We start from the raw sequence: 144,179 nt of genomic DNA on the forward strand, positions 1-144,179 counted from the left end.
GCCGTACGAAAAAATTTATTTAAAAATCTTACCAAACATAACTGCTTAGAGACCAAAGATTCCTCTCGTCTTTACTGATGACGTAGATACAGTAGAACAGTCAACATTAGAAGTTTGCAGTCAAGGACATTTTCTCAAGCTTTAAAGAAGCTTCAATAAATATACGTCTAAAGGTAAATTAGACATAATATTATTATAAATGATCATAACTTTAAGGTTGTTTAAGAATTTAGTTGTCATTAGATCACCAATGACAATAAAGTAGAACGAGAAGTTAAAACAGAAATACTGGCTGGAAAGAGATCATTCTTTGCAATGCAATGTCTAATTCTCTCACGAGGTGCAAAACTCCAGGAATACAAAGCATTACTACAATCAGCAGTCCTATATGGAAGCGAAACATGGACATTAACAAAAAAGTAGTAAATATATTGCTGGCGTGGGAACGAAAAATCCTTCGGGTTAAATATGGCGTTTGCAAGGATAGCATGACAAACGAATGGAGGCACAGACACAACAACGAGTTAGAGTCTCTCTTCGGAAAGGAAAATTTAGTGAGATATATAAAGGCCAGTAAACTAAAATAGACAGAACATGTGATAGACAGGATATTGATGATGATGAGTATTAGCAAATTGATTAAATATAAGTGTCTATATATAAATAAACTCGTGAAGTTAAAAACTGATTCTGATTACCGTTAGCTTGAACGAACATAAAATTACAAGAATAAATTATCATTACAAGATTTACGTAAATGCAATATAGATCAGTAAGATCAGTTACTGAGGGTTCTCACCTCCGAATTCTTTATAACTGAATTGATTCATTTGAAATTTTGTGTGTTGGTAAATAATTACTCAAGGAACAAAAGTTATATAGTGCCGATGTGCACTTCCACCCTGGGGATGTTTGCCACCCTTTTTCGAGGGTGGAAATTTTTTCACCCAAAATCACGTTATTCGATAGAAGCACAAATTTCAAACAAAAAATGTAGTAAACATTTTTTTCGCTAGATCAATACTTTTTGAGTTATTCGCTGTTGAAAAGTGTCATTTTTCGTTAAAAAAAAACATGTTTTTCAAAGGTTTTTTAAGAATAGCTCTGAAACTAAGAGTTTTATCAAAAAAAGTGTAACGACTAAAATTAAAGCTCATAAAAAAACAAAAAAGATTGGCTTTTTAATGAATAATTTCAGTTCAATATTAACTGAGTTATGGCTGTTCAAAGAAGGTTTGTTTTTGTTTTTGTCTTTCAATACGAGTAGTTAACGTTAAATAACGGAAAACGGGTACATTTTTCGACAAAACTCATATAATATTTTTAAAAGAGCTTGAAAAGGCCTTTAAAATGAGTGGTGGTGAAAGTCCTTTGCACCAACTGTACGTGAGATACGATTAAAAAAACGATGGGTTTCTCAAATTTTTGTAAAAAAAAACGCAATAAAACTAACGTCATGTTCACTAGGATTGAAATAAATTGTTTTCCTTATAGAATTCATTTTATTTTAGTATTTTTTGTATGATCCAAAAGTTTGGCCACTTTAGAATACCCAGTTTTTGAAAAAAGTATGATCACATTTTTTTTTGTATATATTAAAAACAAAATCTTTTTTTTATAACTTCAAAACTATAAAAGAAAAAAATAGATTTTTTATCAACAATACCACTGGTCTCCGACCCTTTGACCCTTCACCCTTTACACACGAAGGACTTTAGAATGTTGTAACATTCCTATACTTATAGCCCGTTAAATTACCTGTAAAATCGTTTTTTTTTATGCATGTTGTAGCATCAAAATTTAAGCGAGTTATGGTAAAAAAACCAATAGTACTTTTTAGAATAAATTTTGAAGCATGGAAAAATTTTATAATTTGGAGCATTGCAGGATTTCGATGGAACCAATAGACATTTTATATATATGCATCTATGTATCTCTCTCTCTCTCTCTCTCAATGCACTCTAAAAATGTTTCAAATCATTAAAAATATTTTTTAATTCATTTTTGACATAGTGGGTGGTTGTGAGGGTTAAAATTTTGAAATTATAATAAAAAGTTATTTTATATTCAAAAAATTAATTTTCGTTAAATAAAATGCACTCAAGAAATATTTCAAACCGATAAAAATATTTTTTAATTCATTTTTAATTCATTTTTGTCATAAGGGCGGTTGTAAGGGTTGAAAATTTCCAATGAATAAAATATTATTGTATTGCTAGAGTATTAATTTTTATTTGTATTTAAATACATAATTGAAATGTCTCAACCTGCTACGACTTTTTTTTCATATTATTTTTATAAAAAGTATTAGCTTTTAAGGGTTTTTAAAGGGTTTTAAGGGTTGAAAATTGTGAATAATTAATTTTCATATTAGAGGACACATTACAATATTTACCTTATGCGAATAAACAAGATTTAAGTACATAAAATAATTAAATCCGTGTTTTTCCCAGTTTCTTCAATAAGGGGTAGTTTTCACCCCTTAAAAAAAAGCGCACCTAGAGCGTATATAACTTTTGAAGTGGAGGGTAAGATAAGCTTAATTTGAAATTTTCAAAGAAATCGATGAAGTTATAAAAAATTCAGAGGTATTACCATATTTTAAGCCTCAGTAACTGGATTAATAGATGATGTCGAAATATTTGGAATATTTTAATGATGTACTTGTCTTTCTCTAACCGTCCTTGTATAATATTTGTAACTGTTGCGACTTTTGTTGAATTATTGAACTTTAATTTATTTAGAATATATTTAAATATCTGCTTAATCAAAAACACGTTCTTCAGCTACTTCCCTTTCCGAAATTTGCCCTATTTAATTTCAAATCAAAACAGTTAAAAATGGATAATTGTATTTACTTTCAATTTAATAATTAAAAAGACAAAATTGATTACGGCTAGCCATTAAACCATTTCGAGGATCTGCCAGCGGATTACATTGGGGCGTTCTAAAGATTGGGGCACTTGTAATAAATACTTTCCACTTCGGGGATTTTCGCGAGAATCTGTTAGCCTTTATTTTCTCCGAATTATGCTATTTTATTTTTATGGTCTGGGAGACTTTTCATTATATTCCACTCATTCTGTAATAATCTGCCATATATCTTTCTTAACAGGATTTTCACTCGTTCATAAAAATTGGGGCATTAAAACAGTTAATCTTTTAAAATGCCGATGGAAGATCTATAGGTTCCGCTGTTATTTTGAAGGAGCCTTTATAGTTTTTCTTATTTTTTCTCTACCCATCCATCCAAATGAAAGTAGAAGTTAATAATTGTGTAAAAACATTGTATAAACAACTTTACAACTTGCATTACATTATACAACTTGATCTCAAAATGTCCATTGTCGTAAGCTTTTTCACACATTTAATATCATTGACTGCTACATGTCTTTTTAAGGTAACGCACATGTAATAACTTTTCTATGGACGTTTGGTTTTTCATATTGTTCTTTTTAGATGAACTGATGATGCTTTCTGATTAGAAAGCGAAACGTCTTCAATAAATAGACGAAGTAGCCACTTTTTTTTTATTTCTCCACTTTGACCGAAAAACCCACCACTCTTCGAGTGTTCCTTAATTTATATTGGATTGACGGTCGTACTCTTTTACTCGATATATATATTATATATATATATATATATATATATATATATATATATATATATATATATATATTTATATATATATATATATATATATATATATATATTTATATATATATATATATATATATATATATATATATATATATATATATATATTTATATATATATATATATATATATATATATATTTATATATATATATATATATATATATATATATATATATATATATATATATATATATATATATATATTATTGTATCGTTTTCGTTAACGGCCGCCAAAGCAGGTGGCGCCTCTGTACGCTAACCACTGTAATGGTGAAGTTAGGAGACATTTGTTGGACTTTCTGAGTTTGAATTTGTATTAGCTTAAGTGTCTGATGAGGCTGGGATAGGCCGAAATGATTCGTAATACTTTATTGATATCGATTCGAGTAGTACGGGAAGTTTAACAAATTTGTCCTCCTAGGTCATATACGAGTATTTGGCCATTTAATTCAACAAAGTAATAGCAACTTTTGCTAGAAGATTTAATCCTCTATATTTCTACATATATATATATATATATATATATATATATATATATATATATTATATATATATATATATATATTCTAAGACTCAATATTTCGTCGTTTATTTTATAGCTTCATCAGGAGTAAACTGTAAAACAATTACAAACAAATGATGTACAAATAGATTTAAAAAACGCTTACAGAAATTAAAAGATTTCATAAATAAAACTAACATTAAAGTATGTAAACTTTTGAATATCAAGACTAAACTGTCCTAAGCACGTTCCCCACAATAATACGATAAAAAAAATAAAATTATTTCAAATGTACAAATAAAAACAACAATAAAATAAAAGAAACGTTAGAAAAATGATATTTCTTTGATGGATTATTAAGGTTAGTTGTTATTAAGGTGAATGTTAGCTATTTTAAATAGTTATAAATTTTATTCAATACATTACAATATATGTTACTTAACTGTCCGGTGTCTGTTTTATAATTTAAAGTGTTTTTATTTTTGTTTATATGGTACATCTCAAGAAATAATCTACTTTTGTAGTTATCAGTCTGTGCCAAAATGTGAGCTTTGTTATAGTCAAGCCTATGACCGGTATTTTCATAGTGATCAACTACTGCACAAGTATTTTTTCCCAAGCGGCAATCACTTTTATGTTGTGTGATGCGTTGTTTTAGCCATTGTAATGTTTGGCCAATGTAGCTATTTTGACATCCTATAGACACAGTATTTCATAAACAACATTACTTCTACATAGGCTTGGTACTGGGTCTTTAATTTTTGAAAATAGTTGTTTGCTGTTCATGGTATTATATTTAGCTATACTAATATTAGGAACATTTTGGAATATGGATATGACAGAATGAGTTAGACCATTAATAAAGGGGAGTTTTTTATATTTGATTGATTTGTTGTTAGACACATGGACCGGATCATCATAGAAATTATTGCGGTAAATCAGTTTTTTTTTTAATTTGTTTAGGATAGCCGTTGTTACGAAAAATTTTGTATAATATGTCAAGGTTTTTTTTGTAAAAAGTTGTCATCAACAATGGACATTATCCTGTTTTTCATACCTAGTACGGTATTATATTTTTGACGGGTGGTATGATTTGAATGGTAATTTATATACATGCCTGATGCTGTCGACTTTTGGTACCAATCCAATGTCAAAATATTCTCATTTGTTCTTATTACCCTTGTGTCTAAAAATGATATACTAAAATTTGTCTCAGTTTCAATTGTAAACTGAAAATGTTTATTAAATGAATTAAAAATTTTCAGTGTGGTATTGACGTGATACGATGGAACTGCACATATGATGTCATCGACATATTTATATATAAATGGTAATTCAAAAGGTAATTGTGTAATCACATTATCTAATAAATGACCAGTCACAATAGTTGCAAGGATTGGACTAATCGGGGAACACATCGGTGTTAAAAAATTTGAGAGTAAAATTTACCATTGAAACTAAAGTAAGTGTTTAAAGAAAATTGTCTTTTGATAATATCGTGTAGTCTTTTATAAGGTTCCAATTTGATTATATAATGTACGTGACCATATTTAGTGGAATGTTTGTAAATAGCGACACCACATCTAAGGAAATTAAAACATAATCATTTGGTAACTGCCTTCCCCTAACAGCATTGACAAAAGTAAATGTGCTTAGAATTTATATCGAATATCACAATAATTATAAATATGTAAATTATAAAACAGACACTGGACAGTTAAGTAACATTACTATAATGTTTTGAACCAAATTTATAAATATTCAAAATAGCTAACATTCACCTTAATAACAACTAACCTTAATAATTCATTAAAGAAATATCATTCTTCTAACGTTTCTTTTATTTTATTGTTCTTATGTTCTTTTTATTTGTACATTTGAAATCATTTTAATTTTTTTTTATCGTATTGCTGTGAGGAACGTGATTAGGACAGTTTAATCTTGACATTCAAAAGTTTACCGTTATTATTAAAATTAAAAATTTGAAATATCTGATTTTTTATTCAGGACGATTTAATTTGCAAGGAAATAAAAAGTCGAACAAATTTGATAGATAAATATATTTTTATATAAAAAAGAGACTTTTCAAAAATATAATGCCTTTATCCAAACTGTTCAATCATAATTCCATTACCAGTATCTTGTTTTGACAAAAATGTTAACGTGGAGATGTTGGTTTAATGGGACTCTATAAAAAGCAAACAAGTTCCCTGAAATCTTTATAAACAAAATGGATTGACTGAAAGGGAATAAATATTAATGCGATATCGATGAAGATATAAAACTGTAAACATTTCGTATTCAGCATGTCGGTATATCTGTAGTGAATTTGATATGAATCTTATACCCGCAGCTATGCAATATAATGTAAAAGTTTTTTGTTATATTCTAAATTAGAATGTTGAGTATTGATTTTTATAACAAAAGTACACAAATGCAAGGTAAATTAAGGGAACTATAAATTTGAAATATGATTTATTGTATCAATATTTTTCACTATGATAAAGTGGGCTGGGAAATAATGTGTAACAAATGACATATTTTAGAGGACGAAACTAGCAGTCACAGTACCAGTCCGGCGTTAGTGTCACTGGGATGGATCTGCATAGTTTGAGTCACGCGAATCCTCGCCGTACGATCGGTCCAACAAGAATTCTTTATGGGGGTACCTCCTAGTAATCTCTTTGTGTTCCTGGTATCCATCTAAAACTGGTAAACAAACAAAAAAAAAAGGTAAAAAGAATTGTAAAAAGCTTTATTGTTGTTCTCAAAGTACAATGTTCCACCAGATTTAACGGAAATAAGAAGTAACTGTTCTCGTTCTAATAAGAACGATAAAGTAGGTATGTCGTTGACTCTAATCGGCGAAGAAGAAGAAAACCTCGTCCTCGTAGAACTAAAGACGTAGTTACTTCGGCTGGAGCCGAAAGACAAAACTGAAAGAGCTATCGTACGGTCGAAGCATCCTCTGAGGTATTCTGTGTTTCCGGATGCGTCTCGAGCGCCACTCGTGAGGCGGAGCGAAGGTTTTTTGCCTCCATCCTCTTTCTCGTGTATATTTTTGTGTGTCTGTTCCACACTCGACGAGAAGCTCACCGGTGGCTCTGTAATCACCGTTCAGTTCGAGTGTTCTTACATGACAATGAATTTTGTGACAATATATTAATTGTTTGGGTATTCTGATAACAATTTATGCCTGGATCTCGCAGAGATCCCGGCCCTTCACGCTTCAACGTGTGGTCCAGTACACACTCCACGAGGTGTATAGGAACACCGGCGGAGTGGTGACTATACATTAATCCCACACTTACACTTTAGACGCCACCTCTCGTGAAAACAACTTTATGTCCAGTAAGGACGTTGATTGTTTCCGTGGAAAGGCTGTCAGGAGTAATTCTAAGTCCACCTGAGACTTTTATTTGCTCCTAACCGTCGGGGGTCCGGTGGAACACAATGCCAGTTTGACACGATCCGAAATAGCTTTAAGACACACTGTTTTTTCCTATCTCGAGGATGTAGTGTTCTCTCCGAGTGGTTAGTTACCTTCATGAGGTGATTATAAGTTCGAATATCGGACTTTTCTTCACTTCGACGAAAGATGGACCAAAAGTTCACAATACCGGTTCTTATTCCTTCTTTGCGGAATAATTCGTAGCCGATAAGGCTTCGTACTTATTTACTACGAAGATATTCGAACGTTTCTTCAAACGAAGTCTTCTCATAAAGGTTCACTCTTGGGTAATAATAATAAACGTCGAAATAGTCAAAAGACACTAGGCCAAAATAATCTAGCTAGGGTCAAGAGGTAGACCGACTTGATCCCGATCGGAAGATGCGCTGCTTTTTTATACACTTCGTGTTTGCAACTCGGTAGGGATCTTCCGTCGAAAGGCCAATAAAAATGCAGTTAATACCACCTTTTGTTATTTGCCGGCAAAAGTGAGTATCTTTGCTCTGATTGGCCACTTCTGGCGACAAAGCCCTCTAATCTCTGGCTTCAGTCGGTCCATCGACTGAACGCTTTTGCGACCGGAGGTCTAAACGATTTTCCGAAAACGTTTCACAACGATAAAAATCGACAAAATATTCTTTTTCTTTTCACGTTTTTTTTTGGAAGACATGGCTTGTAGGAGAAACTTCTTGGAACTTTTTGGGTGTGGCTCTAGGAACATTAGACCCTGCTAGTAACTTATATGCGTATAAGCATAAAAATAATATAAATAATTACATGTAAAAGGTTACATTAGGACTTGGTATTACTAAAGATTTAAGAATAGATATATCGTAAGCGATGTATGACGGTTCGGTCAAGAAAAAAGAAATGATCGGGTAGACACATTGTTACAGTTTTCTAAAGAAAAAAAACTAAGCATAAAAAATATATTCTACAAACTACATGGACTATTCTTTACTGGAGACACATTGAAAAACAGACAGAGTCATGTCTATATAATAAAAAGAAAAGAAAGAAAGAAGAAACTGCATGCATAATCTTTATTCAGCTCAAAATCGCCATAAGGTAAAGCCCAACATCTACTAAGGTACCAAACGAACTATTAATTAATTAAACAACGATTCAACAATTTTATCATCAGGATAGCAGCATACCGATAAAAAACAAAAATGGAACTGTATGTAGAAAGTTTTAAATAATTTTATTTTAAAGGTACAGTCAAAGCTTGGTTCTGATTTCTTACCAAGAAATAAAAGTGCTGGAAAATTAGTCACAGCTAGCATGGGTGTGGCGGGAATTTGAAATAAGTAGAATTTTTGCGTAACTGCGCCCGTGTCACAGGGACGTGGCACAGTACTAATGAGTCTAGTACATGAAATTACTAGTTTTTTGGGAGGTAAGAGTATTCTTAAAACCTCTGGCAAGGTCTCCCAGATGTGCTCCATTTAGCCAGTTACGCCTAACCCTAACCGGCTGCCTACAAAAATAAACTCACCCCTCTTTTTCCAACTGACGGACCAGGACCACTCTTAGCGAACATTGAGTTTGTTCCATTTGCTTTACTTGTTACCAGAGAACTAACAACACTGTGTTCGTAGTTCTCTGTTATTACTCCCATCTGGAAGTACCGCTTCACCCCATCCACGCTTGCAAAAATAGTTTGTAAAGGTAATCGACCTGCATGCAAGACAATAAGTGTGGGGAGGACAGCGTCGCTATTCCCCTCATCATTAAGTAACAAAGACTAGGAAGTTACCAGACAAATCAGTAAGAACAACTTAATCCTTTCATTCTGCTCCCCGTGTGGTGAGCCCACTACAGACAAAGCCAGCACGGGTGTGACTGGAAATTTGAAATGGGTAGAGTTTTTGTGTAAGTGTGCCCGTGACGCAGTGACTAATAACTGTAGCATAGAAAATTACTAAGAATAAAGAACAATGGATTAAAAGCTAACTACATAACTAACACTCAAAAAGAGAAGTAGAAAACAGAAGTGGAATCGACTAAATGATGAAAATTATGAGGGAATTAGCAGAGGATATAAAAGAGATAACCAAAGAACAATATAGATCCGGACACGAAATCACACAAGTCAAGAAAGATTAAAGAACTAAAAAATCAACAAAACTACTAAAAAGATGAAATAAAAAAGCTGCGACAAACCAACGAAAAAGCAAGTAAATCAATTAAAAAAAATTTTACAGCAAACGAAAAAATAGAAAAATTCGAGAGAGAAAGGAGGAGAAATGATGTAAGATAAGGATTAAAAACTAACACAAATTATCAGAAGGTATTGCGAGAGGCTCTGGAGCATTTTATGGAAAAAGAACAAGTATCAGTAAATGTAAATGGATTAAGGAAAATAAGAGAAAATACTTTTACAGTGGAACTTAACAGCCGCGTGAAAAACTAAACCCACGTAATGAAAAAAAGTAAATTAAAAAACAAAAAAGACGAATAGAGCTATATAAGTTAGAAGTAAGGCTATATGCAGATAGAAAATGGAAAAAATATTAAAATATGATACCAGTAAATAATCATAGATGGAAAAATATGGACATGGAATAATCGCCAATGATAATTGATGTAGAACCAAAAAACTAGCAGCACATTTTAAATACGCTAAAATAACGAAGGCAACTTGGCAAAGTAAAGGTACACGAGATGAACAAAATGTACAGATTATTATTAAAAGCAACAAAGCAATAATCGAGGCATAGAATAGTAGGGCATGGAGTGTAAGGATAATTTACGAGGAAGGAAAATTAAAACGCATAGTTGACGGATGCAAAAAAATATATAGTAATAGTAGTGAATTTAATAGTGGAGAAGAATCTTAATTTGGATTGCCGTAAATATAATAAGATAAGTTAATGTCGTCTCGGACATCACTAGAAGATAGGCATCTTTAGAAGAAGAAAGAGAAAATAGAATGTTAGGCACAGGCTTTGTGGTTAACAATGAGAGGAAATTACCAAAATATAACATTTATAAACATACATGCACCAGATGAAGAAAAACAAAATAGAAATAAAGGAATACTTCTATAATCAAAAAGGTACAGTATTCTAAAATATTCTCAAATACGATGTGAAAGTAGCGCTAGGCAATGCGAATGCCAAAAATAAAAAAAATATATTTATGTACTCACCATAGGAAACTATAGTCTTCATAAAATAACGAGCGAAAATTAACACCTAATAAATTTCACAAAACGAAAGAAATATGATTATTTTAACCCTTTATGGACGGACTTTTTTGGTTTATATTCAATGGTGAATAATTTGTTTTTAGGTTATATTAGGGCAAAAAATAGAGAAAATAAACGTTTTTTTACATGTCAGTTTTATTATTAAAAAAAGTTGGTACCATGTGGAACCACTAGGCCACATCGCAAAAATTATTTACTGTGAAATGGAATGAAACAATTTTTGTTTTCAGATAGACTTAAACTTACATCACATGTAGTACATTGCCATCTTGTACGACGAGGAGTTGCCTTGATACTGCAGTATGTACAACGTACTTTGGCTCCATGCTAAGGCATATGGGCTGCTTTGGCAGTTTTTATTTCTAAAGGAACTTGATTTTGAACTTGTTACTGGTTCTTGGTTGTCCATGGTTCTTCTTTTAAATTATTTAAATTTGAAGTTTAAATTATTTTAAATATATTGTCCCTCGACATTGACATTTTCTTCAGGTTTGTGAAAATTGCTTAGAATGGGTTTTTTATGCATCTAATGTAAAACTAGCATGCCGTCACTCACTCGTTTTCCAGTTTAAGTCACCATTTTTTATTTTTTTATTTGTTTTAAGTTAATTTGAAAAACCTTTTCTATATTTTGGAGCTGTTTCACATGCGTAGATCTTATGTTTTAGCAAGTCCCTTTGTATTTCAACAGAATTAAAATAGTTATCGAAATAAACTGCATATTTTTTTCCAACTAAATCTTTTGTAATATCTTTTAATACACTTACATCTTCTAATTTTCCGGTGTGTAGATCCCTTAATCCTCCTTTCACTATCCACGAGCTAATATCTGCCTTAGCTAATAGTACAAACACCGCAGCTGGGCCTGATGATATTCTCTATGCATTCCTAAAGCATTTGTCTAAGTATGGTCTTAAAAAACTCCTTAATTTGTACAATATAATCTGGAGTTCCCATAAATTTCCATCTCAGTGGAGAAAAATTTATTGTTATACCAATACTCAAGCCAAATCAGGTAAATATCTTTCCACAATCTTACAAACCCATCTCCCTTATACGAACTATGTGTAAGCTAATGGAGAAAATGATCAACAAACGTCTTTTATGGAATTATGAAAAACAATCTGACTACCAAAGACAGCGCTCCACAAGAGATAATCTGGTACTACTCCAAACCCATATCTCCAACGCAATTAATTGCAAGCAGGATTTGATAGAAAATATCTTTGATATAGAAGGCGCATTTGAAAATATCTCTAGAAATTCAATCCTTGACAAACTTTCTGAATGTAACCTTACTGGCAAAATATACGCACTTATTAATATAAATATAAATTTTATGTTTTTATTATTTTCTCTTTATGGTAAATGTTAACTACATTATTTGTAATTTATATGATATTACCATGTAAATCGTAACTCGTGCGAATGACCATAGATATTACATGCATGTTAATTTAAATAAAAAATAAATTTTCCGGTGTATATTTGGAATAATTGTAAAACATATCCTGGCCGATCAGCACGTACACATACCTTATAACCCCTCTTTACGGGCTTCATCGGCATATATTGGCGTAAACTACTTTGTCCCTTAAACTCCATCATCGATTCGTCTATTGATTGCTGCCTGCTGCGATAAAATGATCGTTTAAAGTTTTTCTAGCAGTGGCCGCAGTTTGAAGTTTATCATAATCGCCATAAGTTTTCATAGGTTTTAATGAATTGTCATTTATGTGAGGATGAGTAAGCAACTAAGTAAATTTATCACGCGACATACATGAAGAAATAAACTGATCTCTGAGAGCAAAATTGGCAGAACAAAAATCTCTATGACTGAGAAACTTTTTCACTCTCATCAAAAGATTTATTTCCAAAAAACACTTTATTTCTTCAACTGTTGTAAAAGTGTGATTTTTGATATCTTTTGGACTACGTATAAATTTTTTTTGGAAAACAATTAAATCGGTCATTTTAAAAACCACATATATCCAGTAGTAGTGCTTTTGAGAAAAACGAGAAAAACTGTTTTAACACAATATATTGTTTGAGAGACCAATTATTGTGGCTTGGTACTAATGTACATAATATATGCAATGCTTTCTATCATATGTTGCAGATTTTGACATAATACTTTTTTAATAAAACACCATTAAAGTCGATGGATATATGTGGTTTTTAAAGTGACTGCTATTTTTCGAAAAATTTTTAAAATAAAAGTACGTTTTCGCAATGTCAACTTAATAATATATTTTACATATTAAACTTTGAATAGAACAATAGAAAGAAATTGTCGTAAACAGTCATGTATACAAAAAATAATAATTTTACTGATCATCTTTGTACTCTACTGCTGTTGTAGGCCAGTCAAAAATTTCGGTATAAAACTCTTTACAGTCTTCTACTTCTTCATTTTCTACGTAAGGCTTAAGCTTGCGTAAATTTATCATTTTCTTGTTCAATAATACAAATTTTTTGGTCAGGGTAAGCTTTCTCTCCAGGAAAACCAGAAACAGTATCTGTTATTGAAAGTTTAAACGAATGTTGTGTAAAACCATCTATGAAGTCACGTGCGATCACATATCCTTTTGTTGTATTAGAGTAAGAAAAGTGAATGAACGATGCAATGGTGAATGCTTGCTTTTGATCTTTTGGTACATCTCTGCTAGAAGTTTCTACGGATAAGCACGTTTTTTTTATAACATTTAGGCCACCATCGTTTAAAATCCTTTATGAGGCTGTTATTTTCAATCAAAAATACGGTAAAATTCTTTTTCTGACTCGATGACAATACTAGTTCCACATACTGAAATGGTGTATAAATTCGGTCAAATTTCTTTAATTTTCGCTTAATAATAGCAAAATCGCGGTCACATGGCGTATATGAATGTCCACGAACAGGAAAGTATTGATCCACGGTGTGAAATATACCAAGTTGAACAAACGCAGAACACATTCTTACCGTAGTGTGGTTTTTGTTTTGACCCGGACATCCATCCATGAAAATATGAAGATGTTTTACCTCTGCAGATAGAATTTTCTGTTTCATAATGAAATCAACAATAAAAGAGCAAACCTCATTAGGACATTTTCTTCCTACTCCTTTATGATATAGGTACAAGAAAGTTTTTCCAGTTTTCATATCATGTATATTAAATGCGTTGATAATTAATTGTTGCAGGTAAAAATTTCCTGTACTGAAATGCATGGGAGTATCAGATTTTGCATATAATCTACACAAATACCTCCAACAGAACGATCATTTTGACATAGTTCTGTGATTTCTTTCATTTTATTGGCACAATTTTTTGCTCTACGCAAATAGACCATTTTTTCTGCTATAGCTACACGTTTTGCAGTATCATTGAGGGTTTTTGATTTGAGTTTTAAGTCTTCACATTTACAGCACGTATCCACTTGTGGCCTCCCAAATGAAAAATTATAATTCTGCTTGAACACTTTTAAGTAAAATTTATATTTAACTGTCAAGTCAGGATGTAGCAGCACAAACATTTCATGCATGATTTTCACATTTAATTTTTCATTTAAATATTCATATTCTCCACTGGTATAATGCTCTTTTTTTCTGGGAAAAGACTCGATGTGTTCTTTTGCCACGTAAATCTTTTGGTGATTTACCAATAACTAATAGGTTACAAATACGACGTACTCTGTTGTCTGTTATCCCGTGTAATTTCACAAAAGCTTCTTTACACACATATTTTCTGCCAGAAGAAAACAATATTGAATATGTATATGAGGAGCAGTGAGGGTTTTTTTACATTTTCTCCCTTTACTGGACGCCTCGGAACAACAGTTTTATAGGTGTAATAAGATTTTGTAAATACGTATCTTGTTCATCTTTTGTGGTAAATCCTCTAAATTTTGCATACACTTCTAACTTTATTTCATCTGAGAGTTGAGCAATACACTTCTTCCTGCATCTAAAAGTAACATTTTATAATCGACTGTTTGAGGTTATGAAATAAGAAACACTTACTTGTAACTTTTGCCTTGTTCAATTTTGGGAACCCTATTTCCTTTATAATTTATATACTCTATAACCTGCACCCGAGCTTTTTTAACTATTTCACACTTGAAGGTAACATTTTTTACATCCTTTTTACGTCTTTCTTTTGATTCACGATATCCATTTTCACAGAATTATTGTCGTTTTTAAATAGTAATGTTAACATTACGATGAACGCGCTTCCTAACGGGTCATTTAAAAAACAACATATATCCCGGATATATGTGGTTTTCAAATGAACTGAATATTTTTGGAATGCTTATATCACTAACTAAGGATGGGATTAGTGTGATTTGTTCACGAACTGATAGAGGCTGGTACAAACTACATGATAAGGTTGAAAAGTTATTTTTGATAAAATGTGGATATATGTGGTTTTTAAAATGACCGATTCAATTGTATTCAACAGGTTTTCATTAAACAAATGAAAGAAGAAATCAAAAGAAATCTCTAATGATTCAGGAATATTTAGTCCAACGTTTTGTGAGAAAGGACGGAGTTTTAACTTATCAATTATGATAACTGATACCTCGTCTTCACCAGCACAGCCAATGTCATGAACACTGTCTTCGTTGTCTGAAATATAGTTTTGTTCATCTTAGACACCTAGTGGCAAAGTCATGTCGGTCACTTTATTCTCGTTCTCATCAGAATCGGATAATCGGATACGTCAGATCACTCCGATCCGATATTCCTTAGTTAATCGTAAATGTCCTTACTTGGTATTTTACTTATATCAAGATTTCATTTTATTTTGGAATTCTGTAACAAAACATACCCATTAATTACCTATCGGCGTAGAGGCACCTATTGGAACCACCAACTAAAATATAAAAATTCACTTAGTTATCTACACAGTCCATAAAGATTCAATACGGTAATATACAAATATAATTATCGGTAATTTATCAGTAGAAGAATGTTTGTTTATTTATAACAACAAATAACCTCTTTTTCATTCTTTGTAAGCGTGCCAAATGTATGATGTGCACTATGCATAACTGCTTCTAGAATTTCGTAATCGCATGGTAGGTGAAATACACGACGTGTACATATCTTTTCGTTTGGTAGTTTTAGCGTACGACTACTCGGGCAGTAGGAAAAAAAATTTTTAAAGGTGGTTTCACCGTGGAGCCACTAAACGGCAAAGGAATACACATACTTCCAACACAAAAGAATATACCAAGGAACATGGAAATCCAGATGGGAAAACCGTAAACCAAATCTATCATGTACTTATCGAAAAGATATGGAAAATATGTGTAAATAAAGAAATAAAAACATACAGTGGACCAGATGCAGATACAAATAAACAAGCATGAAATATGGATCAAGAACAAAGACTTCGACAAATCTCAGATATGTAAACATGTCTCAAATAACGAGGACAGAGTATAATGGCAAGATGCACCAATAATCATGCACAAAAAAAACACCTTTAACCCTACCTAATGAAGAAAAATGTTTAGCAAACTCATCATCAGAATTTAGCAGGCTTAGGATGTCAATACTAAAAGAAGAAGTCAACAACAAGAATATACCAACAATAGCGGATTAAAGGAAGTTGCAGATATTATCTCCAAGTATACACAATATATATGCAACACAAAATAAACAAACATATGTCAAACGTAATATTTAAGTTAAACTATAGTATTTGTTAATGCTTCACATAACACAATTCTGGGCTTTTCGTTACTAAAATTTGTTTTAGAATATAGTCAACTAAACAATATAAAATATTCAAATTCCTCTAATTAAATAATTTTTTTTAAGTCATGTCTTCTTTATAAATTGCATTTGTTGGGAGCGGTGTAAAATTTTATTGCAGGCTCCAACGATATACATAATATAACAACAGCACTGTTATATTCAGGAAAATAGGAGAAGATTCGCGCTGCTAAATTTTACTATCAGCCTTTGAGAGCTAGTGTATTGCACGTTTTTATTTGTTTCCGGCAAAGAACACTTCCTGTTAAAATTGCAAAGGTAAGATTTTATTGTTTTTAACAAAAGAACATGATGTATGTGTTAATTAAATTTTGGTTGGTATTCAGAAACTTTATATCTATGCATCATATAGAGGAAAGGTTAACTACGGGAGTTAAATAAAAAATTTTAACGGGACACATGTATTAAAAAAGAGCATTTTATTTAAAATTTAAAAATAATTATATTCAAACTAATACAAAATTATTATTATGTAACTTCGATTCTGTCCGAGTAAGTTCAAGTGTAACATTTTTTAACCTCTTTCTCTAATTTCTTTTATTTACCGTAGATTAAAAAAAATATATTAGTTCTAGAAAGTATAACCTTTTTTAGATACACATGTCAAATTTTAGCGCAATGAGACTCTCAAATTTTAGTTCCGTGAATTTCGTAGTGGCCATATGTTCACTTTGGATGAACCACCTACATGACGGCTTTCCGATGTAGTTACACTAGAAAATGTAAAGAAAGTCCATGAAATGTTTTACCTTATTGTAAAATCAAGGTATGTGAATTGGTAGAGACCACAAAAAATTATGCTGTTGATGCGTATACTGACCATTAACCAAAAACATAAACTTGTAACCACTTTTTGACAGTGTTTGGACCTCATGAAGCGCAATTTGTCAAACTTTTAGATTCCGTGGCTCAGTGGGTTTCAAAGGTTATCGCCAGTGTATTTTGAGATTTCAAAGGAAAGATTTTATTTGACTGTCTTGAATAATATCGACAGTCAATATTATTGTAAAATATTGGGCAAATTAAAAACCTTTTTTTTTTCAAGGTCATGAATCGGCTCACAAGAATTGTAATGATGTAGTGGCGTCATGTAATTTGTTTGACTATTTCTGTCCAATTATCTCTCTCCTGTGCGTGTTGTTTTGCTTAGGAGAATGAGTAACCAGTCATCTCCTTTATTTGGTCCGACCACCATACTGGAGATCTTCCTGTGGTTTTTTTGCTCGCTACGTTCCTTCAACTTACGTTCCTTCCTACTTACCTTTAACTATCATTCGCTCCATGCCTTCTCTTCTTCTAGTTATATATCCAAACTATCTTAGTATATTTTGGTTGATAGTTGTGATGAGTCTAGTTTTCGTGTTAAGTTCTGCTAGAATTGAGTTATTTGTGCGATGGGCGGTCCATTGAGTTTAGCTGTTGCCGATTTCGCCATTGTGATACGTCGATGGATTTCGTCTTCTCATCCTCCACTGTTATTAATAACAGAGCCTAAGTAATTAAATTGCCTGACCACTTCGTAACCAGAACCAAATTGCTAGCGTGTAATTTGATAGCGCAATTAATCCACAGGGTTTTTTTGAGAGAATGAATGTCGTTTATACAAATTAAATGAGCAAACGTTAAGAAAGACTGAAAAGATATAAGGACGATCCAACAGCAGCTTAAAGATTTCCACTAATTAAGGTATTTTTTAAAAGACCCTTTTTATTAACTTTGACAACTATACTGCACTACTTTATTGATTAAAAATAACTAAATTTAATTACAGTACTATTTCTTGTATAATAAAATTAAATGCTAATAAAACTGCTGATTAGTATTGCTAACTTCTGGAGTTATTGTACCAAAATTACTAGTCTTCTTCTTCTTTGTCAACCATTTTTCATCCACTCCTGAATGTAGGTCTCTCCCAATTGCTTCCATCTTTCTCTATCTTGCGCCAATCTAATCCACTGTTTGCCTGCCACTGTTCTTATGTCATCTACCCATCTTTTTTGAGGTCTTCCCGTGCTTCTTGTTGTCGTCCTTTGTCTCCATTCTAGAATTCTCCGTGTCCACCTGTTGTCATTATATCGGGCTACGTGACCTGCCCAGCGCCATTTCATTTTTGCAATTTCTTCCACAATATCCCTAATCTTCGTTCTCCGTCTTATCTCGGTGTTTCTAATCTTGTCTCTTAGTGATATTCCAAGCATGATTCGTTCCATTGCTCTTTGCGTTGTTTCTAATTTTTTAGCAGATTTTTTGGTAAGGGCTACTGTCTCCAAGCCGTAAGTACAAACTGGTAGTATGCATGTGTTATACACCTTTTTCTTTAAGTTTACAGGAATGGAGGTGTTTTTCAAGATATATGCTAATTTGCCGAAAGCGCCCCATACCAGTTGTGTTCTTCTTTTAATTTCAGCATCTTGATTTGGTTTTCCTAGTTTGATAACATGACCTAGATATACATAATGTTCAACATTTTCTATGGTATGATTTTGTATTGTTATATTTGTCTGGTCTCGGCTCAGTATTTTTGTTTTGCTGTAGTTCATTTTTAAGCCTACCGCTCCTGAAACTGCATTTAATTGTTGTAACATATCATTTAGTTCTTGGATATTGTCGGCTATTAAAACTATGTCATCTGCGAATTGCAAGTGGTTTAAGTATGATCCGTCGACGTTGATACCCTTATTGTTCCATTCTAGTTTCTTAAAAATGTCTTCTAGAGCAAGGGTAAATAGTTTGGGAGAGATGGTGTCTCCTTGTCTTACTCCCCGTTGTAGTCTTATGGGATTAGTTTTTGTGCTTTCGTCCAGCTTTATCTGCATGGTAGCATTTTCATATATGTTTTTAATTATGTTAGTGTATCTTGAATCTATGCGTGCATTTTCTAGAGATTCAAGCACTGCCCATAATTCGATGGAATCGAATGCTTTATGGAAATCGACGAACGCCATATGAATTGGAACATTATACTCGGTGCATTTTTCTATCAGTGTTCTTACGGTGTGCAAGTGGTCTATGGTACTAAAATGTTTTATAAATCCAGCCTGCTCGATAGGTTGATAGAAATCGAGCTTATGTGTTAGGCGGTTGGTTATGATTTTAGTTAGTAATTTATACAGATGTGAGAGCAAGGATATTGGTCGGTAATTTTCGATGTTTGCTTTGTCTCCTTTCTTGAATAGTAAAATGACTTCGGAGGTGTACCATTCTTGAGGAATCTTTCCTTCATCAATTACTTTATTAAATAAAATATTTAATACCTTTTCTATTTTTCTTCCACCGATTTTCAACATTTCGACTGTAATTTTATCCTCTCCCGGACATTTATTCGTTTTTAATTGATTTAGGGCCATTCTTATTTCATAGTCGGTTATGTCCGGTATTTCTTCTGAGCCGGTGTTAATTATTGTTCGTTCAGTACGTCGTTGTTGTGGTTGTGTATTTGCCGAGTATATATTTAGTGTAGAATTTTTCAATGGCCTCGCTTATTTCCTTTCTGTCTCGGACGGTGACGTTTTTCTCATTTTTTATTTCTATGATTTTTCTTGTGCCGTTTGAGTTTTTTGCTTTGAGTACTTTCATATTGCAGTTATCTTGTATTATATTTTTTATTAGATTGTTAGTATAGTTTCTATGATCGTTTCTAATTTCTTTCTTCACGTTTTTGTTTAAACTTTTGAAGCTGTCCGAAGTTCGATCTGTTCTGTTTCGTCTTTCTTTTAGTAATTTAATTGTATTAGGTTGAAGTTTAGATGTTTTGGCTGTTTTCGTGTTTGAGCATATTTTCTTAACCGATGTTGTTACAGTTACTTTTATTTTATTGGCTAGTCCGTTTATATCCATTTGTCTAAGTGTCTCTACAGATTTTAGTCTTGTGCTTAGCTCTTTTTGGTATTCCGTTTGTTTTTGAAATAGGACATCGGTGGTTGGGTATCGTTCTCGTTTAATAAGTTTGTTTCGTTCTACTCTCGTCTGTATTTTAATATTCGCTCTAACTAATCTATGGTTTAAATTACTAGTACTGGAATTAAAAGCAAGAAATAAGCATCTCTAACAGTCTATATAAAACACTGCAAAATACGTCGTGGTGAAGTATGATGGTGATTTCGCAAAGGTACATGCTCCTCAGGGTATCTAGAGCATTGAGGACGGTTTTAAATGAGGCTCTGTATGTCATTGGAGCAGTGATACTAATCGTTTTGTTGCGCAAAGAACAAGCAAGGGTGTATGTGATCAGGAGGGATAGAAATATATGAGTATCAGAGAGAGAACGACAGTGGAGTGGCAGTGAGTATGGGCAAATGATAGCGGAAGGGCAAGATGGACGAAGGACCTTATTATCGATCTGAGGTCATGGTGGGAATGTAAGTTCAGGAAACTAGACTACTTTCTGACGCAGTTTCTGACCGGACATGGCAGTTTTGGCACCTTGACAATAGAATAGGCAAATCTGTCTCGGCAGACTGTACTCTTTGTTGTTTATGGTACCGGACGCCCCAGACCATATTTTTCACTGCCAGAGATGGGCAAATGTGAGGGATGATTTCGAGAGACGAATGGCGAACAATATGGAATACATCATATTGTTTTATTCAGGCATCGTGCGGCTTTGTTTGTTTTAAAAATTTCTAGAGGTATCTTCGTTGTGTACAATAAATGGATAATATACTATTAGGTAAAACTCTGTCAAATGCTTGCTGAAAATCTACAAAATATAAATATGCTGGTTTGTTGTATTCTAATCTTTCTTACTAACTATAAACTTGTTGTTCTTCTGCTAGTGTTATAATTTCATTCAGTTTTTTTGTTATTACTTTGAATAATAATTTAAGTATTGTGTGTGTTGTAATTTCACTTACGTGTGTCATTTTAACGTGAAAAGTCAGTAACACTGTTATTTGCTAGGTCAAATATTTAGTTTATATATATTTGACGAATTAATAAGGTTTTTAAAGGAGTGACAGCTTTGTTGCACGTATGTTTAATTTATAAAGTAATCAAACATACGGTGTATCCCGTAAGTCAATCTTGTTTTATGAATAGTTTACCGGGAATCCGATATGCTATATTAGTTGCTGCTTTGTTTGTGTTTGACTAGTTACAGTATATCTAATTTACGCGAATGTAACTTGTATATTATTAAGTTTAGTTAATATTTCTAACTATAAAAGTGTTTCAATAACAAGATATATTTTCAAAATGAATCGTAATACGCGTATATAAGAATTAGCTTTAGTAATTACCAAACTTTTCTAAGTTCAAATACATATTTTATATATTAGGTATTATAGATATGGAACAAAATTTATTTTCTAGTGAGATAGAACACTTAGACATTGTTGCAAAAGATTTTAATGTCACAATAAACCCTTTACGTGCTAATACATCATATATGTATCATCCTATGAAACACTTATTCAACATCGCAATGATTTAATCGAATTTAAAAGAAACTTACGGCCTGGTTGTAGCAAATTTCTAGACCCGAATGGTAGTTATGTAGAGTCTAGTAGTCATAGAGAGTCTGTCTCTGCTGATGTGTCCGAATATGTACCTTCCAGTTCTGAAGGTAAGATGCCAGTTTTTAGAATATCTATAACTATTTACTCTTTTATTTTTAATAGAGGAGCACAATTTTCTTTTGTTACGAATTGCTAATTTCTGTTTCTATTGCTATTATGTGGTCTTCAGGTAGATATACAAATAGTTTTGTTGTAAAAAAGTAGCCATTTGGATGGACCAAAAGAAAAGTATTTACAAGAAATAGATGAGGTTGAATAAAAAACAAAACTAAATATACAAATCAAATATAGTGCTACTAATATAGAACAAAATTCGCATAAGAAAAAAAATCGCTGGAAAATGTACTTATGGTCATAAGAGGACACGCAATATTAACAATTGGAGATGAAATTTAAATAAAAGGAAAAAATAGGATTGGCATTCACAAATTAACGAGGTCAACAAATTCAAGAAAGATAAATGAAAGCAAGGTGTACACAGAAATGTTCCAAAAAATGTATTCAAAATTTATCTTTCGATCTGAGAACCCAGATTTGTTCACAATTTTTTGCTCTTGGAAATCATGATCATCAAGTACAGTTTGTAAATAACTGTGTTGAAAGACTACCTAAAAAACAAGCTTTGGGTGCAACACTTGCAACTTCAAGGTGCCTCTGGTAATATAAATATTCATTTAAGGTAAACGGTGATAAAATTCATTCATGTAAGGAAATGTTCTTAGATACTGTAGATATTATAGATAAGTGGATTAACACTATTTATAAAGATATTGATATGGAAGTAACGTAACAACGTTGTTCAGCTAGGAAGTCATAAAAAGATTAGAATGCGCATATCACCAAGACAGATATACTTCCCGTTTATTTTAATTCTCTCGCCATATCCAAAGAAAAATGTAAAGATTTAAATAGCCTTTGTAAGTCCAACGTCATTCCCGAAATATATAAATAAATCACCGTTACTATAAATAATTAAAATTTTGTGACCCTAAAAGTTTTCAACAAGCAGATTCCGAATAAAAATTTCAGATAAATATTTTATTCTGTTCGTACTAGTAGAATATTGTTGTTTTTGTAAAATTTATAATTTCCAATTAAAATTGTAAAAACTACGAGTTGATATTTTATTTAAATATACCTTTAAAACTAATTTTCTCTTATTATCATTGCCAATAACTTAAAACATACAACCTTTTAATAGTGAAACGGAAAAAATAATTAACACGGAGGGTGTAAAATGGTTGTTAAGCCAGTTACAGCCAGTTTCTATAAAGGGTCATGTTTAATCTCAAGGTTGTATTTTAATTAAACTCAAGATTTTCAATAGTTAAAAAAATTATAAAACATACATCTCAAAGTAACCCCTCATTATGTTATAAATATAGTATCGCATTAGTGTAAAAGAGTTTAATCATTTCGCTACAAATTATTAAAAATACTTGTTTTCGTTTTTTGCTTCTTCTATAAAATCGCTAAAAATGAGTTAAAACCTTGTTAGATGTGGGGTCGTCTGTTCTCTCCTGGTGATTTTCTATTTTTTAATTATCTAAACTAAAATAATTTCGAAACTATGTAGTATAAGTCATTTAGACGTAATCCATATTGATGAAACCCGTATAACCTATAAAACATAATAATTATATGCTATAAATGTAGATACATTTAACCCCCGTTCTAAAAAAAAAATCGTAAGTTAAAATTGCACACTTTGGACATGTTTACTTGAATTTGTTGTTCGTATTCACACAATCCTTTAACGATAAAACTTTGCACGAACATAAATAAAATTCAAGTTTCAAGTGTCTTGTTTATTATCCTAGAAAGTTAAATTTGAACATGCAGAAATTCATTCTTTTAGACATGATGAATTTAGATTTTAGTAAGCAAATCTTAAAGATTTTTACAAAAATCTTTTCTGTTTCACTCCGCTTAACTCAGTTTCTCTTCTTGATTGTGCAAGTAAAGATATTTTAAAGAAAAATTTCCACTTAGGCACTTTAAAAGTCATTCATTTCCTCTTCATTTAATTCGATCTTTCTCTTGCAGATGCCGGCTTACAAGCGTGATAAATTTCATCGCTAATCCCCAAATTAGTTCTTGTCGTCTTCGAGATAAGAATCAAGCTTTCTCTGTACTTAAAAATAAACTAAATGAAAACTGTTTTTAAAATAAGCAGTTATTAAATATCTCGAACAAAGAAATTATTTTATATAGTTCGGAGATTCGTAATGTTCTAGATTCCTTTTTTTTAAGGATATTTTTACATGATTACAAGTTTTGTCCAGAATAAAAATTATTCCGAATTTTATATTTTTTTTATAATTTACTGAAGTGATTTACTTTTAAGAATTTGGATAAAATTTTTGTCGTTACTTTCAGCGTGGTGTTTAGAAGATTGCTTCCTCTATAGTTTTTTATCATCTTTTTTAACCCTCCGTTGCAGGGTGAGGCATATCTGTCTCGACAAAACTCTTTTTTTGCATTAACTTCACAAATATTTGCTAAAATTGTGCGATATTTAAGGTACCTTTCAAGGTTAAGAATCTGAATATATAAATATTTTTTTATTAAAAAAAAATATATATTCGAGATATACTTGTAAATGTACCGACAGGCCTCTATGTAACTTTTGCCAATATACACAATATAGTTTTATCTACATTATATGCCAGTAAATAACCCTGCGTTGGTCGCATGGTTAAATGAACCACCATTAGTCGCAGGTGAGCGTGAAGCTCACTTGTCATGTATATGACTTATTATGATATTTATGAGTCAAAAAACAAAAGGCATAAATATAATGATATATTTATCAAAGCTAAAAAAGGCAATACTTTTGACAAAATACAAAAAGGAATAAAACATAAAATATAAAGTTTGGTACATCTACATAAATAAGCATAATTCTGAAACAGCCACTAGAATAATAAAAAAAATTACTTAGATTCAGAAACTTCGTCGTGTTCACACTCTGTGCAAATGGTGATTGTATGTTCTTTACAAATTGCTCTGAAACACTTGGCGCATTTTGACGCTGTTTTTCGATTTTTTTTTCTGGGGGCAATAGGAGCATTTTGGCCTTGCACCTGCTTGATTTTCCTCAGAAACATCTCGTTTCTGTGTCAAAGGAAGATTCAGATATTTTTTAATTTGCAAAGTTAGCAGAAATGGCAAGTTTTGGGGCGCTCTTTTTTGCATATGTGGGGTACTGAGTTGTCTGGCTAAAATTTTCAGATACTCGCGTCGTGGTTGGCGGGAATCTAATACATTTGTCCTAAATATAATGTTTTCATTTATTCCAGCGATGTTTAGCATAGTAAAAAAACAGTCAATGGCCACCTACATGTGATTCTTGCTACTAAATAAAGACTCTTCAGTTGGTCCACTGAATCTACTCCCGATTTTGTTTGATTGTAACAAGTCACTACTGCTGGTTTCCAAGCTTCACGACTTACCTCGTCAATTTCGTCATATTCATGGAGGGTTGACAAAAGCAGGATATTCTTATTTTTTTCTTTTTTGGGGGGCGTACGAAACTAATAAACATTTACGACCAAAAGCAAATTAACTACTACGAATTGGTATTTCTTTAGTTGCAACAAATATTTCAGGAATTTCACGTTTGTTTTTTCTAATTGTCCCAACTAAAGTTATTTTTTTCTTTTTTAATTCTTCGGCTAAAGGAACTGACGTGAACCAGTTATCACAGGTTAAATTTTGTCTTGAATTCATAATGGGTTCACACAATCGTTTCACCACACTGGCTGGACTGTTGTCAATACAAAATGGACCATCAGGCTGCTTTCCTGCGTAAATCTCCATTTCCACAGTATAAAATACACGACTTTTAGCCAAGGCAAACATTTTTATCCCGTATTTGTTTGGTTTACTCGGGATATATTGCCTGAAGTTGCACCTTCCACGGAAACCCTCCAGCATTTCGTCAATAGTACAGTTCTCACCAGGCGTATAGCAGGCTTGGCATCTTTCTATAAATTTTTCAAATATATTTCTTATTGGAGCTAGCTTATTAATTAATTTGCGTTTAGCTCTTGTGTGAATATTATCAAAACGTAGTGCTCGAAGCAACAAATAGAAACGTTTCAGGGGCATTATCATTTTGAATAACTCTGGTGCTGTAGAATCGTTGCTCCATAGGTCATTTAGATTGATGTGTCGGGATTTCAAAACTCTTGCCATGTACAACAATCCAAACACTGGTTTTATTTCGTCACAGTCAGTATTTAAAACATCTCGTTTGCGTGTATAGTTGCCTCTATTTTTCTCTAGGTACAAATTTGTACACGTCCCAATTTCTTCAATGATATCATCTGTTTTGAGCAGGTTCCAACTTTCATATAGGGTTTTGCATCCTTTGCCGCATGTTTTGCTCCCGGTAGTTTGCTAATAATATTGTGCTGTCGAATACGGCTAGTTTTTCGCTCACGGTGAACTTTCCAAATGGTTTTTTTGTCTCTGCCGATATATTTGGGACCATCTTCAGACCAAAACGTTGAAATAGTATTTTTCGTATTATAGGCCGAAAACTCTGAGTCTGGCTCATGATTAGAACTGATTTCTGCTGAATCTATGTCGCTTTCTTCATCGTCCAAATTTTGCTTTTGCGTCTGTTCAAGTAACAAATCCTCTTGCTTGAATTCTTCATATATTTTTAACAGTCTGGCCTCTTCTTTAGGATCCATTACACAATAATATTTCAAAGTCATATGATTTAAAACACAAAGTCAATAAAAAAACCCAACAAAAATTGCTCTGTAGCTTTCCAAAAAAATCGTCACGTCGTTAGTCGCGGGTGAGCTAATCGCTCATTTCTCGATATCTGTGTTTAATCAATACTTGGAATATACTGACGGTTACTTAATCACAATTCTGTGTAAAACATTCTATACACAATAGTAGTAGGAAGGATTACATGAGCGCAGTTGCCAATGTAAGTAAAATTGTGAAAAGTGTTAAGAAAAAAGTAAAATGGTGAGCGTTGCGTTCACCATGCGACCAACGCAGGGATAAGAGGTGTAGGAACAGTTGTACATATGTCAAAACATACCCGGGGGCAGACATAAATTCTGATCATGTACCAGGTAATTTCAAAGTCAGAATAAAGACGGTTACAAGTAAACCGATGAAGAAGTATGATATTAGAAAACTAGAAGATCCCAATGTTCAAATAAAGGTGAGGGAAAACCTCAATACAAAGGTGCTAAAATGCAGGAACTATAGAGAAAATTCTGATCATCATTCAAGAAACAGTGAGAGAAATAAAAGAACAACACCTAAAGAAAGATACAGAGAAACGAAAATCGTGGATGACCAATGAAATACTTGAAGGTATGGATCAAAGAAAATAAAACAAAGAACATTTCCAAGAATATTAGAAAATACATAGCATCGTCAAAAGCAAGAAGAGAAGCTAAAGAGAAATAAACAACAGAACAATATCAAGAAATAAAGGAGTATCAGAGTCGAAATATATGATAACTTCAGTGTCCATCGAAAGGTGAAATAAATAGAAGAAGAAGAATACTTGGAGAAACTTTTCCAGGACCTTAGAACAATACAAGAACCCACCATTGAAGAAAATTTAGATCCCGAAATCCTACCAGAAGAAATAACGGTAGCTGTCAGACAAATGAAGGAGAGAAAGGCACCGAGACTTGATGAAATTCCTACAGAACTGCTGAATCTATTAGATGCAGAACAAATAAAAATAATAACTGAAATGAAATGAAATATAAAAGGCATGAAAAACTCTAGTAAAGTGGCTTTGGACATTGTCCAAAAACCCAGGAGTAAAAGTTTGTGAAGACTATAGGACCATAAGCCTAATGAGCTACACGTTAAAGCTGTGTTTAAAAGTGATCGGACAGCCACCCTAAGAAGAAGAAAGTTTTATCTCGCGTTTAAGCACTGAAATACGATGCGGGTAATTTCCCAATTAACTAAAACTGAATCCTGTAGTTCCTTGTTCTCTAAAAATGCATTTTTAATAATATACCATTGCAATTTCCTATGCTCCTAATAAATCAAAAATGTTTTACCAGTATCGTCTTTGCATCGCGATATTGACAACATCGATACGTCAACTAGAGATGCCCTAAAGCCAGAAATAATATCCTTTTACAAATTTACAAAAAGTGCATAACAAAAAGTGGAGTAGATATGGTAAATAAAATGGCTCCAACGTTTAACGTAGCCATGGTAACTAGAAGGTGGACAATGGTAACATTTTTTAGACTGCTAAATGTGGCTGCAATTAATGCTTTTGTTATAACTAGGCACAATAATCCAGATGCACCCCAATTTAGGACATGAATTGTTTAAATTAAACATTGCAGCACGGGCTTTAACTGAGACGTTACCTAGAGGTAAAATATGCAGGTATTATAATACCTGATCCAGAGCATCCAAATCACTTGCCAAACAAAAGGGGATACTGCAAATATTGTAAAAGGCATAAAACTATATTTTTTTGTAAATTGTGTAAGAACCGAGTTTGTTTGGAGCATATTACAGCCTGTTGTGCAGAGTGTCTAAACCAAAATTAGGAAAAAAAAAGTTCAAGTTTAGTTCTCAGTCGTTTTTGCTAATAAGGAGTTTTGGAGTTACAATTTGTGTTTTGTTTGCTTTCAGTTATTTCCTAATTGGACTAAATCGGTTTAAAATTTTTGTTTTTATAGAAAACGGCGTTATGTAACAGTTTTTTGTATTTTTAGTTTCTCAAACGTTAAAATAAGAATAACTTATTTTTTATTTGTATAGAACTTATGTCTTTATAAAGGTGTGTTTTTGTTTTAATAAAAAATAATTTTTGCAAAAAAAATATTTTATACTAAAAAAATTGCCAAAAAAAAATGGTCATGACAGGCCCCGCCCGTGTACTCGCGTAATTTTTAATCCGCCCGTCCACTGAAGGCTTAAACATTAGGATTGGTACGCTTATTTTCTATTCTTTGAGTACTTTCTTGTATTGTACTATTTCGTTTATGAGTTTTTTTTGCCTTAGGTTCAAAACCTATTTAGCCAGAGAGTTGGTTGAATACCTTCCTTCCTTTAAATTCATTTCTGACAATTTTCTAACCGTTCATTCATTAACTTAATTTCCTAACCTTCCCATTGAAAACACTATTGGGTGACTATACAAAAAGGATTGAACAGGAACACACGCATCACGCTAAGGTGCCCTTCATAGCAACTTTTTTTACACAAACAATTCAGGCAACGGTTAAAGGTAAATGATATAAAAGGATAGAAAATAGGAAATACTACAACTAACGTCCTACCATTTCGGATTCAACAACTCTGAAAAAGGCTGTTTACATTTTCTGTTTGGTACCTTTGAAAAATTCCTATAAAGTCGATCTAATAGTTGGATTTCGACTACCTAAATAGAGAAAAGAAGCAACGTTCTGAGGCAGTATGATTTTTTGTTGGGAGATGGCTTAAAATAAAAATTTTATGGCATCTTGATTATACCGACATTGAAACATCCAGTGGTTAAGGTCGTCATAACTGCCATTACATTCACATATATCAGTTTCGGAAAATTTTATTTTATATAGGTAACATTTACTGTAGCATGTTCAAAAAGGCATCTAACGTACATAGTATAAATTTTCCGAGAGATGGAGTTTCTGTCATTTGGGGGAGAAGATGGAAGAGTTGGATATATACTGCAGCATGTATTTTTGCTACTGTTAGTAAAGGATTGCCACTAAATTTCCCAATTAAGTCTAACATGTTGCTTCCTAGATGAAACTAAATCCCATTTGGCCAACTCGTTGTATTCTATGTATACCCACTAAAGTAGCGTCTTTAGCCAAATGTTCTACTTTTTCATTGCCTGGAATATTAGAGTTACAAAGTTAACAATTTTTTTTAGAGAAGTTATAATCCTTAGCTTTTCAAGCGCATCTACAATTAGCTTGTTATTATGTATATGTATAAAGAAGTGTTTTTATGCGAGACGGACGGACTGTGAGTCAAATAAAAATATATATCGTTCGAAATATAATGTGCTATTAATTATCCAATCTAACGCATTGAAAATGGCTACCAATTCAGCTGTGAATATTGAGCAATCTGATTTTAGTTTGTACTGAAAATAATCTTGAATATTGTCTATGTAAATGGCACAGCCAACACCAGCAGGCGAAGAATGGTTACAGTCTTCTAGCTTGTTGTGTACTTCTAAATCTTCGTTAACAATTGAAATAGATGAAGGAATTACTACAGCAGATTTATATTCATATAGTGTGTTATAATTGGAGCCAAAGAATGAAATCCCTTCTCCATTGAATGCATTTTGTGATAAATTGGGAAAAGCAACAGCTAGAGTTGGAGAGTTTTTGTTTGTTGAATTTTTAACAGAGAGACAAGATCTTTTTGTAATAAGATATTTTGATTATTAAACTGGTATTTAATAATAATGTTTATGAGTTGTGCTATTTGACCTGTCATCATTGTTCCGCAATATTTTAATAGTTTATTTTTTATTCCGTACATTCCGTACATTCTTGCAGTTTTTCTGTATTTAACTTTTTTTGTGCTAGTCTGAGTCCACTATGCTTATTCTGATTTGTTCATTAGTTGTAATTTCCTGTCTTCTGGTTCTGCTAGAGTCTGTTGGCCTTCTTAGTACAGTTTTTTCAAGTACAGTAGAACCTCTATAAGTCGAACATAAAGCAAGAGAATTCAAGTTATAGAGTTTTTGAGTTATGAGGGATTTCGAATTTGGCGGATTTTGATTGGACATAAAGAGGTTAAGAATCATTCTTACTAATTTTAAGTTAGAGAGGTGAAATAAATAAAAATTCGAGGTACAGATGTAACAAACATATTTTTATTAAAATCCGTAAACTAATTTTCGAAGCCAAATTCAGATTTATGGTTTAATCTGTGCCTTCTAAGAATTTCAAGGCAAAACAGACGTTGATAAAGATGTTATTAGATACACGGGAAATCTAAAAATATCATTCCATAACATATCTCCTCAACTAATCAAAAATCCTTAACGCATTGGTTTTTAGTACTCGTACAGAATATATCGGAATAAAAGGAAAAATACAGTTAAGATTAGATTTCTTGTAAAGTGCATCGGTTTATCAGCCTTATACGTATTTCGCCCTAATAGGGCTCTTCAGAGATGGATATTCACAGTCGCTCTAAACGTGAAAACAAATTCTTTCTGTCTTAGGAAGCAACTCTAACATGGCTTCGTATGAGCGCAAATAGCGGCATCTGATATTAAGATGTCGCTATTTATAACGTCGATGGTGACGTGGCCTAGGTGGGGATTAGGGTAGGGGTTGGCGCGAACATTTCTGACAGTGGGATTTCGATTCGAGGATGGAGAGGGCGATATTTTCTTTATGAGAGGTCTCCATGTGGAAAGTAACCATATGGCGTCATCTCTTTTGTTAAGGCAATTTGGTCTTTTTTTTATTTCTATGGCTTCTGGGATAATTCTTGGTTTATAGAAGCCGATGGGGCTATGGTTCTGGAGTTTTCAAAATCAATTTTGTGACCTGTATGAAGATGGTGTTGACCGAGAGCTGAAATTGAATCGGAATTGCGAACAGAAATGGAATGTTCATAAATCCTATTTTGAATTCTACGATTTGTTTGGCCTATATGGGATCGGGGACAGTCTGCACAAGAAATTTCATGAACTCCGTGCTGTTCATTTGAAATATTGTCTTTGATTGATCGGACAAGAGATAAAAGTTTTTGTTGGGGGGTAAATATTGTTTTTATTCCTCTTGGTTTAAGAATTTTGCCGATTTTGTCAGTGACACCTTTGATGTAAGGAAGAAAAGCTTTCGTATGATAAGGGTCTGAGTCTTTGGATTGATATTGAGTGGGAGATTGATGTCTGTGGATGCTCCTATTGATGTGATTTGCGCGGTAACCGTTTTGAATGAGGGCTTGTTTTAAACAAGAGAGCTCAGCCGATCTACTTGCATCATCGGAAAAGGCGTATTGATCTATATTATATATATATATATATATATATATATATATATATATATATATATATATATATATATAATAGCTCTCTAAAATATAATTTTAATTTAATAATATATTTGCCTTCAGTTAATTTGATATTTCATAGCAGATGCGGTTAGCAACGTGATAAACTTTACGCTAATCCCCAAATTAGTTCTCGTTGAGATAGAAATCAACATGGCGTGTGCTATTGTTCCATCCGCAGATAAAATTGACTAGAAACTGCTAAATTATACAGACACCAGTACCGGCGAAACGAAACAAGACAATGTAACAATAAACGATGCACATTCGGAAAGCGCACTTAAAATAACTTTATACCGACATTAAGCTAATGAAAGCTGAGAGATGCTCGAGGCGAGCCGATAATTAGCCAACAAACCGCCGGCGCGTCCAATCAAATTACTTACTAGACTTAACCGCCGCGTAATCTCGGTGCTTAGGCCGATGCCGCCTCCGATGATTCCGCTATGCCACAGCTAACTCTCACGATTAGTGCGAGAAAATTCGACTTTATATCTTGGTGGACTATACGAGTAGATTTGCAAAAATATATAACTTTTTTTAATAAAAATTCACATGCAATAAAAATAAACTAAAAACGCAAAATATTAATCGGTAATTCACGCCTGTTTAATGAATGACACTGAGAAGAATAAATTACAATAAGCATTTTATTCCTCAAAAGTTAACAATTGCAAACTCACACAATTATTGTATGCTGCAAGATTAAAATATATTTTAAAATTAATAAACAAATAAATTGTCTCATGCTAAAAAATGCGTTTGAGAATAAAACAGAGTTCGGCTATGTCTTGTAGCAGCTTGAATTTTGCATAATGGTTTTACGCACTTACTGCAAAGGCACAAAAGTAAGTAAATATAGTTTAAGTCTGGTGACTCAAACGACCAAAATTGTCGTTCAGATGAGCTGTTTTTCTTTAAAATTCCTGTTATAAAAAATCTCTGTCACCTGAACCAATATGGGCACATTCCTTAGAGGGATTAAAATATATGTGTTGTCTAACATATAATGCAAAAATAATTATTAATTATAATTATTAACTAATTTATTTTAGTTATTATCTTTAACTATAATACCCACATATTCACTAAAAATTTACATGGACGTCTCCGTTCAAACCGAGCACGGATTTTTTTATTCCTCAAATAGAGTGGGGAGAAACAAATTTGACCTATAAATAATTGTAATGTTGGAAAATTTCTATTTTACGATACTTTTGTACGTACATACCAGTTTGAAACTTTCATATATAGGTATTAGGAAATCTTATCACTTAAACACTCACGAATTTGTAAGGAATGCAGATTAAGAGTATATATCTAAAATTTAAAAATTTTAACAAAGTTGAAGTGTAAAAGTATTACTTCTTTTGTACTAAAAACTGTAAGTTTGATTTTCCTATTTCATCTACAAAAATCAAGGGTAAACAACTATTTTGCCTATTTGGCGTGAGGTCAATTACCAATTCTTGCGGTAATGATTAATTATAAGCACCAGGGCTGTATTCAGGTTACTTAGCCCAAGCATGGAAATGGGTTCAGCAGCGGGAACTTCCACCATGGAAAGTTCTGGCAGTCTACTTGTAAACCAATCATCAAAATTATATTTTACAACTTTTAATCAACCTACAAATAAATTTCCAAACAAAAACAAGCAATTCTAATTCACTCACTCCCAAACTCTAATATGAAAGTTTACCTTTTTGCAGTAACTTCCAAAGTGGATCCCAGAAAAATATATTCTATTTCTAAAATTATAAATGATGGAATAGACAGTCGATGAGTTTCTAGCAAACGACAATGAAATTGTAGTAATTAATCAAGAACCGAATCATTAATCAAGCCCAAAGACTAATAACTCCAAATGAATTCAATATTTCCAACGTATGTCCAAGTATTCCGCACAGCGTTATAGAAGAACAACTGAAAAACTGAAGTGTACATTTAATAACCTTAATTGACTTTCTCAGGATAGGGACTTCAAATCCAGCATTCAGCATATCTTGAGTTTCCGACAATACACTTTGATAGCGCCAACTAACTTAAAAAAACTACCTGATTCTATGTTAATTAACCATGAGAATAACAACTATCAAATTTTCTTTTCCGTCAAGAAGCAATATTGCTACTTATGCAAGCAGCAAGGACATTTTGCATCTCAGTGTCCCAATAAAAATAATCAGACTCCTTCAAATAACCCCCAAAATAATGTTTATCTAAACTCTTTACAGGAAGTACAACGTCTAGAAAAATCATTACCTCTCAATCAAATAAGTATCACCCTAAACAAAGTCTATCAATCAGAAATAATATCCCCTCCCCCCCCCCCACTAATAACAGATAATGAAAATGCTTTCGCTAATCCGAAGCCACGAAGCAAAAAACCAAAAACTCAAAAAGAAAACAACAGAAACCTAGTAAATCTTACCAAATGCTCCAGTCAATTCTTTAAAGAAAACTCCAACAATGGATACTTAACACAGGAAGAACTTATTGACTTCTTTGAAAATGCGCATGGTTCTTCAGATCCTCTCAGTGTCGCCAGAACTTATTAGAAGGATATCAAAGGATTGATAGACTCTCTAAAGAAAATACATCCTATGTTAAGTCCAAGATATCTTAAATCCCGTTGTTCTAGAATTAAAACGAAATTACAGAACAAATTTTAAGTAATACTTCTACCGATGATTCGTGCGATTCCTCTCCGGACACTTATTAATTAAACTATTTTTAATTCTATTATTCAATGGAACCTTAATGGGTACCATAACCATTTAAAAGATCTTAAAATTCTTATAAATAAATTTTATCCATCCATCAAACACATTTCAAAGAAAATTCGTGTCACAATCTTAAAAACTTCATGTTCAGACTACGATTAGGACACACAAAGATCACACATGATTTCCTACTACAGAAGTAACCCAAACCTTTGTAATACGCGTGTAATAGTGATCTAACAGTACATCACTTATTAGTGGAGTGTCCGTTATAAGCATTTGAAAGACAATATTATTAGTACCTACAACAATAAAAGACATTCTAAGTGAACATAATAACCGCAATCGTACCATACTTTTGTTTGGGTTTCCTCAGGCAGGACTAATTAATAAAATCTAATTCTATTCTTTAGTTCTTTTTTATATTTATGGTATCTGTAAAATCGACCATCGCTAATATAACCCTTGTGGTTGAAGCAGTTTCAAATAAAAAAAAAAGAATATACATATAAGAAATTCCCATTAAGTAAAAAATCTATTTTAATTTAAGTGTTTAACTCTGTATTGTTCTTCTTGTCATTTTCTTCTCCTATCGGAGGTTTTTTTACACTATAGCTATTCATATTTACTTGGCAACCGCTTAAAGATAGTATGTTAAAACTATTATATAATGCTTCCTGTTTCGGAGACTCATATTTTTGGTTAAATTTGTGATGGGTAGCTCTTTCGGGGCGACAGACTCAGTAAAACACAGGTTTGAAATAAAAATATATCTATTAATTTAGTATATCTACAATAAATAAAAATAAAAAGGAATTCTACGTTGTAGACTTCTACAATGAATAAAACTAAAAGGAATTCTACTGGATCCCGTGATGAACGAAGTACTCGGCGAACGTCTATAAAAGAAAAGAAATTAATTAGTACTACTAATAAGAAACGAAATGGGGGAAATCGATCGCGCGCAGATTTATACTCGCTTTCGCTTCAATTCAGCGAAAGCTCCGAATATGCTCGCAAACAAAATATTTAGCTGTGCAGACCCATGGCAATGTTCAATACACAATGCCGACGGATTCCGCTTGGCTAAGGACAGAGTATGATCCTCAATACGGAAATCTCTGTCCCGGTTGGTTCTGTGCAGATCCACGGTAATGCTTAATACGCAATACCGATGGGTTCCGCTTGGTTAGGGACAGAGTATGATCCTCAATACGGAACTCTCTCTGTCCAGAATGGCTCGCAGGTTCACTACACCGGCGAGTCAGGGAGCCTATAGCGCTAGCTACAAGACTGTCTAATTCCGCTATTCACACGCCTTAAATAGCCGTTTGAATCCCACTACGCCGTCAGGTTGTAGAAGTGGATGCGCAAATATTGACACTCCCACGGTTCGAACTGTTAAACGATCAGAGCATCGTTACAAATTTACAATATGAAATTTTATTTAATGTATTTAATACGTTTATTTCTCGTTTATTATTTGGTAGGTAACTTGGAATTTTTGTATTTTTGCTACCCTTTACCAATTTGAAGCAACGTGTTACAACTTATTAAACTGTTTATTCGGGCTGTTGGGCCGTTGTCTTCTGTTGAGATTTGTTCTCGACGTTTCGCCAACACTAGGGATTGGCATCTTCTGGAGATGTTGATGCTTCGCTTGTAAGCAGAAACTGACGACGCGTTGTACTACGGAGGCAATATTTATAATTCCCACTCGCCTCCCCTCCACTGGTTTCGGCTTGAGGGGGCGTGTCGTTGTTTATAGTAGCTTTTCTATCTCCGTGTTTGGCGGGAAGGGCGTTTGTGGATTTTAATACTGGTATCCATGTTTTGTTGATTTTTAGTCCTTCTTCTATCCTATTGAAATTGTTTGGGTGCTTGTATATTTCCACCGCTTCCCGATATAACCGTGGGTAGTACTGTGAAGTTTTGTCCAGCATCTGTGTTTCTTCAAATAGTATTCGATGTTCTCCGCTTCCCAAAGCGTGTTCGGCAACGGCAGATTTGTCGATATGTCCTAAACGACAATGGCTTTTATGTTCATTTATCCTGGTGTTGGTGTGTCTTTTTGTGGTTCCCACATATACCATTCCACATGTGCATGGTATTCGGTATACTCCGGCCGTTGCTAATGGGTCGCGTTTGTCTTTTACCGATCTTAAACAATCCTTGATCTTCTTTGTAGGTCTGAAGATGGTCTTTATGTTGGCTTTCTTGAGTATTCGCCCAATTCTGTCCGTTACCCCCGATATATAGGGCAAGAACGCTTTCCCTTTACATTCTGTTTCTTCGTCCCTTCTTCGAGATACGTTGTTCATCGCCTTGTGTATTTTTCTTCTGGTGTACCCATTAGAGGTGAGCGCTTTTTCAATATAAAGAAGTTCACTTTGGAGATGTTGTGGTTCACAAATTCTCTTCGCCCTCTCTGCCAAAGTTTTGATGATACCTTGTTTTTGGCTAGGATGATGATTTGAGTTCCTGTTTAGGTATCTGTCTGTGTGTGTAGGTTTTCGATACACTTTATGTCCTAAGTGACCTTCCTTTCGATTTACTAATACATCCAGGAACGCTAGTTGTTGAGCTTTTTCTGTTTCCATCGTAAATTGAATATTTGGATGTAGTGTATTTATATAAGCCAGGAAATCGTTTAGTTTTTCTGCTCCGTGACCCCAAATCACAAAGGTGTCATCAACGTATCTGAACCATACCCTAGGCTTGTATGCTGAGTCCATTATCTTCTTCTCTAAATGCTCCATGAAAAGGTTGGCTACGACCGGGCTTAGTGGGCTTCCCATTGCTACTCCATCCATCTGTTCATAAATTTGGTCTTCCCATGAAAAGTATGTGGTAGTTAGGCAAATACGGTATAATTCCACCATATCCTTGGAAACTAGTCCCTCAATTAAATTCAGAACGTCTTCTAGGGGGACTCTTGTAAATAGGGAAACCACATCAAAACTAACAAGAATGTCAGATTCCTGCAAAGTTATTCCTTTGATCTTCTCAATAAAATGGGCGGAGTCTTTTACAAAGGCATCGTTTTTTCCTATATGTGGTTGTAAAATATCGGCCAGATGTTTTGCAAGGCTGTAAGACGGAGATCCTATGGAGCTCACAATAGGGCGGAGAGGTACATCGTCTTTGTGTATTTTCGGCAAGCCATACAAGCGTGGTGGGACTGCTTCGCTGTTGCATATTCTTGGCTTTATCTCCTCTGGTATGGACGAAGATTTAATAAGTCTGTTGATTTTCCGTAGGGTGACTGCTGTGGGATCTTTTTTAAGTTTCTTATAAACCGCAGGATCTAGAAGATTTTGTATTTTCGTTTTGTAGTCGGCTGTCTTCATTACGATCGTGGCGTTTCCCTTGTCTGCTGGTAAAATTACAACATCTTTGTCTGCGTTTAACGATTTTATGGCACGTATTTCTTGGTGGCTCAAATTATTTTTCGGTGTCTTAGCTTTATGCAAAATTCTTGCTGATTCTGTCCTTATTTCTTCAGCTGCTTCGATTGGTAAGTTGCGGATCGCAGACTCTATATGACACGCATGGAAAAAGCACTATTACGAGAACGAATACATGACACCAGACGAAATTTGGCGAAGGTTGACAAGGAGCTTCTAGATTTGTTTTACGTTTTGAGCAGCAGGTTGAAATATGAAGATTGGAATAAAATTGAATCCATTTGTTACAGAAAAATGGAAAATGAACTAGAAAGGAACACTGAACGCCAGAAAAACAAATACGAACGCTTAACCAAACATAAGGAGGTAGAATCAAAACAAAACACAGAAAGAACAGTGGTCAATCTTTCAGATAAAGTTTTAACTTCAGCTGAAACATCATTGTTAGCCAAAGGGGGAAATTTTGCGATTGTGCCTAAAGTTATACCCAAAGAAGACATCATCGCTAATATAGAGTCTGCGATCCGCAACTTACCAATCGAAGCAGCTGAAGAAATAAGGACAGAATCAGCAAGAATTTTGCATAAAGCTAAGACACCGAAAAATAATTTGAGCCACCAAGAAATACGTGCCATAAAATCGTTAAACGCAGACAAAGATGTTGTAATTTTACCAGCAGACAAGGGAAACGCCACGATCGTAATGAAGACAGCCGACTACAAAACGAAAATACAAAATCTTCTAGATCCTGCGGTTTATAAGAAACTTAAAAAAGATCCCACAGCAGTCACCCTACGGAAAATCAACAGACTTATTAAATCTTCGTCCATACCAGAGGAGATAAAGCCAAGAATATGCAACAGCGAAGCAGTCCCACCACGCTTGTATGGCTTGCCGAAAATACACAAAGACGATGTACCTCTCCGCCCTATTGTGAGCTCCATAGGATCAGTTCGTGCCGTGTATGTAAGCACGGTAGCGGAGACTTGGCGTTAACAGCGCCTAGGCCTGAAAAAGAGAGGCAAAATCCTACGTCACAACTAGGTTAGCCGGGGAGATTTGTTTTTTAAATCAGATCTTCACGGAGGCCAAAATTGAGGCGTAGGAAAGCGAAAAAGCATACGGGCTTGCCCGTCGGGATATTCTCTGTGCCTCCGTTGGGATGACACTGTGGGATATAGTTGTTTAGAACTCTATATCTGGCAGACACGGCCCCAGGGTCAGAGAATTGAGAAACTCAAGAGGATCCCCGCTTTAGTTCTGTCTAAAGCGTGAACTACCGCGAAAGAGGTCACTGGGTGGCACCCAGAAACCGTGCTGGCAACGGGCCAGACGGATGACAAAAAAGCCCTCATTCACATTAAGATATCCGTCCCCCAAAATGGATCGCTCTCGATCCCTGCCTGACAGAAAGGCACCCCCCAGTCCCACCCCATATGGTTACAGTGAGAGGAAACTCCACTGTAACATCTACGACGCACTACCCCCCATGGATGATGACAGCGCAAACTACGAAATATTCAAGGAACTGCCGATTGAAGACGAAAAACTAGAAAACGAAGGGGAATTCAAACGTCCCAAAAACAAGAAGAAGAGGACAAAAGACAGAGCGGAGGGAAACCGCGAAGAACCACAAACTACCGACGACGATACGCCAAAAAGGCTAACGCAAAAAAGGACAAGACAGAGAAGTAGCGAGGACGACAAGTCCGAACTACTTGCATTAAGGACATTATTAAAAGAAAAAGATGCAGAAATTGCATCTTTAAGGAAAAAGATACAAGAGCTCCAAGACACAATGGTAGCCTCTCAAAAGTCCATCATCGAACACATGGACAAGAAGTTCAACCAACTGAACGCAAAAAACCCCGAGGAAAACCTGGCAAACCAGGCACAGAAAAATAAACAAGAAGACAACCTGAAAAATCAGGCAAAACCGGAAGAAAACCCTAAAACTCAGGGCAAAAAGAAACAAAAAACCACAGGAGCCATTCCAAAGAATACTCAAGCCGAAGCTACGGGAACAATCCCAAAAAATTCACAAAAAGAAGAAAAAACAACAACAAAAGGAAGAAAAGAAGATTTCCCACCCCTCACCCCTCCGAAACAACATCAGGAAGGTGAAGCTAAAGCCGATCGGCGTCCTCCGTCTCCGTCACAGATGGACATTGAAGTTGCTCCCAAGAAAACTTGGGCAAAACCACCTGTAATCAAATTACAGAGTGTGAGATATACAGGTGCAATACTAAGTATTGCACAAAAACAACAAATCATCACAGCGAACAAGCTGTCGAGAAGTGGAAGAGAAACACTCATCCAAGCAAAGAACCCCGAGGACTATCGCAAAATGGTGAAAATCATTGAGAAATTCAATGAGGAAAATCCAATTCAATGGATTGCATTCCCATTAGAAGAAGACATCAAACCAAGGATGGTTTTGAGAGGGTTACCTCCAACTACGAACACGACAGAGATGTTCGAGGCCATCAGAGATGAGTATGATATAGAAGTCGTGTCGATTAAGAACATGACTTCAAGAAAAAGCGATAGAAGACACTTACCAATGTTTGTCATGACGGTGGAGAGGGAGGACACCGAAAAGCTAAAAGGCATCACTAACCTGATGCACATGAAAATTAAAATAGAGGACTTACGCAAAGCAACAGGGCCCACACAGTGCTTCAACTGCCAGGGCTACCATCACGCGCAGAGAGCGTGCTTTAAAGCACCCCGCTGCGTAAAATGCGGAGAAGAACACTCCAGCAAAAGCTGCCAATTGCCCAAAGATCAAAAGGCAAAATGTGCAAACTGCCAAGGACAGCACCCAGCAAATTTCAGGGGATGCCCAAGATGCCCTACATGGGGACGTCAACAGCAGCCCCAACAAAGACAGAACGCAACGGCGCAAAGAAGGCCACAAATCACTCCCGGCGGCCCATCATACGCCCAGGCAGCAACAACAAAAACACAAGATAAGGAAAACACCATCCTTATCTCAAGACAACACCAAGACGGCCTAGTTAACTCTGTGAAAGAGTTACTAACTAGAGTAGTCAACGAGGCGATAGCAGATATAAAGCTAGCACTGAACTAGTGCAAGCAAATAGGGGATACTTGAGGATAGGCTCCTGGAATCCAGGAGGCATAAGGACCAACCAGAATATACTGGACGAACTGGTCAATAGATACGAAATGGATGTCGTAGCAATACAAGAAACAAAACTTACAAACAACATAAGTATAAAATTCCCAGGATACGACATATATAGGAACGACAACACAGCAAGATCAGGTGGCACAGCAATCTTAGTGAAAAAAGGCATAGAGCACATCAGAATAATAACACCGCAACTAAATACTATGCAAGCAACAACAGTAAGAATACAAATGAGGCAAGGAGAAGTCAACATTACCTCCGCCTACGTAAGACCACAAGATCTACTGATCGACGACGACCTGAACACGTTCTTTAATAACGAACCCTCAATAATAATAGGAGACCTAAACGCAAGATCCCCTAATTGGAACGACAGAGCTACGAACAGAAATGGAAGACTATTAAATACCTACATCGAAAATAATGAAGACATTATGGCAATGGGCCCAACAGACCCTACTCACTATCCAGGAAACGGACTTCCCACACACATAGATATAGTAGTAGCAAAAAACCTAGGACTACAAACAGAGTTACAAACATTAAACGAAGGCACAACCGACCACAATCCCATCCTATTAGAACTAGGTACGTGGGAGGAAGAAAGCTCAATCAGAAGAATTAAAAAGAAAACAAAATGGACAAACTTTAAGAGACTCGTGAGCACTGGAATAAATATAGTTCCAGTGATAGAAACCCCACGAGAAATAGAAGACAAAGTCCTAGAGTTGGAAAACATCATCCAACAAGCGCTCCGAAACAGCACCACAGAAGAGGAAGTAGAAATGCATTCTGGAAGATTTAAGGATATACCACAAGCAATAAAAGACTTGATAAGAGAAAAGAACAGAGCAAAGCAAACAGCAAGAAGGACAAGGAATCAGGCAGACAAAAACAGATCAAACAGACTAAACAGAGAGGTCAAAACAGCACTACAACAACACCGTAGTGAAAGCTGGGATAATCACATAAGAGACATGGAAGAACAAGGACCACACATGCAAAACCTCTGGAGACTCCAGAGGATTTTGAGAACCGACAGAAAACCAATCCCCCCACTACACGGGGAAAATGGAATCGTATACACCATAGAGGAAAAAGCAGAGGTAATGAGGAGTACTCTCGAGAGAGAGTGTACATTAAATTACCACCCAGACGAAGACATCGACTTCATAGAAGAAGTCGAAAGACAAAGAGAAAGACCTGATAATCCAAACGAAATTATCCCTCATACAACACCAGAGGAGATACTGCACATTCCCGCAAAATTACAGGCCAATAAGCTTACTACCTGCAATCAGTAAGATTGTAGAGAGAATCATACTCAGCAGATTACAAGCGGAAACAGATAGATTAGAAATAATACCTGAAGCCCAATTCGGCTTCAGATCAGAACACTCCAGTGAGCTACAAGTGCTCAGACTAACAGAGTACATAGCAGCTGGATTCAATGATAAACAATACACAGGAGCAGCCTTCCTTGACGTAAGCAAAGCATTCGACAGAGTCTGGCATAAAGGACTAATATACAAAATGAGAAGATACGGGTACAGTGGAGCAATGACAAGGCTGATCTCGTCGTACTTGAGCAACCGACGTTTCAGAGTCCGGATAGGACAAGTCCTATCCGAACTCGGGAACCCGGAGGCTGGAGTGCCACAGGGAGCGGTACTGTCACCCCTACTGTACTCAATATACACAGCAGACATACCTAGAACACCAGGTACACTATTAAGCCTATATGCCGACGACACAGCGATAGCGGCCAAACATAGAAACATAGACACTGCGGTGAATAACCTCCAAACAGCACTAGACGACATAGAAGAATGGAGTTTAAAATGGAAAATAGCAATAAACTCCGATAAGACACAGGCTGTACTTTTCAAAAAGCGGCATCAGCAACCAGAAGAACAGGTAACTGTGCAAGACAATCCCATTGAGTGGAAAAGCGAAGCCAAATACCTCGGAGTAATTATGGATAAAGGACTAACATTCAACAAACACGTAGAAGCCACAGTACAAAAGGCAAACATGGCAAGAGCTTCTGTAAGAGGACTAACAGGGAGGAAAAGTAAACTCAGACTAAAAACTAAGATAAGACTAATAAACAGCATAATACTGCCCATACTGACATATGCATCCCTCGCCTGGGGACATGTATGCAAAACATCAAAAAAGAAAATACAAGCGGCTCACAACAACAGCCTTAGAGAAGCAGTCAACGTACCAAGATACGTTGCAGAAAGATTCCTCTTCAGAGAATTGCAACAAATCAGAGTGACAGACACGATGAAAGAAAAAGCCAGGACAAAGTTTGCAGATATAGAGAACCACCCCAACTACATACTTAGAGAGATGATGAGGTATGACGCTTTCCACAGATGGAAGCACAAAAGACCAAAACAACAAATTGTAGAATAAAATAAAAAGTACTAGAGAGAAAATAATACCAGAGAGAAAAAATAAAATACTAGAGAGAAAACAAAAACACCAGAGAGAAAACACCTCAAAAATAACAACAACGCACACAGAAGACAGTTCGTAGCTCAAAACACCAAAGACTATCGCAAAGCACAGAGTGGGCCCAGTTGCCTATAGACGATAAAGTCTATATTGTTATATTGTTTATATATATATATATATTTTCAATGTTATAGTATGGACTTTACACTAATTCTGATTTTTTGTTTCAGGGCCACCTACAAAAAAAAAATTATAAAAAACACAAAAAACCGGCCTCGGCCACCAAAAAAATTAAAAAAATGCTAACAAAAACCGGCGTAAGCCACCAAAAAAATTAACAAAAACCCCAAAACCCGGGCACGTAGGGCCCAACCCCTTGAGCACCAAGTCGCCGAACTGAGCCTAGGCTCAGAGCGGAGACTTGAGGCCCAAGTAAGCAATTTTAGTTCGCGGATAAGCCACATCATGATAACAGGATCATAGCGACAACGCGCTGTCCTGAGTTTTGCAACCGGTTAGGAAACCATGTTGGGGTTCTATTACCCAGGACCTCCACATGAAGAGCATTTGGCTGATAGTTGTGCCCCTATCGCGCATCAGAGTGCTATAGGGGGGAAAGGGATGGTCTAGAGCATTGGAGCGCGGTGGGGTGACTCCTGTATATACTCGAGTTAACACACCTCGCTCCAATGAATTGTTACACCCGAACGTAATTCTTAGGGGTGAACATGTCTCATAGGCTGGGTTTAATCAAATTGCTTGCTTGCTTGAACGCGTCGTCAGTTTCTGCTTACAAGCGAAGCATCAACATCTCCAGAAGATGCCAACCCCTAGTGTTGGCGAAACGTCGAGAACAAATCTCAACAGAAGACAACGGCCCAACAGCCCGAATAAACAGTTTAATAAGTTAGACGATGGCCGTGAAAGCCTAACGCAATTTATCAACGTGTTACAATTTTGGAATCAATTCAGAAAGGGAAATCTATAAATTAAAAAAAAAATGATAGCTACATTTGAAAATAATGGTGATGACGTTATCATACGAAGGTGGTATATCCTGTACATTAAATATAATTTGAAAAAATAGTAAATTAAAATCAAAAATCGACTTGTTTCGGAAAGCTCTAATAATGTTGTTTATTTAGCAACACACGTGCGAATTTTTGCATTTTTGTTACCCTTTACCAATTTGAAGCAACGGGTTATACATTTTTGGGATTAGATCAGCAAGAGAAATCTATAAATTAAAAAAAATGGAAATTCTTTAAAAAAAATGGTGATGATGTCATCATACGAAGGTCTTTCACCCAGTATATTAGATTATAATTTGAAAAAAAAGTAAAATAAAATAAAAAATCGACCTGTTTCGGGAATTTCTATAATTTTACTTGTCTAATAAATAGAATACTTGAAAGAGGTTATAAGCCTCGCCTAAGAAAGGTTGGTAGCGTATAGTGTACTAACGTTGTTGGTCGCGTGGACTAAAATCGTAATTCATTTAAACGTAAGATATCAATTTTTAGAAGTAATTTTTTTTTTCGTTAATAAGAATTTATTTACATTAGCTTTGCAAAACTATATTTAACTTTTGTATAGACAACATTGTAATTCACGATGACAGCAAAAACAAAATCTTTTTGTATTTTTAAACCTTCATTTACACTTTCTTGTTTACACAAATATTTGAAAAAACAAATGCAATTTTAAAAACTAAACAACGTTTCCTTTTTTTTTAAACTACAAACAAACATATATATATATATATATATATACATATATATATATATATATATATATATATATATATATATATATATATATATATATATATATATATATATATATATATATATATATATATATATATATATATATATATATATAACTATGAATGGTAAATATTACATCAAATAGTTTACTCTGACAAACATGCCGTACAGACTAGACATCTCGTGTATATTTTTTGCAAGCATGCTTGTCACATGGTTGGAAAATTTTTCTTGTCGATTTATTACGACTTCTTGGGCAAATGTAGCAAACGACGAATCACATTTGCCGACATATAAGGAGGGGGTAAAATGTCTTCAAGCCCAAGTATTTGAGGCGCTCGACGTAGAAGTTTCTTTGGTATAAAAGAAATAGTTGACCTGTGTTCTATTTGGGGTTTAATAAGTTCCCACGCAAATGTTTCTATTAAGTCAGATCTTTTGACTTTCTCTTCACGGTGGGCCGCTTTATAAACACAGCAAGTATTTATCGCGAATATGTTTAACAGATTATAAAACACGACCATTAACCATCGATTTGTTGTTCGTACTACGTTGTAATTCACACATATCTGATCTATGAGATCAACGCTTATTATTGTTTTATTGTAGCACGTTATTATTTCTGGTAATTTCTTATCTCCACTTTCTGGAATGCAATGAAATCGTTATTGTGTAATGAATCAAATAATACTACAGCCTTATTTTTTGTACAGTATGAAACTGTGGTGTAGTTTTCTAGAATACCAAAACGTGTAGTTTTAGGTTGTAGCATTTACAAATTTTTTGATATATAAATTCCTTGATATATATTAAGAGTTTACTATATATATATATATTGGAATCCCTTTGTATATGTATTAAATTGAAATCCCCTCATATATGCATTATAATAACGAAGAATTTTTTCCATGTTTCTTAGTTTGTATCTTTTAAGTTAAAATACCCGAAACATATTTCAATTCCTTCTTACGTCGGCTCGAGTTAATATAAACCATCTTAGAGTTGTTTATTTATTTCGCAACTGCGTATGTTGCTGCGTTTTCAAATAAATAATTTGCGTCGTAATTCCCGTTTGTATTTTGTTTATACCCAGCGCTTTGTTTATACCAAGTAATGTGAATTAATTTTTAAGATAATTTCATCACTTTCGCTGGAGCTGCGGTCAAGAGTGATGGGCTTCAGCGTTATGTCCAAATTCACGTCGAATTTGTAAAGGTTTCTGTTTTTGCCCCTTTTCAGGGAAATCTCCGTCTTACGTTATGGAAAACAATTTTAGTAGCAGTTAATCGTAGCAAATTAATGTGTATGAAGTCTAATTCTACCTGTTCCTGTTTTTTAAGAGGCAGAGTAATAAGTTTTGTGTTCAGTGCCGACTTCAACCACGAATAGTCAGTCCTATCGTAGTGTGAGATGTAGTTTTTTGTTCCAGTAATAGTTCCAGAAAATTTGTGTTTTTGTGAAATCCAGGTAACTTTTTATGTGTCAAATTTTAAAGTAAAGACAGACATTTATTTCTTAAAGTAATAATTGCTTTAATAATTTCATACTATAAAAAAGGATTTGTAATAATTAATAAATTGTAAAATTTTAGAGTTTGACTTTAGCTGTCAATTTATTTGTTCAGTTTTTTTTTAAATTTAATGTTAACTTATGACAGCTCGTTTTATTTTTGATGTTCATTTGTTTTGTTGTTAAAAAAGGTTAACCTCCATGCAGTAACAATTTTAAAAGTTTTTGTAGCAATTCCTCATTGTAAACAGATAGGACATAAGTTTTTTTTGTATTTTTGTATTTTTGTACTTCGTAACTATTCATATCGTATTGTTGTATTGTCTTATTTTTTCAACTGTTTGTGGTAAGACACAATAAATGTTAAATTTTTTTTTAACATTTTGTTTATTTTTTTAACTAACCCTTTTTGAGTTTCATTTGAAAAAGATATGTTCTGCATTTCTAATAATTATTTCCCTAGTCACAACTAGTTGTTGTAATAGTTATAATTAGGCACCTCGAAGTGGCGTCCTTGTTAAATTACTAGAGGTGTTTCCTGTTTCCTTTCTGTATTTTGTTTTATTTGTCTTGAGAGATTCATGACCTTTGTTCCATTTTTTTCTAGTTGCCCCAATCCAAACCCCTTGTCATTTACTTATCCATGACCCCAGCTCTCCTAACAAACCCTGAGTGCCGTTCGTACAAGTATCGATTTGTTTTGCTTGCCCCATCTCGAACCCCATAATTTCAGTCCCCAATTTTCAACCCCATAATCTTACCCTATGGTAGGCAAAATATTTCGTTACAAGGTTCTCTACCTTATCGTGGTAAAAAATAAAAGCCAACAATTGCTCATCTATAGTTAAGAATTTACTGGCAATAAAATTAGTTTGAAATGTATGAAGAAACATATCAAAAACCTCTGTTATCGGTGCAAACTTATCAATTTCTCGTCTGTCGTTTTTTGTTTTGATATCATCAAACCTTATATACCTTTTCTAGCATGCTTCTACACCACTGCCTTTTGAGTTATCCCATATTTTGCGAATATGTTTTCTGGACTTCTCAATAACCCGATGAGAAACAGAATTCCTATAAATGCCCTAACTTCAGTTTTCTTTGTTAGTTTTAGATCCCTCTTCCTTCGAAATTTGTCCTTGATTTTTTTTATTTACATAATCGTTGAATTCGTTATTATTTGAAGAACAGTATCAGTTTGATATAGTTTTATACAGTCAATCTCCAACACTACATTTCGGACATTTCCTTTTGGCCCAGGAAGTAATTTTATGCTATTGTGTAAACGAATACGAATATTTAAATTAATTCTGCTTTTTTTCCATTTTGTTGATTTATCATTTACCAGAAAAAAATTCGAAGATGTGTTAAAGATTTTTGGTCTTCATCTGAAGAACTCTCTTGTTAGGAATCAGTTTGATGGTCACTGTTAACTACACAATATCCTCTTTCGATTCATCTTTATCTTCTACGTCCAAATCACTTTTTTCTTTACTTGACAGCTTTTCATACCATTTTAACTAATCTGGAGAATTTGTACTAGTATGCAAACGTTGTTTTTTAGTTTTAGACACTTTTATATTTGCAATAAAATAAGCAAAATGACAGCACCACTTAATATAAAAAATTTAGAAGCTTTTTTACTTATTTATTATTACGATTTATTCTAAAATTAACTTTAGGTAAGTTAATAAACGTTACACTCGGCAGAACAGCCAAAATACGTAACGTGCTTTGTCGCATAGATTACAATGGTAATCCAGTTGTCTTTTCTAGCCGCTTGTTATCACCCCGATACCTTTTGCCTATATATTTAGTACTAAACAATAAACTTGATCTATTGTCAACAGCTACTTAATAGAATAGCCACTCCACCACGCTAGTTTTTCAACGGTCACTATAGAATTAAGCACGGACTACGATTGCAATCCACGCACAACAACTACTTAAAAGAAGCTGTCATCATTCCCAGATACGTAGCAGAACGCTTTATATACAGAGACCTACAACAGGTCAGGGTGACGGAAATAATGAAGGAAAGAGCCAGGATAAAATTCGCAGAACTGGAAAACCACCCTAGTCCCGTACTGCGAGAGATCATGAGATATGCTGCTCTCCACCATTGGAAACACAAGAGGCCTAAACAACAAATAGTAGAATAAATTAAGGAACCACAGAAAAGGGAAGACAAACTAAACAAAAAAGCAGTGAGAGAAACCAAAACAGGTAGTCAAAACAAAGTACCCGAGAGAAAAACAAAACCCTAGAGAGAACAAATATACTAACAGAGGACAATTGGAAAAACATATAAAAATCCGACGAAAGCCAATCAAAAACAATTATAAAAACAAAAACGAAAAACCCGGGAAATTAGGGCCAAAATAATTAATCAAAAAGTCTCCGGACTGGACATAGACCGGTGCGGAGACTTGGAGTCCAAGCAAACAATTTTAGATTCGCGGACAAGTCACTAGAGGATATCAGGAACAAACCGCGTCACGCTGTTATGAATTTGAATCGGTTAGGGAACCATGTTGGAGTTCTATTACCCAGGATTCCCACATGAAGAGCATTTGGCTGATACTTGTGCCCCAATCGCGCGTTAGAGTGCTATGGGAGGGAAAGGGATGGTCTGGAGCATTGGAGCGCGGTGGAGTGACTCCTGTTTTTAACTCAAGTTAATACACCTCCCTCCAATAAATTGTTACACACGAACGTAATTCTTAGGGGTGAACATATCTCACAGGCTGGGTTTACTTAAAGTGCTTGCTTGCATTGTAATCCACGGGACCAACCAAGAGTTTATAAAAATTAGTTGTGCTGTAGCTGTTTTGTTTCCAATAAAATCTACTAAATTGTAATATATACATACTATGGCCTCTGTATTTTGGGACGCACAAAAAATTATTTTCATTTACTATTTAAAACATGTGGAAACAATCAACATGTACTACATTGATTTATTGGAGCGTTTAAAGAACGAAATTGCAAAGAAAAAGTCTCATTTGTTAAGGAAAAAATTGTTATTACACGAAGACAATTCATCGTGTCACAAGTCGATCAAAACTTGGGAAAAATGCACAAATTGGGATAATGCTCAGATAAGGAAGTAATGGCCAAAGCTGAAGCCTATTTTAAACGACTTATTGACCGACGCGACGTGTGTAAAGTAAAATTCGATTAGGATGACTTAATTAGATACTAACACAAAACAAACACTCAAGCCTGGAGCTCTGTAAAATAAAAATTATTTTTTAACAGTTAACTAAAATCAAATGTAATACTCTGGACAGTCTATATCACTATTAAAAACTAAATTTACTATACGAACTGCAAAAACACTAAAATATCTGGTAGTTTATAAAGACGAACAGATAAACTAAGACGTCTTATAGTCAAAAATACGCTGATAAATTTCGTATGTTGCCACAAGAAGAATACAAGTTCTAATGAAAAACTAGATGCTACATGCAACGAGAGAAAACAGATCTCTGGAGCTTTAAACTAAAAAAATTGTAACACTCTGAGATAAAGAAAAAAAAAGAGTTTAAATCAGTACTAAACTAGTCGTATATTTAAATTTTGTAGAATTTTACTGCACTAAAGGAATAATATTTCGCTGAAGGCGGCAGCCGCCAAGACATAGAGAAACTCGATACTACGAATAATAGTTAAGCAAAAGATATACATTTATGAGTTTGGATAAGAAACTTACTAACTTTACTAACATCATTTCACGCAGCTTGAACAAAATGTTGACGAGACAGCGAAATGACTGGAAGATATATTTGGAAATTTTACAGGTATTCTACTTGTTGGATAGTTAAATATAAGTTCAGTCAGGGTTGAGGATATATTATTTAACCTTTAACTACGGGCGCCCCTCCATTAGTCATAACTACGTGCGCGGTGTATTCTGTACACCACCGACTAAAAACTCAAATGAAAGCCACAACTAGGTATTTTTAGTACATATATTGTATATAATAAATGTAGGCATATATTTAAGAGAATGTCTTAACATAAAAAATAATACATAACGAAAATATAAAGATTAGCAACAAATATAAGAACAAAAACTCAACCACTTCTTTTTCTCTAAAAATAACCTTCTTGAGATTCTTGTATATTAGCTTAACATTAAAAATATTATAAAACTAGTATATAAATCTAAAAACTAGGAGTAAATAATCATTCACAAATGAACATATTTGAGAATATGTGTGCTATTCACTTTCGTTTTCTTCCTCGTTTGCGTCTACTTAATTACAATTTGCACAAATTGTAACAGAGTGCTCTTTACAAACCATTCTATTACATTTGTTGCAAGATATTGTTGTAACTATATTTTTGCTCCTTCCACAACAATGGCACCTCCCCCGTTTTTTTGCTGGTGGTTCTTCATCGTGGTCATCTTGTACGTTTTTGTATTTCTTCAAGAATATTTTTAAATCCAGAGGTAAACTCTGTATTTCCGCCCTCTCAGAAAGATGAGGTCTTATCAATGCCAATGATAATTCTTTTAGAAAAACTCTTCTATATTTTTGAGGATTGTCAATGTTGGCAGCATTGTACAGGATCTGGCTGTTAATTCCGGCAATATCCAGGAGTTGAAAAAACAATGCCATTGGCCATCTTCGTGTTCTTCGGGATACCGAATAGGTACTGCACATTTTGTCTACAGTGTCTACGCCTCCTTTATGTGAATTATAGTCTAAAATTATCATTGGTTTTCCTGTTTCGGGATCTACTGTAGAATTACTGTGCATGGTAGATAGGAGAATGACAGCTTTATTTTTTTTTTTGGTGTGTAGGATACAATGGTAACTTCTTTCTGAAAACCAAAAGTGGATGATCCAATTGGTGTGTTTTTTCTTGGTAAAAACTCTGGAGGTAGTTCCCTTTTATTTCGTTTAAGTGTGCCAACCATCGTTATCTTTTCCTTCAAAAGGTCAATTGCCAACGGATAACTCGTATACCAATTGTGGCATGTTAAATTACGGTTTTTACCTTTCCAAGGTTGAAGCAGGCGATGGCTAATATCCGTTGGTGTGTTAGATTTTTTGTAGGGCCCTTCCGGTTGTTGACCACAATACACCTCAAAATTGGTGACATAAAAGGTCTGCGCGTCACATAACACAAACACTTTTAAGCCATACTTTGCAGGTTTACTTGGAATGTATTGCACAAAGTTGCATCTACCTCTAAAAGGTATCAACATTTCATCGATAGTCATTTCTTCTCCCAAGGAATAGTTGCTGCTACAGTTTTTCATAAACGTATCAAGAGTAAAGCGAATGGCAGCAAGTTTGTCAATTGATTTTCGGTCCTTTCGAGTATCTTTGTTGTCAAACCTAAGAGCAGCAAGCAAAAATAAAAATCGATCTGCGCTCATACAGGCTCGAAAGATTTCTGAGCCGGTACCATCTTTTGTCCACAATTCGAGGAAGTGTGTATAATTTTGTTTTTTAGTCCCTGCAAGAAATAATAATCCTAATAATGCCATGATTTCCTGTTTAGTCGTATCTTTAGCCCGTCTTGGCCGTTCATAATTTAATCGCATTTTTGCAATCTGCAAATTTGTACATTCAACTATATTTTCTATGATTTCATTTATAAAGAGTTTTTCAAAAGCACTTAGTTCCGTAGTAACATCTCTCGCACAAACTGTTGGCCCAGGAAATATCTTGACAATATTTTTTGAAGGAGTTTTAGTAAATTTGCTAAGAAGAGATTTCTTATACCATTTAGTTTTTTTGTCTTTTGCTATAAAATAATCATTGTCTTCATCAAGATCTGAACTGTTTTCAATGTTACTGTTTGTGTCCGAGTCAATCGTATATTGATTTTCGTCATTCAGATCAACTTCTGATTCAGTGTCGTGCTCCGTTTTTTCTATTAGCTCGTCGTCTGAAGTATCTGGGTCTCCACCAACATCTTCATCAGATTCTTCCTCAAATATAGCTTGAGCCATAGCTCTAAGTTCATCTTCTGAGAGTTTTTGGAGATTTCTTACTAGTACACGATCCCTGCAAAGTAAATATTTTGTAGTACCTCTCGATTTATAAACGTTACGAGAAATATATAGAGGCAACGTTTGTAATTTTTATTATTTATTTCTAATTAATATTTCAAAGAGACATGACCGTATTGCTATGGAAGAAAGAACATGAAAAAACAAGACCACAAAAACAACTAGAAGGTCGTTAAATAGTCTAATAATAGGTACTCACAAATATCCAAATAGATAACGGTATATTAAGTTATGAGAAAATGCTGCTAAATAGACGTATCTTTTGACAAATTGAAGGTTACTTCACTCGCTCTGAGGCCGTCTGTTCTTACGTGATGATATCCTTCATAATCCCTAAGAACAATATGATTTTGTTTAAAATTGGTTTCTTTTAGGCATAATGTATTTGGATTAGTGCCACTGACAAGTTGTTGGATTCTTTCTAAACGGTAAAAGAATCCATTAAAATTATACTGAATGAGAGTGAAAGTTGTCGTGGTTTGGATTATTAAGAATATTGTGAAATGGTTGTTTTACCATAGCCAGAATTATCAAAAAATATTTGTGATTCTAACACTATCTTTACCGCCTATTTCTAAAAATCTTTCCTACTTAAGTTTCTTTACTTTTCTTGTCAACTTATTTTTAAGTGATATGGTGGTTACGTGTAGATAAATTTCAGACATGTTATTATGAGATTACTACTTTCTGGAGCGTTTTCGAGAAAGATTATGAGATTATTTAGTGGAGTAGAGAAGCTTTGTGGTTTTGCTTTGGTTAATCTGATATTTTTAATTTATTTCTGATATTTATTTTTATCTTTTCCCGTGTTTTGTGTCTTTTCAACTTTCTTTTTCCATAGAATCGTTAGGAGGGGCATCAACATCGAGCTTGTAATTTCAGAATTAGATATAAGATGTTCAAGAGAGTGGAAGTGTAGTATGATGACTGAACTAGAAACTGGTCTTTTTGTCTTTGTTTATGCCCATAAGATTATTGTTCTAAGATAGTATTTGATGAGTTTTTGTTGCCAATAATTGTTCACCGGAAGATTAAAGAACATTGGTGTTTTGACAATTTGTACAACTTGCATTTTTATGGCCTGCTTTCTTACAGCTAAAGCATTCCATTTTATTTAAAGATAAGAATATACGGTATCATGTGTGAATGAAAATTCAAGAAACACACAACAACTGCCTTGGAGAAGCTCCAAACGTGTCCAAATACGTGGCTAAATGGTTCCTATTCTCAAAATAATGTCAATTAATATTCTCAATAGTGATGTATTGCGGTTACCATAACTCCTAAATAAATTAAAATCAAACAAAAATGTCATTTAGATATGTTAACAAAATATCAATTTTTACTCTTCTAGTTGTAAGTATTGAAATATTCACTTTGTTTACATATAATAATTAATATCCTAATAAATTTACAGTTTTCTCCTGAAGAAGTCACAACATCGTGACGAAATATTGAGACATAGAACAAATCGACACCTCCTACGTAAAGTATCGTAACCAACAAATTTCGGTTTTTCACTTTTTTTTCCTTTTCTTACTTCTAAGTATGCTTACTTTTGTCCAGGTATACAATCGTATGTTCTACTAGCGATATTATACTGAGAGCGAAGATTTAATTGAAGAAAGTGAACGAAATGAATGTATGTACTATTATTGTGTATTGATATTTGGTTGTAAAATGGGTATTTTAACGTGAACGTAATAATTTTTATCTTTACCGACGAAAAATAAGTTATAAATATTTACTTTACTTTACGTTGTTTGTGCTATTAAAAACAATATAGCGTTTGTTAAATAAGATTTTACACCGGAAAATAAACGAAGACCCTACCAAGCATTTCTAGTTCCTATGTATTTGTCCCAAAAGAGGTTGGAAATATTTATTTTTTTTTATTATTTGAAAAGTAAATAAGGACTTTTGGTTATAAAAATTAATTTAGTGCTATTTTTTTCATTTTTTAAACACTGGCAATTTTATGAAAAGGTTTCCACAGAATGTTATATTAGAACTAAAAGTGCTTATTCACTTCTTAGACTACGAGAAAACTAATATCCTTAGTCTTTTATTATGTTCTGTAAAAGACTAAGGATAGCAACGAAAAAAGAATAAAACATTATTTCAAATATTTTTCAACTTCGTAACTAAATTCAATGATTTATTGATTTACTTTGAAATAACCCTGATAAAAACAACACAAATATATTGAAATGCAGTAAAAAACCGGAAAATAAATAAAAATTATGTCGTATGTATATGATACGATGTTTTACTTTGGCGTTTTATATTGTTTTTTTATTGTATCTACTATTTACCATAGATTACTTCATTTAGTTATTTAAGTTATAACATAACATTATACGTGTCAAAAAAACTTTACATTTAACTAATTTCATTTTCTTTTTCCAGAATCTCCAAGTACAGAAGAGTTCAATAGAACAAATTATGGATTTTTTGTCAGATACAGTTGATAAAGATTTTAATAACGTTCCTCCTTCCTCGTTTTCTGGTAAATACATATTTATAAATTAAGAATAATAAATATAATAATAATAATAATAAATAATAATAATATTTATAGGTACACAATGATAACTTAACATTGAATTATTATTATTAGTATTAAGGCGCAATTTTACTCTCATTTATAGACAGAAAGTAAAGAGAGAAGATAAGGACGAATTCATATGTGTTTGTAAAAAGGCCTTTTTTAAATACTTTCTTTATAAGTGAACAGTTTGTCCACACTGCCTTGCAAAAACTGGACGTTACTAACGGTTTGATATAAATAGATCAGATGTTATCACAATCATCGTAAGGTATGAACAGAAGACGTTATCAAAAGTGTTTGTGATCACATCAAGTTCATTTAACCCATAGAATCTTATTATAAACAAAGTAAAACTGATAACCTTTATTTGGATAGCGATTTGAATTTTCATCGATTATTTGATTCATACAAGGAATAGTTTGACGAACAGCTATACTCCTCTATAGCTAATACTGAAAGGCAACACCGTGATATTATTAACGAACATTTAAAATTGAGTTTTTACGTTCCCAAAAAGAACCAATGTGATAAATGTTACAGTTAAAAAAACAAATCTAAACCAACATTGCTTGAAACAAGGATTTATCAATCACATCTGAATAGTAAAAATCTCACGCATGAAAGAAAGTGTTTTGATAAAAAGTAAGCTAAAACCTCTAAGGGAAAAATATTAACAGCTACATTCAATTTTCAGAAAATACTTTCTTTATTATCTTTATTATAAACGTAAAATATCAATATTCAGTGAAATGAAAAAGACAGTCAAGATTTGATTTCACGTACAAAACGTCTATGTATATGTTTATACGTATTTCGTCTTAATAAGACTCATCAGAACAACTATTCATAGGCGTTCTCAACGTGAAAATAAATCTTTCCTGTCTTTAAGAAGCAACACTAAAATGGCTTCGAAACGGACGCAATAGCGACATCTGATAAAAAACCCGTAAAATAGTTTCGAAACACAATTCAGATTTTTGCCTTAATCTGAGCCTTCTAAAAATTGCAAGGCAACGCAAACGTTGATAAAGATGTTAATAGAGACATGGGGAATCTAAAATTTGCACTCCACGACATGTCTCCTCAACTAAGCAGAAATCATTAGCGAATTGGTTTCTTGTACTCATACAGAGTAGATCCGAATAAAATGAAAAAGACAGTAATAAGGCTCATCAGAACAGAAATCTGAATTGTGTTTCGAAACTATTTTACGGATTTATTATTGTGTTGCTTCTTAAAGACAGGAAAGATTTATTGTCACGTTGAGAACGCCTATGAATATCTGTTCTGATGAGCCTTATTAAGGCGAAGTACGTATAAAAAGATACATAGACGCTATAGGATATAAGCTATTAGAAAGTAGAGAATACTACTACGATTTTAGTGTAGAATCTTCACCAAGTTATATTAGAAAGAAGTTACTCATTGTTCTTTGGTAAAGAGATTGTAATTTTTATTCAACAGAATTTAATAACCAAGCTAAGGGAAATATACACTTGAGTGCAAAATAATCGGCTCAAAAGCGATATTTGAGATTACACCTTCTGTTTCAATGTAAGAATTATCAAAATAAAAAAATGTAATATGCAAACAATAACTTTATTATTAAACTTACAAAAACTTCTATTGCATTATTTGAAAGACGCATTTTAAAAATAATATGCAATACAAACAGAGTTTCCTAAATAATCATCATTGGAACTAACGCAAGAAATACTTTATGAACAGAGAAATCATCAGTTACAACATGAATTTCTTAATTATTCAGTATTTAATATTACCACCCTTACTCCTAATTAAAAAGCATTCGATAAAGTACGACATAAACATTTAATGAATGTCCTGAAATCAAAGAAGATTGACTACAACAACCTCAGGATCATATCAAATTTATACTATAAACAGCGAGCAAAAGTACGTGTTAACGAACAGCTGTCAGAAGAAATTGAAATTAGATGTGGAGTAAGACAGGGATGCGTATTGTCGCCAATTCTTTTCAACGCCTACTCCGAAGAGGTCCTGAAAAAAGCTCTTGAGGGTGAAACAGCTGGAATAGAGGTAAATGGAGTTCCCATTAACAATATTAAATATTGTTACGACACTGTGATTTTAGCCGAAAACATTGAAGATCTTTAGAGACTGGTGACCAGAATAGCAGAGTATGGAAAAGAGTATGGTCTAACAATGAATGTCAAAAAGACGAAATTTATGAGAATATCGAAAACTCAAAGAAATAACGAGAATCTTCTAATAAACGAAACCAACGTCGAACAAGTGGACAAATATGCATACCTGGGAACAATGATTAACTTCACAAATGATTACAATCAGGAGATAAAAATAAGAATAGAAAAGGCTAGAGCAAATTTCAACAAAATGAGAAGAGTTCTATGTACCAGGGATTTAAAACTGGAACTAAGAGTTAGGTTGGCGAGGTGCTATGTTTTTTCGACCTTATTTTATGGAATGGAATCTTGGACCTTGAATGCTACATCAATGAAAAAACTGGAATTATTTGAGCTGTGGGTGTACAGAAGAATTCTGAAAATATCATGGACAGAACACGTCACAAACAAAGAGGTTCTGAGAAGGATGAACAAAGAAATAGAAATTTTAAATTCAATAAAAACAAAAAAATTGGAATATCTCGGACATATTACACGTGGAGAGAAATACACCTTGCTCCAACTGATCATGCAGGGAAAGATCCAAGGAAAGAGAAGCATATGGAGGCGTAGAATGTCATGGCTGCGCAACCTGAGAGAGTGGTACGGATGTACATCAAATGAACTTTTCAGAGCAGCCGTCTCAAAAGATCGAATAGCTATGATGATTGCCGACCTCCGCCGCGGAGATGGCACTTGAAGAATAAAAAGACTCCTAATTACACTTTCCAGTCGATTTCGCATGGATCGGATGACTATTCTAATAAATTCTTGAGGCATTGCTTCCCATTTATCATTAAGTGCAGCTCTCAATTCCATTATGCTCCTTGGTGCATGATTTCTGTTCCGGACCCTTCGTTTAAGCTCATCCCAAACATGCTCTATTGGATTTATGTCCGGGCTCAACGCAGGCCAATTAATTGTAGGTATGGCGATCTCAGCCAGATAGTTGGTGGTGACTCGTGCGGTATGACATCGTGCATTATCATGCAATAAAATAAAGGCATTACCAATAAATCCCGCGTATGGAACCACATGTTCCTCCAAAATGGCTCTGATGTAACGATCCGCCGATAAACCTCATCAATGTCCTCCACCAGGCACGAAAACCAACTCGGTTTTCCCATCCATAGAAATGCCTGCCCAAAACAATAACCGCCTCCATATGACACAATTTTTCGTATACAACAATGAGCAAATCGTTCCCCTGACCTTCTATAGACTCGACGCCTCTTTTCGTTGCCATTTAGGCAGATCCTACTTTCGTCGGAGAACCACACCTCGAACCTCTCTAAGCTCTTCTTTGAGATTAGCACCAGTCAAATATCGATTTCTCAGAGATTTAGATACAAGAAATCGATCATCTCTCTCTAGTGTTATTCGTTTACGACCTCCTCTTTGTCGGCAGACATAATCACCAGTATCTTGGTACCGACGATACACTCAGGACACAGCAGATTGGCTTCAATTTAGTCGATTTGCCACGGCTCTCTGGCTCAGGTCTTCTCTCAATAATGCTACTGCTTGAGCTGCTTTGACGGATGTGGTATCCATTTCTTATGAAGTTGCGAACTTAATTGACTGATGGTTTGCTATGGAAATTGATGCTTACGATGTTCACCGAACGCGTTAAGTGGGTGCGTGTCGATTTCAATGAGTCAAATTCTGATCCCCTCTCTACGTATTGCATTATTTATTTGTAATACGTCACCCGATTTACTAAAAATCAAAACTTTTTTTAAACTCAATAATGAGGTTAATAATTGTATACTAAATATTTTTAAATTTACACTTTTTTGATTGAAACAGGAGACGAACTTTCGCAAAATAATTTTGAGTCGATTTTTTTGCACTCAAGTGTATAACTGATAGAAACAGTTACAAATAATAATGTCTAAATAAAGAAAAATTATTGCTTAATTTTTGAAACTTGTTTACCTTAAAATAAAAATCTTTCCTTAATCTGAAAATTTTCTCCCTACTTATACCAATAATTTTAACTTCCGAAACTTTCAAAATGGCCAATTTTCGCTACGAATTCAAGAAGCAAACTTCCCAGATGGCGGAATTCAACTAAATAATATTTTTTTGAGTGAATCCAATTTTAAAAGAAGCTTTCCTTGTCTTATTACCGCATCCCAAAGGTACAAAAACAACTATCAGGAACTTTCATCTGCGGCACACTCAGTGGAAGTGTAATTTTATGTTAAGTGATCTTGAGGGAAATTATACGCGATTCTCACCTCTGGTTCACACGTTAAGTATAAATAAAATTACAAGTCAAGCCCGCTTGTAAATTAGTACCTACGCTAAAAGTTAATTTGATTATATTGTAATTTGCTGAATGCAATCTGGACCACTCTACAGAGCTCGACCCTTTTTAACAATGAAATATGGCCATCTACTTTTGGTGTTCTCTCATTGTTTCTCTGAAAAACACCCGTTGTAATTGTACGTAACATAACACGGTTAGAGTTAAATACATTTAGGAGTATAAAGGTGGTTTTAGAAGGGGATTATATTTTTAAATACATTTTTTTTAATTCAGTGATACTATCGGATAATGTAATTATTCTATTATTTATTACTGGGTTTTTGTTGATATTAAAAAATGTTTTCCGTGTTTCGCGTTTTTTTAGACTGATTTAAAATTATGTTTTTGTGGATTAAAACTAAAAAAATACGTATATATGCGTATCTGACAAAACAAAACACATTTTAAATAAATTTCTAAAAAACAGTATAGCAGAATATTTTCATTTAAAAATATATATTATGTAGAGTTGGGCTATGGTGGTAAGTACCAATGTAACAATGATATGGAGGAAATAGTCACAAGAAGTAGGAGTGGGCTCACAACACAAAATGTGTGAGAGTTAATGCAGTTTGTCTTGCTGGCTATGCCAGAGAACAACCTTCTTCTTTAGGTACCTTCTCCTCTAAGGAAGTTGGTAATCATCACAGCTATTTTCACTTTTGAGATTGCAGCTCTGAACAATTCGATGAAACTACAATTATACCACTTTCTCATATTGTTGAGCCAGGAGATGCGTCTTCTTCCAATACTTCGTTTTCCCTGTATTTTTCCCTGCATTATGGTTCGTAGCAATACATATTCATTCCCTCTTATAACGTGGCCGAGATATTGTAACTTTTTTATCTTAATCGTATTCATGATTTCCATTTCCTTTGTCATCTTTCTGAGGACCTCAACATTTGTTATTCGGTCTACCCAACTTATTTTTAATCTTCTTCGGTAGGTCCACATCTCGAATGCTTCAAGTCAATCGCTCACCTATTTCTTTAAGGTCCAGGCCTCTACCCCATACAGCAGCACCGAAAACACATATGAACGTAATATTCTTATTTTGAGTTACAAACTAGGGTCTTTACTGCATAATGCTTTTCTCATCTTATTAAATGTTGCTCTAGCTTGTCCAATTGTCGTTTTTATTTCTTCTCTATACTCGTTATTTTCATTATTAATTGTACCAAGATATCTGTATTTTTTTACTTTTTCTATTGGAACCCCTCTTATGTTTAAAATGTCTTGTTGTTGTGTTTTGAAAATTGTCATAAATTTTGTTTTATTAGCATTAAGCGTTAGTCCGCTTTCCTCACTAGCATTTACTACCTTATCTAAAAGTGTCTGTAGATCTTGTATATTATCTGCAATTAGTATAGTATCATCGGCATATCTGATATTGTTGATGGGTCTGCCGTTGACTTTTATTCCAATTGTTACATTTTCGAGTGATTTTTTAATTATTTCTTCCGAATATAGATTGTGCAATAAGGGGAAGAGTATGCAACCTTGCTTTACTCATCTTTAGAGATGAGTTCTTATTCTTAAGTTTTTTTGTCAATGTGTTTATCTTTAAGTAACTGTATAAGACGGTTGTGTCAGACCTCATCGAACGCCTTATTTTAATCAATAAAACAAACATAGAGTGGTTGGTTTACATCCATACATCTTTGCATGAGGACGTTAAATCCAAATAATTCCTCTCGTGTACCCATGGCATTCCTAAACCCAAATTGGGTTTCAGTGATGTCTTGTTCCACTTTTCTGAAAATTTTTAAATGGATAATTTTTAAGAATATTTTTAGTGTGTGACTTATTAGACTGATTATACGGTGGTCATTACATTCCCTTGCGTTAGGTTTTTTTGGTAATGTAATAAATGTTGATTTGAGCCAATCTCTCGGAATAATACCCGTATTATATATAGTATTATATAAGTCTACTAATACATTGATCTGATCTTCTGATATTAATTTAATTATTTTAGTTGGAATTGTGTCAGGTCCCGCAGTTTTATTAGATTTTGCCAGATTTATTGCATGTATTATTTTTTCCTTAGTTATATTTGGACCTATATCATGTTCCTCGCAATCGTTTATGCTATCTTGTTGTGTCCTGTCGTCCTCAAACAATTCTTGGACGTATTCTCTCCATCTGTTTAGTTTGCATTCCATACCATTCGTGTCAACCAGGGTGTTACTATTATTGGGCCGTCTTATACCTGCTAATTCTTTAATTTTTTTGTCCAATTCAAAACTGTCATGATTATTCTGGCGTTCTTCTATCTCTAAACATTTGTCGTTGTACCACTTCTCTTTAGCTGCCCATATTTTTATCCTGATCTCCTGGTGGCTTTGTATTCGTTTAAATTTTTGTTTTTGTATGATCTTCTTTTGTCCATTAGTTGCCGGATCTCATCTGTCATCGATGGAGTCTTAGCTTAATCGATTTTGTGACTATTCAGCGTATCTTTAATTGGCATCATTAATGTGTTCTTAAATGTTTCCCATTTTTCATTGGAATCTTCATTATCATTGATTATTGTTTTGCTTAACTCTTCGTTAATTTTCAACGTTAGTTCTCCTTTTACATTTGGATGATTTAGCAGAGTGCTTATTTGTTGTGTATTTTGTTGATTTTTTATTTTCTTTAACTGGATTTTGAATTTTACGATTATTGGATTGTGGTGTGATGACACATCTGTTCCTGGATATGTCCTTGCCGATTTGATGGAGTTACGGTATCTCTTATTGATGATATAGTCTATCTGGTTTCTGAAATTTTTTTCTTTGCTATCCATAGGTGATTTCCATGTATATAATCTACGTGGTGGTAACTGAAAAAAGAGAACAACCAGTAGACACTTAAGGCAGGATTCGGCCAATTTCCCACCCCTTTAATAATAGTAAAAATAGAAGAACTAGAGAAAATAGATGAAAAACTGCTCACTGAATGAGCGTAATGAAATAAGAAAATAGCTCTAAAGAATGTTTAAACGACAGGAAGGTATCAACACATACTTTCCAAAGTATCCTGTACTGCTGCCAAAGTTGTATTATCTAAGTACTTTTTAAAAATGGAAAAATAGATACTAATAAAACATATATTATATAAAACCCACTTTAATCCCTAACCTGTTGGTAATCATTGATTTACACAGACAACTTAAATTTACTTCGAACAATTTGATATCCCTATTCCTAACAATAATATATATTTACCTCTCACCTATATAATGTACTACAATTTTACCTAGTTTAATAATAAAGAAATTCCTAATATATATATATATATATATATATATATATATATATATATATGTATTTCCTGACTGTGATTTTGTAAATAGAAACTTTTTTATTTCCTGTGTTCGTCGGTCTGCTGTAAATAAAACTATTTAACTTTTGCTTAAACGTTTTGGGCTATTTGCCATTTTCAATAAGCACTTTATTTTATAATCATTACATTATACAATTTTTATAAATAAATAAACAAATATTTTATGTTTACGCACTTTAGAGGTTTATCATGGATTAAAAAATTGGTATCCGACATTGACAAATGACATCTGGAGGGTATCTTAAAACATGTGTTATTCAGGGTTGTATCTTAAATATCTGCCATGGCGCGTTTAAACACAACTCTATTTATTAAAATATAATACATATTGGAAAGATCTTTGATGCCAGGCTTATTAACACATTCAGTGCCAACCAATTATTTTGGATGTTCGCCTGAGGCCGTAACTTAACATTGCTAAATAGTTGAATGTAAAAGTGTATTATATACACTCGCGATCATAAAATCCGGGTCACCTTGAAAATTTCAAGTTTCTGGAATATTTTTGCCTCTGGTGCAGTAATAACCTTTTTTTTAGAATAGGTAACGTATTTTTTATTTGTCATCAATGTTTGTTTTGAAAGAAAAAAAGAACGGTTTTTTATTGTTTTTATTGAAAAAGCAGAAAACAAACCAAATTGTTGATAAAACAGGCATACGAAAAAAATGGAAAATACAGATCGTGGTAAAATGTCAGTGAAATTTCAATGACTAATAATGTGTATTGCCTCCACTTGCTCTAATGACCTCTTGCAGACGACGGGGCATACTCTCAATTTTTCTCCAGATTACATGTTGTGGTATGTTATTCCACTTTCTCACTAACAGATCCTTAAGCTCCTGTCCCTTGTTAGGAGGAGATGTTAGGGGTTGAATACGTTTTTTCAAATCGTCCCAGATATGTTCGATGGGATTCAGGTACGGAGACCTAGCTGGCCAGGGTAACCTCGTAATTCCAACCTCGTCAAAGTATTGCATACTGATCGTGGCAACGTGCTTTCGCGCGTTGTTCTGCATAAAAACGACGTTTTCTCCAAGCCTGGCCATGGTATGCATAACATGTTCTTCCAGAATCTCCGTAATGTCCCTTCGTGTAGTTAAGGACCCATTTTCGATGAAGGGTAATTCTGTGCGGAAGTCGGAAGATACACCTGCTGAAGCCATGACCGAGCCTCCACCAAATGGTATTCTTGGAGCAATGCAAGCTTGGGAAAATCATTCACCGCTTCTCCTCCAAACTCTTACACGTCCATCGGATCCAGTTAGGAAGAAACGGGATTCATCTGAGAATAACTCTTAGCTCTAATCGTTAATTCCCAATGCGCCTATTGTCGAGTAAAAGCTAGTCGTGCAACTCGATACACCAGGCAAGTGGCGGTCCTGTAGCCATTACCCGAGAAGATAGTCCAAAAGAACGAAATCTTCTCCTGAGCGTTGCAACGCTAACATTGCGATTTCGTACTTCCTGTAGACGATTTCGATGCATAATCGCAGTTGAGGTTCGGTTTCGTAAAGTCTGAAACACAAGAAAACGGTCATCTCGTACCATGGTCATTCTTCTTCGTCAAGAGCCAGGTCGTCTGGATAGCAAACCCTTCTCCTGAAAGAGTTAAAGCACTCGTTGAACCGTAGAAAGGCTTACGCCAACAGTTCTTGCGACTTGCCGTTGAGTGTGACCGTCTTTCACAAGCGCAACAATTTGTGCCGTTTCATCAACAGTCAAGGGTATTTTTGGCAAAAAATAAACAATAATAAACACTAATAATGGCACTAATAAACACTAATGGTGGCAATAATAAACGTTTGTTCGTTGCGTTTACAGAAAGTCGAAGCACAAATGAGACATTTAAAACAAGCGGCAGTTACAGGTATCGTTCATTTTTAGAAGTGTGCGCTTTCCCGCGAAATCGGCTCTATTGAAATTCGTTGTTGCACAGGAAACCGACAACAATTCCCAGAAACATGCATTAGTTTGTATTTGTGTTATTATTATTTACAATAAAGCTCGTTAAAAATGAAATATCGGTGATTTGCAAGGTGACCCGGATTTTGTGATCGCGAGTTTATTTTAAACATTGGTTTAACATTTCATAGACTAAAATAGGCTTTTGGAATAGTTTTGTATGAAAGGCTGGTGGCACACGGTGTGCGTCGTTCATATATACTGAAATGTTTACACTAAAATGATACAACAGACACTGAACAGAAAATTTATTAAAAAAGAGGTATTTCACCCAAAAAAAAACAAAGAAAATATATACACAAAAAATATCTATAATTTTTTGTGATATTCTGCAAAGCAATTTTGTAAACACAGCCCTGGTTCTCCTTCGCATGAAGAACAATAATATTGGGTACACGTTCGAATCTTTTGTTTGCTGCATTCCCTACATCTTCTCCTATGCGTTCTGTCCAACTTACTCGCTAAATGCGTAGTGTCCAACTAGCGTGTAGGCGGTAAAGATTTTTCCGATAACAACGTTTTTATAACTTGCAAACGGTAATCATAATATGTAAGTTTTACGTTTGAAGCTCTTCTGAATTAAAGAAAAGAAAACTGTTGAGAAACATAATAGACAAAAAATGTATTCCGAGCTTCGTATACCATCTCAATGTTTTCCTCTCACTTGAATAGTATGAAAGCACTTAATCCTGGCGATCAATATCCTGGCCAGACATATTTGCGTTGTATTTCGTTATAGCCTTTGGTTTCTGTACAATGTCTCCTCTTTTTGTTTGCGTCTCTCTCATTTCTTCCTCAAACTTCGTTGACAGAAATGGGAACTCTCTCTTATCTCGCCATTTACTAACTGCAATTCCCTCAAGATATTTGGTAACTATTTCGCCTTTCTTAATTTTTGCGTCAATAACGACTTTTGGATTTTATTTTCTGCCTCTTCGGAGAGTACCGGTAACATAAGTTTTTTGATCAAGCAATTTCCGACATAAGGGAATACTATTATAAAAGTTGTTCATATATAAAGAATGTCCTTTGTTCTTGAACCCTTTTATCAGTGACAATACCACTTTTTCAGTATGACCTGTACCATCAGTTTCACCTTGAGCACTACTGTATACATTGCATCGCAACACCATACCATCCGGGTTCAGTTAATATATACAATTTTATGCCGAACTTGTGTCGTTTACCTTTTAAAAATTGGCGAAAAGATAGTCTTCCGCGCCACAGCATCATGGACTCATCTAATGATAACGATTTTGCAGGGTAATAGATTTCATCCATTCGTTTATTAAAATAATCTTGAAGATTTCTTATTTTATGCAAACGATTGCCATAACCAGGATCTCCCACATGACGTGCATTTGTTGAAAAGTGAAGGCACCTCATAATGATCATGAATCTATTTTTTCTACTCATGTATTTTTGAAAACCAGGAATAGCAAACAGTTCATCTTTTTTCCAGTAGTCTTGTAACCGATTGAGTTGTACATTTCCCATTTGGAACCACATGCCAAAAAAAATTTTTAACTCTGCTAGGAAAAGCGGTTTCCAATCGGTTATTCTGGATTTAGCTGAAGTGGTACGACTTAAAAAAAATTCCTCTGCGTAAATATTTGTTTGATCTACAATGTGATTTAGTAATTCATCAGTTACAAGCAAACTAAAAAAATCATATGGTTATTACTCACAGGTGGTGGTACACAAAATCCAGGTATTCCAGTGAAATCAATTGTTTTCAAATCAGGAGTGTTATTCCAGTCTGGAAATAATAATCTTGTTTGAGGGATATCATCATCGTCGTCGCTAAAAACATTGTCAGGATCATTCACAATATCAGCCTCAACTCTATCGCTGTCAGCATTATCATCCTCCTCCGACCAAGAATCATCTGATGGAACTACTAGATCTTCCTCTGAACTTTCCCACAATGAATCTGCTAATTCTTGCAGCTGTTTACTCGACAATGGGATCTTCAAATCACGTTCTCTACATACACGCTTCGAACTAGACGGTCCTGCAACGTCACCATCCATAACTATATAAAAAAAAACACAAAATTCCGAAACCGCTAATGCACGTATATATTTTAGAATATATCTGAACGGCCATCAAAAACAGAACTGACTCTAACAAAGACCAGAGCCCATACTACTTGAGAAAAGTCACGTATGCGCTCGACGCACATGGTGCGCCGTCGGCCTGTGACGACAATAGCCGATGGCGCACGGTGTGTGCCGTCGGCAATGAAAGTGTTAATAGAATAGATTATTAATAGAATACGGATATTTTTTAAGTGAATCACCTCTAATATGCAGCTTTTGTTGTAATTTTGTTCTTTTTTCAAAATCTTTACATTTTCAAAATCAAAAGAGTTATTTTCTAGAGAATGTTTGGCTAGAGCTGTTGTGTTTAATTCGTTGGTCTGTACACTATGTTTGTGTACAACAACCCTTCTATGCAAACACGCTAATACCTGCACTGTAATTGAAGACACGAACCTACTGAAGCCATTTTATTGTTGCTTCATTTCGACGGAAAGAATTGTTTTCACGTTCAGAGCTTCTGTAAAAACCGCTCTGATGAATCCTGGTAGGACAAAATACGTATAAGCGAAAAAACAGATTTACTATACGTGAAATCAAATCTTAACTGTGTTTCTTTTAAAAGCGTTAATTCAACTACAGCTTTTAAGAACCAAGGTAAAAAATACCTAGCGACCTTGTGTCCTATGTATCCTTATACACTGGGTGAATATTAAGGGAGTATATCTGTGAATGTCCAAGCTCCAATACAATAACCCAAATTATTACTATTTTAATTGTTGTATTAAATGTTAGCGCAACAGCTGCAGTTAGAATGTCTTATGGCAACACAAATACATTTCTCTTCGAGAGGGCTATTACGCAAAGACATACCATCTCTACTAAGCTATTTACCGCTGTGTTGCAAAGTGCTATAATAAACAACAATTGGGAGAATATTGGAGTCAACATAAATGGAGAATTTATGAACAACTTGAGATTTGCAGACGACATAGTCCTTATTGCAGACCGGGTGGATCATGCCTGCCAGCTTCTTCAAGACTTTCAGAGCTAGTTAATACGAGTTGGACTTAAAATTAATTTCTCCAAAACACAATATATATATATATGACCAACCTAGTACTCGCGAAAAACATCTCAACTAACGGCACGCAAATTGAACAGGTGTATAGCTATAAATATCTGGGCTACGAGATTAAATTTGAAAGAGATAATCAAACAATTGAGCTAAACAGGAGAATAGGACTGGCATGGGCGGCTTACGGAAAACTGAGGGAAGTCTTTAGATCAGATATTCCCATGTTCTTGAAAAGGAAGGTCTTTGATCAATGTGTACTCCCAGTTCTAACGTATGGAGCAGAAACATTAATCCTTATCAGAAAAGTAATCAATAAAATATATGTGGCACAGAGAGCGATGGAGAGGTCAATGCTGAATATATCCCTTAGCGACAGAGTATCAAATACAATAATTAGAAGAAAAACTGGTGTCACTGATGCAGTTCAAATTATTACAACATTGTAATGGAGCTGGGGGGGGGGGAGCATGTTGCCAGATTAAAAGATGAAAGGTGGACGAAGAAAACTGAAAAGAAAAAGAATAATTAAATGTTTATGTTTTACATTTTTAATTTGTACCGACTTTGACTTGATATAAAACTTGTGTTTACATATGTTTGTAAACCAAATATGACAGCCGGTTTATCAATCATAACAGGCTTGCCAACTCTTTAACTACACAAGTACCTAAATTTAACAAAATAAAATTTATTATTAAATACATACCATTGTTTTTTTTCTGTTCGTGGAATGTGAAGTGCATACCTGAAACAAAAACAAAATATATGTAAATAAAAAAAAGAAAAAGACCTATAAAAACTCTTAAGAATTTTATGTGATTCTTTCGCACCGATTCAAGATTGCAATCGTTGTATACAGGGTTTGCCACTAAAAAGAGTCCATCCATATGGCAATATTCAATTGATTTTGTGAAAATGCTGAAATAGATTGAGTTTTATTTTAAAGGGGATATCTTTTAACGATATCAATATCTGTCATTTGTCAACCCCCTCATTTTAAGGACAACAAATATTTAATTATAAATAGGGAATATACAAAGAGACACTTCATTAGACAGGTATTTTGCTAAAAAAATTCAGGCACCTGTGATTTTTCTTCAGCTAAACTCTATTTTTGCAGAAAGTATCAATTTATTGAAAGTGTTTCTTCTTCTTCAAGTGCCGTCTCCATCAATGGAGGTTAGCGGTTATGGTGGCAAACGTTTGTCTATCTTCAGCTGTTCTTAAGAGTTCCTCAAATCCAAGTCCTGTCCAGTTTCTGATATTACGTAACCAGGACAATTTTTTTCTTCCAATTCCTCGCTTTCCTTCTATTTTGCCTTTTATTATCAACTGAGGGATGTAGTATTTCTCGTTGCGCAACAAATGCCCTAAATAACTGGTTTTTCTTCTTTTGACTGTTCTCAATAGTTCTTTTTCTAAATTGAGTCTCGCTAGTACTTCTTCATTTGTTTTTCGTGCTGTCCAAGGAATTTTTAAAATTCTACGGTACACCCACATTTCAAATGCCTCTATTCTATTCAGGGATTCTATTCACTGAAAGTGTTTACCTCTTAAAAATTAAACGTAACACTTGTTGAACACACTTGTTGAAGTGTCAACTTCAAATTTTGTCCGTCACGTCAAAAACTATATTAAAATAGAATTTGTCAACATTAATGAGAAATTTAAAAAATTTAACGTAATTAAATAACTAGATTTTAGATTAATAAATTCATAATTCAAATCAGCTATAATTATTTAATTAAATGTTCAAAATGATATTCATCACGGTGAATACAAATATAAAGACGCTGTTCGAATACATAATGAAAAATTTGAAGCATTTCATGGATTACTAAACTAGACATTTATGCACTATTCATCATCCTAGTTCTTTCTATTCATTTATTCGAAGCATTTTCGAGTGTTTCGTTTGCTTTTTAAGTAACGCTTTAGGCAAACGTCCAGGTAAGTAAATAGGGGGATCTTACTGGCCATTTAATAAAACTTCTTCGATCAATCCATTGCCTGGAAACTGTTCCTGAAGGTCATGCCTTATGTTTATGTTAGAATGTGGAGGTGCGCCATCTTGTTAGAAAATTGTTTAACCCTTAACTAGTCGCTACATGGTCAAAAAGACCGCACGTATTAAAAACTGCTAATATTTCGGAAAAAAATTACATTTGGCAACCACGGCCTTCAGTAGCTCACTCATTCGATACAAGGAGCCTCAGTACTAAATCAGAGTAGCGGGAGGTTTGTTGATTAGGAGTTATAGCGCAAAGGTCATAATTTCCGCGCGCGTTTAGTCAGCTAAAAAGTTTTTATAAATCGTTTTATTGTGTTTCTTATTACCTTAAGGTAATAAGAAACACAATAGACAGACATTTGTATAAACGCTAGTTTTTTTAAATAATATACTACTATACTTTTGTCTTATTGTTTAGTAACCTTTTGAATATACCACTCTTTCTTTTACTATGTAATTAGTCATCAAATTTTAAATTACTTTGCAGCAAATTACTATTACGATATTTCATAATTTTCTTTGTTCTATTATTGAGAATCAAATATTAATTTTTTTAAATTATAAGCTACAGCAAACTTTTATATATAACTTGTTTGGCTTTATTTTTAGAATGGACTATGAGAAGGAACAAAGGAGACTTCAAGGACTCATGGAAGAAGAACCGCTTGATATAGAATATGACGACGACTATGACGAGAATGAAGTAAATCCGGAAGTTATTGATGAGAGGTCGGAAGATTCGGAAAGCGAACAAGAACAGGATTTAGAGGAAATAGGAGAAGTTTTACTGAATAATGTACAAGAAGAAAGTGTTTTTAGGGAAAAAGATGGTACAGTGTGGAGAAAGCATCAAAGAAAAAACAAAAGGGTACGTATGAGCAAGCCTAATTTGGTAAAATAATCACCTGGGCCTAATAGATTTACGAAAAAGTAGACATTTATGAAATATGGAGTTATTTCATTGATGAGGACATGATTTACATAATTGTAGAATCCACTAATAAATACATTGAAAGTATAGCAAGCAATTTCTCTAGAGAGACGGATGCAAAGCTTACAAACCCATCTGAAATTCGCGCTCTTATAGCCCTTTTATATTTGGCAGGGACATATAAATCCCATCACCTGAATACAGAAGATATCTGGAAAACTAATGGCGAAGGTATCGAAATATTTAGACTAGTTATGTCCTTATCCTGATTTCGGTTTCTTCTAAGATGATGAAGACGTCTTTTTATATTATTTTGTAATATGTTACTCTACTTATTAAACCTTAATAAAATCGTGTTTTACTTAAACTAGTTCCAAATACTTTTATTAACACAAACTAAGAAGTAAAAGACCAAACGGTCGTTTTGACCACGCGCGACTACTAATTTTCAAAAATTCCTAGCGACTACTGAAGGGTTAAATGTCTTTTAACTAATTCTATATATATATAAATATATATATATATATATATATATATATATATATATATATATATATATATATATATTTATATATGTATATATATATTTATAAATATTTTAATAACTTTAATAGGAATAAAATAAGCCCCGGTTTATCAAGATCCATTTAATCAAATTATCTGGACCAGCTCAAGAAATTAGCTTATTTTTCAAATCAAAGAAAATCCCAGAAATAAATTAAATTTCTCAAAAACTATAAAACCAATCTGGCTCATTTTTTGTAAACAATTCAAACACGATGAGGCTTTCAAGTACAGGTACATTTAAACAAATTTTAATATATAATATAAAAGTTATTAACAGTATCCAAAATATCGATTTTGCTATTCAGTTTGCAATAACTTTCTAGTTTATTATCCAATTTTAAAATAGCATGTCTCATATTGTGTATCTTTTCTTTATATGAAAAAGTTATCTGTTGACGTCAAATCTCTAGATAGACAAGTTTTTAAGTTACGATCAAAATGAGTTTGACGTTTTGATTGTTTATTTAAAATATTTTCACTAAAAAATTGATGAATCCCTAGATGAGAGTCTTTTTGTAATATCTTATACTTCACATGTCAAACCCGTCTATACAGTTGTATCGTGTTCTGTTGTGTAACTTAATTGGCCTATTATGCTTCAAAATAAATACAAGCATCAAACTAATAACTCATTGAGACAATTTCTTCTACTGATATGTAAATATTTATTTATTATTGTAACACATTATAAAAATGCCTCATGCAACTTATACACCAGTTACCATTAGACTGAAACTGGTCTATTTGAAAGACACTTCATGTTTTATACCTAACTACTTCTAGATTACTTACTATTTATATATTACTGACTACTTTTTACATCCTTCTTATCCCTTAAGCCTTCTCAGGGCATAGTGACACTCGCCCTGAAATATTATTAGCTTGCTGTCTCAATTTCTGTGATTCTGTACAATATGGACGGCTTCCTGTAGGGATTTTCCCACCAGAGACTTTATTTGGTCTGCCCATCGTGTTGGAGATCTTTCTCTTGGTTTTCGGTGTTCTACTTTCCCTTCTACTGCCAATATTTCGATGGTCCCCATCATTCCCATGGTCCCCATATGTGGACAAAGTAAATTAAATATGTTCGGTTTTCTTTTTCCAGTTTAGATTTTTGAGGGCCTGAAGATGTTGTATAACTTGTAAACAGCGAAACTGGTTGTCCACTCTTTATTTTAATATAAACCTAAGAAACGTAAAATACTGATTGTAAGTATAAGATCTTTTTTACCTAATTTTTGTGAATATGTGCTTACATCAGCAACCCTTTCATCCTATATTTAATTTTAGTGGCTTTTGGGAATCTCCTTCGTCGAAAACACTAGGTTTTTTCATCAGCCCCGTAACGGCAAGTAGAAATGACGATTTTGCGGTTTACAAAAATGAAAACTTAAACATTAAAAAATGAAAATACAATAACTCATATCAACTGATTTAAAAATTTGCAAATTTAACATAGTAACTATTATGAAGATGACTTTTTGACGATGTATTGTATTGTAAAAGTTCAGCTTTCACCGCGATGTTTGTGTTTTGTCACAAGTATTGACTTTCGTCTTGAAGACAACAGTCAGACAGAAACACCAGAGATTTAATTAGAAATGAAAGATTCAACAAGTTTAATTACACCGTGCCCCACTGAATTTACACAATAAACAAAATTAAAACGCGTGGCCAACCTTCCTTAATTCTGACCCTAATAAACTTCAGAATTAAATCCTTTTCTCCACCTTTTTACTTCTCACGATGATTTACAACTTTAAAGTTCTACAATACTGGATCGTATATTTTAAAATTGGAATTTAGGAAAATTTCTGTGACACAAAGAAGAATGGGGAACATTATGTTAAAATATATACACAGTTCTGGTAAAATATTGGTATATGTGACTTAATATCTTAAATGATTTGTGCACTACATTTGAAGAAATAATGTATAACACGTACGAAGACGGAACAGAAAATAGTTAATTTTGATGAGAAAAAGTACTAATAAGGCTGGTTCGTACATTTATACAAGCGAAATATTTCAGATTACTTGATATATATTTCCAAGGGAAGTTGTTCTAAATTTGGAATTGTCGATACGTTAATGAGAGTTACAGTGAGCAAGGATAAAGAAATTCCTTAACATTCTTGAAGTATCCTCCTGACAGGACTGAGTCAAAAACCTGAAGGTCTAAATTTTGGCGTTGTGGAAAGCGAGGAACTCGTTAGTGAGGTTGTAACGATATAAGCGTCACATATTTGGTATTTTTATACAAAATTCGTGTAATGAATAACCTTTGTAACTTTTGAAGCTCAAATATTTCTAATATTTCGGAAATAAACGATCTTCTGCTAGAGTTTAAAATGGAAATTCGTACGAAAATTGATGTTTCTAATAATAAAATAACTAAGTTAAATAATAAGATCGGTCCGATTAATTTATTTTTAAGTCTACCAAATTCAGGGACAATGTTACTAACGAACGAAGCTGTAGATCAACAATAAGTGCTAAAGATATTCTAATCAGAGGCGTACCAGAATCTTCCTCTGGGGATGCACAAAGCAGAAAAGATGACGATGCCAGTAAGGTTAAACTTGTCTTGGAAACTATTGGCTCTGAGGAAAAGCAAATTACCTTCTATAGAGTCGGCCAAGCCAACCAACGATTTCCCTGAATGATAAAGGTAGTAATGGGTTCGAAATACCATGTTGAAGATATTTTAAGGAATAAAGCAAATCTTCTGTAAAACAAAGGCACGGAAAAATTCTCGATAATTGATGACGACATGCCCATCCTACAAATCTGTTTAAAAGAACTCCGAAATTAACTAAAAACTCGCAAATAACGGTGAATATGATTTAACTATCAGATACATTATTGACACTTTTAGGATCACAAAATTCAATTTATAATTTTTAGCCGACAAATTTACTTACTGGCTATTTCTATATACTAATTTACAATCACTTTCCGCTAAATTTGACGAATCTGTATACACAGTGCAATTTCTTAAACCGCACATTGTTTGTATTGCCGAATCCTGGCTTAAACCCTCAATTACTAACTCATCTGGGAATATAAATGGATGCACAGTATATCGTAAAGACATAGAAAATCATGTGGGTGGCTGTGTATCCATTTATTTGTCTAATAATATTATCACAAATTTTAAAATCGACATTAAGCTATTGGATATTACTGGAATAGATGCAATTCAGGTATCTGTTGCTAAAAATTCTTTTTGTCTTAATTTAATACGTATATATCGTCCACCTGTTCCACTTTCATATGATAATGTTTTCTTTATAAAACTTAAAAACTATAATCTCTTGATAATCTTATCATTGCTGTAGATTTTAATTTCCTAGAGATCACCAGCCCAATAATTTCTTTATTTGACGCCGCAAATGCTCATTATTTGTTTAAGAGCTCTTTAGTAAATTTGAACCAGATACAACTCACCAAAGAACCTACTAGATAATAACCAACCTTCTATTTTAGATCTAGTACGTATTAACGACAAACAGCTAATTTCATCTCTCGAAGTCAGTTCTCGTATAGGAATGTCAGATAATGCAGTTATAATTGCTCACATCCAGATCATTCAAATACTACCCCGCAAAAATAATATTGTAACATATGCTACTGGCGACTTTTCTGGAGTTGACACTAAACTCTCTCAAACCTCTCATTAATATGGACTGCATTTCTGGATACGTTCCATGACATAATTTCTACAAATACCATCTTCCCTAAGATTTATAAAAACATCCTTAAACCCTGGATATATCGAACAGCAATAGAACAAATTAATCACAAACGACATCTCTATCGTTTGAATCACATGGGCTTCTCAGTGATTTCCCAAACTCAAATTTTTCAAATAACTGTCAAACATCTCTAAAAACTCTAAGACAAAATTTTAAAGCAACTGGTATTGAAAGTGGTCACATTAAATAGTCTACCAATACAAATATATAGGAAAGTTTCCATTTATCTATTTCAAAAATCCAACCAAACTTTATGCTCTTCTGACAAAAAGTCTTCCTAAACTCTTTCTTAGCACTTTCACTGGTTTTTTTCTAAATAATTTAAGGATGCCTATCTACCTGCTATTAAGTTTAATCGTGTCGACGCATCCTTACAGCAAGTTGAAGTCACAGTGAATTATGTCATAAAACACTTAATGAATCTTCGCACACCCGATTCACCTAGTTTAGATATTTTAACACCAAAACTGTAAAAAACATACGCAGACACACTTTCAATACCCTTATACCCTTAGCGCTCATTATGCAGACTTCTTATGTCCACGTTTCCTTATCCCTTAGTTGGAAATTAGCGTCCGCCATCCCTGTTTTTAAAAGTCAACAAACTCGACCTCAAGAATTTTTCGTCCGATTAGTTTGCTGCCAGTAGGTGGCAAAGTCATTGAAACCGTCATTTCCGAGGATATAATTAAATTATTTCTCCAAGAACGTGTTATTCCAACACAACAACATGGATTTGTCCTTGGTCACTCTGGTAGTTTATCTTCTTCTTCTTCTTCAAGTGCCATCTCCGCGGCGGAGGTCGGCAATCATCATAGCTATTCGAACTTTTGAGACGGCTGCTCTGAAAAGTTCATCTGATGTACATTCTATGTTGCGCAGCCATGACATTCTACGCCTCCCTATGCTTCTCTTTCCTTGGATCTTTCCCTGCATGATCAGTTGGAGCAAGGTGTATTTCTCTCCACGTGTAATATGTCCGAGATATTCCAATTTTTTTGTTTTTATTGAATTTAAAATTTCCATTTCTTTGTTCATCCTTCTCAGAACCTCTTTGTTTGTGACGTGTTCTGTCCATGATATTTTCAGAATTCTTCTGTACACCCACAGCTCAAATGATTCCAGTTTTTTTATTGATGTAGCATTCAAGGTCCAAGATTCCATTCCATAAAATAAGTTTGAAAAAACATAGCACCTCGCCAACCTAACTCTTAGTTCCAGTTTTAAATCCCTGGTACATAGAACTCTTCTCATTTTGTTGAAATTTGCTCTAGCCTTTTCTATTCTTATTTTTATCTCCTGATTGTAATCATTTGTGGAGTTAATCATTGTTCCCAGGTATGCATATTTGTCCACTTGTTCGACGTTGGTTTCGTTTATTAGAAGACTCTCGTTATTTCTTTGAGTTTTCGATATTCTCATAAATTTCGTCTTCTTGACATTCATTGTTAGACCATACTCTTTTCCATACTCTGCTATTCTGGTCACCAGTCTCTGAAGATCTTCAATGTTTTCGGCTAAAATCACAGTGTCGTCCGCATATCTAATGTTGTTAATGGGAACTCCATTTACCTTTATTCCAGCTGTTTCACCCTCAAGAGCTTTTTTCAGGACCTCTTCGGAGTAGGCCTTCGTAGTTGCGAAAAGAATTGGCGACAATACGCATCCCAGTCTTACTCCACATCTAATTTCAATTTCTTCTGACAGCTGTTCGTTAACACGTACTTTTGCTCGCTGTTTATAGTATAAATTTGATATGATCCTGAGGTCGTTGTAGTCAATCTTCTTTGATTTCAGGACATTCATTAAATGTTCATGTCGTACTTTATCGAATGCTTTATTATAGTCAATAAAACATGCGTATATATCTTGATTGACGTCCAGGCATCTTTGTATTAGTATATTAAGTGAAAAAAGAGCTTCACGTGTTCCTAGGCCTTTGCGGAAACCAAATTGTGGATTATTAACGTCTATGTCCAGTTTGTGATATATTCGGTTATGGATGACTTTAAGTAGTAACTTTAGCGTATGAGACATTAAGCTAATGGTGCGGTAATCGCTGCATTCTCTTGCGTTTTTCTTTTTAGGGAGACAAATAAAAATAGATGTCAACCACTCTTTGGGTAATACGCCTGAACTATAAATTTGGTTCAAAAGTGTCACTAAAACATCAATGTGCTTCTCATCTAGAATTTTTAGGATTTCTATAGGAAGCATATCAGGTCCAGGGCTTTTCCCGCTCTTCATTGTTTTTAATGCGTGCAATATTTCTTCTTTTGTAATATATGGACCTATTTCTTCTGACGTAAGTTCTATGTACTCCAGATCTCCTCTTTCATCATCGAACAATTCATCGATATATTCTGCCCATCTTTGTATTTTCTCGTCTGTATGTGTTATAGCAGTACCGTGTCTATCCAGAATTGCACAGGTGGGATTTTGTTTTCTTAGTCCTGCCAGTTCTTTGACTTACTTGTGTAGGTTAAACAGATCATATTTATTTTGAAGGTCTTCGATCTCTTTGCATTGCTCTTCAAAGTATTTTTCTTTTGCCTGCTTTATCGTCTTTCTAATCTCGTGGTTTATCTCTCTGTATTTATTGTTATCCTTGTTTTTCAATTGTCTCCGTTGTTCCATCATATTGAGTATCTCGTCATTCATCCATTCCTCTTTTCTCCTTGAGGAAGTCTTTAATATTTCTTTACAGGGTTCCAGTAGACAATCTTTTAGTCGATTCCAGTACTCGTCAATATCGTTGGTGTCTGTGTTCAATTTGTTGCAGTTCACATGCAGTTCATGTTGGAGGCATTCTTTTACTTTAGGTTCTTTAAGTTTTCTTGTGTCTATTGTAGGGATTCTTTGATGTCTTTTAATATTTTTAAGGGTGAGTGTAATTTTGGCTATAAGTGGATTGTGATCTGAGGCCACGTCTGATCCAGGATATGGTTTCACGGCTTTAACAGCAATACGGTATCTTTCATTGATCATAATGTAGTCTATCTGGTTCCTGACTACTTTCTCCGATGTATCTGCGGGCGATCGCCATGTATACAGTCGTCTGTTTGGTAACATAAAAAATGTGTTTGTAATAATAAAGTTCTGCTCTTGACAGAATTGTAACAGACGGTCTCCTCTCTCGTTTCGATTTCCCAGACCATAGTTTCCTATACACTTTCCGCTTTGTCCCTTTCCAATCTTTGCATTGAGATCACCTAGGACTATCGTGATTTCTCTTGTTTTCGTTGTTCTAAGTGCCTCTTCGATATCTCGATAAAATAATTCTACTTCTTCTTCGTCGGCATTCGTCGTAGGAGCATAAACTTGTATCAAATTCAGTTTGGCATGAGATGTCACTAACTTCAGTACCATTACTCTTTCTGAGATAGGGAAATAGCATTCCACCGCTCTATTAGATTTTTTTATTAACTATTACTGCCACGCCGTGTCTGTGTTATTTATTCTCGCTACCGGAATAATATATTGTGGCTTCGTCTGTTGAAAAACAACCTGAGTTGGGCCACCTAGCTTCACTGATACCCAGTACATCGATATTCAACCTGTTCATTTCTTGAATAACATTGTGCATTTTCCCAGGCTGAAACATGCTCTGAACATTCCATGTTCCTATTCTAGTGTTGGACAGTCTTATTTTTTCATCTGCGTTCTTTTGACAAGGAATTCGCTGATTAACGACCTGAGAGTCCTTGTCTTCTTCTCCCCTGCCGGATCTTGGCTTCCGAGGGCCATGATCAGTAACGCCGTTATTAGTTTCTAAAACCATGATGATTTTTACTAGGGATATCCATGGGGATCTTTAATGTAGTGGTTTTCCCTTGCCTTCTACATCCTTATGCTGTTGACCAGTATATTGGTTCCTCCATCTTCGAGATCGATTTCTCAACCTCAGGACAAAAGGGTGCCCTACCACCTACCAATTCTTCCGCCCAGAGCCGTTGATTAGTAAGTGTGAGATTGCTTATACCGGCAATCGGTCGGTAAAATTTTCACCATATCTGGCTACCCTCACTTAGTTTAGCCTGCAGACGAATGCAGTTGTCCGGGGTGTGGCACTTGGAGCCATAAGTGAGAGTTAGTTGTCTTATGAGGACCAGTTACCAAGAACCATCTCCCATCTATGATGCTCGATGTGGTCGTTCCGATAAAAGGTGCTACCTCTATAACACAACCCTACACCCCAAAGCCTTTGACCATGTTTTTAGGCTCACACAAAGCTAGAACATTTCGTTGTTCGCATTATTTAACTTCGTTGGATAGATGATTTCCTGACAGATCTACATTACAAAGTTAAAGTTAGTAAATCTTATTCATAGGACAGGTTGATGCAAAGTGAAGTGCCTCAGAGTTCTGTCGTTGGACCTCTTTACGGTTTATACCAGCGATGTTCCTTATTATATTTCAAGTAAAATATCGTTGTACGATGATGACAAAATTTTTTAGGCAATTTAATCACAAACCAGCTAACCCTCCAAATAGACTTGGACTATATTTTACATTGGTATTACCAGTGGCTACTGCCTTTTAATGTGGGAAAATGTGTAGTGCTTACACAAAGGAACACACTGTCTCTTTTTGTTGTATCTTGTATCAAATCGCACTATTTCAGGGAATTGCATTGCTCGGGAACACTCGGGGTATTACGACGGTGTTACTGTGTCATGACACTTTATTGTCGCGGTGTCAACACACATGACGCACCGTCAAGTATCAGCACAAAACTGTCATACCACACAGTGATACACATGACTAGTCCAATGTACTTCCGTTTTCTTTCTTTTCTTACTCTTCCTTTCCAATTCTCTTCTTGGTTTATTTGTTGAGGATAATTTTCGTTGTTAGAATCGTAACCCGTATTTTTACTGCTGTCTGATGAATCATCGGTATTTTCTGGATATGAGGCTTCATTATTTTGAAAATCAGGATCTGCAATACTGTCGTCAAAGTCACTCTCCTCAGATAAATCGGTGTTCCGGCCTTTCATAGTTAGATTATGAGCCTTAGCTGTACTATTGTCCTCACTTGCACTATTTTGCTTACCATTTCGATAACTATCTTTGTTGTTACATATGCTATGATTATCCTAAAACAAAGTTATAATAGGTAAGTGGCATATTTATACGGTAACCAGCATTTTTTTTAAACTGACTATAAAACAACGGTATCTAAATAGATTTATTACAAAACACCAAAGTAATTATGTCTGACTACCTAATTTGTGTTTATCGAATAAGGTAATTAAGAATATTATATACTTCAAAAAACATCTTAGCTAAATACGAAAACATCTAGGTACCTATGTACACATCACTTTGGATTCCATAAATATCATATTTCTGAACAAAGAACCAATAAGAAGAGAATCCATATTATTTCTACTAGTCATTTTAAAACATGGAACCAAACAACAACAAAAAGTACCAAACCCCCACATTTCACTTAACTTTATTATTGAAAAGGAACCACGTAACATATTTAATGTTATAAAATCCATATAAAAATGTATTAATTTGTAAACTTACCTGCTGTTAATTATGTGCATGCATTGGATGGTCCTGGCAATACTTCAGAGGCTTTTAAAAGATTTAATATATGTTTTCCACGCGACATTCTTATAAACTTTCAGATTATTTCGAAATCACTAAAGCGTGGTCTAAAAACTGTGGATCTGTATTCTAAAATTACTATTTCGCGAAACTGTACAAGAACATAGACCTATCGTCAATACATGGCGCTAGGGGTATTATTTAAGGTTTATATTCCGGAGCTGGGTGCAGGGGTAAGGCGCGTTTTCACGGGTCGATCTAGGTTGAAAAGGTTTACACGACAGGATATGAATGTTGAATTAATTGTGGTACAAAATGACGTCACGTGAAATGATTAATGTAGGTGTGCAATTAATTTGTTGTGCAATTTGGGACGAAATAGCTAAATCAAACAAAAAGAAAAAAAAAACGAACGTGGTGGACCCGACCGTGGATTGTGGGACGAAATACCCATGGTGCATCACAAATCCTGCTCCAAGAAATGGTTGTGGAAGATCCAGAGGCTTATAGAAATCACCTAAGAATGGATAATGCTCATTTTAGAGAAATTTTAGAAAAAACTGCTGAGACAAGTCAAAAAAACGATACAAATATGCGTGAAGCATTACCAACAAAGCTGAAATTGCAAATAGCTCTTCGATTTCTAGCCACTGGAGACAGCTATGTAAAAATGATTTATTAAGGACTAGTACAAAAAAATGAATGTTTTTAAAAATAAAAAAAAATATTATCTACCTACCATGTTTAATTGGCTTTTTATGCCTCCCATCGTTACTGTTCCCAGAAAACTATCAGCATGTTTAAGCCAACCGGTACATATAAGTCGTCAGGTCCAGAGCCAATCTTTAGTGATTTCAATACTTTACTCAGTTCACGATTGTATGTTGTTCTAATATATTGGGTTTATTCATATGTTGTAGAATTGCTTGCAATGCCTCTCGCCTCGCTTGTAGATTGCGCTAAAACTCGGTTCGTTTATTCCATACTACAATATAGTTTTGATAAGCATCCAAAAATCTTGCCATGTCTGCATCTGACCATTTTCAGTCATTTTTTCCCAAAATTACAGCTTGTTGTACTAAAAACAACAACTTTATACACGCTAGAAGTACGATACTCGGCTTTCGGTACGTCGTGTTTCCGTTCGACCAGGTGTTTACACATTCAATTCCAGTCGTTCGACATCGATTCGGCGACAATCGCCCGTCAAAAGTAGACAGTCTTTCTACTTCCGTCGAATCGACTCACTCCGCCGAACGGCCAAGTCGATTTATGGTTTACATATTCAATTTGCTTTCGATTTCATAATCGACCTAAATCGTTTAATCCAGATCGACCCGTGAAAACGCGCCTGTATTGTGTAAATCTATTTAACGACAGAAACTAATATTTTAAAATTTGGCGGTTGGTTCCCTGTTCTATATCGATGGTGTAGCGCACAAATGTTGTAAGTGCAATCTGTAGGAGTTAAAATGAGTTAAGTATCACGTAAGTATATTTTTAAAGCTACAGAATTATAGTGCACAAATGTGGTAGATTAAATCCATAAATTTAATACCTTAAACGCCATCTGCCATTCAGTATAAGTACTTCACATTTAAAATCTGTATGCGCACTTGTTGTAAAATCACCTACCACATTTGTGCATGCATTTCTTTGACGGTTTTTCCAACAAATGGTGTACCTACCACTTTACACGTGTTAATTTTGAGGTTATACAATATTGTTACAATACTGAGTGACAAAAGTATTTTGTGCGTGCTCCTGATTTTCTGTAACAAAATGACTTCCAGGGTGGCAAAAATGGTAGAATTGGCATTAATGCAAAGTAAAACTGGTACGTTAATTATAAGACATGTTTTAATTTTAAAAGTAAAAGTTTTGTTTTCTAGATTCTAGTATAATTGATCACCAAAAGGAAAGTTCCACAAGTACGTCTGAGGTTATTCTATCCACGGAAAGTATATCAAGTAAGTAATATTATATGAAATAATTGTAGATAAAACCTCATAAATAATATAAAATAAATAAAGAAAATGGTTAATTTAGGTAACTAATAGTCCCTTTTTTATACATTTGTAATTTTTGTTTGTAGATGTGAGCAGATTACAAAGTGAGCTTCCTAGCACATCCGGGACTGCAAAAATATTTTCGGTTGCATAAAACAAAGACAGTGAAAGTGAAAGATACCCTTTTGAAAATTCTAGTGAGTCATACGTACCTTCAGATTCAGAATTAGGCTCAGATGAGGACCAGATAATGGAAGAGCCCCTTGAACAACAAAGGGAAGAGCTCGCACAACAAAACAATAAAACAAAAAAGAGAAAATAAGGTAATCAGTTTTTATGGAAAAGGTCCATTGTGAAAAAAATAGGCTTAGTGGAAAGAAATATATAAACAGGAGTGGAAAAACAGTTGAAGAAAAAAAGCCTTTGCCCGTTAACTGCACCAAATGTAGGTATAAATGTGAAAAAAATATTACTGAAGAATTAAGAATAATTATTTGTCGCGAATACTGTGAAATGGGCGACTATGATAAGCAAAAATTACACCTGAGTTCATTAGTGATCGATGTTCCAATAAAAAGAAGAAAATAACAAGTAGAACAGTCAAGACGTAAAACTTCAAGGATTTTTTATTTAAAAAACTTCGCAGGCTTGAGAATTCGAGTGTGTTTAAATTTTTTTTGTAAAACATTTAGTATTCCCCATCAGGTAATTGAAACATGTATGAAAAATGTGGGTAATACTCACACCTACACTGGATTTAATAAAAGAAAAGATAAAAGACCTCATAATGTTACAAAGGAACAAGATGTATTGCTTGTCAAGGAACACATTGATAGTTTTCCACGTGTGGAATCACACTATTGTCGGCGGGATTCAACGAAACAGTATTTGTCTTCAGATTTAAATTTATCCCAAATGTACAGATTATACATTGGCTTCTGTGAAAATCGAAACGTGACCAAGGTTTCTAAATTTGTTTATCAGAAGATATTCCACAAATATGACCCAGCATTGGATTTTTTCATTCCAGATAAGGAAAGAGCCGCTAGAGAAAAATGACAAACTTTTAGAGCCGCAACATTTGACTTACAAGCAATTTTGTCAGTGCCATTTGCGGAAGACAATCAAATCTTTTATAAGTTAAAGCTAAATGTATATAATTTTACAATTTTTGATACGTCAGATGCAACAGGTCATTGTTATGTATGGGACGAAACCCATGGGAAAAAAGGCAGTACAGAAATAGGAACTTGTCTCTTTAAATACTTGTATAGCTTATCAGAAACTGTGACCCATGTTTCTACATTCAGTGATACATGTGGAGGCCAGAACAGGAATAAGTATGTGTCAGCCGCATTGCTCTATGCAGTAAATACAATTAATCATTTGGAAGTTTTCGATTTAAAATTTATGGAGACAGGGCACTTTTACTTGGAAGCTGATTCGATGCACGCCACAATCGAAAGAGCAAGAAAGCATAAAAAAATCTATTCTACAAGAGAGTGGTCTGTACTAATTTCAGCTGCAAGAGTAAAACCTAAACCATACTGGGTACATAATTTAAATTTCAACGATTTTTATGATCTACAGAAACTTGCTGACCCTATGACTCCTAACACTACTTTAAATACAGATAAAGAAAAGGTTTAGTGGCTGAAAATTAAATGGATTCGTTTTGAGAAAAAGATCCTTTTTTAATTAAATATAAATACAATTTGTATGATGATACTTTTTTAACCATATATATTTCTGATACAAGGAAACTAAGAGGAAGGCCACAAACTTGGGAGTCATTAGCACTAACCCAAAAATATTTTCACAGATTGCCGGTATCCCAAAAAAAAAGAAGGATCTCTTATCTCTTTTAAATTGTGGTATTATTCCACAAGATTACGCTCATTTTATCAATGAAATTCCTGTTACTAATGAACCATTATTACCGGATGACAACGAATAGTTTTTTTAATATACAAATTTTGTTTTAATTCTTTTTTTAACACATTTTGTTATTTCATTTAAAGAAAAATGTTAAGATTAATTGTTTGTTGTTATTTGAATCATAACTTGTGTTTTATCATCTGTTCTCCGTAACATAATTTGAACCAGTTGCCAAGTAATGGTTATGCACAAAGGTGGTAAGTAACAAAGTATTTAACAAAAATATTACAAGTAGTCATTTTCTTTTAAATGTTATTAATTAAACTTATATTTGATTGCCTTTTGACGTTATTGAAGATAATTTGTGATTTTATTAGGAATTCGTAATTTAATAGAAAGGTTTAAACTTCAAACTGCTTTTTCTCAAAACAGTAACTTTAGCACTTACAACATTTGTGTGCTACACCATCGATATCTACATCCAATTTTGTATAGTCGTATCGGTATGGGTAGGTTTATGAAATACAGAAAACTCATGTTTGTTTTAAAGTCTGATAATTTTTAAATCTCGACCATTAATGGATTAATTTTGTTTTGTTTCTATTGTGGATTCAATATACTATGGAGTTTATTAATATACGATAAGAATTGGTCAAGTTGCCTTTTAGTTCCTGTAGAACAAAACAGTACCTATATCGTCTACGTATCTCCACCAATATAAAATCTGTTTGAATACGGGATGTTTTGAAATCTTTGTTTCTAAATGATCCATAAAAATATAGAAATAAGCTTAGAGAATTACAGCTGAAAAAAAGCTGTAGTAATAATAAATTATAATAAATTTTGGAGAAGTTTTGAAAACAAAAGTTTTCAGCGTTTTATGATTAGATTAAATAAATTCCCATTAAGTAACGGTCAAATCCATCACTTATTAGCTCTATTATGCTTTCTCATTATCAACGTATATAATATAAATCAACGAATATATACATCATTCGCTTTGCAATATATGGTAATTATTTAATAATGAAAACTGCACCTGCCACTAATATACCTTGCAAAAGTAATTGCAATTTGATGAAAATTAACGTGTTTTTCGAATAATTCCGACTTTTGCTTATAAATATTATCACATGGTTAAAAATTAAACCATTTTTTTTTATAATCTGACAATCAGGAATATTTTCAGATAATATTTTATCCACGTACATTCCACAGTGAAACAACAAGCAAAAATAAGCATTCTACTAAGCCTTCCATCTGAAAATGTAAATAATTCATGGAAACCAAGTAGTTTTTTGAATTTCAACTCTTCTGCGATTTGTACGAGCATCTGCTACCCTGAAAAACTTGTAATAGTCTTTCGGAGTTTGTGTCCGAAATTGATACATATACAATTTATTTATAATACCCACAGGTCCGACACGGTTAAATTTACGTTTTGAGTTTACATTCAAATAAAAACAAACACAAAGATAAAATATGTATAAAGGGATTTAGTTCGTTGTTTTCTAAACTTAATCATAAAAAATGATACTTTGAAAATAAAGTTGTCTTTTCCTTTCAACCTGTTTTTTTTAACAAACCTTTAAGTAAAAATATTTAAATCGAGAAAACAAAAGCTCATGTGATTTTAGAGGGACTTTATATTTGCCAGATGATAGATAGTATCGGTTAGTCGAAACATATATTATGATAGGATCGGTGATACATGATAACACGACTAAAGAAAGTGTTTAGCTGTAGCAAAATTTCTTGTCGACAATCATCCAATTTACTGCAATATATTGATCTACACCATCCTTTTATCTAAGTTTTGGCCTACCTCTCCGTCTACTTCCCACTGGCTGTAACGTGAGGAATCTTCTAGGATGGTTTTTCTGCTGCGATCTTACTATATGTCCTGGTTATCTTAGTCTTTCTATTTTTATGAGAGATATTACATATATGTGTGTGTCTTCTCCTCCAAATACCGTCCTCACAGACACCACCGAATACTCATCTCAGGATTCTTTGTTTAAAAATAAGCAAGAGATTGTCTTTTCGTTATTTTTATTTTTTGGCTTAAGTTTCTACTTATTGTGTATTTACCCAGCCCAAAATAGCACTGGTTTGCGAAAATTATTTTCTGTTTGATTCCTTTTGTTATGGAGTTATCGTTGGTTGTCACAGAGCGTAAGTATGTAAATTTGTGCACCACTTCAAAGCTAGAGTTATTATCAGTGACTTGGGGACCGATATATCATCTCTGTTATTGGGTGTTAATATCATTTTGGTTTTTTGCTTTATTTATTGTAGGCCCATATTTTTTAAGGCATTTAAGAAAGTGAGGTATATTTTCTGTTGTACGAGCAATTCCCATAGACCTTAATTTGTGAGGATTTGTTAAAAATATTTTTCTTTTGTCTATTCTGGCGTCTGTCCCTAACCGCCCTTTATAAGACTATGTTAAAAAGAAGGCATGCCAGCGCCGTAGGCCTACATATGTAGCACACTATTATGAGCTGATTTAAAATATATAAAAAGTTGGTAGGTACCTATTGACATTTAATTCGTTGTTTTTTTTTTCAGTATCTGAGAACAAAAATCTGGTCCGTTGTTGATCGAATAAACTAAAATCATTTTGATATTCGCCAAAAAGCTCTTCTGAATATGCACTTATAAAATATTCGACTAAATATTACCAGTGACCCCATTTGTTCCTAGTGACCATAGTGTTAGTGACCCTATACATACTTCACTATTTATTGGTGATTACTGATTACCTGTTTAGTATTAGTAAACATCAGTGACCGTTGCACGTAGTCACTGATTTAACATTTTATCTACTTACTAAAACGACAAAGCGTACGTTATGTGTGTTTTAATCGTCAAGATGGTTAACTCTATTCTGATTCAGTAGTATTAAAACTCAATTAAAACTAGTATTAATACAATTGCAGGGAGAAGTAAGATAACAAAGATTTTATAGACGTAATGCTACCTTAATTCAGTTTTGGACACAACCGGTTCCTACATCACTAGCTGACACATAAGGGAGAATTGATTTTTAAAATCAGGAGTACTGAGCACGGGAGAAGTAGTTATAGCTACATTAATAGGATCAAAAGTATCCTGAGCTTAAGAGTTCCAAACGATACCTTGACCTTTTCACGATCCGTAAGAAGATTGGTAATAGGAGCGGCCAAAGATAAATAATTCTTAATAAACCTACGATAATAACCTACCAACCCAATAAACCTACGAACTTAACTAGTAGTCTTCGGTACGGTGAAATCACGGAATCTTTTAGAGGACCAGTACGAAGTACGTTTTTATAACAACAACATACCCAAGATACACACTTCAATAAGAAACAAAAAAATTTGACAGTGAGATTGGCGTATTCTAGACGATCAGCGACCTTACCCAAAACATGTTCGTTATTCGCATTTGTCTTTTAAGTTGGCTTCCAGATAGTTCTTATCTTTATCGAAACAAGGACAGTTGAACACAAAACTCAAAAACGTTAATAGGGTTACTGGCTTTAACTTACAAATAACAAGCTAAAACAAACACAACTTTTACATAGAAATTCCCTAATTTCGCCCCACGTTGGGCGCCAACTTTGCTGTCTTAATTCGGCTTTGGAAGGAAAGTTAATAAGCAATTGGAAAGAAGGTAAAGAAAGTATGGAATAGGAAAGAAAAAAGAACAAAAATAAAATAGAGCACCGATTATATATATATATAAGTACGCTCGAGAGATAAAAGACAGAAGAAAAATGGGATTAGAGAGCCAGAAAAAGGAACAAAATTACAATAGATTCTTTCCTGAAATAATTTAAGTGTGAAAGACTGAGAACTAGAAAAAATAGAAGGTTAGATAGAGCTAGATAGAGATCCTAAACAGATCAAAATGAACGCCAGTTAATTTTATTTTCGGCAAACAAATCTGTGGGTTATCTCAATTAAATGTTTTTTTTTTATTTGGCAAAACAAATTTTTATAAACTGTTTATTACAATTATTTACACAAATAAGAATTTAGAATATTACATCTGGTTAGAAAAAAATTAAAATTCTAGTTAGATTTTATGGTTTAAATATAGAATAAAATAGCATTTGTGTGTTTGTACTATTTAGATCCAATGTTATTCGAACCCAAAGATAATATATAGCTAAATTAACTAGCAGCGATAAAACTTCTGGATACAATCCCCACTTGAAGACTTGTAAAGACTGATAAACCATATCAGCGTTTCTAATCATCATATCATTGTGAAAAATCTCTTGTAGTCAGATGAAACGTGTTTTCATAAACTTACGTACTAATAGCTTGTATTACAAGCTCATGGAATATTTTTAATAGATTACTTGACCCAGCAAGAATCGCATATAAATCAATACTACAATATGTAATAACAACTTTAGGAACTGTGTCGCTAATTCTTATCGATACCATTTCGGTACAGAAAGCATGGGGGTTAAAAGTAAGGGTTGTGCCTTAGATTTCTCATCGCTTTCTTAGCCAAAATGTACGGCGTGGTAAAAAAATTAATCTATATATCGATTAGAAATTTTGTGTATGAATGACTATAAAGACTGTTTCAATATGGGATGTTTTGAAATCTTTGTTTCTAAATGATCCATAAAAATATAGAAATAAGCTTAGAGAATAAAAAATTAATCTATATATCGATTAGAAATTTTGTGTATGAATGCGGTACTGTTTCGAATTCCCGAAAATGGGAAAAAATTTTCCAAAAATAAAAAATTTTGCCATCTTTCTGGTACCGATATTTTTGTACAGCATTAGATCGCATGTTAATATTTTTGTATTTATTACCTAAGTTATAAATGTTGTACACAAATTTTGACCAAAAAAAACTTGCCCCCTTGAGTTGTAGTTTATCTTACCTGTGACTCACATTTACCGATAAGAATTCACGGCATAGTTTATAAAGTTGTTATTACGTATTATAGTATTGTTTGTATATTATTCATGCTGGGTCAAATGAATCATTAAGTCCCTATATGAGATGATTTATATGTATTTGAGTCATTTAGCGATAAAAGTACGCAAGACTGCATACCTTGGACACATACTGAGAAATAATAAATATAGTCTTCTGCAGGTCATCATGCAGGGTAGAGTCGATGGCAAAAAGGGAATAGGTAGAAAGAGGAAGTCACGGCTGCGAAATATTCGAGACTGGACAAACATGACTGTAGACGAATTATTCCACGTTGCAAAAGACAGAGAAGCTTTTAAAAATGTGGTCGCCAACCTCCGTTAATGAAGACGGCATAGGAAGAAGAAGAAGAGTCATTTAGAATGTAAACAGGTTTTGATGGTCTACTTAAAGTAATGGCTCGTGAATTTGATCCTTTTTCGCTTGGTAAGTATTTGTTTTTTTGTTCTAATATTGCTATTGCGTGGAAAAAAACTTCATGTAGCTCTTGGTATTTACTAACTAACATTATGAAAAGTTCATTTAAAAATAAATTGTAATTGTTTCTGCATTTGTGAATATTTGGTATGGTTCTATAAAAGGCGTACGCAAATGCCACCAGTAGGTATTAATAGTTACAAAAGTGGATTAAACAGATTAGAATTTATGACAAGATTCTAAACAATGAATTCTTTTCAGATTAGGTTCCTACAATTGTATTTTACGGGAAAGGGGAAACTGAAGTTGATGTTACCCTTGTTCAAGCAGAAGAAGCATTAGCTGTCCTGAATAATGACTGTTCTGATATAGAAGATGATGGAGATCCAGATTATGAAGGGGCTAATATATCAACATCAGATGAGGATGAAGTAGCATTAGAAAACGAAGAAATTCCTCAAAAGACTAAAAAAGTGAAAAAACAAAAAACTATCTGGAAGACTGAAAAAGTTACTTAGTTATTTAGTTTAAAAAGTTATTTAGTAGGTACCTACCAATGGTATTTTCGATCGATCAAGTGAAAGTAATTTTAGTTATGATGAAAGTGACAGTTCAGAAGACCATTCATCATGTAATTATTTTTCGCGCTAGTTTCCACCCGAATTATCAAGGAGTTATCTGAAAAAACAAATTCAACAGATGTTAACACCGACAAGAATACCAATAATAAACTTTGGAAAGTGAGGAAAATAATTACTAGCTTTAAAAAACGTTGCGAAGAGTTAATGCTTGACGAAAATAACTGCATAGATGAGACAATTATACCATTCATGGGGCAATTTTCTCTAAAATAGTATATTAGAGGCAAACCAAATCCTTGGTGCATAAAAGTCTTTAATTTTTGTGGTCAATCAGGAATAATATACTGATCGGTAGTTTATCAAGGCGCAACTACATTACCTATGTAGAAATGCTACAAGTTGCCAGATAATTCGAAATATAAGCTCTACTTTGATAATTGGAATGGAATTACTAAAATAACTTCACACAAGAAGAATATTTGCTGCTGAACTATTAGTCAAAATCGCATCGGAAACTGTACACTTTGTTCCGAAAAAGAACTGAAACTATCAGGAAGAGGAAGTTCAGACTCGAAAATTACTTCCCATCATGTTGCAGTTAGATGATTTGATAATAAGGTTGTAAATATGCCCTATGATTTTATAGGCTTAGAGCCTACTGACACTGTCAAAAGTTGGGATAAAAAAAAACAAAATTACATTTACAAGTTGAACGTCCAGCAGTAATTAAACTTTACAACCAAAGTATGGGCGGCGTGGATAAGAATTATTTCCTTGTATCGCTTTATAGAACGTGTATTAGAAGTAAAAACGTTTTACGTTGCAGAAGCTTTAGCTTTCTCTAAAGCTGCACTGAGAACACCAAAAAGAGGCCGTTCTATAAATGAGTCACCTGGAAGTTCTCCTTTTACCCGTTTTACGTTTATAAAAGATGAACCTTCCAAACAAATGAAACAGCAACAACCTGTCAGCGAAGTGAGATGAGATCAAATTTCTCACTGGCCAATTCCTACAAAACGTCACGAACACTGTTGCGGTTTTTAAGGATGCAGGCAAAGATCACGCACGATGTGTGAAAAGTGTAACGTCTTTCTGTGCTTGTTGAAAGACAGAAATTGTTTCAAAAGTTATCATACAAGACGTCAATAAAACATAATATATTTATATACATGCTTTTTCTGTAATAGATAATATTATATATAATTTTATGTTTATTGATGCCTTAATAGCCTCTTGGTGGCAGTTGCCACCAATTTGTAAAATAAAAAGTGAGGGGGTCAAAAATTTTATAAAAAATATTTTCAGTATTATTTAGGTGTCCCATTAAAAATAATATCAACAGAAAAAGTTTACCTTTAAAAAAAATTCCAAATACCATTTATGGTAAAAAGAATTAAATAAATGAAATGGAAAGCATCCTAAAGTAAACCCATCATACTTATATAAAAAACGGACTAAAAGTTACCATAATATAAAAAACAATAAAATATGGTTTTACGATTTATAAAATTAAAAGAGACAATTAACAGGTATGGAAAAATCATAATTACCTTGTACAATGGATCTTAGCCAACACGAGGTGATTGTTTTCGTCAACAACTCATGAAAGACAGAATTTTTTTTTTTTTTTTTTTTATTTAAAGAAACAAAGTCGCATCCACCCGAAGGTTATTAGCGACATTCCTGTAACATTTGTAATAATATTAAATTAACATTTGTAACAATCAATCATTGTAACAATTAATTACAATTTGTGAACAATTGAACATTTGTAACAATTAATTAAGTTAAATTTTGTGTAACATATTTATAGATTTTAAGTAACCTAATAAATTGTTCGGAACTAAACTTTTGTTGAGGAGTGCTTTCAGGTTATTTGGCAAATTGTAAGACTGTCTTTGATTTACATATTTAGGACAGTCTATCAAGAAGTGCTTTATACTGTCTACTGTATTGCAGGTTTCGCATTTTGGAGGTTCACTATTTGAGAAGAGATAGGCATGAGTATACCTACAGTGTCCAAGTCGTAGACGTGTAATAATAGTTTGGCATCTTCTACTTTTGGCTGTGGACTTCCATGAAAAAATATCACTTTTGATGGTTCTGAGTTTCGAACTAGAGTCATTCCACTCCCGATTCCACGCACTTAACACCTTATTTTTGAAATAAACTTTTAGATCGCCTGCGATACTCAGACACTCTGTTTCTGATACGTCACTGGTGATAGCGTTACGCGCACTAGTATCTGCTTCTTCATTCCCTTCTATGCCTATATGAGATGGTATCCATAGGAAGTGGACTCTTCTGAAATTTTCTTGAGCTTTCATTAATTCGGCCCTGATAATTTTCTCAATAGGGTGTTTAGGGTATACATTTTGCATAGCTTTGACTGCGCTGAGAGAGTCAGAAAGGACTAGACAACAAGGGATGTTTTTAAGATTTACTTGCTTGATGGCTTTGAGCAAACCAAATAGTTCTGCAGTATAGATGCTGGAATTTAGAGGAAGTTTAAATTGAAAAGTTTCATTTGGTGTTACCACTGCTACTCCAACGCCAAGTTCACCTTTGGATGCATCTGTATAAATTTTAATCCACTCATTGTATTGTTGATCTAGGATTGAATTTAGTTTAACTTTAAAAATAATAGGACTAGTTTCATGTTTATTATATATACTTAACGCTGTAATGACTTTGGGCTGTTCGATAGTCCAAGGTAGATAGTTATTGGTATTTGTTTGAAATACTTTTGGGAATTGAATGTTCAGTCTGGAGCTATATAATCGGATTCTCTCGTAATAAGGTTTGGGGGCACGGGGCTTATTATTGTAATAATTAATATATTTGTTATTAAAAGTATTAAAGTAGAGGGGTTTTTTTATATTTGAGGCTATAGATGTAGCATGCGCTAGAGCTAAGTATATTCTTCGGTAATTTAGAGGTGGCTCGCCGGCTTCGCTCAGTATGCTTTCGGAGGGAGTTGTCCGGAAGGCTCCGAGTGCAATTCTAATACCAGCGTTGTGTATGCTGTCAAGTTTTTTAAGTTGTGTTTTTGAAGCAGATGCATATGCAATTGATCCATAATCTAATTTAGATCTAATTAGTGTTTTATATATTCTCAACAGAGTTTCCTGATCTGATCCCCAATTTCGGTTTGCCAATGTTTTCATTAGATTCAGTCTTTTATAACATGTTAAAACTGTTTGTTTTATATGTTCTTGCCAAGTAAGTTTTTGATCAAACCACATACCTAAGAACTTTGCCGTTGGTTTAAATGGTAGCATAGTGTTGTATAATTTTAATGTAGGGGGCATTGATGAAACCTTTTTGGAGAAGAGTATACCTGATGTTTTTGTTACTGAAAATTTGAATCCGGTCGTTAGAGACCATTGTTCTAATTGGTTTAGAAAACACTGCAAAGCGTTTGTCATTGATTCGGTGTTATTTCCTTTGATATAGGCAACAAGGTCATCTGCGAAAAGTCGAGCCTTTAGAGGTTTAGTAAGGTTGTTAATAATAATATTTATTGCCACTAAGAATAAAGTAGGGCTTAGGACTGATCCTTGGGGTGTTCCATTTTCTTCAGTGTTCTCCTCTGAGTAAGTATTATGTACTCTTACGCAAAAAGACCGGTTCTGTAAAAAGTTTTTAATAAATTTCAGGCAATTTCCACGAATATTCCATAAATGTAGTTCTTTCAGAATATTGAATTTCCAACAAGTATTGAATGCCCTTTTTAAGTCGAAAAATATTGCAATACAATGTTGTTTGGTTGCTAGCGCTTCATGAATGTCAGATTCTAGATCAAGAATATTGTCAATGCCCGAACGATTTTGTCTGAAACCGTTTTGTTCCGGAACTAAACGATTTGATAATTCTAATGTCCACGTTAATCTAAGATTTACCATTTTTTCCATCAATTTGCTCATAGAACATGTTAAGCTGATTGGTCTGTATGAGTCAGGTTCTAGGATTGATTTTTGAGGTTTTAAAAAAGGTAATATAACAGCTTTAGACCAAATTGATGGAAATTTATTATTTTGCCAAATTAAGTTAAAAAGTTGAAGAATAAATAATTTTGCTGAGTAAGGAAGATGTTTTAGAAATATTGCCGGGATATCGTCTGGGCCCGGGCTAGTATTTTTTAATTCGGATAAAGCATTTTCCAGTTCTTCAAAAGTGAAAGGTAGATCTAATGGATCATTTAAATTGTCATTTGCAAAAAGATCAGTATTTTCTATTATTATTTTCCTTTCAAGGAATGTATCATTGTAGTTACTGTTTGAAGACATTTCTCTAAAAGATTCAGCTAGGGTATTAGCTATTTCTTGAGGAGAAGTTGAAATCCTATTGTCAACTTTTAATTTAGAAATCATTGGCGTGTATCTTAAACCAGAAATTTTTCTTATTTTTTTCCATACTTTGCTGACAGGAGTTGAGGTGTTTATTTCTGAAACATACTTGGACCAGGAAGCCTTCTTAGCTTGTTTTATAATAAGTTGTGTCTTAGCTTTAAGTGATTTGAACATGGTTTTATTTTCAGGTGTTTTATGTCTTTTATATTTATTAAATGCAGTTTTACTTGCTCTAATAGCTGCTTCACATTCTGAGTTTCACCAAGGTACAGGAATCTGATTATTCTTTGTCTTTTTTGATTTTCCAACGAATTGCTCAGCACTGCTTATGATAATGCTATTTAAATTGTGTAAGGATTCATCAATGCTTTCATCCATTTTACAGTTAGGCATTGAGTTGTCGATATTATTTTCGAATTTCAACCAATCAGCAGTTTCAGTTTTCCATCTGGGTATGAAAACGTCATGGGTCAGAGCCATAGAGTTTTTTATTACTATGGGATGGTGGTCGCTCCCATAAGTGTATTGTAAAACTTCCCAAAATAATCGAGGTGTGAGTGCAGGGTCACAAAGACTTAGATCAATTGCTGAAGAATTTCCGGTATTTATGTTAAATCTGGTTGGAGATCCGTCATTAAGAAAATTCAATTGAAAATCTGAAATTATATTTTCGACAATTTTTCCTCTAGCATCTGAATAAAAGGAGCCCCAAATAATATTATGGCTATTAAAATCTCCCACGATGATGCGAGAGGATGGTATTTGATTGAATAACTCCTTTAAATCGTTGTACGTTACTTGACGACTGGAGGGTAAGTAAACGTTGCAAATAAAATACCTGTTTGATGATTGTATTTCCACGACTACAACTTCCAGATTTGTAGCCACTGGAAATTCTTTCGCCGATAGTGATTTTTTTACTAATGTGACTACACCGCCTGAAGAAAAATTATTATTTGTTATCCTGTCTTTGCGAAAACAGTCATATTGGTTGGAGTTATATTTTTTTGAGGGATTCAGATTAGTTTCCTGTAGGCATATTACATCAGGAGATTGTTCATCAATTAGATGATGGAGCATAGCAAGGCGATGGAAAAAACCATCAATATTCCACTGAAGTAAAGACTTGAATTTAATGTTGGCTTAACTGAGATATGTCACTTTCCGCTTCCGATGTCTCACTGTTAATATAATTATGGATTTTTTTCCTTATGGACGTGAATTTACGTTTTATGGATCTTTCCTTTAAATGGGGATAAACTTGACTGAGCATATGGGACAAAGCTGGTAGATCTGTGGTATATTCTTTAATTGTGGTTATTGGATCTGTTGACCCCGTAATATTCATTAGGAGCATGTTAAGTTGATCAACGTTTAGAGGGAAAGGTAGAGGTTGATTTTCTATGAAGTTTTTAGCAGGGTCAAGTAAGAGAGAAAATGAGCATTCAGAAGTGCTTGCTGAACTAATTTTAGCTTTTTTAGATTTTGCTTGAACTTTAGGTGGTGAAAAAATGTTACATTCTTTTGAAGATGGATCTGCTTCAGGTGAAATAATTTCATCAAAGTTTCTTTTTGGTTGATTAATTATGTGACTGTCCTTATTTGATGCATCTACTTTGTTCGGTGTCTCCGGGATATTAGAAATAGACATTTGTTCACACTGGGAAGGGTTTGTGTCATTGGATGCTTGCAAGGATATATTTGTTGCGCTGGATACCGATGCTTCATTGTTTTGGTTGGGGTTTAGTTGAGCTATTGGTTCGGAGCACTGTGAAGCGATGTGTCCTGGCTTCTTGCATCTAAAGCAAACTAAACTGTCTTGAGAAATGAATATTCTATATGTCGTGTTGTCAAAAACAAGAGTAAATGACTCTGGTAGTGTTAGATTGTGAGGACTGATATAGATTTGTCTTCGAAAACTAAGGATGTGATTGTATTCAGGCATAGAAGCACTTATTTTGAGGAAGGTCATAGGGGAGACAGGAACTATGCCGATTTTTTGTAACTCATTGATTAGCAAATCGTGCGGTATTGAAGGACATACGCCGGAGAGCACAAGTCGTTCTGCTGGTGTAACTAACCTTCTTGCTCTGACAATTTCACCTTGTATTTCTATTTGACCATGATTATTCATAAAATCGTCCACTATTTGTTTATTGGATAAATACATACATATGCGATTATTAGATAATCTAGAAGAGAAGATTATATTTTTCGGTTGAATTATATTTCCAAGTGGGAGAAGGTAGTCTTGAAGTTTGGTGTTTTCTAAGGCACTAAAGATAATTGCTTGGGACTTTAAAGGAAATTGCACTCTCGACGCTGCCGAAGAGTATAACTGTGATGTGTTTATTTGATTTTGATGGCCTTGTATTGAAGAACTGTTGTGTGATTCCATGTTTGAATTCATTTCAATAAACGTTTATGAAAAGTAAGTCCGACTCTGTACACCTGCTAAAACAGGTATGTCGGTCTTTACTAAAAGCGGTTATTTGCTGGTAAAACTGGATTTGTTTATTGACAACAATAACAAATAATTGAAATTTGCTGATTTTAATGCTAATTTAACTGGATATTATGTAAAAAGTTTATACACTTACAGTTTATTCCAATATATCACTAAAATTCACAATTTATAACTTACATTAAACTCTGTTAATGTTAAAAATATTCGGAGCCCACATTGAGTACATTATAGTTATCGATGCAGAACCGAACTCCAAGACACAATTTTATTTTGTCGAATATTAATCTCATTCTTGTAAAGTGGTCTGGAAAATGTAACCAACATTCTTATTTTTACAGAACGAAACAATTTATAGAGGTTAGAAATAATATATTTTAATAGAAACTTTTAACTGTAAAGTCACATTACATTGTTTTTCGATATATATATATCAGTGCGTCACTTTTATTTAAACTGAATATTTTTCTTTTGGCTTGTGTTATTCGTTGTTTAATTTGTCTATATTCCTATTTTTTGTTTCTAGCGATATGTTCTCCGTTTTAACTTCTAAACGATATTTTTTATTTTAGTTGTTTATTTTTAGAAACCATATTATGTATTCTTCATGTAGCGTCTTTCTCATACGTTCACGGCCTCCTTGTTATTTGCTATTGCCCAGACTAGCTTTACAACACGCTAATCTTATCTCTTGACATGGTCTTGATCGTTCTGCCTTTTCTCTTTTAAATATATCTGGCTAGTTACATAATTCTTCCAATTCTTGGTTATTTCTCACGCTGTTTTGCTGTGGGGTGTTATATGTTATCTATATATTTCTTAACGACTTCTTGTTTCTGCGACTCTTAATCGGTTTTAAATTTGTTTTGTCATCGTCCAAGCTTCACGCGCATACCATTATTATAGGTCTTACGGCTCAACAGTTGGGTGGATCGAAAAATCGAAGTTTCTAAAACTGTTAAAGAATAGTTCGCAAAAGTTGCCAATTGGTATTACAAACATAATCTTTATTTAGGATTTTTCAAAACATGTTCATCTTCTGCCCGATACCGGGAGTTGAAAAAATAAATAATACCAACTTATGATTTTAATTGAAAAGTTAAGTAATAAGTACATGTTATTATAAAAATGATATACATTTGAAATATCCTTGAAAAGTCATTTTTATTCCTCTACCCACTCCCTACCCTACCTCTTAATTTTGATTATTTATTGTTTGTAGTTTTTTTTTTGGCTCAAATTTTGGAATATCTTTGCGCGAATCAATTTTTGCCTTCACGAATCTTTCTACAGATTGCGTGTGACAGGGAAATATAGCGATGTCTATGATGTTGTCAGGAGAATCGGAAATAATTTTTTTCTAAAATCCTTTACTTTCAAACTGTGAAGCAATGGAGGGCAAGTTATTTTATTGTTTTGCTAATCAATCAGATCAATATAGTCGTCTGCGTCAAAATTAGTTTTTGGAATAATAAAAACTCGCATATTAGATAAATCAATATTGGCCTTAGTTTTTGAATTGAGAATTCGTCGAAGTGCAAGCTCTCTTATATGCAGGCGAGTGTCATGCAGCATATATCGCAAAAGATTTTCCGGATATACAAAATAGGACATTCTTTGAATTACATTTTTTAATGTTATTCTAGGTATTGGCCATGTTTTATTGTTTGTAAAACATGACTTGCGCCATTTACATATGATGAGTTGCATTTAATCCGAATCCATAAAGGAGCATCAACTGTGATAATAAATTTGGTCTGTTTCTTTAATTCTGATGTTGTATTTTCAGTAATAACACGTAGAATGCGATTCGCCAACGTGCGCCATCAAGATTGACTCAACATTCCAGGGCTTAGGTTTAATAAATCGACAGAATATTCTGCAACATAAATTTGTAACAAATATTACTAAACCTAAATTTGTAGCACTAGTTCATTTAGATTATATCAATAACTCTCTAAAAAGTTGACACTACTTTGAAAAACGCTTAGCGCCGATCTAGAAATGGGTACTGTGTAACCTAAAAATATAGAACCTGACTCTTGAACTAATGAAACCTGCTCTTTAAGTGCGATTATTCTGTGGGGCTTGCCTTTAGTATTTTCAATAACGAAAGTTTTATCTTTTCTTCCGTCAAAATATACGGCCTTCAAAATTTCGAGGAAGCTTTGCATAAAACCATTTCTTGATTGGTCTTTTGCTCTTCTCAGTTTTCGTGTTTTTTTTTACAATTCCAGGGTCGTATAGCCTCCAGGGCCTTTGCCACAACTATTGCAGATCTGACCGATAGTCCCTAGCGGTCACAGATTTTGGCCAAGGTAGGAAGTTTGAAATAATTTTGTGTACACAGCATTTCTGTATTGATATTGACATGCAAAGTGGAAAGCAATTCATGATCTATTTCTGTATCAGTTTTTAGCTTTCGTGACGTGCGAACAGCAGCCCTGTAGACGGGATTGGACTAAACAAACCAAGACCACCAGGACAAAGCTTGTGTCAATAATGCCAATATCTTGTTTTTCAAAAGCCTGTATAGGACAAAGGATGTAATTTTATCCAAAAGTCCTAATAATAATTTCCTATTTCTGTTACTAAAGGCAACTTTTGGTGGGTAGTTCAATTTAATTTGTCATTTTTTTTTAATTTTGTGATTATTCCGACATTTTTTTTTTTCATTTTAAAGGCCGTTACAGGACAAAAGATGTAATTTTATCAAAAAGTCATAATAATACTTTTTTATTGTTGTTAATAAAGGTAACTTTTGGTGGGTATTCCAAATCAATTTGTCAATTTTTTAAAAAATTTGCGATTATCGATCCACCCTACTGAACAGTAATTTTTTATTTTCGTAATGCCTGACATATTTTTCGATTTCAATATTTATGCAGTGCAAACCAGTAGTGATTTCCACCTTATATTCTGCTGTTCATCTCTTGTGTGGTGTTGTTAGTAGAAATGACCGTAGCTCTCAAATACTTAATATGATGAACTCTTTCAAAAGTGTGTTGGTCCATTATCACTTTCTACTTTATTCTGTCCCGTCGTTCTGTTTTTGTTGTATCTTTTGTTGTAGCCATATATTTTGTTTTATCTTTGTTAATTCAATTTCCCAATTGCCAATTTCTTACATGGCATTTTTCAGTTTAATGAAGTCTTTTTGACAATAGTATTTGTATTTTCCATTATATACATAACATCGAAGCTAGAGACCTAGAGAAAGCTAGTTAAATCGAAGAACTTGATTTCTGTAGAGGAAGGTTTCTGTGTTTGTTTTTCGTACCTCCAAAGCGAAATAACGAAAGTTTTATTTTTAATATATGGCTTTCAAAGTTTCGAGGGAGCTTTGCATAAAACTATTTCTTGATTGGTCTCTTGCTTTTCTCAGTTTATTTCTGTCTATTACGCTTTTCGTGTTTTTTTAACAATTTCAGGGTCGTATAGCACTGCCTTTGCCACAGCTGCTGCATAATTGACCGATAGTCCCTAGCGGTCACAGACTCTGGCCAAGATAGGAAGTTTGAAATAATTTTGTGTACACTGCATTTCTATATTAATATTGGCATGCAAAGTGAAAGGCAATTCATGATATATTTCTGTATCAGTTTTTAGCTTTCGTGAGGTGCGAACAGCAGTCCTGTAGACGGGATTAGACTAAACAAATCAAGACCACCAGGACAAAGCTTCTGTTAATAATGCCAACATCTTGTTTTTCAAAAGCCTGTAGAGGACAAAGGATGTAATTTTATCCAAAAGTCCTAATAATAATTTCCTATTTCTGTTACTAAAGGTAACTTTTGGTGGGTATTCCAAACCAATTTGTCAATTTTTTAAAAAAATTGCGATTATCGATCCACCCTACTGAACAGTAATTTTTTATTTTCGTAATGCCTGACATATTTTTCGATTTCAATATTTATGCAGTGCAAACCAGTAGTGATTTCCACCTTATACTCTGCTGTTCATCTCTTGTGTGGTGTTGTTAGTAGAAATAACCGTAGCTCCCAAATACTTAATATGATGAACTCTTTCAAAAATATGTTGGTCCATTGTCACTTTCTACTTTATTCTGTCCCGTCGGCGTCGTTCTGTTCTTGTTGTATCTCTTGTTGTAGCCATATATTTTATTTTATCTTCGTTAATTCAATTTTCCAATTGCCAATTTCTTATATGGCGTTTTCCAGTTTAATGAAGTCTTTTTTTGATAATAATATTAGTATTTTTCATTATGTACATAACATCAGCGAAGCTAGAGACCTAGAGAACGCTAGTATAAATCGAAGACCTTAATTTCTAAAGAGGAAGCTTTCTGTGTTTGTTTTTCGTACTCTCCATGCTCTCCAAAGCGATTTTAAAGAGAAGTGAGTATAAAACACTTTCCCTATATAAGACCACTATATTTTATTTTAAAGAAGGTCAACCGCTTTGGTCAAAGTCAGGCTCGATTAATTAATTTTTTCGGTATGCTTAGTTCCGCTATGGCATTTCACAGCTTCACTCTTATTATGTTACTATGCTTGTTTAAAATGTAGCGTTATTAGTCTTAATAAAGATATAAACTACTATTCATTTAACTTACTCAGATAACTATAGCTACATCGTCAGAAACAAGCAGCAATCTATCGACCGTCAACTTTAAAGTTTTAACTCAAGCTGCTAGCTTTAAAACATTTCGGTATTTCAATTAAATATCTACTTACAGTAAAATTTCTAGTTAATTTTAACAAAAGAAACAATACCAGTAGATATTTCTAGCATTTTAATATAAATTCCAGTTGAAAACGTTTTCATTAATTTATATCTCTGGCACCAGAGCAAGGCAGTGCAAGTTTTTGAAATAATAAAATAGGTGAATGGTGAATGCTCGTCAGTAGAAGATATAAATGCAAATATAAATTAAATAATATTGATTTAGAGTTGAATTAGTTAAGTTGCCATTATAAAATCTAAATTTGTGTCATAAATATTTTACTTTAGCTTAGATAATGCTCGATGATCCACCAAATAATCGCACAATTATTATTTTATTTTTGTATGCTTTATCTTCTTATCAAGTACAGTTTATTATATTCTATAATTCATAAATCTCATGCTTCATTTAATATTCGTATTTCTTTTTGTCTATATTGCTATTTGTTCTCTGGTAACTCTGACGAAATATTAACGCGTAGTCATATACTAGAATTACAGCCCAGTCTGGTTATACAAAAATCATCGATTTCACGGCAAAATGTTTCGCAGATATCTGAAGCTTTTAAGACATAGGTGAGGGTTACTAGATGATGAATAGATAAAAAGATACTCCTATTTTTACCTTGCGTTTTTTTAAACAATAATTTATGGTCAGAATTTGATTTTTTATCTATAAGTTTTTTCCCTTATAATTTAAATAAACAATATTTATACTATTTTTTTATATCAAGAATATCTTTATTTTCCCGTTTTTTCAATTAAAATTGATAAATAATTTATGGAGATATTTGCAAAAAAACAGTTTTTTTGCACTAATTTATAAATTTTATTAATTTTTTTATTAACAAAATAAAATGTTACTAATACATTTCAACATTGAGGAATTACCGTCCTTTAAATTTGTGCGAAATTTCCCCCCGATCGGTCAAATAGTTAAAAGTTATTAAATTTGTTTATCCCTGGGACTAATTATTTAAACCATTGAACTTGCCCTATGAATGATGCTAGACACATTTAACAAATTTCGTAGGATTCTTTAAGACTTATACTATCTTAGAAATTAATGAATATTAAGTTTTCATCGAAATTATTTACAAAATAAAAGTTTGAAAAAGGGGTATGTTTTTTACTTATAAACAATTGTAATAACTTCTATATTTTTCAAGCTACGGACGTGTACGTATAACCATTAGATAGCTGGTAAAAAAACTCACATTTAACAAAAAAAATAAAACCTTCTGTGACAATAGGAACGAAGTTAGCGACAATTATTTGTTAATTATATCTCCATTGTTTATAAACATTAAGAAGTAAAATTTGCACAAATTTTGAATGAAAATCTAAACTTTATATTAAATTTTATAGCTATGAAATTTATTCAATTTTTCGAAACTAAAAACCTTTCGAAACGAAGTTACTTTCGAAAGATCGACATAGGGAAGTGGGGGGGAAACTGTTTTAGCTCCTCGCTGCAAAATTTAATATTATGTTTACGGATTTATCACTCAAAAGCTTCAACAGTTCTGTTGGAATTTCATCAGGTCCATTTGCTTTTCCATTTTTAGTGTTTCTTATTGCGTATTCTACTTCTTCTTTCAATATGTCTGGCCCAGTTGCATTGATTATCTGAATTAAGTTGTTTCTATCGTCTTTAAATAATTCATTCAGGTATATTGTCCATCTTTTTATTTTATTCTCTAGATCTACAATAAGATTTCCATTTTTGTCTTTAAGTTTACCTATTTGCCATTTCTTTATGCTTCCTGTTATCTCTTTTAGTTTTTTGTGCATATTGAACGCATCGTACTTTTTCTCATAGGTTTCCATTTCTTCACATTGTTGTTTAATCCACTCCTCTTTGGCTTTTTTTATTCTCTATGTTATGTGTTTATTTATTTCTTTGTATTTGTCTGGGTAATTCTTCATCTTTCTTCTTTGTTCCATCAACTCTAGTATATCTTGTGTCATTCACCCCTTATTCTTTGTTGTTGTTTTTGTAAGATGTTTCGTTCCTGCTGTTTGTATAGCTGTATTTATGTACTTTAATTTTTGGTTAACGTTGTTTGTATCGTTAATTTGTTGCTGCACTGAACGGAGGTTTTCATTTATTTCTTCTCCTGTTTCTTGTCGTATATTTTTGTTTCTAAGTTTATTTAAATGTAGTACCTTTCTGTGTGGTCTTCTAATCTTTTTTGGTCTCGCCTCTATCACAGTAACTACCGGGTTATGATCTGAGCCTATATCAGCTCCTGGGTACGTCTTAGTACATTTAACAGCATTATGATACCTCCTTGCTATCATAATGTAGTCTATTTGATTTCTCACTATTTTTCTTTGGTATGTTGTGGAGATGTCCATGTATATAACCGTCGAGGAGGAATTTTGAAAAAGGTATTTGTTATTACGAAGTCTTCACTTTGGCAAAATTGAATCAATCGATCTCCTCTGTCATTTCTGTTTCCCAGCCCATATTTTCCTACTTGTGGTCCTACGTTACCTTGACCCATCTTGGCATTAAGAAAGAGAACCCACCTTTCCCTCTTTTGGGAAAGAGAAATGTGGGACGTAGGAGGATTTCCTGGTTGCGAAATTTAAGGGAGTGGTACGGGTGCAGTTCAATACAGTTGTTCAGAGCTGCAGCCAACAAAGTAAAGATTGCTGTGATTGTAGCCAACCTCCGATAGGAGACGGTACTGCAAGAAGAAGATTAATATGTTATGAATGGAAAGACTGACTTAATAAGTAAAGACAAACAACCTGCAACAAAAAGGTTCAGACCTGACAGTGAAGTCGAATAAATGAACCAAATTTTAACTTTTAAACCAATGTATGTAAAGAAAATTAAAAACGTAAAGTTCAATAAACATTGCAAAATTTAATAAGGCAAGTGATGAAAAAATCGACTTAGTTTATCAAAGCAGTAAGGCAGATTAGATTAATATTGTATATTATCATATTTGTAAGAAAAATAGAATAAAAATCAATATTGTTAATTATAAAAATACAAACAATTATAATTAATATAAGGAATATAATAATATAATGTGTAAAAAATTACCTGAAATTTAATTTATAAAATATATATGTATTATTACATCATTGATATAAAATGAAAAAAAATATGTTGATTTTCCGGGATTTTCCGAGATTTATGGGGGGTGAAAATTATGTCATCATTATTAATACTGCGACAGACTATTCGAGCAAATAAAAAAAGTAAGTATTTAGGGTGAATTTCAAATGGACTCAATTTTTCCCAGTTTTCCCATATTTTCCGGCCAGTGAAAACTATGTAGTTATTCATATTTCGACGAGCTACCCCAGAATAAAAAGAAGAGGCTTGCAGCTGCAAAGGAAGCCGAGATTATGTAAATTTTTCCTAGGTGTTGCAATTTGAAGTTCCAATGCTGAAAAAAAAAACGGAGCTGAAAGAGCTCCTCTCCATTTTCCTATGTCGATCTTTCGAAAGTACCGTTGTTTCGAAAAATTAGATAAATTTTATAGCTATAAGTTTCAATATAAAGTTTAGATTTTCATTCAAAATTTTTGCAAATTTTACCTCTTAATGTTTATAAACAATGGAGATATGATTTTTTTAAAAATAGTCACTAACTTTGTTCCTTTTGGTCATAGAAGGTTTTCTATTTTTTAATGTGAGCTTTTTTACCAGCTATCCAATGGTTGTACGTACAAGTCTGTAGCTTGAAAAATATAGAAGTTATTAAAATTGTTTATAAGTAAAAAACATACCTTTTTCAAACGTTTATTTTGTAAATAATTTCAATGAAAACTCAATATGCATTTAACTTCTGAGATAGTCTAAGTCTTAAAGAATCCTACGAAATTTCCTGAATGGGTCTAGCATCATGCATAGGGCAAGCTCAATAGTTTAAATAATTAGCTTTAGGGATAAACAAATTAAATAACTTATAAAATATTTGACTGATCGGGGGGAAATTTCGCACAAATTTAAAAGATGGTAAATGTATTGATACCATTTTATTTTGTTAATAAAAAAATTAATAAAATTTATAAATTAGTGCAAAAAAACTGCTTTTTTGCAAATATCTATGTAAATTATTTATCAATTTTAATTAAAAGAACGGGAAAATAAAGATATTCTTGACATAAAAAAATGACATAAATATTGTTTATTTAAAATATAAGGGAAAAAATTCATAGACAAAAAATCAAATTGTGACCATAAATTATTACTTAAAAAAAACGAAAGGTAAAACTAGAAGTATCTTTTCATCTATTCATCATCTAGTATCCCCCACCTATGTCTTAAAAGCTTCAAAAATCTGCGAAACATTTTTCCACCTTTTTTTAACCAGACTGGGCTATTATATCACAATAAGAGACATGCACATTATAAACCTGCACCATGACACAACAATTAGTAAAGAACCTATTTACTTTTGATTTGCGGTTACAAAATTATAATAACAATAATTAATGGACTATTTTTTTCGTTCTATTCAATACATACAGTTATTTTACATTAGTTACAAACTGTATTTGTGCACATTCTTGCAATTGTATTGTATGATGCACTATATCACTTTCATTTGGTATTTATTAATCCCGGACCATTTAAGGGCTTTACTTTTTCAAAGTGATGTAACAACACTATTAGTTTCTTCGTACACTTCCTGTCATATAAAACTGGTACACTTTTTTTTCCCAATGTAAACCTGTGTTCAGACTGGATACAACGGTCCGTGAATCAATTCGTTGTTGCCATCACAGATAACAGAATTGCACAAAATCTAAATATAAAAAATAACGTTCAAAAATGTATATAAAGTTTTTAGATAGGTATTATTTTTATCATTAACAACAAAAAACTGTATCTAATAAATTAAACAACCAAAGATAGGGTTGAGCTAATATCCAAAATGTTTGAAGGTGACATTGGAATACATCTACTGTAATTTTATACTTCAATTACCTACCGAACACGAACTGTATTTTGTGTCAATAAGTTTAGTAACAGGCAAACTACCAAGATTAAATTATTATTTATTACAAGACCAATAAATGTGAAAAATTAACATTGTGCTTTATCCTACGTATTATAAACTATAAAATATCCGGGACGAAAAAACGCTTTTCAAAACGTGACAGTTACAATCCAATATCTCACTGTAATGTTTTATTATAATAATTTATTAGATTGATTATCATTATTTTTGAATTGAAATATTTTCATAAATTATTATAAAACACAAATCAATGTGTGGGTACTTAATTGAGATTATGGAAAATTACAATAGTAATAGGAGAATTTTTTAGGATGCATGTTTAAATAAATGTGACTGACTGATAGAGAATGCTCGATAATGTTTTAGTTTTTAGTATACTCAAAACTGGCGGTCTGTCGCACAGCCCAGCTTTTAGCTGGTTTCATGTAATATTTTCGTTGAACTGGCAACAGTGCCCTAGAAATTAGAATGACACATGTGACAAGACCAACGTACACAACTTAAAAAACACGATTTTTGGTTATAAGAGTTGTACCAGTTTTTTATGACGCGAACGGTACCAGTCATCAACTTAACAATCAAGAATGATCCACGGTATGGCGATTCGGAAAGTAATGAGAAACTACTGCATTAAGTAGCAGTATCTGTTAGATATTCCTACAGTAGTCGTCATGGTTAGAAAATACCTATACGACCTGGAAAAGCTCATAACTAAGTACAAGAAATGCAACGGTAAAAGATATATATCCGGATGTTTTAAAGTTCGATGGCCTAACAGCGACAGAAGACCACTACGTGTTTTATTGTTCTCGAGATAACGCCCAAAATAACTTAAAGAGTTTATACTGATAATGGACAGAATATAAATACTAAAATTAAATGCTATGCCGTGCACCAACATCTGATACCACGCAGAATGTATCGTATAATGTATTAGACAAAACAATTGACGAAATCAAAAAAGAAGAAGTCAATGGTATTTTAGGTAAGTCCAATGCGAAGTAAAAAAAGGAAGAGACGGAGAAGTAGTAGGCGAATATGGACTGAAAACACATAATGAAAGAGAAGTGAGGGCTAGTCCATTTGTTCAAGGAAAACGAACTCATTATTTAAAACAGATGGTAGAAACTACCACTCCCAACAATATTATATTTGAAACGCCTCTAGAGATGATGATGAGAGTATAGTAAGCAACTCGATTGATTACATCATTAAAAACTAAATAAACTCAGTTCGCTATTCCCAGTCCGACTGTCTAGTGATTATTTTTTTGCGAAGTTAGTTACTTTTTGACAGACTAAAAGTGGCTGGAAATTACTATACAACCAAGCACACGTACTCATAGCCAATATTAATAGTAAACAAACTAAATAGTAAATAAAATAGAACTTTGTGAATTACCGGTAATCAATTTATCTGCACCATATAATAAATAGTTATGTTAATTTATAACAACTAAAATATATTTTTTAAATATATACTACCCAAAATTTGATGGGTTTAGTATACACTTCCACTATTTAGAATAATTCTTTTTTTTAAGAAAGAAGTCTGCAATAGTAGGAGACTTAAGCTATTAATACTGAGAAGTAGGAATTGTTGTGTTGTAGGTTTCCGACAATGAATCTGTCAAAATATGCCCGAGCTAAGCGAATGAAGTATATTCCGTAATGCTATAGTGTCGACTAAAGCTCACCTAGTGGCAGATATAGTCCACAATCCTGTTTTGGCAAACATGAAACTTATACTAAAGAAATTAGAATAGCTACCAAAATACCTACAATTAATTTAAGAAGACCAAAGGAATCTAATCTCTCTCAACAGACCAGCGAACAAACGCGCAAGGAAGTTTAGGAAGTAAAAAAACACGGACAACTTAACGCAATAAAAAAATGGAGAAAGTTAAAGTTAAGTAACAACACTTGAAGGGCAGTACATCCTCTAAAAGCCAACAGTGGATAACACAAAAAATAAAAGAATTGATATGGAAAAGAAGGAAATACCAGAATAAAAGCGAACAAAATACAAAAACTTAAATAACATAATCAGACAAAAAATCAAAAAAGGGAGGAAACTGTGGCTATCAGAAATATGTGCAAAAATAGAAAGATTAGAAAAACAATATGACAGATATAACATAGTATGTTATATTTGGGATTATATCCAATCAAAAGCAAAAATGGTACCACCGTATTTTCTATCATAAGCTGGATGTAGCAGTAGTCAATGCTTGGCTATTAGACAGGCAAATCAAAAAACGGAAAAACTGAAAAGATTATACCACTGCTCAATTTCAAAACAATGCTAGCTGAACAACTAATTAACAGTGATGTTTTACAAAAAAGAAAAGGAGGTGGGCATAGAAGTTTCACACTCGAACAACCATCCAAAAGAAGATGCATTGAGCCTAGACCCAATATATATATATATATATATATATATATATATATATATATATATATATATATATATATATATATATATATATATATATAAGTAAGAAAAAAGAAGTACTTGTGACTCGTTTGGAAAAAATATATAAATGTTTTTGATGGGTTGGAGTCAATAAAAGGGGCTATTGGTTAACTATTTAATATCTCGAGCTTTCAATTGTGTTTACAATTCTTATCAAGAGCTGCTAAAAAAGACAAAATATCTTACAAAGTTGAACTATAAAGAAAAACATTTTTTGTTAACTCACCAAATAAAATTAGTTTCGTTAATAAAAATTGCTGCAAATACATGGCAAAAAGAATTAATACTAAAATGCCCTTATCTAATAAATTCTTCCCTGAAATTTTAATAATTTTGAAAACATTTTCTTAACAAAAAAATAATTGAATTTATAAATAGTTTAAAGTAGCAAACAATTACAAATAAGCCTCAATGTCATAAATACCAACTTAAAATGTTTACTATTGACAATTATATTGTCAAAAATAAAATTTTGTTTAAAAATTCATTTTTGTTTAGTATCATTGATAGATGTCTGAAAAATATGGAAAATTAAATAAAAATGTGATATTTTTCAAGTTTTATATTATAAATTATAAAGAAATAATATAATTATAAATTTTGCTTAGGTTTTGAATTTCTGATCTTTTGTTTAAACTATTATCACTTTTGCTAATACAAACCATTTCCAAAAAAGTCCTTTTGAATTTATTACTTTCACTACATAAAATTTTAATGTTATCAAAATCCATAATATGGTCTTTATCGATTACATGCTCTGCCAAAGCACAAGATGGTTTTTTAATTCTGCAATCACTTTTGTGAGAAATAATGCGATTTGAAAGATTTCTTCCGGTCTCACCAACATAGTCAGATTCACACTGAGTACAACTAATGCTGTATACTACATTCGTTTTTTCAAATTTGTCTATAGGATATTTAGTTTTGGAATATAAAGATGAAATAGTTTTGATGTTCTTTGTTGCTATTTTTATATTGTCAATAACCTTTAGTGTTTGTATTAATTTAGGTGTTAATGATGGTATAAAAGGTAGTGAATGATAATAGATGTTCTGATTGTTAGATACAATGTTTTGAGATATAGCAAAAAATGGTGTTAAGTTATTTATATTAACAATATTAGAAAAAAGCATCCTATGTAGCATATCTGGAGGATAAGAGTTTTTTTAAGATAAGAAAAATAAGATAAGATAAGAAAAACTCTTATCCTCCAGATACGCTACATAGGATGCTTTTTTCTAATATTGTTAATATAAATAACTTAACACCATTTTTTGCTAAATCTCAAAACATTGTATCTAACAATCAGAACATCTATTATCATTCACTACCTTTTATACCATCATTAACACCTAAATTAATAGAAACACTAAAGGTTATTGACAATATAAAAATAGCAACAAAGAACATCAAAACTATTTCATCTTTATATTCCAAAACTAAATATCCTATAGACAAATTTGAAAAAACGAATGTAGTATAGCATTAGTTGTACTCAATGTGAATCTGACTATGTTGCTGAGACCGGAAGAAATCTTTCAAATCGCATTATTTCTCACAAAAGTGATTGCAGAATTAAAAAACCATCTTGTGCTTTGGCAGAGCATGTAATCGATAAAGACCATATATTATGGATTTTGATAACATTAAAATTTTATGTAGTGAAAGTAATAAATTCAAAAGGACTTTTTTGGAAATGGTTTGTATTAGCAAAAGTGATAATAGTTTAAACTAAAGATCAGAAATTCAAAACCTAAGCAAAATTTATAATTATATTATTTCTTTATAATTTATATATAAAACTTGAAAAATATCACATTTTTATTTAATTTTCCAAATATCTGTTACATTTTTTCAGACGTCTGTCAATGGTGAATAAATCTTCTTCTTTTTTGTTACCAAACAAAAAAGAATTTTTAAACAAAATTTTATTTTTGACAATATAATTGTCAAAGGTAAACATTTTAAGTTGGTATTTATGACATTGAGGCTTATTTGTAATTGGTTGCTACTTTAAACTATTTATAAATTCAATTATTTTTTTGTTAAGAAAATGTTTTCAAAATTATTAAAATTTCAGGGAAGAATTTATTAGATAAGGGAATTTTAGTATTAATTCTTTTTGACATGTATTTGCAGCAATTTTTATTGACGAAACTAATTTTATTTGGTGAGTTAACAAAAAATGTTTTTCTTTATAGTTCAACTTTGTAAGATATTTTGTCTTTTTTAGCAGCTTTTGATAAGAATTGTAAACACAATTGAAAGCTCGAGATATTAAATAGTGAACCAATAGCCCCTTTTATTGACTCCAACCCATCAAAAACATTTATATATATATATATATATATATATATATATATATATATATATATATATTTATATATATATATATATGTATATATATATAAGTATATATATATATATATATATATATATATATATATATATATACACACAAACAGATGACGATAATAAGATGATAAACTTTAAGGGAAAATCAAGGGTCGAGTGCGAGAAATGTAAGGTGCATTTATGCTTTCATTCTAAAAGTAGTAATTGTTTTAAGAAATTTAAATCTTTGGAATAGTTTGATACTAACAATAGGTCGATCTAATGTGTATGACAATTGGTAATAATAAAAGTTTTTATACATAATGTTCCCAAATGGGCACAATTTTTTTTCTTAAAAACCGGATCAATTCAATAAAAATTTAACTGTGAATTCTACATACATCTATTAATAGTAATTTAATATAATTTTATTTTATTTTGTCAAAAAATAAAATAAAATAAATTCATGCAATACAGGTTTATTGTTCACATTCGTCATAAAACCATTATGTTGTCATTGTGGGTATCGTGTCGTTCTTAGAAGATTGTACTTCTTTAGAAGATTAAAAATGTTTAATAACACGCATAATAATATGTTTAAAGAAGAAATTAAGGCAAATTTAATAAGGATTATTTTTAAATTGATAAATTAATATATTTTAAAATGAAACAGTTTACTTTCTTAACTTTAAATACATCTTTGCTTTATATTTTACGTACAACATCATATAAATTTTAGATTATCACCAATGTAACTTTTATTAGCCTGAGTTAAATTGTATCCTTAACCTGTTGGGCAATCTAGTCCCTCTTGAGAATTTATGGTTCACTGCACCTTTGTCTGAAAATCACGTAACGCTCGGTAAGTTCGAAGCTGTTTCTGAGTGTGCCAACCTCCGTCTAACTTATGATCCAACTTGTACAGAGCCACTTGCAGTATCGTTAATGGAAATTAATGGCGTTTACAAAAATATTTCCCGCCGGCAATCTTTTTACTCTGGATGTACAGATATTTCCCTCATCGGACCGAGAATAAGGGACTTGATACAAAATTTATGGCTTTGTTTTTGAATTTTTATGCTTTCGGTAATTTTGTCCTCCGCCATTTGCAGATATAGACTAATAACAGGTCCACCACCTGGGCATCGTATATTACTGCTTTTGATTACAAAAGTTGTAACGGGAAAATTTTCTTTTTTAACTAAGATTTATAATATGACTTGCTGAAAGGCCAAAAGAAATTAATTAATGGAGTATTTAATAAACTGTTATTAAAATTTCGGATAAGAGTAAGACATTTTATTAAATATAGTGCATTTGTAATAAGTAAAGTATCTATAATATAAAAATGAATCGCAAAATGTGTTGGTAAGCGCATAACTCAACAACGCATCGACCAATCTTAACAATTCTTTTTTTAAAATGTTCCTTGAAATCTAAGGATGGTTTTTGCGGCAAGAAAAATTCGAATAATTTTCGGGAAATCCCTAAAATAGCTATTTTATTTTTCCCATACAAATATTTTCTAACTAAATGTGGAGTCAATTTGAACTTTATTGCTATTCAATAAAGTTTATATTAAATTACTAGCGGACCCGACAGACTTCATTCTGTCAAATTGATTTGGAATGTGGCAGTTTATTTCTTTAATTTTCCTGAACAGAACCATCACCATGATGATAGGGCGGTGTATGAGGGTCAGCTCGGGTGACCTAAGTATCTTCGCTTTCACGAATTTTGGTCGCCCTTTTGGACCCACTAAAAACCCCGACTGGTATGTCTGCCAGAGGGCTTAAAACTAAAAGGGGAACTTAAGGTTCAAATCTGATTGAAACATAATCTAAAGGGATCGTGGGAACCTAAAGGTGACAAATATTTATAAAGTGGGTGCTTCAATGACAAAACATAGAGATAATTAATTATTTATTAATATTATCCAGATTTAGCCATACGGCTTACACTCCCTCTAAGGGGAAAATTCACTCATTAGCCCTAGGTGACTTGGTTTGCTGGAGTATCTCCCAAAAATTTTCGTACACACCTGGACGTCGCGAGGAGTACAGCTTTCTGCATGGCCTTATAAATATGTTCATTTAGACCCAGCTGTTTTATGTTCGCTGGGAGGTTTTTGGAATAACACCAGTAGTAGATAGAATAATAGGTACTGTCTGTCTATTATCCCAGATTTAGCCATACGGCTCTCACTCCCTCTAAGGGGAAAATTCATTCATCCCAGATACCTACGGTGTCAAAAGGATTGAGCTCTGGTGGGACTCTTTCCGTGTTATCGAGCCCTAGGTGACTTGGTGTGCTGGAGTATCTCCCAAAAATTTTCGTACACATCTGGATGTTGAGAGAAGTACAGCTTTCTGCATGGTCTTGTAGAGATGTTCATTCAGACCTAGCTTTCTTATGTTTTCTAGGAGGTTCTTCGGAATAACTCCAGTAGTAGAGAGAATAATAGGTATTGTCTGGGTACTTTCCATTCTCCACTGTCTTCGTATTTGAATTTCCAGATCCCTGTATTTGGCGATCTTTTCGTTTTGTTTAATACGAAGATTATTGTTGTTGGGTATCGCCACATCAATTAGTGTTATTTGTCTCTTTAGTTTATTAACTAGTATGAGATCTGGTCTATTATGTGCCACTGTTTGGTCTGTGAGCACAGTGCGGTCCCAGTATAGCTTGTAGTTATCATTCTCAAGTATACTTTCAGGAACGTATTGATAATATGGGAGATGGTTTGTTTGGAGAAGTCCCAGTTTGATGGCTATCTCTTGATGAAGGATCTTTCCTACTGAGTCGTGCCGTTCCTTATATTCAGTTGCAGCAAATGCCTGGCAACCTCCGGTAATGTGTTGGATGGTTTCTTGAGCTTGACATCCATATCGGCATTTGTCATTTTGGACCTGAGGGTCTTTGACGATATATTTCAGGTAATTTTTTGTTGGTATAACCTGATCCTGAATGGCGAGTAATGAACCTTCTGTTTCAGGGAACAACTTTCCTGATGTCAGCCAATAGTTCGACGCTTTATTGTCGACGTGGTCTTGACTGACCTCATTAGGATGTCGCCCGTGAAGAGGTTTACCCATCCAGGTGCGCATTTTTTCGTCCTTAGTAAGATGGTTTATGCGCATTTCTGGTTCCCTCAGTTTGATCGGTGTTGTATCATCTACTGCACAAATCGCGCGATGTAGAGTAGATGTCTCAGCCTGCACCTGAAAATAAGTTCTTAAATTAGTAATGTGTTTTTCTAGTTGCTCACTTATATCCATAAGTCCTCGTCCTCCTAAATACCGCGGTAATGTCGTTCTTTCTACTGCACTTCGAGGATGGTGTTTTTGTGCCTTTATGAGGTGTGTTCGTACTTTTCGCTGAAGATTTTCCATATCCGTTTTTGTCCACTTAACAATACCAAACGAGTAGCTAAGCGCGGAACATGCATAGGTATTTAGTGCCTTAAACAAATTTTTACTATTAAGGTGTGAACGAAGCAGCTGTTTTACCCTTCGTATAAACTCAGTTGTTATCTCAGTTTTCATTTTCTTATGGTCAATCTTCCGCGCTTGCTTTATTCCGAGGTATTTATACATATCATTTTCACCCATAGCCTCGATGTTCTGGCCGTTTTGCATATCGAATCCACCGGGCTGAACCTTTACTTTAATTATATTTAAGACACGGCACTTATCAAGGCCGAAGTGCATACTAATGTCATTAGAGAAATTTTCCACTGTTTTCAGCATCTGATCCAGGTGGCATCGAGTAGAAGCCAATAGTTTTAAATCATCCATATACAATAGATGATTAAGCTTTGCCACAACAGTAGTGTTATTTTTGATGCTAAAACCTGTGTCAGTTGAGTTCAGTAGCTGGGATAGGGGGTTCATCGCTAGACAAAACCACAGTGGGCTCAACGAGTCTCCTTGAAATAGGCCCCGGTTGATTGCAATATTTTCAGTTTCGATATTGTTTTCACCAGGTATTTGGAGGTGAATTTTTGTCTTCCAATCTGACATTATATGTTTTAAAAAGGTCACTATGTTATCATCGACTTTATATATTTTTAATATATCTACAAGCCATTCATCCGGCACTGAATCAAACGCTTTCTTGTAGTCGATGAAAGCAGTAAAGAGATTCCTTTTTTTGCTATATGCTTGATTAGAAATGACAGAGTCGATGATAAGTTGTTCTTTGCAGCCCATGGAACCCTTAGCGCACCCTTTCTGTTGGGGCACTATGATATTGTTTAGAGCACAGTGTTGGTAGATACGCCGGGCTACACAGGATGTGAGCAATTTATACAGAGTTGGAAGACAAGTAATTGGGCGATATTTGGTTGGATCTTGGGTGTTATTTTGATCTTTTGGTATTAAATAAGTTGTTCCCTGGGTTAGGAAAGATGGTATTTCCTGCGGATTAGAAATACTGTGATTAATTAATGCTGATAAGCACTCATGAATACTCCAAAACTTCTTAAGCCAGAAGTTTTGAATGCCGTCTGGTCCAGGAGATTTCCAGTTATAAAGCTCTTTGATAATATTTGAAACTTCTTCAGTAGTAAAGGGTTCGTAGGGAGCAGTAACGTAGTGTTGGCAGTTGTGCGCCGTATCTTCAATCCATCCAGCATTGGTGTTAAGAGCAGCTAGCGTGGAAAGTTGATTTTCCCAAAACTCATGGATTTCTTCTTGGCTTGGGTACGATTTATTGGCACTTTCTGCAGTAGAATTGAGTTTCCGATAGAACGCCTTCTCGGCATTCTCAAAAAGCATATTGTCGGATTTTCGTTTGTTACTAATTTTGTATCTCCTTAGTCGGCCTGAGTAAACGGAAAGTTTTTGTTTTAATGTATCCAGGCACTATTGTGCTGTGTTGTTTGTTGGATTATATTGTGAGTGTCTTGCGGTGGTTATCATTATTTCTTCAGCTCTTCTGATTACTCTTCTACTTGTTGTCCCTCGAACATATTCCGTGATTTGACCAATGTCCCTACGTAATGCTTCAATTTTAATAAGCAGCCGTTTTTCCCAAGGTGCAACTCTGTTATATGTCCTTTTGATATTAGTACCCCGTCGTGTTCTGATCTTAATGCCCATTACATTAGCAATTGCTGTTGCTGCAAAGTAAATCAGCATATGCAAATATTCTAATGTATGAGCTTCCACGATATAATTGGGTAGGACTTCAGTGTTCATCAATTGTAACAGCGCACCTAGTTTCTTACAAGAGTTTATTTTTGGTAGCTGTGGTCTGCTAAGTGGATTTGTTCCATTTAACTCTTGTACGGCACGTGCTATTTCTCTTACCAGGCTATCGTGCAACTCGCTGTTGTCCTGCTGCGTATTTGAAGGTTGAGTTTCTTGCATGAGAGGCTCAGGAATCTGCTCATTAGGGATTTCATTATGGACTTGATCCACAACTAGCTCTTGGTTATGTATCTCCCGTTCGACTTCGCTTTTGATGGTATCGCGTCTAGTCTCTGGGATAAGATTATTTCTTATAATTACCCGGTATTGATCTGCTATTCGCTGTTCAGTGACTTGAATCTCTGGGTACTCCCTGCAAAATTCGGCATACAAATGTTGTCGATAGCCGATCGTTTCTCGACCGAGGTTCGTGACCTTGTAATAGAAACGCAAAATGTTTTCATTTATAGACACAGTCCATTTCATGCGCTGCCTCGGTCGTCTCGCTTGAGTGAGCGCCGGCTGGTGTTCCAGCGCAGCACCTTCAGCGAGTGGAGCTCTTGTTGTTGTTTGGCTCCCTTGTGGTTGTTATTGTTGGGCTGTAGCTGACTGTATGACAGGGGCCCGCCTATTATTATTATTATTATTAACATAGGGTTAATAACCGATGTAATAAAGAATAATGAAATAAAACGTCTATAAGTATTTTCAGTAATCGCTTTATTGTAAATCAAGTGAATCATAATTATTAACAAAAATATGTTTTATTTTTATTATAGTGCTTTATGATATACAATGTTTTTTGTTTAATTACCTAGTGAATATACCATGGACGTATAAACATAGATGGACACAGCAATAAGATACCTTAAACACACACTGTTTTGAAGCTTCGATATTACTGGACAAGGGGGTAAAGGGGAGTAAAACGGGTATCGATAGACTATGATACTTCCTCAATGAGCATAAGCGTGCTTGAATTGTTACTCACAGGGATAATTATCCAGACGTTAATAATTGGAAGTAGTAATAATGTATAAAAACACGTTTTTATAGAAAAAATAAAATACAATTTTATTTGCTTTAAAATTAATACAATAAAATATAGTTGAGCTCAATTTAATTATTTAATAGGTATCAAATAATGCTACGATAAAAAAAAACAATTAAAAAATATACATTTGTCAAATTTAAGTACATACCTATATTTATTGATAATGTATTAAAACATATTTTTTTAAATTGTGACAAATTTATTTTAATACAATATGAATAGATTCCTCGTAGTAAGGGTTTCTGCTACAAAAATATTTATTGATCATTCCAAAGCTCTTGCTGGCATTTGACATAAAATTATTTGCAAATATACTTATTAAAAAGTAGGCGTAAAAATGTATAAATTATTGGAAAGCTATTTAGCGAACAGAAATATTAAAGTAAAAATGGTAAATAAACATAATAGAAGACGTTGGTACAGAAATAAATTTATTGATTGCGAAATTAAACAGTCTTAGTAAGAACGCTTCTTATGCGCACGGTGTTAGCATCTAAAGTAGTCTTCGTTTCATGATAAATTACAATTTTAAAATATTTCTCAAGAACCAATTTTAAAAGTTGTATAGAGTGACCATCGATTGCATCTTCATCATAAATATGGTCACCAAAATGCTCATAAATTGATTTTGGGACATTTTGTATGGTTTTATTATTCAAAATATTCATAAGGTTTTTAATTCGTCTGTTGTAGATATTTATAGTTTTATTAAAAAATCTGAAATATTTTTCAGCTTCCTTACAAGTTTTAATAACCAAAAAGGATGCTTTTGAAAGGTTTTCATACTGTTTTCTCTGTTGAAGTTTAGAGTAAGTTTCATCATTAATCAATATTATTTGGAAACCTACATAGAAAAATAAATGAGTTTTATTCATTTCACTAATTTATTTGAATTCATGAGAAATCTTATATACTAATACGCTAATCCCTTTTCTTGTCCACCACTTTACTCAAAAACCATATTAGATAATTAAAATATTTTTTCGGAATATTATCTTATATACTAAAACGCTAAGCCCTTTTCTTGTCCACCACTTTACTCAAAAACCATATTAGATAATTAAAATATTTTACGTATGAGATTGTCAAGATATACTTTTGGCACAAAAATTCACTTCCGGTTTTGAGATGACCGGAAGTTAAAATTTACTTTAAGTTTTAGACCCCACAATGTATATATGGATCGAAAGGTCTCGTCGAGACAAATCTAAATATGTACTTCGAAACGCGCATAAAACGTCAAGATAGAGCAAATCTGACACCGGATTCGTGATCAGCATACAAAATTAACTGCTAAATGATATCCATGTCGACATTTGATGAACTAAAAATTGCATTCCGGTTTTGAGGTCGACTTCCGGTTTCGTTTTTATTAGTCAAATCAATAGAGAATTCAAAGAATTCAACGTAGAGTTCAAAAATGTAAGTTAACGAAATTATCATTTATAGTTTTTGAGTTATTGATAAAAATATTTTTACTTCCGGTCATTGTATATATTGTATATTTTTCTCGCAAAATAAAAATTTCATTTAAAAAACTCGAGTGTCGAGTTAGTCCGCTAGTATTAAATTAAAAAGCTACTAAACAGATCTTTTTAATCAGATGATGTCTACTTACAATTTAAAAATGTCTATACTAATTTCATGAACTAATATCTTGTTCAATACATCAATGAATATGAATAAACCCAATGGTACGCATATGAAAGACATATTTTAAAATGTAAACAAACAGGCTTCCTTAGTTCCTCATCTTAAATAATGTAAACAAACAGTACTTACAAATTAAATGAGACATTGGGATGTAAATATTTCGTTTTTTTTTGTAAATGCAATACTGTAGCACCATTATTATAATATGTTTATTTCACTATTTACAAATATCACTCAAAATACAGCCAAAATAGATAATTATTTTTCTGAAATAAACTATGTCTACTACTAAGTTTTTGCTTTTCTTTCTCTATCTTTACAGACATTATTTTAGCCGATATTTACAAAGGAAACTTCATATTTTATAATTAAATGATTTTACTTTAAACTTTTAACTTTAAACTTGTTGACTTTATAGTAAGTGACAAAAATGTAATGTTTTTTATTAAAGTGACCTGTTGTAGTACTGTTAAATTACCATTAGTATTAAGGGTCAGTTAACCCAAACATTTGTGAGCAAATAGTAAAACCAAAAATTTTTAAAGTAGTGCCATAAATAGAAATTTCAAAAATAAAAAGGTTATTACTATAAATCTTCGCGAAAAACAAAATTATCTAAAAGTTAGTACATCTCCGTTCTTTAAACTCGTTATCATGTCAACCGTGAAATTGTTTACATAAATATACAAGAATTATCTTCAAGAATGAAACACGGGCAGTTGGAAAAAGAGATAAATCTGAAAAATCGTGTTAGTCAAGAAGCTTGGAAGGAAAAAATTAGAAGTGAGTAAATAAAAATAGTTACTTATGTGTACCAAGTTTGACATTAACAGTGTTTCTGTTTCTTAATGTCTTTAATTAATTCAAAGGAGATGCAGATAAGTTAGTTCAGTTAACAATGTCAGTTTAAATCCATAATTTTGTATTTGTGGAATTAAAAAAGCATTTTGAAATAAAGTTTAGTTTTTAGAATTTTAAATAAATATCTGAAATTACGTTAATTATATACAGATTATTTATTGGGTCATATCTTAGTAGTTAGCATTTTTATTACAAGTAAACCTTTAAACGATTTTGCATAATCGACTATATATATTGTTAACTCATATTGAATTTTATACGATTCGATTATTTGCTTATTCTCATACTTTTTCTAATCTCAGATCACTTGGAAAAGGCCAAAATATGCTTACAAATCTTCATACAGCACGTCAAAGAGTAGATTTAGACACGAATTTAAGTAAAACCAAAATTATGACAAACTTGATGATTGTTAGATTCAAACCTAAGAATTTTGGTCAAAGTGTATTGCGTATTAGGGTTTTGAATTCAAAACTGTTATCCTCAATAAAACATTAGCAAACATATTTGCATTATCGAATAAATTGTCAAACTAAAGTGAAACTAAGCTTGCAGCGTGATAAGAATGGATAATAGCAGGTGGTTGACAAGCTGAAACCAAGTAAGAGCAGAATAGAAGGGAATGATAACCTTTGAGTAAGACATATGTTTAAAAGTCGACGTACGAGTTACATAATGAATTATTAACAAAACCTGAAAACAATATATAAGAATTGTAATGGTAAATATTTCTCTTTTAAGTTCTGACCCCTCGTTCGTAATGTTGTGTTTTTTCCATCTCCAAAGATCTCTGTCTCTGGTCATTTTTTTTAACTCATGCATAGGTCTTCTGCATATGCCAGTAATTTGGTCGCTCCATCTTGTTGGGATATTTCTCGTGATCTTCAGCCTTCTACCATTCGTTGGTTAATAAGTCTTTCCATGTTTTCTGTGTCTGCCCTCATAATATATCTAAAGTATTTTAATTGTTGAAGATGGACTTTGCTGAAAAGCTATATGTTGATCTCAGCTCATTTAAAATTGAATTATTTGTCCTCTGGTTGATCCACTAAATTCATAATATTCTTCTTCAACAAAACATTTCAGTGGCGTCTATCTTTCTCCTTTCTGCTTGTTGTAGGTTACAAGATTCACATCCGTATGTTAGTATTGGACATATTAAGCAGTTGATCAACCTCATTTTTAAGTTCGTAAAATTTGAGATTTATATTTTTTCTTTTATTAGTGGAAACCAAAACAATCACTATTTATCCACTTGTGGCCAACCTGCTAGACTCAAGTAGGTAAACAAAATCCACTTTTAGCCATTTAATTTTTCACTAATGTAGCATTTTTATATAAATATACATATTTATTTTTTTTTTTGTGAAAATGCCAAATGCACAAATAATAAAAGCAGAATAGAAAAAGTAAAGTCCGAGCTACATTAGAGCCGCAAGACCTCATCTAGCCATTAATCTAGGTGATTTCAACAGCTACCACTAATGTAAATACTAAACTAGATGAAAACATCGAGACACTGTTAAACTGGACAGAAAGTAACCATCTGTATTACGTCTTTAAAGGCAGAAACAAATTTATGTTTCTTGAGAAAAACACAGGAAAGCACTATACTTTACCTAACAAGAGAAAAGTACTTTCTTACTTTCAGCATAGCCGGAATAAACATATTATTCCTAAGATTAGTATTCAAATTCCACTGGTTTTCACAACCACGCTGAAACTTTAATGAGCCAACTTGCTCTTTTTACCAACGAACTCAATAAAATCTTGATATGGATTTCAAGAACATACAAAAAATATAAAATGTTCAGATGCGCAGTAATTTTTACAACAAAGAAATATATGATCAAGGTTATCTTAAGCTGTACATACCGGGATGGAAGCAAAGTCAAAACCTCTACGTACTTATATCTTAAAACTTAAAAACGGAGAAAGCGCCAATTGCTTAAGAATTTGTCCTGAGTTTAGATATATCAAGAACAGTAAAATGGACAAAAAAAGTTAACCCTTAAGTACCATGGTGGGGTCAAAATTGACCCCCCGCGTTTTAATGCCAAGTTTCGCTACCGAAACATAGATTGAGCATTGCGCGCTTTCTGCTAATCTTCGACCGGTAGGTGATTTATCGATCTACGAAAATTCCGTTAGTTTATCTGTTACTACTGCAGAGTTAGGCACGCATAGGGTCAATTTTGACCCGCTTATGGTATAAGTGTTTCTAGTGCAATTAACAAGTATTTTGAAATGGCGGGGTGTAGTCGCAATAAACGTCCTCTGACACAGAAAGAACTTGAAGAAGAGGGACAAAAAATTATGGACAATGGACTAGATAGTGACAGTGAGTTTTTAGACCAGGCTAGTGAACACACTGATCACGAAACAGACAGTGAAGAGGAATGGGACGATGATGACGAAAAAAATTGGCAAATTAATAATTCCGAAACTGGTAGTGAATATTCGGGTGAAGAAAGTGATATAGCTGACTCAAGGGATGTGTTTTATGGCAAAAATAGGTACAAGTGGTCTAAAACTTCTCCCACCTTTTCTCGTACACGTAAGCATAATTTAATTAGTCATTTACCTGGTGTTATTGGAAAAGCTCGAGCTAGTATGCCAGAGAAACCAGTTGATGCTTGGAAATGTATTATTAGCCACGATATATTGCAAGAAATTCTTGAGAAAACCAATGAACGAATAACTAATATGGCTTCTAAATATAATTTACACAATTTATCGTGTCAATATACCAATCATCTTGACATAATTGAATTAAAGCCCTTCTTAGGCTTATTATATTTAGCTGGGGTATTTAAATCCAATAATGAAGATTTAACGTCTTTATTTGCTACGAATGGTACTGGCCGTGATATATTTCGAGCAACCATGTCACTAAACCGATTTTAGTTTTTGCTTGGAAGCCTTTGTTTTGACGACCCAGCTACTAGACAAGAACGTATTGCGCACGGAGATAAACTGGCAGCTATATCCAATATTTTTAATATGTTTATAATTAATTACCAGTCCAATTATAGCTGTGGTGAATATCTCACAATAGATCAAATGCTTATTGCATTTAGAGGAAGGTGCCAATTCAGGATGTATCTCAAAAATAAGCCAGACAAATACGGTCTGAAAATGCAGTGTTTAGTAGACTCTAAGACACATTATTTGCTAAATGGTTTTATATATACTGGAAAAGATACACGCAGAACAAATCCAAAAAAGTTATCCATCCCCACTCAAGATGTTTTGACACTTATTCCACCAATTTCTGGTACAAATAGAACCATAACAGGAGATAATTGGTTTTCGTCCATTGAGCTCATAAAATAACTGAGAAGCCATAAAATTTCATATGTTGAAACTCTAAAAAGAAATAAAAGAGATGTTCCTGCTGAATTTCAACCCCAAAAAAACAGGCCACCTAAGTCTGCCTTATTTGGTTTTACAGGAAGCGAGAGCCTTGTATCTTTTGTTCCTAAGAAAAATCGTGCAGTGTTGTTAGTGTCAACTATGCATTATTCCAATACAATGGTTAATGGCAAGCCAGAGATTATAAATTTTTACGAGACAAAAGGTGGGGTGGATTAATTGGATGAGAAATGTGCATGCTATAAAACTGGCAGAAGAACTCGTAGATGGCCTCAAGTAATATGGTTTCGCATTTTGGACATTGCAGGATTAAATGCTAACGTAATTTTTAATGGAGTTCAGCAAAATCAAATAATGGAAAGAAGATTGTTTCTAAGAACTTTAGGTCAAGAACTTATTAAGGCCCATTTAACTTGTAGAGCTCAGCAAACTTGTTTACCGAGAGAAATTCGTAGTGCCATTTTTAAAGTTTCCGGACTTCAGGAACCAATGCCTGCCGCAAATCCAGAGCCACAACGACGAAAAAAGAGGGAAAGTTGTAAAATATGTCCATATTCCAAAAACCAAAAGAAAGAAAGCTCATCGTGCAATAAATGTCGAGATTTTATTTGCAAAAATCATTCCCGCATACAGACGTTATGCATAAGCTGTGTTGAAAATTAAGGTAAAATCATGCTTGTCATTTTTGAGATACGAAATCTAAATCGATTTTTTTTATTTTAGGTAGGAGCTATGATACCTAGATTTCACCATTGGATATAAAAAAACTGCACATTGTTATTATTTTTCTTATAATTCGAGAAAGTGCATAGCTATGTTAATTTGACTGAATACAAAAGTTTTTTTTAAATAAAGTTATATCTAATTAACCAAATTCGTTTATTTTTATATAAATGTAAAAGTAGCTGTAAACAAAATAATTTAAAATAAAACAAGTTAAAAAAAGAATATTTTTTGATACAAAAAACAATGGGGGGTCAAATTTGGCCCTGCCATGGTACAAATGTTACTATTTTTGGCCATGGTAGTTAAGGGTTAAAATAGTAGACTGTAAAAAGTTTAGCCGTGTGACCTGTTCGTTCCTGAAAAAAACAAGAGGGCAGAGCTTTGCAATAAAACGTTAAAAGGTACACTTTGGTGCTCAGCCCTTCGACTTTTTTACTTCTCGACTGAATACTTTTCCTGATCCTATCTTTTTCCCCGAAATACTTTGCTTAGAGAGTTGAAAAAAACCTAAACAATTCGCTGTTACTAATACAGCAAATGTCATGTTGTAACATGACAGCCAGACCTGGACTCTGAAGGCTGATACGATTAATTGTTCAGAGGCGTTTGAAATGTGGTTGTATGGGAGAATGCTCCGAATATCCTTTCAGCTTATCATGAAACGTAAAATCGAGGATCGTAGAGGAAGAAAGCATATGTCATGAATTAAAAATATTTCGATTAGTTAAAGAAGCTGAACAAATCGCCAATGGAATTGCCAACGTTAAGGGGACCTAATATGGCATTAAAAAAACAAGGAAGTGGTTTTTTTCTGTAAACTCAGTATCAGTTCGTTTATTGCGCGTAATGGTCAGTATCCGCATTGTTTTATCAATTCTGTACTAATATTGTATGATCCAGCAGATTTATTGTGTTATTGTGTTATTGTGTTTTAGGTTTTTGACAGCTGCCCTCACTTCTGCTGCTAAGAATGGGTTTGTTTCTCTTTTGTTCCTACGGTCTTTTTGTGAAAATCTTCTAAAAATAAATCAAATATTAAACAATATCTGGATTGTGCATCTCGATGAGCAACTTCCGACGATATCTGACACGATGTGTTCACGCAATTGAAATTTATTTTGTAGGTTTCCACTTTATTGTATTTTTTTTTTCAATATTCAAACAATCGTTTTCACGTTTGCGCAATTATTAGCAGCCAAATTTACTGCAGTGGTTTAAATTTTATATTATTTCTCTTCTAATTACGTTTTCCATAAAGAAGACTTATTATTATTTTATTATTATTAAGTTTTCTCATTGAAATATTATATTTTTAATTTAGTTAGCATATTTTTATTTCTGACTATATCAGGCGCAAGCTTCTTTGAAAATTCTTTTGCGAAATTCATTAACTAAGTACGAAGCTACTTGACTAAAAGAAACGATGCAAAGAAAAATTTTAAAAATCTTATTATTTACGTGTAGTTGTTGTGACAAGTGAGACGTCAGCGTCGAGGATGTAAGGGTGCTCCTTGATTTATGAACAGGCTGCAAAGTGAGTCCCGACTCATAAATCGCTATTTCTTGGTCCTTGCCGAGGGGTGAGACTTTAATGAGACGTTATTTTTGAAACATCTCCGGCATTAATCATAATTGTACTCTTCGAGTCGTCGTTACCAGATTTCAGCAGAATTCGTACGTGCTTGCATCGAGATACCGAACGATTTTGATACACGACCTTCTAAATAAATACACGCACATAATAGTTTAGTCATGGTAGCATGACAAATTTTTAGAAATATATATTTACAAAAGTTCATCTGTATTTTCGCTTCTAAATTTTGTGATATGTTTTTTCTCTACATACATTTTATCAATTTTATTAGTACTGTAACTTAATTTTAAAATTAAAATTAGTTTATACAAAAAACGATGACAAAATGAATAAACATTGAGAATAGCTATGATCCTGTAAAAATTACTCATTCACAGTGTACGTAATTTCCTAATCACATAGTTTTCTTCTTTCTCCGCAGTCATTACTAGAAATTGCATAAAGGAAAGACCATTTGTATAAAGACCGGTTTCCCATTTAATTCTGATAAATTTATTACTTGTGGACCAAGTAAGCGAAGATATCTATTACAATATCTTTATGTATAACAATTTATTGCTGTGTTGTGTCAATCAGCGCTGCTCAACAAGTTTTCTTATTTTATTGATAGGACCTACTGAATATATTATATCGTATTCTTACAGTGAATTTATTAACAAACATGTTTTAGCCCTTTAACGGTCCTTGGTATAATTATTTACCATCTTGCATTTGGGTTCAGATGCTAGAAAGATGGAATACTTGGGGCACATTGTGAGAGGTGAAAAGTACGAACTTTTAAGAAATATCATGCAGGGCAAAATTAAGGGCAAAAGAAGTGTGGGAAGAAGAAAAATATCGTGGCTTCGTAATCTACGTGAATGGTTCGGGTGTAGTTCGATTGAACTTTTTAGGCGCGCTGCTAACAAAGTCGCAGTGGCCATGATGATTTCCAATCTCCGCTAGGAGTGGCACGAGAAGAAGAAGATTTGGGTTCAATATATACACATTTTCCATGCGCTATGCGCATCTACTGTAAATGGAAGGTCAACTACTGATACCTGCATCCTGCATCGCCATTTACCACCTATGATCAGTCATGTGGCAACTACTGTTGTGAACGTAAAAGTGGTAAATTATTATACTAGGATTCACAGCGATGATAGTAATTCACGTGTTTTTGTTTTGTTTATATTTTGAAGTTTTTCTGCTAAAAAATTGGGAAAATTAGGTAAGTAGTTTGATTTTTATAACAATCCTTAACATATATTAGCTGAATGTACCTTTCTGATCAAACAAAATACTAAAAATTTCATTAAATATTTTGAGGTTAGAATTATTTTTTAACTTTTTATACGACACTGCAAGTCTATAAAACAATGGATAATCTTGATATTGATAGAAAGTGTTTTTTAGACATTATACTCTCTGAATTTATACATATCTAGTCGTATTTATTTTCGGCAAAGAAGATATTTTGAATTTTTTACCTGGTGGATTAGACATGAAATGTGATATTTTATGTTTTTTCTTCTTTCAGGAATGGAAACCTATAATTTGACCAAAATGAGAAGCGATTAAGCTTATCGGTTAATAGATGATATAACAGATGAACAAGCTGAGGATTCCGATATTGGCGGAGACTCTAAGGCTGAAGATGAGTTGTTTGGTTATTCGTCTTTAAGATCAACCCCATCTAGTAGATTATCAGGCCTGAGTAAAAATCAGTATACGCCTAATACTGATACCCAAGCATCAACATCTAGTATAATTTTGGAACAAAATGTTGATCCATATTGTTCAGACGACAGTTTGGAAGATCCTGATTACAATGATAAAGATCAAAAATATACTCGAAAACGGCTACAAGCAGACACTTTCTCTAGTAATGACGATGAAGAGCCAGAATTTGATGCAAAACTGAGACCAAAGAAAAACGCTCGAATACAGCCTGAATTATTAAACTGGACGAAAAATTCTCCACTACACCTTGCATATAAACATTTTGTATTTGACCAGCCCTTTGGTGTACAGTGTAGTATTGAAACAGATAATATTTTTTTTATTTTTTAATTTTTCATAGACAATAATGTTATGCAGGTAATTGTAGATCAAAGCAACTTATATGCATCACAGAGAGGTGCTAAACTGAATTGATCAATGGATGAGCTAAAAGCATTCTTTGGTTTACTAATTTTGTTTGGGCTTAACAGATTGCCAAGTATAGATGAGCAATTTGGAAGAAAATAAAGGACAGTAGAAATGTAGAGTGTTACCTCCAAAAGAACGGCGTTTAGTACTGTAACTGGAAAGTTATTTTAATTTGGAAATAAATAACATGGGTCCATTCACATCTATTATGGCAGATCAAAAACGCACATGTGATGTTTGCGATATCTTAGAGAGGACATTCCGGAGAATTAACAGCATGAGTGAAAATTGAATAAGTAAATTAAATAAGAAAAATCGTCGATATCCGAAAACTTTAGATTTGCTCCAATCAATTAGGTTGGCAATTAAAAATATTATATATGATATGTATAAAGCTTAAGAGCATCGAATTAAGAGTGCTGTGTTGCAAAAAATGAGGGACAAGGAACTGTGTGATATTAGTTTAACCAGTTTGTCAAGAGTACTAAAACATTTAGGTTTTTGATATAAAAAGACAAATAATAGAAGTATTGTGTGAACTCTCTAATGTTGTATCAAAACTGCGGCATTTTTTAAGAAAATGCATCAACAATAAAACTGTGTCAATCAAAGGCAAGTTGTATTTTTAGACGAAACTTGGATTTTCGCTAAAGGAAATATGTCAAAATCATCCTGGCAAGATGGCACCACGAAATGCTATTCCTGTAGCCGTTCCAGTAATGGTAAAAGATTCATCATACTTCATGCCGGAAATGATGAGGGCTTTATTCCCAACGCAAGCTTAATTTTTTCGTCCACAAGGAGTACAGATGATTACCATGGAAATATACATGTAAACATTTTTGAAGAATGGTTTGAAGAGAATTTGTTAAAAAAATTAGAGCGACCATTCATTATAAGTAGTACTGGATAATGCATCCCATCACTCAAAAGTAGAGGAGAAAATTCCTTCAAGAGGCTGGACAAAAGAAAAACTAAAGGCGTGGTTAACAGAAAAAAAATCATAGTGATATTTTCAAAAGCCAATTTACTGCAAAGGATGTGAAGCCAACAAAATTCAAAAGAAATTTGTCATCGAAAAAAAGCTCTTAAATATGGCCATGAAGTTCTTCGACTTCCGCCCTACCATTGCCACTACAATGCAATTGAGTTGATTTGGAGTATTGCAAAAAATTACTATGATAAGCATGCATCCAAAACAATAGGTGATGCTAGCGTTCTTAGTTTATGGAAAGAATCGCTAGAACAGGTAAAGGCAGAACAATGGCAAAATTGTATTAGACACACGGAAGATCTAATCGTTCAGTACTTTTAAAGTGAGCAAGTTGTGAATGAGGTACGACCTGAAAGTGAAGTATCAGGTATTGAATAAAAGTATTTTCATTGGGTGACATTACACGGTAAACAATAGGTAATATTATGCAATTTCCATCAATGTACAAAGGCAAAAATCAGCAGAAATTTAATTAAATAAATTTGGATAAATTATGTGTAAGCTTATTTAGTGTTTAGTTTTTAGTTTATTTAGTAATTAGTATATTGTATAGTATATCAAAAGGGGGGGGGGGTTCTAAGGAGTAGTGATGCGTAATACAAGGTGTTACTTTCTGGTAACACTTCTAGCCACTCCTACTGAATTCCTACCCTCGCCTTCAAGAAGTGTGGCCTAATCACACGGGTGAACCCCGGCAAACCTTACCGGAGATTGGGTAACCAACCCCAGTGGAAGTTAGGGTAAGGGCCGACAAGGAAGGGAGAAATGGTCTTTTAAAAAAGTAGAGCTTAAAGAAAATGCCAACTAATCCATAGGGAAGTAAAGTTCAAAATATTTAAAACCAGGCCAGGTCTTGACGTGGGCTGTAGTGCTGTAAGAGATATTATATTATACATAGAGTTGTAGGGTAGTACCACTCTCGGTCCCGGTCATGACCTATGGGACGCCAACTATGACTCTAACCAAGACTACGGCTTCAAAATTGAGAGTGGCGTAGGGACGAATGGAACGGTCTATGCTGGGAGTGACGTTACGGGACTGCATAAGAAACGAAGATCTGAGAAGAAGGACGAGTATTGCTGATGTTGTGGAACGCATAGCGAAACTGAAATAAAACTAGGTATGCCATGTAGCGAGAATGTATGACTTACGATGGACGAGCAAAATTACAAATTGGAGGCCAAGAGCGGACAAACGTTGAAGGGGAAGACAACAACAAAAATTGGCAACAAAGAGCATAAAATCGTAAAGAATGGAGGACTTTAAGGGAGGCTTATGTCCAGCAGTGGTTGTGGGTCGTGATAATTGAAAGCTGAATGATATATGAAATTGACTTTTCAAGTAATTGAAATTAAATTTGAAATTTTAAAAATTGTTTGAGCTTCACTGATCATCGTCTAATTACTAACCGGTCTTTATACACGGCCTTTCCTTTCTCGTTGGCATCATATGAAAATAGAGTCAATCCACTTTTTAAAAAAAATCCGTATTTTAATGCCATCTTGTTAAAGAGTGTAAACTGCATAACATTACAAAATATGTTATCCACTTTACTAGATGGTGCCACAAAATATGGATTTCAATGTTGCCTACATCCGAAGTTATCTGAAGCAACGTGAATTTTGCGTTCGCATATTCTACACTGTCAACGTAGTTTAATAACGTGCATCCATAATTATTGCATTTATACGTTTAAAAACAAGATTGTTTAGTAAAACAGTAATTGTTATTAGCTGCCAAATAGTTCAATAAGTGTAGAAAAAAAGTCCATACTGGTGTGTCTTTTGTTAAATTCTCTTAAAATTAGGCATGGGAGTTAAGCAATTTTTAGTTTTCATTGCAAATAGAGTTAAGCTAGTTTCATATTAAAATTTTCTTTATATTGTTCTGAAGCAAGTTTCTTGTGGCGTTTCAAAGTAATTACTATTTAAATGAGAATAAGCCACAATTAAAGGTTAAAGTACGTTTATTGACATTTCAATTTTCTTTGTTGGTTTCGTGCACGTGTTGTGATTTTAGAAATAAAATAAAGGGATAACAGAACAAATTTTAAGTGTACTGAAGCATTTTTGTTCCTTTTTTTTATATTTCAACTCCAGATGTTTCAATACCATAGGACAAGTTATGCACAAAGCCAAAGGTCCTATGTTTTGGGCTGATATTCACGTACCCAGTACCTGGGGGAGGAGGGTTTATTTTAAACCCGTGCGTTTAATTCATGCTTAAAATTCGTATAATATATTCGTGAAATACATATAAATCAGACTTACCTATATATATTGTTATTTCAAAATAAATGAGAGTTCAAGAAGCTCTAAAATACTAAGCACAAGTGACCCCTACAAGTGAAGATAAATATGGTGCTTCCTCGAGTCAACATAGTTATCAACGGCTGGAATGACCCGATTTAAATTTATTTTTGAGGAGTTAAATTTGTCTTTATTCAGTTCCAGAAAAGAAAAAGACGAATGTGATATCTGTGTAGGATATTAAACACAAAACGTTTCAGAGTTAGTTTATCAAGAACACAGAATTAAAAAAGATGAGACACGTAATGAAAAAGAAAAAGACAAGATAAATCATGTTTTCGCTATGGATCTTCAGTCTGTTCTATTGTGCCCACAGGCAAACGTGTCTGCGCTCTATTATGAAACTAAATTAATTCTTCACAATTTTACTATTTCTGATGTTCATAAAAAGGATGTTTACTGTTTTTTATGGCACAAGGGAGAAGGAGATCTAAAGGCGAACTGTTTTACTTCGATTATTTGCACTTTTTTATCTACCAAAGTCTTACCAAACATGGATGTAAACAACAAATTTATTATCTTTTACAGTGACGGTTGTGATGCATAGAATCGCAATTCCACTTTATCGAATGCCTTTTTAAATTTTGCAATGGAAATAATGTTTGTATTATTCAAAAATACTTAGAGAAAGTTCATACACAAATGGAATGCGATTCTATGCATTCGACAATCGAAAGGAAGACTTCAGGAAGGGTAATAAATGTACCGACCAATAAGCTTATTGTCACACCTTTACAAACTACTAACCTAAATAATAACAAATAGATTGACAGCTAAGCTAGATGCATACCAACCAGTGGAGCAAGCAGGCTTTCGTAAAGGTTTTAACACTATCGATCACTTGCAAACAATCCGGACAGTTATTGAAAAAACAATAGAGTACAACATACCACTACATCTGGCATTTGTCGATTATCACAAAGTATTTGACAGTATCGAGAAATGGGCTTTCTTAACAACATTGGACGACGCCAGTGTAGATTCAAGATATGCTGCCCTCCTTAAGAATATATACGATGATGCTACTTTTCACATAAAAATAGATGATGATCTGGAAACTATGAAAATAGACCTTGGCAAAGGTGTGAGACAAGGCGCATCTCACCTAAGTTATTTACTTTGGCATTAGAAAATGTCTTCAAATAACCAAATTGGACCGAAAAGGGATTAAAAATAGATTGAGTATATCTTAACCATTTGCGTTTCGCAGACGACATAATACTAATAAGCACAGAGATATCCATGAACTAAAATTAATGCTTCAAAATTTAAATCATAAATCGAATCAAATAGGATTAAAAATGAATCTCGAAGAAACAAAGATATTAAGCAACAGCCTAGAAAATATCACGATAGATAACATCAATATAGAAAAGGTAGAACAATATATATATATATATATATATATATATATATATATATATATATATATATATATATATATATATATATATATATACCTATATATATATATATATATATATATATATAGATATATATATATATTTACATATATATATATATATATATATATATATATATATATATATATATATATATATATTATATATATATATATATATATATATATATATTTAAACTTAGAGCTAAGATTAATATTATTATAAAAATTAATATTAAACTTACCAGTCTTCCGGGTTGAACCGCGTCGATATCCATTTTGCCGAGCTTTCGACATCCTCTCTGATGTCTTCTTCAGGGCTTCCGAGGTCTCAGTCTCCCGAGCCCCCAGACACTACTACACTCACTAGTCACTTCTAGTTCACTCACTAGTTCACTACTACGACTGGGACCAGGGGACGGTTCATTTATACCGTCGATGGTGACGTGGCCTAGGTGGGGGTTAGGGTGGGGATTGGCGCGAGAGTTGGCGCGAACATTTCCGACAGTGGGATTTTGATTCGAAGATGGAGGGGGCGATATTTTGTTTATGAGAGGTCTCCATGTAGAAGGTAACCGTATGGCGTCATCTCTTTTATTAAGGCAATTTGGTCTTTTTTCTATTTCTATGGCTTCTCGGATAATTCTTGGTTTATAAAAGCGGATGGGGGCTATGGTTCTGGAGTTTTCGAAATCAATTTTGTGACCTGTATGAAGATGGTGTTGACCGAGAGCTGAAATTGAATCGGAATTGCGAACAGAAATGGAATGTTCATAAATCCTATTTTGAATTCTACGATTTGTTTGGCCTATATAGGATCGGGGACAGTCTGCACAAGGAATTTCATAAACTCCGTGCTGTTCGTTTGGAATATTGTCTTTGATTGATCGAACAAGAGATGAAAGTTTTTGTTGGGGGGTAAATATTGTTTTTATTCCTCTTGGTTTAAGAATTTTGTCGATTTTGTCAGTGACACCTTTGATGTAAGGAAGAAACGCTTTCGTATGATAAGGGTCTGAGTCTTTGGATTGAGATTGAGTGGGAGATTGATGTCTGTGGATGCTCCTATTGATGTGATTTTCGCGGTAGCCATTTTGGATGAGGGCTTGTTTTAAACAAGAAAGCTCAGCGGATCTACTTGCATCATCGGAAAGGCGTATTGATCTGGATACAAGAGTATTAATGACTGAATTAATTTGTGAAGGTGGGTGGTGAGAGTTGGCATGCAAGTAACGATTGGTATGTGTGGGTTTTCGATAGACAGAGTAATGAAAACCTTGGGATTGGTGTTTCTTTATGAAAACATCGAGAAACGGTAGGGATGAATCAGTTTCTACCTCCATCGTGAACTGGATACTAGGATGTATACCATTCAGATGGGTTTGGAAAGACACCAAAGCATCCCTGCCATGGGGCCAAATGACGAATGTATCGTCAACATATCGTAGCCAACATGTGGGTTTGAGCATTGATGTGGATAGTGCTCGGGTCTCGAAGTCTTCCATAAAGATATTGGCAATCACTGGAGATAGAGGGGAGCCCATTGGGGCACCATTTATTTGTCTGTAGAATTGATTTTGGAAGATGAAATAGGTGTTGGACATACAATGTTTAATGAGAGATAAGTGGTCTTGTTGGATACTGTACTTAGTTTTCAGAATGTTTAGAGTTTCATCTATAGGAATGTTTGTAAAAAGTGAGACAATATCGAAACTTACTAGAATGTCTGACGGTGATATAGGGTATTGTTTAAGAAGTTCGATGAAATGAAAAGAGTTTTTGACGAAGGATGAAGCATTTTCGGCGAAAGGTTGTAGAGTTTTGGCCAAATACTTGGCCAATGGTTGTGTAGGGCAGTTGTATGCACTGACAATGGGACGTAGAGGAATATCGGGTTTGTGAATTTTGGGGAGGCCATATATTCGAGGTGTTCTTGAAGACTTTTCACGAGGAATTAGAGATTTTTTGATGTCAATAGGAAGAGAGGTTTTATTGATAATGGCTTTTGTTGTTTTCTCCAGATAGGTTGTTGGATTATTAGGAATTGGTTTGTAGTCTGGAGTGTTAACGAGATTTGAAAGTTTATTGATGTAAGAAGAAGTGTTTAGGATGACGGTGGCGTTTCCTTTATCGGCGGGAAGAATGACTAGATCTGGATTTGACCGAAGTTCTTTCAGGGCTTTTTTCTCGGATTGGCTAATGTTCTGAGCAGGAGGCTTTGAGTTTCTAAGAACTCTAGAGATGTCTTGTCTGGTTATTTCAGCATCTTCGGAAGATAAACTGGAGATGGCTTCTTCAGTTTGACAGATGATTGTCTCAATTGGAATGTGACTTGGAGTAACAGAGTAATTGAAACCTTTTGCTAAAGCTTGAGTGGCAATGGCAGAAATAGGGGTATCAGAAAAGTTATGAACCACTGTAGTGGGTTCCAGCGTTGAGGTTTTTGGAATTTGTTCGGAAATGAGATGCAATAATTTGCGCTTCTGAGTTTCACTCTTAGATTCGAAAGTGTTTAGGGCTGATTGTGTATTGATACGGTCGAAGCTGTCCCATAATATAGGATGTACATTGAAAGAATGAATAGAAGACCAGATATTGAAAATATTTCTATTTGTGACATCTAGTTTTCGTCTCGTGGAATGAATAGCTTCACGGAGAAGAGCAAAACTGGTTTTCCTAAGAATTTGGGAGATAGAAGAAGAAGACGTGTGGTGTTTAAGTTTCAGAAATTTGGGAATGACTTTATGGTCTCGGCAGGCTTTAAGGAAAGTTAAATCACAAAGAAGACGATTTTTACGTAGTAGTAGGTTACTATATGATTTAGTGAGCTGGTAAAATTCCAAACACAAATAGAAATATTTTCAATATCTGGTCTTCTATTCATTCTTTCAATGTACATCCTATATTATGGGACAGCTTCGACCGTATCAATACACAATCAGCCCTAAACACTTTCGAATCTAAGAGTGAAACTCAGAAGCGCAAATTATTGCATCTCATTTCCGAACAAATTCCAAAAACCTCAACGCTGGAACCCACTACAGTGGTTCATAACTTTTCTGATACCCCTATTTCTGCCATTGCCACTCAAGCTTTAGCAAAAGGTTTCAATTACTCTGTTACTCCAAGTCACATTCCAATTGAGACAATCATCTGTCAAACTGAAGAAGCCATCTCCAGTTTAACCTCCGAAGATGCTGAAATAACCAGACAAGACATCTCTAGAGTTCTTAGAAACTCAAAGCCTCCTGCTCAGAACATTAGCCAATCCGAGAAAAAAGCCCTGAAAGAACTTCGGTCAAATCCAGATCTAGTCATTCTTCCCGCCGATAAAGGAAACGCCACCGTCATCCTAAACACTTCTTCTTACATCAATAAACTTTCAAATCTCGTTAACACTCCAGACTACAAACCAATTCCTAATAATCCAACAACCTATCTGGAGAAAACAACAAAAGCCATTATCAATAAAACCTCTCTTCCTATTGACATCAAAAAATCTCTAATTCCTCGTGAAAAGTCTTCAAGAACACCTCGAATATATGGCCTCCCCAAAATTCACAAACCCGATATTCCTCTACGTCCCATTGTCAGTGCATACAACTGCCCTACACAACCATTGGCCAAGTATTTGGCCAAAACTCTACAACCTTTCGCCGAAAATGCTTCATCCTTCGTCAAAAACTCTTTTCATTTCATCGAACTTCTTAAACAATACCCTATATCACCGTCAGACATTCTAGTAAGTTTCGATATTGTCTCACTTTTTACAAACATTCCTATAGATGAAACTCTAAACATTCTGAAAACTAAGTACAGTATCCAACAAGACCACTTATCTCTCATTAAACATTGTATGTCCAACACCTATTTCATCTTCCAAAATCAATTCTACAGACAAATAAATGGTGCCCCAATGGGCTCCCCTCTATCTCCAGTGATTGCCAATATCTTTATGGAAGACTTCGAGACCCGAGCACTATCCACATCAATGCTCAAACCCACATGTTGGCTACGATATGTTGACGATACATTCGTCATTTGGCCCCATGGCAGGGATGCTTTGGTGTCTTTCCAAACCCATCTGAATGGTATACATCCTAGTATCCAGTTCACGATGGAGGTAGAAACTGATTCATCCCTACCGTTTCTCGATGTTTTCATAAAGAAACACCAATCCCAAGGTTTTCATTACTCTGTCTATCGAAAACCCACACATACCAATCGTTACTTGCATGCCAACTCTCACCACCCACCTTCACAAATTAATTCAGTCATTAATACTCTTGTATCCAGATCAATACGCCTTTCCGATGATGCAAGTAGATCCGCTGAGCTTTCTTGTTTAAAACAAGCCCTCATCCAAAATGGCTACCGCGAAAATCACATCAATAGGAGCATCCACAGACATCAATCTCCCACTCAATCTCAATCCAAAGACTCAGACCCTTATCATACGAAAGCGTTTCTTCCTTACATCAAAGGTGTCACTGACAAAATCGACAAAATTCTTAAACCAAGAGGAATAAAAACAATATTTACCCCCCAACAAAAACTTTCATCTCTTGTTCGATCAATCAAAGACAATATTCCAAACGAACAGCACGGAGTTTATGAAATTCCTTGTGCAGACTGTCCCCGATCCTATATAGGCCAAACAAATCGTAGAATTCAAAATAGGATTTATGAACATTCCATTTCTGTTCGCAATTCCGATTCAATTTCAGCTCTCGGTCAACACCATCTTCATACAGGTCACAAAATTGATTTCGAAAACTCCAGAACCATAGCCCCCATCCGCTTTTATAAACCAAGAATTATCCGAGAAGCCATAGAAATAGAAAAAAGACCAAATTGCCTTAATAAAAGAGATGACGCCATACGGTTACCTTCTACATGGAGACCTCTCATAAACAAAATATCGCCCCCTCCATCTTCGAATCAAAATCCCACTGTCGGAAATGTTCGCGCCAACTCTCGCGCCAATCCCCACCCTAACCCCCACCTAGGCCACGTCACCATCGACGGTATAAATGAACCGTCCCCTGGTCCCAGTCGTAGTAGTGAACTAGTGAGTGAACTAGAAGTGACTAGTGAGTGTAGTAGTGTCTGGGGGCTCGGGAGACTGAGACCTCGGAAGCCCTGAAGAAGACATCAGAGAGGATGTCGAAAGCTCGGCAAAATGGATATCGACGCGGTTCAACCCGGAAGACTGGTAAGTTTAATATTAATTTTTATAATAATATTAATCTTAGCTCTAAGTTTAATTGTACTAACCGCGGAAATCTTTCCGAACATATATATATTTATATATATATATATATATATATATATATATATATATATATATATATATTTATATATATATATATATATATATATATATATATATATTTATATATATATATATATATATATATATATATGTATATATAGATAAACCCTAGTTAAAACGAAAAACCTATGACACTTGAATACTACCAGGTTCAACTTGGAAACTACGGCAATAATAAGAAAAATGGCAGAACAATTAAGAGCAACTCAACGGGCCATGGAGAGGGCCATGTTAAATATAAGCCTCAGAGATAAAATTCCTAACACCGAAATACGCCAAAGAACTAAAGTAACCGACATTATGGAAAAAATAGCGACATTGAGATGACAATGGGTAGCACATGTAGCAAGACAATACACCAACAGATGGTCTCATAAAGTGACATTCTGGAGACCTCGAAAAACAAAAAGAAGCGTAGAAAGACCCAAAAAGAGATGGACAGACGATATAACAGTTGAAGCTGAAAAGCAATGGATAATAATTGCAAAAGATAGAAAAGCTTGGAAGCAATTGGAGGAGACCTATGTCCAACAATGGATAAATGAAGGCTGAAGAAGAAGAATAAATGTACCTGCCGACTATGTTAATTTGAAAAAAAATGCGGGAAAAAACAAAAAACCTCATGATGTACAATATTTAAACAATGCTTATTTTAAAGATTTTTCTAAAATCAACTTGGTCAATTCAGTTCGTCCTGAACGTAAAACTGGTGACCCTATTGTGCAAAATATTATAGCAATTGAATACAATTTAGACAGATCCATAGAATATATGATTAAGCATTCTGATGAGTTTCATATCCTTCCCGTCAGAATAAATAAGAAATGCCAAATTAATATCCCATGGAAAAACTACCCAAACTTTACCAAGGTAAATTAAAATCGAAACGGGAGAAATTTGAACATCTTCAATTCCTAAAAAGTACCATGGAACCAAAAAAAGTACCAAAAGGACTATCATCCTTTCTATGATGGATTTGAATACGATTAAGCTTTATTTTTGTGCGTAATTTTTATTTATAGTTGATATAGATTGATAATGTCTAGTGTTTTGTTATTTTTTTAGCGAGTAATAAAATTGTTTTAATAAAATAATAGTTTTCTTTTTAAACGAAATTTGCGTAAGTTCAAATGTTTAACGAATTTTTGTGTGATTTTTCCGTCCGTTAAAGCAAGTCCGTTAAATTAAGAAAACTAAAAGTAAAATATATTTCGTTTAACATTCCTGAAATTATGCTTTAACACTAGAAGCACCAGCATTTGTGCATACCTAGAAACGCCACCGGCGGTCAAAATGACGGATATTAGAATTTTCTATTGCTAACCGTTTTTGTATTCTTTTTTATTTGATAAAAACCTATATTGAGTTAATAACTAATAATAAAAGACATATTTAATATATTTAAATAAATTATTTAATTGTTTAAGTACAATTTATGCAGTAGCAAAATTTTTCAATTTTGCTTGTACATGACCCACACACAAATTTTTTACATATATGACAAATTTCAAATGTTTTATTTTTGTTGCAATTCCCTGTTTGACACTGCTTACGTTTATTATTTGGTGGTTTTTTTGTACCTCTTGGATTTGTATGCGTTGATGTTGTCCTGCCCTTAGTCATGTGATCTTCTCGCAATTCTTCTGCTAACTGAAGTAGGAAATCCTGCCTAGATATTTGACTGCCCGTAATTTTCTTATACAGAACCCAAGCATTTATTCCTACCATATCTAGAATATTAAAAAAAAACTTGCAACGGCCATCTTCTTGAAGCAGATTTGGTTGAATACAGTCTAGCCATCTGATCTACAACGTCTACTCCGTATTTTGTCTGGTTGTAGAAGATGATGGTTTCCGGTTTTTTCTTTTTATCTGTGCCCATTTTAATATTATTCGAGTGTAAAGAACTCAGCACTAGAACATTTTTGTTAACTTTTCCCTGGTACGCCGTTAGCGTCAAGTCAAGTCAAAATTTTTGTTTTGTACAATTCCATCTTTTCATTTTTTACTGACGGTGGAATATCCTTTCTTGGTCGGTTGATTGTTCTAACAATGCTGGTAGCCTTCTTTCGTACTTTTGCCAACTTTATGGACGTAAAGAAATTATCCGTCGTGACATTTCTTCCTTTATTTATAAATGGTTCCATTAGATGGCTAACAACATGTTCCCCCAGAAGTTGATTGGCTGGTCGTTGTTCATATTTCCCTAGGTAAGGAAATCCGTTCAACAAATATTTGGACTCGACATCAGCTGCAAGCCAGAATTTAATTCCAAACTTATCGGGTTTATTCGCCATGTACTGAGTAAAGCGGCATCTTGCCTTCGTGGAAAAAAGCTGTTCGTCGATAGTTATATTTTCGCCAGGTGTATAACATAATATACAATTCTCTATAAATGGGTTCCATATTACCGACGCAAGTGCAAATTTATCTGTTGATAATCGCTCAGACCTGGTATTTCTCATATCAAAGCGGATAAAACTCATTATTTGTGTAAATTTGTTTCTAGACATCATCTCTTGAAAAAATTTTGGACCCCATCTACCAGACCACAGCATCTTTATGCTAACATTTCGTGCCATATAAGCTCCCCCATTTATAGAAATTTGCCAATTTTCATCTTTGAGTTTTCTTCTACCTTCAGCAACAGTACATGATTTTATGTTACGGAGTATGCATTCATCAATCAACAGCCGCCACGCACTAGCTGCAGAATCTCTAATAATGCTTCTCTTAGCATGAGGGGTTGGTCCAGCAGCTTCCTTTAGAACATTTTGACTGGTACGCCTTCCTAAAATGAACGAGATAAATTAGTATGCAGGTATATACTCAAGTAAAAACTTCCCAGAAAAGTAGAACAAAAATTAGACTACCTCGTCATTAGGACCGCATTTTTCTAGGTAGACATCAACATAAATATATTCAAAATGTAATTATACTAAGTACCTGTAAAAGAGAAATTATAATCCTCAAGTAAATAATACAGTCCCAAATCATAAATTTTGTAAAATAAATATGAATGAGTAATACTCTAGACTAATGAGGGTCGAAAATAGAAAGCAGTCAAAATGACTCCTATATGGTAGTTCTAGGTATACGTTACCATATCTTAAAAAGTAATTACGCTAAGTACCTGTAAAAGAGAAATTATAATCTTCACATAGATCTAGGAAAAGTCATAAATTATCAAGTTTCTAAAACATTTATGAATAGGTAATACAGAGTGTCAAAAATGAAAAGCAGTCAAAATGACCGCTCTGGTGCTTCTAGTGTTAAAACTAACATGATCCAAAAAAAACTATATATTATACAATAGCACTAAAGGCTTTAGATGCCCATGGCTTGAAAAGTTTGTTCTTTCTTCATTTTTGCTTTTCTTTATGTACTGAGATCTTCTCTGGCTCGATATGTGATTTTTCTCCATTCCTTCTTGTTATCCATTTTTGTTTTCGGGCCTTCTAGTCTAATTTTTTTCATATCTTTTTCTACCTCTTGATTCCATTTATTTTTTGGCCTTCCTTTTCTCTTTTTTGAAGCTATAGTGTAGTTTAGTACTCTTTGTGGAGTTCTCGTGTTCGGCATCCTTTCTGGGTGACCTAGTTATCTTAGTCTCTGTGCCTTTATAACTTCTATTGTATTAGGTTGATTATATAATTCATTTAACTCATCATTTGATCTTCTTATCCATAAACCGTCCCTTATTATTCCTCCATATATCTTCATCAAGACTTTCCTTTCCCATATCTCCAGTAAATTTTGTTCATTGTTCTTTACTATTCTCTGTACTCTCCTGTAGCTCTTTTTTCCTTTTGCCATTAATACTACATCATCCGCAAATGCTAAAACTTGGTATCTTTTATGATATAGGAGTCGTCTATTAATTTTCGCTTCTCGCATTATTTTTTATAGGTATAAATTAAAGAGTAATGATGGCAAAGGATCGCCCTAAATTAATTCTTCGTTTACTATAAATTTGTCCGATGCATGATTGTTTACTTTGACTCTGTTTTCTGTATTCTTTAAAGTAAGATGTATCATGTTACGCAACTTTCTGCTAACTCCCAGTTCCTCAAGGGTCTCTTTTAATTCCTTCCTCTTTATTCTATCGTATGCTTGCTGGAAGTCGATGAATAGCGCTATCGTTGGTAAGTTTTGTTCATAGCTTTATGCTTGTAATTCTCTGATTACGAATATTTGCTCCGTTGTGCTTCTCCCTTGTCTAAATCCGCACTGATATTCGCCTATTTTTTAACTTCTTCTTCGGTATTTAGTAACGCTACTCCTTTGTAATTACTACATTTTGTTTTGTTTCCTTTTTTGTGTAATGTGCAAATAATTGTTTCCTTTCAATCTTTTGGTAATCGTTCTTTTATCCATATCTCCTTTATGATCTTGTATATTCAACCATTTAGCAGTTTTTCACAATAGTTCATTATCTCTGCTGATATATTATCGCTATATTATTCGTTTGTTGTTTTTCAGATTTTTTCAGATTTTTTATGACTTTCTCGATTTGTTCTTTGCTGGGTGAATTATCTTCTATGTCTTCAAAGTGTTCGATTATTGCTTCTGCTTCCATACATTCTCTTTGGTCTGACTTATTATTGCCATTCAGTAATTCATCAAAATAATCTTTCCATCTTTTGACTATTTCTGCTTCACCGCTTATATTATTTCTTGCTTTGTTTTTAACGAATATGGGTTTTTGTTGGCAACCTCTTTTTTCATTCTAGCACTTTGATATAGGTTTTTGAATTCTTTATTTCTGTAATTCTCTTCTATTTCTTTTAGCTTATTCTCTATGTGTTTTCTCTTCTTTTCTCTCGGCACCCTCTTTACTTTTTGTCTTTGCTCCATATATCTATTCTTTGTCTCTGTTGTTTCTTTCGTGATCATTTCCACCCTTAATGATTTTCTTGGGTCTA

At 33.6% G+C, this 144,179-nt stretch overlaps 1 protein-coding gene across 1 annotated transcript; it reads left to right on the forward strand.

Moving 5' to 3' along the window:
- The first annotated feature begins 46,849 nt into the window (after window positions 1-46,849).
- Window positions 46,850-91,971, forward strand: LOC140442783 (uncharacterized). The gene is made up of 5 exons (XM_072533756.1): window positions 46,850-47,142; window positions 55,628-55,727; window positions 71,282-71,540; window positions 90,492-90,755; window positions 91,008-91,971. The coding sequence occupies exons 3-4, from the start codon at window positions 71,283-71,285 to the stop codon at window positions 90,651-90,653; spliced, it is 420 nt and encodes a 139-aa protein (XP_072389857.1). The 5' UTR covers window positions 46,850-47,142; window positions 55,628-55,727; window position 71,282; the 3' UTR covers window positions 90,654-90,755; window positions 91,008-91,971.
- The last annotated feature ends 52,208 nt before the right edge of the window (window positions 91,972-144,179 follow it).

This window comes from Diabrotica undecimpunctata, chromosome 6, assembly GCF_040954645.1.
Source record: "Diabrotica undecimpunctata isolate CICGRU chromosome 6, icDiaUnde3, whole genome shotgun sequence".
Classification (NCBI taxonomy): Eukaryota; Metazoa; Arthropoda; class Insecta; order Coleoptera; family Chrysomelidae; genus Diabrotica; species Diabrotica undecimpunctata.

What these genes read in the sequence shown, in the direction of transcription:
- LOC140442783 (XM_072533756.1), top strand. Translation starts at nt 71,283, where the DNA reads ATGGACTATGAGAAGGAACAAAGGAGACTTCAAGGACTCATGGAAGAA. An exon ending in ATCAAAGAAAAAACAAAAGG is followed by an intron (nt 71,541 to 90,491) that starts GTACGTATGAGC and finishes AGTCTTCTGCAG; the next exon opens with GTCATCATGCAGGGTAGAGT.